General features: G+C 41.7%; 6 protein-coding genes across 6 annotated transcripts; 2 read left to right on the top strand and 4 right to left on the bottom strand.

The window, feature by feature from the left end:
* Positions 1-3,438: 3,438 nt before the first annotated feature.
* Positions 3,439-16,973, top strand: LOC307227619 (vitellogenin-2-like; the record flags this gene model as incomplete). Its single annotated transcript, XM_079996999.1, has 33 exons — positions 3,439-3,478; positions 4,330-4,481; positions 4,582-4,833; positions 4,940-5,101; positions 5,184-5,332; positions 5,418-5,568; positions 5,665-5,822; positions 5,925-6,090; positions 6,182-6,307; positions 6,432-6,650; positions 6,746-6,963; positions 7,048-7,145; positions 7,238-7,362; positions 11,227-11,328; positions 11,424-11,543; positions 11,651-11,837; positions 11,931-12,024; positions 12,557-12,742; positions 12,830-12,971; positions 13,089-13,308; positions 13,401-13,768; positions 13,875-13,919; positions 14,066-14,134; positions 14,213-14,419; positions 14,521-14,663; positions 14,768-14,906; positions 15,006-15,135; positions 15,234-15,417; positions 15,547-15,641; positions 15,782-15,876; positions 15,988-16,153; positions 16,609-16,770; positions 16,861-16,973. 33 exons carry the CDS (start codon positions 3,439-3,441, stop codon positions 16,971-16,973), a joined length of 4,983 nt encoding a protein of 1,660 aa, XP_079853125.1.
* A 39,540-nt stretch (positions 16,974-56,513) lies between these two features.
* Positions 56,514-65,489, top strand: LOC307227611 (vitellogenin-like; the record flags this gene model as incomplete). Its single annotated transcript, XM_079996989.1, has 33 exons — positions 56,514-56,553; positions 56,893-57,044; positions 57,138-57,389; positions 57,482-57,643; positions 57,752-57,891; positions 58,042-58,192; positions 58,310-58,467; positions 58,554-58,719; positions 58,808-58,933; positions 59,029-59,247; positions 59,335-59,552; positions 59,639-59,736; positions 59,826-59,950; positions 60,054-60,155; positions 60,266-60,385; positions 60,481-60,667; positions 60,894-60,987; positions 61,082-61,267; positions 61,372-61,513; positions 61,638-61,839; positions 61,965-62,374; positions 62,465-62,509; positions 62,607-62,690; positions 62,805-63,014; positions 63,125-63,267; positions 63,357-63,492; positions 63,590-63,716; positions 63,802-63,985; positions 64,083-64,177; positions 64,283-64,377; positions 64,621-64,786; positions 65,119-65,280; positions 65,377-65,489. The coding sequence occupies 33 exons, from the start codon at positions 56,514-56,516 to the stop codon at positions 65,487-65,489; spliced, it is 5,010 nt and encodes a 1,669-aa protein (XP_079853115.1).
* A 1,566-nt stretch (positions 65,490-67,055) lies between these two features.
* Positions 67,056-81,566, bottom strand: LOC307227601 (afadin- and alpha-actinin-binding protein-like; the record flags this gene model as incomplete). The annotated part of the gene is made up of 14 exons (XM_079996977.1): positions 67,056-67,168; positions 67,817-67,954; positions 68,920-69,037; positions 69,247-69,420; positions 70,469-70,605; positions 71,222-71,378; positions 72,383-72,563; positions 74,009-74,084; positions 74,234-74,369; positions 74,476-74,586; positions 75,265-75,468; positions 78,902-79,065; positions 81,210-81,271; positions 81,511-81,566. 14 exons carry the CDS (start codon positions 81,564-81,566, stop codon positions 67,056-67,058), a joined length of 1,827 nt encoding a protein of 608 aa, XP_079853103.1.
* A 3,568-nt stretch (positions 81,567-85,134) lies between these two features.
* LOC307227593 (atrial natriuretic peptide receptor 2-like) lies at positions 85,135-99,190 on the bottom strand (the record flags this gene model as incomplete). The annotated part of the gene is made up of 20 exons (XM_079996964.1): positions 85,135-85,245; positions 85,926-86,017; positions 86,730-86,828; positions 87,185-87,337; positions 87,464-87,603; positions 88,390-88,477; positions 89,067-89,160; positions 89,665-89,784; positions 90,014-90,121; positions 90,207-90,255; positions 90,511-90,655; positions 93,454-93,575; positions 94,992-95,135; positions 95,467-95,553; positions 96,278-96,422; positions 96,532-96,604; positions 96,982-97,127; positions 97,520-97,622; positions 98,293-98,416; positions 99,066-99,190. 20 exons carry the CDS (start codon positions 99,188-99,190, stop codon positions 85,135-85,137), a joined length of 2,268 nt encoding a protein of 755 aa, XP_079853090.1.
* Positions 99,191-105,148: 5,958 nt separating this feature from the next.
* Positions 105,149-110,524, bottom strand: lpar3 (lysophosphatidic acid receptor 3; the record flags this gene model as incomplete). Its single annotated transcript, XM_080001364.1, has 3 exons — positions 110,426-110,524; positions 108,874-109,628; positions 105,149-105,477 (listed from the first exon to the last, which is right to left on the bottom strand). Exons 2-3 carry the CDS (start codon positions 109,613-109,615, stop codon positions 105,149-105,151), a joined length of 1,071 nt encoding a protein of 356 aa, XP_079857490.1. The 5' UTR covers positions 109,616-109,628; positions 110,426-110,524.
* Positions 110,525-116,528: 6,004 nt separating this feature from the next.
* Positions 116,529-141,837, bottom strand: mcoln2 (mucolipin TRP cation channel 2; the record flags this gene model as incomplete). Its single annotated transcript, XM_079996954.1, has 14 exons — positions 116,529-116,632; positions 119,856-119,989; positions 120,088-120,294; positions 126,964-127,086; positions 130,910-131,011; positions 132,791-132,940; positions 133,956-134,068; positions 136,585-136,684; positions 137,413-137,509; positions 137,602-137,680; positions 138,158-138,314; positions 138,845-139,018; positions 139,246-139,399; positions 141,722-141,837. 14 exons carry the CDS (start codon positions 141,835-141,837, stop codon positions 116,596-116,598), a joined length of 1,743 nt encoding a protein of 580 aa, XP_079853080.1. The 3' UTR covers positions 116,529-116,595.
* Positions 141,838-144,179: the final 2,342 nt, after the last annotated feature.

The raw sequence follows: 144,179 nt of genomic DNA, 5'->3' as shown, positions 1-144,179 counted from the left end.
GCAATACTCACCTGTGAGGCACATGGTACATAGCCTTTCATTAACCAGATGGGCATTTGGATTGGCGAACAGGATGTATACTGAGCGTTCCACAATTGTTTGTATTTGTCTAGTTCTTTCTGCAGGATACCCAAGAAGCAGTATTGCATCAAACTTGTGTGTTCATAGCTGCCATTGAAGAGATGTCTCTCCCTCAAGTGACCGAACAGATCCATCCAAAATTGACTCCTAGTTAGAGTACACACATTTTACTATAATGTTGTACTTTGGCCCTGAAAAAGACTCAATAATGGTTGAAATGTGGCATTTAAAGGTGTACTGCAATTTTAATAAGCTTTGAGAATTAGTGTTTATGTAGAAGCAATTTTGTAGTGGGCACAAGTAGTCTCAAGCTGACACAAAGTAAATACAACAGATAAAGGCACCAAGAAAAAGTGAGTATTGCCTAGATCAGTTTAATCACATACAGTAAATACAAAACTGTGGGGTCAAGTCGACTGCATGAATCAATGAAGAATCAACAATTTGAGAAAAAAAACCTCCGTTTGCGAAAGTAGGACCACCAGCTTTCAATACATTTGTCGGATGTTGAAGTGCATTACAAGTGGCTTTTGGCTCCTGCAAATTCATAAAAACTGAACTCCTTAAAAACCGAACATTGCTGCCACAATATGACAGGGAAGGTTCGCTCCACAAAATAGACAAAAGATAACCTGGTAAAAGATAAAGGGAAGCAAAGTTTGAGGCTACAACCTATTGCACTGGTTCTGAAACTGTCGGGTGGGGCCCCCCCGGGGGGACACCAATAATTTAGGTTAGGTTAGGCCGAAATGCGTCTGCGTTTTTAACCTTTTCTGCAATATGCCATTTTAAATAAAGGCATTTAAAATTCATTTTGAAATGAGTGCCTTGGCTCCTATCCGTTTTCCTTAGTTTTGATATTGTATAACATTTATTACATTCAATGGCTCACAAGGAGGGTGTGGTGTTGGGGCTGTAGCTACTCTTCTCGCAATATTTTGAATGCGATCCCCTTTGCGGCAAAAAAAGGGGATCTTTATATTTTTGTACTTATGTAATCTAACATCTAGGGTATTGGGCCATCAAGGAAATTACTCAGCTATTTCATTTGAAAACTTGTGTTCCATACATGGTAGACTAAATGTTATGTTACGAATGCGAGCTCCCTGTTGGCTAATCCGTTGCACTTGTTTCAATTATGGATTTACAGGTCTGCTATCCAATGCTTGAACTTGTTAAAAATTACACAACATTTGCGTAGAACGATCTCTACAGTTAATCTGCTTTCACTGTAACGTCAGACAAGTATTGTTATGTCTCCATACACGAGTACAGCTTAGGTTACACTCATGTGATTGACTAATGAATGAAAATCATTGTCTAATGTAAAAATAATATTCAAAAGAGGTAGTGTGTCCAAATGGCAATAATCAGTAAACACACGGGGATGCAAACACATGTATGGTGAAAAAAGAGCGAGCTACCCCAAGTCACCACACATCCCCAGTGCGGTTTTTCCGAGTTACAATGAACGTTAATTATGTTTTCGGAATTCATGAACGCACCATCATCCTGCTTTGGCTGATCAATGGCGCCCCACCAACAGCAGAAGAAATGGTCACGTCTGTACCATCACCTTCCTCATCACCATCACCCTGCACATCGCCCAAACTTTGAGCATCATCCCACGGCGTCACTTAAATAACACATCCCACCCAGAAGACGTTTGTGTCGAATTGTTTATCGTTCTTTTGTCTTGTCATACTTTAATACTTGGCATTTTCTTTACGGTGTTTGTTCCATTATAACCAATGCTCATATGCTGTCATACTGATGATCATCCCTTTCCTATCATGTAGCATTATCCCTATTATTAAAGCTTTGGGGAGCTAGATGCTTTCCACAACGTTGGGACAATATTATGCGAACAGATACAGACGACCGCAAGAAGGATGGCTTCCCGCTTCCGTGTTTAGTGGGCTTCAACTTCCAATCAATTAGTCATTCATTTACTTGTATTTGTTTTGCTTGTAAAACATTTTTTTTATTATCTTCGTGAGGAAGGGGAGATTGGGGATTTCCAATCCATTTACGCTCAGCCATCCTGCACTCCTTTTAGCCCTCCTGACGAATTTAGACGTTCCTCCATGTTTATATTTTTTTTTGGGGGGGGGGGGGGTTCCAGATTGTATTTTAATGTTTACGCTTTAGTTACCTTTTGAGTCACACTTTTGTGAGACTCTGAGTGAGTCTCAAGGCGGGGGAATGAAGATATCTTCATGTGACTTTTATGTACTCACATAACCTAACATACACACACACACACACACACACACACACACACACACACACATATATATATATATATATATATATATATATACATATACACTGTATATATGTTCCACTCAATGCTGCGAATAAACATGGGGTGATAATGCTGCTGTCCAGTGCATTTATAATATTACAGGCTACTGTTGATCGTAACCACACCAAAGAACAGACCCGCTCGCTCATCAACCTGGCACACATTTCTCACTTCCGGTCTTTCCCTCCACACTTCTTGGACCCGCTCCCTTGAGCATCTCAGCCTGCAACACGGTGACAATAAACACATCAATAACACAGTTTGAACATTTCGAACAGGGTTGCTACCCTCTCTCTCTCTCTTTCTGTGTGTGTGTGTGCATGTATATATATATATATATATATAATATATATATTGTTGAAGAAACAAATAGTAGTCTGGCCTATTCCACCAGAAATGGAGAGAGGCCCGACGGTGAATAAAACAGATTCTGATTTGGATTCTATTAATTTTTTATTTTATTTGTCCTCTCTTTGGTTACTTTGCTCCGATTGTTCAATATTTGTGCTATGTTGGAGAAAATAAACATTTTAGTGGGCAAGTTGACATTAGTTTGGTCAAGTCAACGGACTCAAGCACCATGACATTTTACGGGCTGTAATATTGAATTGATTGTTGTCACGTTTATCCTTCTGTAGAAAAAAAGGATCAAAATAATATTTTCATTTGATATTAATATTTGCATTTATTTTCTTACAAACCTCGTGAAATGACAGGCTTGAAGCCCAAAAGGGACAAATAATCATAACATGTTGATAAATGTTGATATTGCAAATTGCTGTTTTCTACTGTTGCAATACATCAAAAAGTAAACACACCATATTTGATTTGAGTTTGGAAACGTGCCCCTGCTTACAAGGAGATGCTAGGTTAAACTGACCTTCATACCATGACCCATTCTGCACCAGTTTATCAGTGTTCCTTTGGCTGGGACATAGTAACAGTGACAAGAGAGACAAATTAGTTAATGATATATCTTGGTAAATACAATGTTAGGAAATAAGTAGCTTTAAAAGACATTTTCTGGACTCTCTTCACAACCCATCACCATGAGGGTGCTTGTACTGGCTCTAACTTTGGCCCTTGTGGGTAAGTCTTTCACAGATGGTTTAGGAGCAAAGAAATGATTATATCACTATTGTACATCAATGCAGTGGAGAAATTCTCAACAAAGACAATACTTTGAGAAATCAAGTAAAGTGTAGCAACAGTTTCTCACTCTACGGGTAAGGCAGGTTATCTCCCGATTATGGGCCTTTCTGTGTGGAGTTAGCATCTTCTCCCCGTGCTCACATGGGGCTTTCTCAAGGTAACATCAGTAAGCTGCCTAGTGCTCCTGGCTGCCCCCCGGAGGAAGGACAAGCCAGGATGGGTTAAAAGTAGAGAACTCATTTCACCGGCCACCATTTGTAGCATATGTGTGTGTGTGTGTGTGTGTGTGTGTGTGTGTGTGTGTGTGTGTGTGTGTGTGTGTGTGCTGGTCGCTGTCGCCGCAGACTGCATGTGTGTGCAATGTGATAAATAAAGAATCTTCTCGAATTCAAAGACAACGTAATGTTGGGTTTCAGCTCTTTAACCCTAACCCTTTCCAGTAATCCTGATACAAGCTATCCATGAATCGTTTTGAATGTTGTTCTCACGAACCTTTTTTTTTTATTTTACAGCTGGGTACGAAGTAAATTTCGGTAAGTACATAAGAAAGAAAACACATTGTATAATATACCTTAGATACACCTTATGTAAGATGCTCACAGCTCTGATTTAGAAATGCATCATGCAATCAACATGTGCAGTGGTCCAAGCAATTGGATATTTTGTGATATTATTTATCGAGACATTTATAAAAAAATACATGAACAATGAATGTCTTTTAACTATAATGGACAGTGATGATGATTGTTCAAAAAAAAGTAATCGTACCTTTTAAATTACTCCTGCAGCCCCTGAGTTTGCTGTAGGTAAGACCTACTTGTACAAGTATGAGGCATTTCTCATGGGTGGGTTGCCTGAGAATGGTCTGGCGAGGGCTGGTGTCAAAGTCAGCAGCAAGGTTCTCCTGAGTGCCATGACAACAGATACCTTCCTACTGAAGGTAACAGCCATAAATTCTTATTAATGTACAGCTTAATGTTTAAAACCCTCATGGGATTCAGTAATCTGCTACAGATATTGTTTTTGACTGGTCCTTGCAGCTCGTGGAGCCTGAGCTCTTCGAGTACAGTGGCATCTGGCCCAAGGATCCCTTCGTTCCAGCCACCAAGTTAACCTCAGCCCTGGCTGCTCAGCTTCTGACACCAATCAAGTTTGAGTACGCTAACGGAGTTGTGGGAAGGGTGTTCGCACCGACCGGCATCTCCACCACCGTGCTGAACATCTACAGAGGAATTTTGAACATTCTTCAACTGAACATCAAGAAGACCCAGAATATCTACGAGCTGCAAGAGGTTGGAATTTATGTTTTCATCTTTGACGATTAAACACACAAAATGTCATCCTGATGTGATTTATGTTTGGTGCAACAGCTTTGTGCTTGTATTTTTTTATATTTAGGCTGGAGCTCAGGGTGTGTGCAAGACCCACTATGTAATTACTGAGGACATCAAGGCTGAGCGTATTCATCTGACCAAGACCAAGGACCTGAACCAATGCCAGGAGAGGATCATGAAGGACATTGGATTGGCTTACACCGAGAGATGTGCTCAATGCGAAGCTGTATGAGTGATTCATTTGTTTACACTCTGTTGCTCTGGATATTACGCTGCTGGTTGGGTAACACTGTGTCTCCTTAAAACAGAAAGGAAAGACCCTGAAGGGAACTGCCGCTTTCAACTATGTCATGAAGCCAGCAGCTACTGGTTCTTTGATCCTGGAAGCAACTTCTACAGAACTTATCCAGTTTTCACCATTTAACATCATGAATGGTGCTGCCCAGATGGAGGCCAAGTATGGATTCAAACACACTTAAAGTCCAATATGGAGATGTTCTTTTAACATCAGGAGTTAATGTTCATCTTGTGTGTTTTCATAGACAAATCCTGACCTTCCTTGAAATCCAGAAGACCCCAGTGGCTCCTATTGGAGCAGAATATCTTCACCGTGGATCCCTGCAGTATGAGTTTGCATCTGAGCTCCTACAGACACCCATTCAGCTCCTCAAAATCCGCAATGCAGAGGCACAGGTACTTTGTAGGGGAATAAATAATTCCAACTTGTGCATTATGATTTCACTCTCTGTTGCAGAGTAGCTGAACATTGGCACATTGTTTTCCTGGCAGATTGTTGAAGTCCTGAACCATCTTGTGACCTACAACACGGCAACGGTCCATGAAGATGCTCCTCTGAAGTTCATCGAACTCATCCAGCTTCTGCGTGTGGCTAGATTTGACAGTATTGAGGCCCTGTGGACTCAGTTCAAGAGTAAACCAGCTTACAGGTAAACTGGTCTTCCTTCCCACCCCATCCTCTAAAAAATAAACAAACAAACAATGTACAAATATGCCAAAGAAAAATTATCAAAGATAGAAATGTTTTGCAGGCACTGGATCCTGAATGCTGCACCTGCCATTGGAACCCATGTGGCTCTGAGGTTCCTCAAGGAGAAGTTTATTGCTGGTGAAATCACTGTTCCCGAGGCTGCCCAAGCTCTCCTTGCATCCGTGCACATGGTGTCTGCTGACATTGAGGCTATCAAGCTGGTTGAGGTAGGTCTTTCTTCTTCCAGTGGTACTCTATATTTTCACTGATGTAAAGATTAAGAGCCATAACCAGTCCTTTGTGTTCATCACTGCCCAGGGCTTGGCTTTCAACCACAAGATCCAGGAAAACCCTGTTCTGCGTGAGATTGCTCTTCTGGGCTATGGTACTATAGTTTACAAATACTGTGTTGAGAACCCATCCTGTCCAGCTGAACTTGTACGGGTAAGTGGTTTCATTCTCTTTTTTTTTCGTGAGTGCTAATTTCCAGGTGGGAGTATTAAGAATGAATAACTCTGAATAAATGTATCAAAAACGAATAGTTGTGCGTTTCCTATGTCTTTTACAGCCCATTCACGAGCTTGCAATTCAGGCTGCTGCCAAGGGTGAATATGAGGATCTTATCGCTGTTCTCAAAGTTTTGGGTAATGCTGGCCATCCCGCCAGTCTTAAACCAATCCTGAAACTTCTGCCTGGATTCGGCACCGCTGCTTCTGCTCTGCCACTGAGAGTCCATGTCGATGCCATCCTCACTCTGAGGAACATTGCCAAGAAGGAGCCCAAGATGGTAGGAACTTCAGGTCATTCTCTTCATTTTCAATTACCAATACACTTGTGCATTTTTGGGTGTTTTGTTTTGTAACGTTCATCTTTATGGATTAGATCCAAGAGGTGGCTGTCCAGCTGTTCATGGACAAGGCTCTCCATGCAGAGCTGCGCATGGCTGCTGCTCTGGTGCTGTTTGAGACCAGACTGCCAATGGGCCTGGTCACCACACTGGCCGATGCCGTTCTGAAAGAAGGAAATCTGCAGGTGGCGAGCTTTGTCTATTCCTACATGAAGGCCATGACCAAGAACACAGCCCCTGACTACGCTGCAGTGTAAGAACCGTGATAATCATTACTAAAGTGTGTGGTTTTTTTAAATAACTAAAACCCTCATAGAAATTAATCTTCTATTTTTAGTGCCACTGCCTGTAATGTTGCAGTAAGGATCCTCAGCCCTAAGTTTGACAGGCTGAGCTTCCGCTTCAGCCGAGCTCTCTATCTTGACGCCTACCACAGTAAGTGAAGAATAACAGTATACAATATTTGCGTACTTTTATATGTGTTAAGCCCAGACCTGCCCAACCTGTGTTTATTTTGCTTCTTTCAGACCCCTGGATGATGGGTGCTGCTGCCAGTGCTTTCTACATCAATGACGCAGCGACTTTGTTGCCCAGAGCTGTGGTGGCCAAAGCCCGCACCTACCTGGCCGGAGCTTATGCTGATGTTCTTGAGGTAAGCGAGCTTTTGTCTGCATTTAATGAATTATATGAGATGACATTATTTCTGACTTCAGTCCAAGCATTCTTAATAACTTCATTTTGTAATGAGTCATGTTCAGCAAAACTGCTTATTAGCCAAAATATCAGGTTGTCTTAGTCTAGGGATGCAAATATAAAGGAATTTCCTTAACCGATAGTTGTTAACCTTAACAAACAATCATCGATCAAATTGATAACATAAAAGCTAATAAGGTCACCAGGGGGTGGCACCATGGTGCGTGGGTAGGAGTGATGGAGTGAGCCAGATGTTACGTAGCACATCAAGTGTGGTGCAGACAGGGGAATCGAGACGCTAATAAAGGTATTAAACATTACTCAAATTCTTATATATAATGACAGACACAAAATACTTTAGTTTAATATATTTTATTGTATTCATCACCATGGCAACATATCGCTTCGTGACAACTTATCCCTCAGAGATGGAGTCTTGCCAAAAACCTACGTTCCCTCTGGTCCCTCACCTCATATCCTCCCCCTTCAATAGTGGAAATGCAGTCCACTATTACTCCCAGGATGCTACAATAGTATTTTTTAAGTGTTTTATGTTGTTGTTTGTTGGAGTTGCTGTCTCCTCTACCATTTTTTTCCCAATCACACTGGAACCATGACACGCCCCTTTTCCGACGTGTTTGTGACATCGAATGTGACGCACCAGAGAGAAAAGGCATTACTCCTGGCAATTGGAAAGGTGTCAATCGTCTCTTCTTAGTGGGTTTACCCAGCTTTAAAAAGTCTTACCTTCTTATCTTACTGCACAATGACATCTGCAGAATTAAAATAACCGGATTTAAATTTATTTTCTAGCAAGCTAAATATGCCAAGCTATTAGATGGTATGCTAATCCAAATATTTCAGATATTGGCTAGATAATATAATATAAGTGAGATAATATTTCCACAAAATAGGGGTCCAGCCCCAAAAAATGTGTATTCAGGGCAGTTCCGACATGCCATCGTCCAAGTTTGATCTAGATGGGTCCATTATTGTGGAATAATTTTGTAAAGAACTTTTTTATCACAGCCACAAACACGGCCCAATCATAGAGTTACACTTCTACAGTCACAAAACACACCGGAACAGAGAGCCAAAGCACACTCATCCATTGAACTTTAACAAAGGGCTGACTACCCTGGACCTGCGTATTGCTGCCTGCAGCTATATATATATATATATATATATATATATATATATGTATAAGCAAGGACCGGTGTTATTTCACTGTAAGGGGGCATGATGATTGAGAACCCTAATGCAGGGAATACTGACAGACTGTGGGAACAAAACTGAGACTGAGAATGGTGATGCGCGATGTGATGCTTGACTCTGAGACGGTATTGCACAGCGCACAATACAGACTGGTCACAGAGCTGGTCGTAAGTCCGAACGGTTGTTAAACAGGTAGGTCGTTAAGGGAGAAGTACCTGTATACTGTAGCACATTTCAATAAGGCAATTTAACATGCTTTACATAAAACATCAATAGCATTAAGACATAGTGCAAAAGAAACTCATTATAAAAGTACATAAAATGCATAAAGTAAAAAAAAATAGAATGCATAAAAGTTACAGTGCAGTACAAGAAATGAATCAAAGAAACCTTGTTCTACTCTTTGTTAACAATTATTTAATCGATTCTCAGAATAGCGTTTTACCTTGTCAAGGTGATATCCTAGCCCCAGAGAACCGGTCTGGAGATCTTTTCAGTTATCTGAAGTTGCCGTTTCAGATAGGCCGGACAATTATAATACAGTGCGCACTAAGCCACTAGTATTCACATTTCAACAACAAGATATTCAAAGTGCTTTACAGAACACGTCAGAAGCATTAAGACAAATTGCAAAACACACAACACAAAAGGATTATAAAAGGATATAGAATATATGAATTTAAAAATATAATTTATAGAATGCATAAAGCAAGTCATTAATGTCACAGTGCAGTGAAATAAATGAATCAAAAGCAAATTAGGTTTAGTAAAAGACAGACAGAGACTGAAAATTCTTCAGCCTTGATTTAAAAGAGTTGGGAGTTGCAGCAGACCTGCTGTTTTCTGGGAGTTTTTCCACATATGTGGTGCATATAAACTGAATGCTGCTTGTCCATGTTTTGTTTTGACTCTGGGGACAGAAAGCAGACCTCTCCCAGATGACCTGAGAGATCTGGATGGTTCATAACGTAGCAGAAGATCAGAAATGTATTTTGGCACTTAACCATTCAGTGCTTTATAAACAAACAGGACTACAGTCGAACCTTGCATTACAAGTGTACCAGTTAACGAGTAATTTGTACTATGATCCGAGGCTCGTGCAAATTTTTTTCTTGTTTTACGAGTCGAAATCCACATTACGAGCGAGGTTCATACAGCGACCGCTAGGCTGGCACACGCTCTCCTGACAAGCGTGGCCACCGCTCACTCAGTTCACGTGGATATCTCGCTGTGGAAGCATCCCTATTGTGTTTTCCCAGTGTTTTTCTTTTAGTTTTGTGCGTTTTTTGCTTGATAAACATGAAAAAGGAACACGTGTAGTGTAACTACACCTTTTCCGTTTAGAAACCCATAAAAATGATTTTTGTGTTATTTTTGGTTGGTGGTTTTTGGGACTTGGGAACGGATTAATTATATTTCAATTAATTTCAATGAGGAAAATTGATTTGTAAAACGAGCATATTGTAAAACGAGCTCGGTCATGGAACAAATTAAACTCGTAATGCGAGGTTCCACTGTATTTTCAAATCAATTCTTTGATGGACAGGAAGCCAGTGTTAAGATCTGAGAACTGGAATGCTGTGATCTACTTTCTTGGTCTTAGTGAACACTTGAGCAGCAGCATTCTGAATCAACTGCAGTTGTCTGATAGATCTTTTAGGGAGACCCTGCATTTATCTTCAGTAGTCGAGTCTACTGAAGATAAATGCATTGACAAGTCTTCCAAATTCTGCTGAGACATAAGTCCTTTAATCCTTGATATATTCTAGAGATATTAGAAGGCTGACTTTTGTAGTGTGATATGGACCTATAATAAGTATTTTGAGTTTAGTTTAGTTTGGGCGCTACCAAGTTTTTGATAAAAGCTACAGAAATCGAATTTGGTTGATGGCTGCACGGGCGGTGACAAAGGTCCTCAGCTCTTAGGGACGCGAGTGCTTTTACATTCAGAAATTCTCACACGATATATCAGATAAATTCTCGACTACTTGTTAATCAAGCAATAAATGTTTATTTTTAGTAACAGAGTTTAATAATATACAAAATAGGTTGCGGTGGAAAGGTAAGTTAACTCACGGTAAGACATAAACACACACCTGAGAAATGAAATGGTGGCTGTTATGGGAAGAGGAAGATATTGGCGGAGAGGGATTGTATTTAATGGCGCTTTAATCCGCAACTTACCTATTCCAAGCTTAATAATAGAAAGAAAATAATCGCCTTACACCACCAACATCACTTAGTCATGAAAGTTCCAAGCTTACTGATTTGAATTTCCGGGATCACCGTAGTTTGGGTCCGATACGTAGTCTTGTCTGGGGCCCGGAAGAGTATTTTGGCTCCCATGTACGGTTGGTCCAGAACAGCGAGGCGTAGCGAAGATCGTTCCTTCAGGTGAATTAAACTGAAGAGCCGCATATTCAAAAGAAGCAAAAATTTCCATTAGATATCTGCTTGCCTCTGAGGGATTTGAATGGCAACTCCACTTCCTTTCTTATGCACTCTAGTTTCACCCATGAAACTGAATTTGGGAGGGGTTGACACTCAAATTATTATTATTAAAACATTTTATTTTTATTATGCTTATCCTCCATTTTTGCTTTTTTAGGTTGGAGTTAGGACTGAAGGAATCCAGGAGGCTCTTCTGAAGATGCCTCAGGCTCCGGAGCACGCAGACAGGATCACCAAGATCAAGCATCTCATCAAGGCTGTGAGTTTGGTTTAAATGACAATTTCTTATTTAAAACAAACAAAATACTGAATGACAGGTGTCAATGTGTATTTAATATTTCCTTGCGTCCACAGCTTTCCAATTGGAGGGCTTCTCCTTCAAGCCAGCCTCTGGGTTCCCTCTATGTGAAGTTCTTTGGACAGGAAATAGCTTTCGCCAACATTGACAAAGCCATCATCGAGCAGGTTATCGAGGTACAGCTACATAAAGCTGTTTTTTTTTTTTCAACCAATCAAGAAATAAATAAACGTTAAATCGTAGCCTGGACGCCAACATGTGGGAACATTTTATCTTTCCTCAGATTGCAACTGGGCCCAAGGCTCATTCGTTTGCAAGACAAGTCCTGGAGACCCTGCTCTCTGGTTTCTCCTTCCATTATGCTAAACCTCTACTGGTGGCTGAGGTGCGTCGCATCCTCCCCACCGCCGTGGGTCTGCCCATGGAGCTCAGCTTCTACACCACTGCTGTGGCAGCCGCATCTATTGAGTGTAAGTTCTGGAGGAAAAATCTGATTAACTAATTCTGCCGGTGTTGAAATCTTTATTATGTCTTCATATTTACATATATTCTCTGTAATTCAGTCCAAGCCACAGTAACTCCTGCTCTCCCTGAGAACTTTGCTGCTGCTCAGCTTCTTAAGTCCGATATTGAGATGAGGACTGCATTTACACCAAGGTAAATAAATCACACCTAACACCTAAAAATGGAAAGTTGATGGCATTTTAACATTTGAAATTTTCCCTGAAGTTCATAGTGTTCTCGTGATATATTGATGTTTTATGTCCATGTGTTAAAATTCATTAAATTTTGAATGCAGAACATAGACTCACAAACAGATGTGGATTCAACAGATTTGTTGTGAAATATCGGGTTTAGCTCATAAAAGTCCAACTAGGTGAAGAGTGTGAATGGGCAGGTGTGGCGAAGATTATTCTGGAGACTGAGGTCCAAAACCTCAAGTAGGTGGTGGCTGGCTGACCAGAGTTGAAACCGCATCGTAGACAGTACGATTTGGTGAAGATTGAAGTGAAGCTCAGGGGTTAAATACTGCAGCCTTGGAGTGTAGATAGATGAATGAGACGCATTTCTCTTTTAATTGAACATTTTCTTTGATATACTGTATATGCCACTCTGAGAATACATTATTCGATCATCCTTACTTTTCCATTTATGCCATCTAATTTAATCTAATTTTTTTTCCTTTTAGTCTTTCCATGCACACCTACGCTGTCATGGGTGTGAACACTGCTTTGATTCAAGCCGCCATCCTGTCAAGGGCCAAAGTCCACACAATCCTCCCTGCAAAGATGGAGGCCAAAATTGACATGATTAAAGGCAACTTCAAGATTCAAGCTCTGCCTGTTCGGGGCATCGACAAGATCGCATCCGGAATGTAAATGAGGTTTCTTTTCATTACAGTACTTGTATAAATCGATGTTTAATATCTCTGAAAAGTCATGTTTCTCCTTCTCTGTTAAAGTGCGGAGACCCTCGCTATTGCAAGAAACGTAGAAGACCTTGCAGCTGCAAGAATTACACCAATGATTCCAGCAGAGTTGGCTGCTTCACTGTCAAGCGAGGTGTTCACTTCTAAGATTGCATCTTCACTGGCCAGGGACATGGTGAGTTTAACCCCTGATTTCCCTTTTGAAACACAAAGAGATTTCTAAATGTCACATCCCAGTCATTTGCAGAAGGCTTTCAGCGCCCCTAAGTTAATTATTTTGTTTTATTTTCAGTCAAGGTCATCAGAAATCATTCCTATTGATCTGCCCAACAAAATCGTCAAGAAGATGAAACAGATCAAGCCAGCCTTTGAGAAGAAAATGTGCGCTGAAATTGAAACCTTTGGAATCAAGGCATGCACAGAAATTGAATCTAGAAATGCAGCTTTCATCAAGGACTGTCCACTCTACACCATTATTGGAAATCATGAAGTCTTTGTCGAGGTTGCTCCAGGCAAGTTAAATGGATGAATTGTATTTAGATGCGAGAGAATGGACAATGGACAACAACTTCAGTAAACTCACATGTGAACTGTCTTCTTACAGCTGCTGGACCAGTGATTGAAAAGATCGAGATTGAGATTCAAGTTGGCCATAAGGCAGCAGAGAAGATCATTAAAGTGATAAACATGAGCCAGGAGGAAGAAACCCTTGAGGATAAGAATGTCCTGTTGAAGCTCAGGAAAATTCTGGTTCCTGGCCTGAAGAACGACACCCGGTCCTCCTCCAGCTCCAGAAGCTCCAGCTCCAATCTCCATTCCTCTTCTTCTACATCATCCAAGTCAAGCTCCAGTAGAGTGAGCAGGAGTTCCAGCAGCTCTTCCAGCAAGATCTCCAGTGCCCAGTCCAAGATTGTCTCCTCCAGCTCCTCCAGTTCTTCCATTTCCTCCAGCTCCAGCTCCCGCATGTCAAGGGTGAGGCCCAAATATAGTTCAAGGACTTGACTTATGAAGAGCAGTGGCACCATCTGAAATGTGAGATTTCTGGAGTTGCATTAAAATGCCATCTTTCCACTTACAGCAGGAGCTCATTGACATGAAGTTCCAAAAGAACCACATCCACCAGGTGATTAATTTGATCGCCCCATCAAAGATACTGAACAGTCAAACCATAGCATAGCATACCATAGCATACCATACCATAGCATACCATACCATACCATCATGATCAGGCAGATGATAATGATATGATAATGCCTTCCATGTTTGCAGCACACCGTCTCCACAGGAAGAGCCCCTGGCAAAAGCAGTGCCTCCAGCTTTGAAGCCATATACAACAAGGTAACAATGCGGTATCAGTTCAACTCAACGCATTCAACTAGATAACTGCTAACATCAGGCCTTGGTTTGTGTCTACAGGCCAAATACTTGGCAAATGCCGTGACTCCAGTCGTGACCTTCCTCATCCGTGCCGTCCGAGCTGATCAGAAGGTGCAGGGATACCAGATCGCAGCATACTTCGACAAAGCCACCTCCAGAGTCCAAATCATCTTTGCGAACCTTGCTGAGAACGACCACTGGAGAATCTGCGCTGATGGTGTGATGCTCAGCTACCAGAAACTTATGGTAAGATGTGTAACAGCCCTCAAGCTGATAGTAACAGTTGTTATGTTATTGTTGTTGTTTTCTTCTGGAGTTTCGAGTACAAAAAACACTTTTCTTAATAGGCCAAGGTTGCCTGGGGCATTGAGTGCAAGCAATATGACACTGAGGCCATTGCTGAAACTGGTCGCATTGGTAATGAACCCGCACTCCGCCTGAAGGTGAACTGGAACAATCTTCCCAGCTCCATGAAGCGCTACGCAAAGATGTAAAGTCCCAAATCATATCAATTCAATCAACAGTAATCATCAACATTTTATTGTACTTGTTGTTTTTGCCATAATTGAAAGTATGCTTATCCACATAATGTAGGATCTCTCAGTACATCTCTAGAACCGCTGAGGCCGCGGGTATAAGCCTAACAAAGACCAAGAACATCCAGAAAGAAATTAAACTCACTGTGGCCGTTGCCTCAGAGAAATCCCTGAACGTCGTGCTAAACACACCTAAGGTGGGTGTTTCACAAACAAATTTAATTCAAAATAGGCAGATATATAAGTATAATCTTTCAAATTCATCATATTCTTATGATTTGTGGTCATTATTACAGTGGACCTTGTACAAGCTAGGTGTGGAGCTCCCTATTTATCTTCCTGTTGGAAACACTGCAGTTGAGATGGAGGTGTTGAAGAACAATCTGGGGGATAAGATTTCATATGTGCTTACTAAAGCTCATGCAGGTAAGAGGATAAGGAAAGAGGTTCCAATCGATGTTTTAGTCTTTGTAGTTTAAATTATTCACTTATTGATTTGTCTTTCTTTTTCCTTTTTGCCACAGCTCAATGTATCATGGTCAAAGACGTGTTGACGACTTTCAACAACAGAAGATACAAGAATGAGATGCCCCACTCTTGCTACCAGGTTTTGGCTCAGGATTGCACGGATGAACTTAAATTCATCGTTCTACTCAAGAAGGATCTCGCACAAGAACAGAAGCAAATCAGTGTGAGAATTGCAGACATGTAAGTACAAACTTAACAACTTCTAATTATTCAGCTCAAGTTAACTCTACTTTTTGACATTTATACTTGGAAGATCTATTGAATCTATTAAATTATTATTAATTTCTGAAACAATTTTCTTTTCAATAGTGATGTCGACTTGTACCTCAAAGACAATAACGTTATGGTAAAGGTCAACGGAATTGAAGTCCCCATCACCAACCTGCCATACCAACATCACACAGGTATCGACTGTTATTTTAAAACTTTTGGTTTATTTCTTTTTGATACATGAAGCTACATAAACTACAATTTCTACAGAACATAGCATAAAAACTATTTTCATTCGCCTTTTGGAAATATTGTATATTTGTGCGTATTTTAGGCCAAATCCAGATCAGAAAGAGAGGCGAAGGCATCGCTCTCCATGCTCCAAGCCATGGTCTTCAGGAAGTTTACTTTGATGTCAACACATGGAAGGTTACAAAAATTGATGTTATGCTGCCCGATGCTTATTATTTATTTTAAAGACAGAGAACAGGTAGTTCATTAATTGTGCTACTGTTTTTTTTGTTTGTTTGTTTATTTCAGGTGAAAGTTGTGGACTGGATGAGGGGACAGACCTGTGGACTCTGTGGAAAGGCAGATGGAGAAGTTGAACAGGAGTACCTCACTCCCAATGGATACCTGAGCAAAAGCTCCGTCAGCTTTGCTCATTCCTGGGTGCTCCCTGCCCAGAGCTGCCGTGACAACTCAGGTAAAACTAACTGGGCTCCAAACAAATATCGTCTTAATGACAAAAAAACTTCTAGCTCTTAGAGTGTCTCCTAACTTGCCTCGTCACTCCTAGACTGTATACTTTCAGCTATAGTGTCTCTGTGGTGTGGGGATGGAGTTGTTTGAGCAGCCACTCCTGTCCTGGTTCTAGCTAATTGGGGCCTAGGAGTGGCTGCATACCTGTTGCTGGTTGGTTGATCTAACGAGCAACAGGTTAAAACCCCTATCCCCCTACACACTCAGGAGAGGAGCCCTTCTCATGACATATGTCCATCTGCTCCAACGCTAATTCCATCTAGCCCACTCTCTACAATAAACTGTGTGTCTTAAGCCAAGTCATCTGTGACTCTGTGCCGGAGGTCCCTGAAAATGCCCTTGGGAAGGGACACACTTGTTTAAAACTTGTTTAATAATATAATTAACATTCTTTTGCAGAATGCTATATGAAGCTTGAATCCGTGAAGCTGGAGAAGCAGGCGATTGTCCACGGGCTGGAGTCCAAATGCTACTCTGTGGAGCCTGTGATGCGTTGCCTGCCTGGCTGTTACCCATTGAGGACCACCCCCGTCACCGTGGGTTTCCACTGCCTGCCTGTCGGTAAGTCGAAAAACAAAATCACACCATGGACCCTGAATGATGAGTACCTGTCCTTTATGTCCTAAACTGACCTTTATTTCTGGAATCTAGAATCCAGCCTGAGCAGCACTGAAGGTCTGAGCAACATCTACGAGAAGAGCGTGGACCTGCAGGAGAGTACCGTAGCCCACCTGGCCTGCCAGTGCACCGCCCAGTGCGCTTAGCGGCTCATCTGTTGTTAAAGGCATCTGTCTGATAAATTATCTTATGGTGATTGATATTTTGAATAAACTTCCTGGAAAATTCAAAAGTATGGTGCCTGACATTCAATGTGTTAAAAATATATTTTTTAGAGTGTTTAGCTGACTGTGACATACAGTCGATTTGATGCTGACACATGTACTTATTGTAAGCTGCTTTGCTCTAAAACATATGTGTCAAACTCAAGGCCCACGGGCCAAATGTGGCCCGCCACGTCATTTTATGTGGCCCGCGAGAGCTTAGAAGGTCTGATTATCTTATAATGCCGATCATGCCGATCATGTTACCCGTGAAGTGACGGCATCCCACCACTAGATTGCAGTGTTTTCACATCAGTGCCATTTTCCGAATTAAGAAATACAAACAATGATCCCAAAATGTCCAGGAAGAGAAAAATTGATGCAGATGGAAGGCTGTTTCAAGAAAGATGGGAAGGCGAATATATGCTTGTGCTTCAAGGAGAAAAAACGGTATGTCTTTTGTGTTATGAGGCAGTGGCGGTTGTCAAAGAGTACAATCTACGTCGGCATTTTGACACCAAACACGGAGCTAAGTCTGCCAAAGTGAGCCTTCAAAAAAAACAACAAATGGTGCAAGAGCAAATTGCGATCGCAGCAGGATGTGTTCAAGAGAGCCACAACCAAAAACAATGCGGCAGTGAAAGCTAGCTCTATTGTGGCTGAAGAAATTGCCCGCGCTGCAAAGTCTTTTTCAGAGGGTGCATTTTTGAAGCAGTGCGCGCTGAAGGTCTGTGAGCAGGTGTGTCCCGACCAGACACAGACTTTTAAAGATGTCAGTTTATCAAGAAACACCATCATGGACCGAGTTAAGGAACTAGCAGGAAACCTGGCAACACAGCTGGCCGAAGAGACATGCAGCTACATAGCTTTTTCATTAGCTCTTGATGAAAGCACAGACAACACGGATACAGCACAGCTATCCATTTTTATTAGAGGCGTCAAGTCGGACCTTTCTGTCACTGAGGAGCTGTTGGATGTAGCTGCCATGCATTGGACCACAACAGGACGGGACATTTTTGATGAGGTGTAGAAGTCCGTAAGTAAAAATGCATTGCCCTGGGAGAAGTTGGTGAGATTAACTACGGACGGTGCACCTGCAATGTGTGGAGGAAATGCGGGCTTTGTTGGATGAATGAAGGAAAAAATGCAAAAAAGTAACTGTCACACGCCTCTGATAACGTATCATTGCATTATCCATCAAGAAGCTTTGTGTGGGAAGGTGCTGGGGATGAATGATATAGTGACCACAGTCATGAAAACAGTGAACTTCATCGGGCGCGTGGCCTAAGTCATCGTCAGTTCCAGCTGTTCTTGCAGGAGATGGGCTCGGAGCACGGCGACATGCCGTACCATTCACAAGTACGGTGGCTGAGTAGGAGCAAAGTCCACAAACGATTTTTTGAGCTTAGGGAAAATATTGCTATTTTCATGCAGAGTAAAGGAAAACCCTTGTCTGAACTGTCAGATCCAAACTGGCTGTGTGACTTTGCTATGTTGTGTGACATAACTGAGCATCTCGCCCAACTGAATCAGAAGCTGCAGGGACACAAACAAGTCATCACGCAGATGTCCGACATGATCACGGCTTTCCAGCGTAAACTTGATCTATGGATGTACCAAGTGAAACAGGACAATCTTGCCCACTTTCCTGTTTGTCAGAGCATCTCAGCCGCATTTCCTGGTACTTTTTCATGTACTCAGCTAGCTACCAAACTGAGCCGGTTAATGAATGAGTTTGATCGACGCTTCTCTGACTTTAGAGCACAGCACTCAGGCTTTGCCATCTTTGCCAATCCTTTCACCACCGACGTCTGCACTGCACCCCAACATCTTCAGGTGGAGTTAATAGAGCTTCAAAGAGATAGTGGCCTGAGAGCAAAGTTCCAGGATGCTGCATTCCAGGACTTCTAAGTCAACTGCCCCCTGGTTTGATGCCACAGCTTGGACTTCATGCTGCCCATGTTCTGTCTATGTTTGGGAGCACCTATCTGTGCGAGCAGATGTTTTCAATCATGAATCTAAACAAGACCAAGCACAGATCACGCATCACTGATGACAACCTCCATGCTGTTCTACGGATTGCCTCAGCACAAGACCTAAAACCAGACATTGACACACTGGCCATGGAAAAAAGGTGTCAGACATCTGGTCAGAAAGAAGAAGAAGAAGAAACAGTCTTTATTCATCACGCAACACACCACACTATAACACATGCTTGCACACACACACACATGCACATGCTTTTGATGGTGGCCGGTGAAATGGATTCTCTGCATTTAACCATCCTGGCTTGTCCTTCCTCCGGGGCCACAGCCAGGAGCAGTGGGCAGCATACGTAGACGCGCCCGGGGACCAGGTGATAAATGTCCATTGCTGGTCAGACAATGATGGGTGCATGTTTTTGAGGGGGGTCCTTACTGACGTGAGGTGGAGGAAACCCCATGTGAGCACGGGGAGAACATGCAAACTCCACACAGAAAGGTTTATGTGTTTATGCAGACAAATTTTGAACTGTAATCAAACCATCTTTCATTAGTTGGATGTATCCCCTTGCAAGGCTGTGTGCGGCCATTTGTTTATGTAAAATGCTACACCTGTCACACATGTTCTTAGCAGCTTACAATTGTTGGTTGGACCGTTATTCTGCCCCTCTCAACTATGACAAAAAAGTTGTGAAAAAAGTTGATGTCATAACTTGTTATTTATCCTTATTCACTTGGATAGTTTGATCGTTGATTGATGGAGTAATGTGGGTTTCATAAGTTGACGAATTAAAAGGATTTATGTTATAACAGAGCAACAAGCAAACATTTATTTATACATTTATGCAAATATATATGTAATATTTGTAAGTTGAATAATAAAAATCCAGAGTTATTTAACATTAAGGAGTAGTTGCATTTATTTTACATTACATTTAGCTACATTTATACTGCCTCAAAGTTACATCCGGCCCTTTGAGGGCAACCATTATGCTGATGTGGCCCTCGGTGAAAATTAGTTTGACACCCCTGCTCTAAAACATCTGATCAATGACATAATTTAATGTTGTGTAATTAACCACGCCCACCTAAAAATCCAACATGGCCCGCAAACTTAAATGTGACATCACATGAGGGAGACAGCCATAACAGAGTGCACTACAAGTGAATGGCAACTCGTAGAAGAAGAGAAGAGATTGGGAGACACGCTCAGAGTGGGTTCTTATGCTAGATTTTGATTTATTTTTCAGTTACCTACTTTTATGAGACGAAAATGTGAACATAACTTCCCCCGTCCCTGCAGAGCCTGTCCGCTCTGCAGCGGAGTGGGATGGGACTTTCTTTCGTAAAAACTAAATAACTAAATAATAAGTTATAAATATAGTGCTTCACCATCCTAAGTAGCTGTAAAACTAACTGACTGACTACCACGCTGTTACTGCGTGGTCGAAGGGAGAGGATGACGCCCTTTTGTGATGTCACCGTGAAGTCTAAAAAAAAACTTTTTTCTTTTAAAAACCTGGTTGTACAGTACAAAGTGGACTCTATTCCTTTTTCAAAGCTGAATCAGCAATACTTTTTAACACCTTGTCACAGAATTTGATATTTTTAGAAACCCTATATGTTATAAGAATTTTATATGTCTGTGTTAGTTGTACTTTTCACATGAACTTTTGTACAAGGTATGTGTACTCTGCTTTTCTTTTAAAGGCTAAATAGAGTTCAAGTCTTAAAAAAGACATGAACTAGTCACTTTCTGTATGGAAAGTATGGAGTATGGAGATCATGTAGTCCATTTGGTCACAATACATAGGTCACAGTTCAGCACTTGTCAGACATAAATCTACACATTTCCTCTTCTGACCAAGCTGGAGGCATCTACACATTTCCTCTGCTGACCAAGCTTGAGGCCTCTACACATTTTCTCTCCCATAGGGCCTCTAAATAGACATGTTGTTATTGTCGTTCTCTGTATGCCATGGAAGCAATAAATTAAAAGTATCATACGTTAGTAATTATACTATACAATCACTATACAATGGGCTCTGATTCTTGAGAACCCAGGGCCCTCATTCAGACACCTCATATTCCCCCCTTCAAGACTATACAAAGTCTCGACAGATGAGAAGAGTAATTGAACTTATGATGTTAATTGGCTTAATAGAAATCACTCAATAACAAATAAAATCGATTATAATATACCCTTCTGACCATGCTTATTCGTAGCAATACAGTATATTTGTGAAGTGTGAGAGCGAAAAACCCATCTGGCAGCTTCCTCAACATCCGAAAAGTCAGGCCGTACCTGACCCAATATGCCACTCAACTGCTGGTACAAACCTTGGTGATGTCCCGTCTCGACTACTGCAATGCCCTCTTAACAGGCTTGCCGGCCTGTGCGGTGAAGCCACTTCAGATGATACAGAATGCGGCGGCGCGACTGGTGTTCAACCAGCCAAAGAGGGCACATGTCACTCCGCTGCTCATCGAGCTCCACTGGTTACCTGTAGCCGCCCGCATCAAGTTCAAGTCTCTTATGCTGGCCTACAGAGTGATTGTTGGGAATGCTCCCGCCTACTTAAATGCTCTTGTAAGAGCACATGTTGCCCCCCGGATGCTGCGCTCGTCAAATGAGCGTCGCCTGGCTCTGCCGGCCATACAGCCACGGCAATCCAGGCTATTCTCATTTGTAGTTCCACGTTGGTGGAACGAGCTGCCAAAAATGACCAGAGCGGGGACCTCCCTCTCTGTCTTTAAGAAGCACCTGAAGACCCAGCTCTTCAGTGAGTACCTCCTGTCCTAATCTACAATTACTTTGCACCACCTTGCAGTATTTATTGTTACACCAATGTTGTTGTTACACTAATCTCTGTCACAATGTAGCTGAATGTTATTCTCCCTTGTAAGTCGCTTTGGATAAAAGCGTCTGCCAAATGACTAAATGTAAATGTAAATGTAAATGTTCCTTTCTTAGTACATCCATCAATCAATCAAAACAGGAAAATTCTCTCACGGTCCCTCTGCTCCAGGCAACCACCTATGGTACTCCAAATCAATTAACAGAAAAAGATGAAGGGTTTAAGAAACTGTATATGATGTTACATATAAATGCATACAATAAGAACCTCAGAAATAAATCAAAAAATTTGTCCAAAGTCAGGCTGGTCGACCCATCGGACCTTCCAGTGGACCTTTCCCTGCCTAGCACCAATGTCCCTCAAAAACCACAAAAAAAGAAAATATCTGAGGTTCCTCCTCATCTTCACTGACATCCTTATCACCCAATAGTGGCATCTGAATGCTTTCTCCCGGCATTACAACTCCTATCCCTCTCAATATCATGGCCTTAGCAAAGGTCAACAACACCGTCACACAAAAACAAAACATCACACACAGTGATAGAAGGGCAGCCACCAGAACCTGAACTATTATAGCTCCTAATGGCCCTAATTTATCTTGCAACCAAGAATTAGCTGACCACCCAGCTCCTTTTGATGGCCCAAACGCATCTCTTCTAAGTTTCAACGCATCTATGACATTCGTCATATTGTCGGCAACATCAGGGATCAACGTATAACAGGTACTGTATCTCCGGTTAGATTTAAAGCCACGAAGAGGCCACCTTGTCTGGCCAAAATATAATCAAGAGCCATGTCGTGTTTCAGCAACATCAATCAATGACTCCACTAGGTGTTCGACAAATATTCAAAACCTCTTATGGTCTTGAGGTATCTTGGTATATGTGGCGTCCCAAGACAGTACCCATTGTAAGAGATAATTATTAACAGACGGTGCCAGGCGCGAGCAAGAGAGAGAGAGAGAGAGAGAGAGAGAGAGAGAGAGAGAGAGAGAGAGAGAGCCCGGGGGTCCCGGTGATAAGGGAGGTGAAAATGTGAACAGTGACCTATGTAGGGGAATCAGATGGTCAGCGTTGTCTCTGGTTAAACATATAAGCACCTGCCCGAGTTTCATTCGACAGAGAATTCATCTGGCTCAGTTCTCTCCTGGACTTCCTAGGCAAGTCTGGTCAAGTCTCATTCGCAAACCCTTGTAGGGTATATGTGATATTATCAATATGATCAGCTAAGAATGTAACCCCATACCATGGAAACAATCCTATAGCCAATTTTCTCCTGAAGATATCCTCCAATGATAAGACTCCAAATTGTGGAATTGTGCCAATTCTCTTTTCTTCCTACTTTCAGAAGTCTTTGCAGAGTTACCCTCATCTGTCTTTTGTCCCTTCTGGATAACAAAAACATCATAAGGAAGTTTCAACAGTGCCATATAGCAACATCCAATCCATCCATACAGCAGAAATAAGTATGCTTTATCACCACATACCCACTAAATATCTTTGAATGTTCCTATAGTCACATTACCCAGTAAAGTTTGATTCTTTACGCTCAAAGTTTTACTCTGTCGACGACGTGGTGCATGAAAGGTCACTGTATATGTTTCACCAACCATCCTTTGTATACTTTGTTCAAATTCCATCATGTAGCTTTCACATTCTGATATTCCCATAAACATACCATCTCCTTTATGAGTATCATTAGAACAAAAACAATCTCTACCTTTTGCAGGTGTCACTTCCATAGCATCAGGTATTGCTATATATGATATCTGATATGATATGATATCTTCATACTTATCAAGAAGATTTAAATATGATAATTATCTCAACCAGGAACACCTACGTCCAGGTCTAAATAGATGGACCGACAGAGCCATCCATACTTCATTCACTGCTTGTTGTTTGAATAGCAGCCAAGATAATGCATTACTTTGACATTCAGGCGTCAAAGGTTCCCGTACTGTCTTTAGAATTGAAGGCAATGTGCCCAGAGCTGGAACTCTCACCACACACGGACAATTTTAATTAGTAGTCATTCTAACAAATGAGTTATCTGTTGGAACCACATATTTCTCTTTGCCCATGGGTCTGTTATTTGCAGCGCCGAGGAATCAAACCTATATGCTTTCCACTTGGTTTCTCGCTTCAGTAAAGCATGAAGATGTTCCGTAATGTCTTCTGATGTCCACTCTCGTTCAAGAAAATCGTTGACCACATTTGACATAGTCGTCTGAACTATGTCACCTGAATTACTATCAATCTCCTCAGCAATCGGCTCTCTAATCACAGAGCTCTCCTTGCTATTGTTTAACTTAATTTCCAACTTCACCATAGACTTCTGAGTTATATTTATCCACTTCTCAGATGATGGGGATGTAGCGATAGGTGTCAGCGTCTTATCTACAGACTTTGTAGACACCAAAGAAGTCGTCATTGTTTTATTGGTAGTGGAGCTCATCCTCACAACCTTACTTGTATGATTACAGGGAGTTACAGAAGTAGAAGTTGTCATCATCGTTGTTGTAACATCCTTTTCTGCCAATGTTGTAGCTAGAGTAGTAACTGACAATGATACGTTAATACTACTAGTTATTACCCGAGCTAAGGTTATAGATGTCATCGGTCCAACAGTCACCCTTGGTGTGACTAGTTGGTTTTGAATTTCTTGAGCAATCGTACTTATTTCATTAGTAACCAGACCTTTTACTACCAGCATTATCTTATGAGTTCTGTATCCCGCTTCCCAAAAATTTTGCCTTAGGACATATTTAAACTCTTGATCCGGATATGTGCATGTATATTCTCCTTGATCCTCCCATAAGACATTATGTGTCATGACCAGAGCTGGGAGAGACCCAAACGCACGACACAGGGAGACGGAAGGCAGGCAAAGGATGTTTATTAGCCTGGACGGTGGAGCTGGACAGGGGCACCCGGTCAGGTTGGGATGGAGCAGGGCTGGGCAGGGACGATGACGACCAGGAGAAGGGGTCCAGGATCTGGGTGGAAAGACGGGGAACCAGGCTGGATGGAGAAGGACGGGCAGCATTGGTCGACGAGCGGGGACAGGCAGGTAAACCGGGCTGGCTGGATTTGGAGAGACAGACTGGGTCGACGAGAGGAGACAAGCAGGTAAGGGGAAGACGAGACAACAAGACATAAACTACGAACAAGCACTTGGAACTTGGAAGGGAGCCAGTAGCTGTACAACTCGGGTAAGCTAGTTGACGGTCTGGCAAGGAATGACTGGGAAGCTGAGACTAAATACTGTGCAGGTAATTGATCCCAGGTGTGTGCAATTGGGCTCGAGTAGGGAGCTGCAGATGGGGCAAGAGCTTCCTCTAGTAGCGCTGGGAGGCCGTGGGCCTAACATTATGTACGACAAGCGAACAGTCATCTTGAACTTTAACCCCTCTCCTGTCATTCAACAACACATACTTTCGTTGATTTCAAGACACACTGCTAACATCAGGTCCTGTTAGCACTATGTCTTCACTACGCACATTTTTCCATTTGGGGGAAATATTTCCATCAGTATTCCATTTACTACATTTAAATGGAAGGTTAGCTGCATTTCCTAATTCAGTTCTAATCACAGCCTAATCACCTTGGACTCCTGGGTCCATCTGGGTCGGTGTCGTTTCCTAGAGAGGTGTCACAGCCCTCTGGAGTTTTTGATGACTCATACTTATTGGAATTACACTCTGTTGTGCAGCTTCTGTTGGCTCTCTTCAGCTTTCAACATATCTTCTCAGTGATTGTGGCACCTCTTCTTTTGGCGTTCTAACACAATGGGATAAATGATACCATGTAGGAGAACCTTCAACCTAAACTGCAGTTCCAGTACTGCGAACAACTTCGAATGGTCCTTTGCGGCGTTCATTAAACAAATTCCTACTAAACACCTTCACGAATACCTTGTCTCCAGGTTGCACCACGTTCCTCTCATCAAGTCTCTCTAGCACCTCCTCTTGATTTTGCCTGTCAGACACATATGTGTGTATTTTCTTATGCAGTGCAGCCATATAGTTAACATACACTCGCATTTCATCTTCTAAAAGGGCTAAACTTGGACCCTTTCCACATGTGCGCAAACAAGGTGTTGGCATCTGTCTACCCGTAGCCAACTCATGGGGTGTCATACGCAAATCACATAGCCCACTTGAACGACACACCATTAATGCCAAAGGAAGCGCCTCTACCAAATTCAAACCTGTGTGCTGACAGATTTTAACATTGCGATTTTTCAGAACACCATTCATTTTTTCACAAACACCATGGCTCTGCAGATGATAAACAGCTCCTAAACATTGTTTGATTCCCAATTTTTGCAGAATTAATTTTACTGTTCTATCCACAAACTCTTTCCCATTATCTGAGGATATGCGATCTGGAAGTCCTAACCGAAGATCACATCTCGGAGCGTGATTTTATCTTCCAAGTCCACTTCATGGGTGACCAGAAGAACCTTGCCTGCTTTGTTTGCTCCTGTAACTGATTTTGCAGCCTCATTGTCGTGAAGTCTTAACGCTGGATACCAGGCCGCTTTTTTCAAGGTGGTGAGGGACTCCTCAATTCGTGGCAGGGGGTAGGCGTCCTTATGCGTCAGGGTGTTCAATTTCCGATAATCGACGCAAAAGCGCCAGGAGCCATCCTTCTTACGCACCAGCACGATCGGGGCGGCCCAGGGGCTTGAACTCTCCTTCACCACCCCTTTCTCCAGCATGCCTTGCAAGAGTGCACGCAGCTCGGGGTACATCCGTGGTGGAACAGGGTGGTATCGCTCACGCACTGGTGCTGCAGTGCCCGTGGGGATCTGGTGCAGGACCGCACTGGTCCGCCCGAAGTCATCTTCATGGGCTGCAAAGACAGGGGCCCATTTCCGTAACAAGGCAGTCAGCTGCTTCTGCTGGGAGGAAGACAAGTCTTCCCCTTGCAACGCCAAGGCTGGATGACTGCCCGTCTCCTCGGCCTTAACCGGCTGTACAGCCACTTCCACCACCGCTGGCTCCGGGCTGGTTAGCACCATCTCATACTGGCCCTGCACCTCTTCAGCTGCTACCTAGACCACAGCGGCCAAGGGTCGCCCTGTGGGAGCGGGACTGGATAGGGGTTTGGGTTGCACAGTCGGACGGCGACTCATCCTTGTCGCATCCAGCCAAGGGTTCTGGCCACTCGCCCCTCGTGATCTGCTTCGTCCAGATCCTCCACCATCACTAAGCAGTCGGGGTGACCACTGCCTTGGGTGACCTTGGTCGACAGCAGCACCTCCATCTCAGGGGGGAGGGTGACTGGTGGCTGAAGTTCCAGCTTGGTGACTCCTTGGAAATGGAATCCTGGTCCCGGCACCAAGGTCCGTCTGCAGGCGGTGAATGCCTGAGCCCAAGCTGCCCCTGCGGTTGGGCTGTTGGTTGACCGGAATGCCGTCTCCCCGGGGTGGTTTCCCTGGAACACCTGCTGCCAACAGTCAGAAATGATGTTCATTCCCAGTATCGCAGTCAGCCCCCATGCAGGAGTCCTTCACAATCACCACCCCCTTATCCACTAGCTGAACCCCACCTACTTCAAAATTGAGGATTGTATAGCCGACATAAGGTATGGTCAGGCCGTTGGCTGCCCTCAGGGTGAGCCAAGGGATTTCCTCCGCATTGTGGATTTTGCCTGCTGTACTTTTGGAAAAAGGAGTAGCTAAACAGTGTGACTTGAGACCCAGTATCTAAAATACAGGGGATCTTCTTACCTTGTACCCTAACCTCTACTTGGGGGCATTCTCCTACCATCGAGGGCCTCTGAGCAGCAGTCTGGGTCCCGTTTTCCCCGGTGGCTTGCCCCACAGCAACCGAGGGTGCTAAAAACCCGGGTTAGACGGGCACTGCCTCCGGGGGCAGCGTCGCTGAATGTGGCCAGACTCATCACAATCACGACAGATGGGGCTGCCTTCTGCATCCCATCGGTACAACTGTGACTCCCCTTGGGCTCTCCAGACTGGTCGAGGTCTGGAGGTGGTGGGGGCAGTGTCCTGGACCCGACGCTCTCTTATGGGCGGGTCTACCTGGTGATCTCGAAGCTGCAGATTCCGGAGGTCTTGTACCAGGGTCTTACCAAGAGCGGACAGCTGCTCTTTTAGATCTTGCTGTAATTCCAACTTAAAGGTCTCCTTCCACTGCTGCCAGGAGGAGTCAACTGCAGGGGCGGCGGCAACCGGTCTTGGTACATCCACCCGGCATGCTTGTAGCTCCATTTGGTCCCTCTCCTGCTCGAGTACCTTGGCTTCAGTGTACGTGGCTGTAAACGACATATCTGGTCTGCGTTGCAGCTGACGCTGGAGCTCCTGTTGAATGGGGCTGGGCCGTAGGCCCATTGCAAACTGTGCACGAAGCATCTCGTCATCTACATCCGCTGGGCCTGGGTCAGCCGCTCGCCACCGATGGTGTAATCCTCGGAGCCGGAGTGTGAAAGCTCCCACCCCCTCATCAGTCCCTTGTCGGCACTGGAAAAATTGCGCCCGGAGCTGTGCCACCGAAGTGGCTCCCCCATATAGGCCCTTCAGCAGGGTGAGGATTCTCTCGTCGGTGACTTTGTGGGCGGGTGCAGCCAGTTGTACTTCCTGCTTTGCTTCACCCTCTAAAGCACTCAGGACAAAATCCACCCTCTGTTGGCCATGTAGCCCCTGTGCCCGGAGAAAGGCCTCCATCTGTGTCTTCCATTCCTCAAAAGCAATGGCTCCTCCTTTTCCGCTAAACTTGGGATCCAGGGCCCCCCCATGAGCCATGGCATCATCAGTGCGTGGCCTCCTGGTCTAGGCTCTGGCTCGGGTCCATCACCTGGCCTAGCGCCCTCCATGTTGTGGGTGTTACTGGGATCCTGCCGACAACGCCAAAAAAAAGCGGGTGTCGCGAAGTAAGGACAACCCAGTTAATGCAGGAAATCCCAGGACACACCACAACACAGAGGCAGCGAGCGTCAATTAAGAAGTTATTTTATTACCATTCATCCATTAAAATAACTCCTCCAATTGCGCTGGATAAGGGCGCCTAGAGGCGATGACAACCACACAGCAGTCTGGGTCTAAATTACAGCGAATATATGCACGGGGCTTACGAAACAGCACACTGTATAAAAATGCATTCACGGCAAACTGTATAAAAATGCATTCACGGCAAACTGTATGAAAATGCATTCACAGCAAACCTTCGTTAGATATGTGACTGAACTACCACAAATCTCTCAAACCAGCACACTAGCCGCATGCGTAAGCACTAACCTTACTGGTGGCCTGCCTAAGGCCTACCCCTAAATCTAACACTTTGGCAGGTTACCACAAGGTACAAAATACTAAGGGCACAAACAGACAGGAAGATAAATCGTCCGTTCGGTCGGAGTCCCTCCCGACCGAAATTAAGGACACAAGCAAGGCAAAGTGGGATCCGCCAATGGTCACCGCAGACCTGGCAGAACGTTCACCAGTTGCGGGGCTCCTAAGTTGGGTCAATCCCAAGCAGCCAGGACTTTTCACTTTGACAGCAGGCGGGGCATTGGCATGGGAATGGCCCGGAGTCCCACGCAGGGCTGACGTCACTCTTGGGATTCCAGGAGGGGATCGATCGCTGTAGCTGACAGAACAAACAGACACAGTATGAGCCTTCCCGTTTCATTGATGGGGCGGCCCACTCACACAAAAGTGCTACTGAATTCCAGAATTCCCCGTTCCTTTAGGAAGTGTTTGAGATCGAAGAACATATGTCTTTTGTCGACCCGTCTTCTCCGTCAACGCGCTGCAGAGAACCGGGCCGGAACAGTCCGACGTCGCGGCCGTGTCAACACCGAGTAGGCCGATCCCAGCGGCTCGCGGGGAACTCGTCCTCCCCTGGCGGCTCGCGGGGAACTCGCGCTTGAGTTCCAATCGGCCTCTCTTATTTACCGTCCGTTTATGAAGTAACCAATCGGTTGTCGTCTGCTGTCCTTGCCCATTGGCAACAGCTGTGTCTCGTTGTCATCAGCTGGGTCGTGCTGAATAGCGCCTAACCATATGGAAAACTACCCACCAGCAAAAACATTGATCCCACTGTCCCAAATAGTCCATGAAGCACACCCCCATATTACAGGTCAACATGCATAAATTAGCATACTAGTATTAACAGTCAAATAAAATTACACAGGGCCCACGCGACATCATCAGCGGCTTTGTTACCTTGTGTGACACTTGACGTGTCCATTTTGTGTGCTGCACACTTAGCTACAGCTATTTCCTTTGGTTTCATCATTGCATGCAACAATTTCATTATCTGGGCATGATGCTGTATCGGAGACCCATCGGTTTTCTTAAATCCTTGATTTTTCCCCACTGATCCAAATAAATGACACACATTATGTGCATATGCAGAATCTGTATATATTGTCACTCGCTTGCCTTCGGCCAATAGACAAGCTTCAGTCAGGCCCACAAGCTCAGCAAGCTGTGCAGAAGCAGGTTGTGGTATTACTTCTGCTTTCTCAAAAACAAATTCAGTTCCCTGGGTTTTGACTACTGCGTAACCAGCACTCAATGTGTATACTCCGCATCTGACACATGCAATGGGAAAGCTTGCAAGTCTGATCTGAGCTTTGCATATCTCTCTACTTCCTGAATGCAATCATGTGGCTCTCCATCCTCTGGTGTTGGCAAATTCTCAGCTGGATTTACCGTGACGCACCTTACTAAGGTGACATCTTCCTACTCTAAGAGCCTATGATAGTCTCTTAGCCTAGACATAGTCAATGTACATTTACCAAAATTCAAAAGATTTCTGAGACTATGATGGGTAAGAATTGTCACTGGGTAACCCATACCCATACATTAGATAAACTCCCACAATTGCTCTGTAGCACTGTGGTAGCCCCAATTCTACTTCTGAATAGGCAGTAGAATAATATGAAACAGGTTGAGGGCTTGTCCCTGTACCTGCGGGCTGACAAAGAACTGCACATGCACATGCATACATAGCCACATACAGCAAAAAGTTCTTAGAGTAGTCTGGCAGCGCGAGCGCTGGAACTTCTTGTAGCCTCTGTTTGATCGTCTCAAATGCCATCACCTGTGTCCAGGTGAGGTTACAATGGAGTTGAGCATTCCCAGTCTCTTTTATCATGGCTCTCAAAGGCCCTGTTAGGCAGGCATAATCTTCTACCCAGGCTGAAGAATATCCCGCAATACCAAGAAATGTCATCATCTCTCTGACTGTGCTAGGCTTTGGTGCTGTTCGAATGGCTTCCAAATGACTCTCAGAGATGCGTCTGTGTCCATGGGTTATTGTTTGACCCAAATAAACTACTTTTTCTTGACAATACTGTAGTTTCTTCCGAGAGGCCTTGTGTCCTTTGTATGCCAATAGCTGTAACAGTTTGATTGAGTCCTCATGGCACGTTTCCTTATCTGGTGAACAGATGACGATGTTGTCCACATACTGAATGACAGTACTTTTCAAGATCTGATCAATCCCAGACAAGTCATCCTGCAACACTTTATTGAAAATGTGAGGGCTATGTTTGACTCCTTTAGGGAGCCTCTTGTACTTGAAGGTTTGTCCTTTGTATGTGAATCCAAATAACCCTTCGCTCAATGGAACACTGAAAAATGCTCCACACAAATCCAACACTGTGAAGTATGTAGCCTCTGGAGGAATTTGGGCTAACAAGGTATGTGGATCTGGTACATCTGCTGGAAAATCCTGCATCACTTCATTTATCGCTCTTAAATCATGTACCAAGCGATGGGACTCATCTGGTTTCTCTAAAGGCAATATAGGCGTATTGCTCTAAGTATCCGAACATATTTTCACTACACCTGCTTTTAACAGTCCTTCAATTTGTGGTTCAATCCCTTTGATTGCCTCCTCCTTTCGTGGGTATTGATTCCTCCAAGGAGGTTTGGTTCCTGGTCTCAGTTCAACTCTCACCGGTTGGGCTGACTTCACAAGTCCGATGTCAGTACTATGTCGTGAACACAAACATTCTGGAATTTGTTGCAGCATCTCCTCTCTCATGCTGTCTGAGTTCAATTTAGTGCTGAGCATTGACTCATGTGTCATCTGTATCACTTGTGGTTGTCCTTGTCCTTGAGCTGAGATCATGATTTCCATGAACTTCTGTTCTTCACTCATCCAGATAGCAAGATTCTCCTTTATTGGTGCGAAAATGACACCATAAAAGTCACATGTGGCACACTTTTCTCAATGTTTCTTGAAATATTTCAGCGTGCAGTGATGTGGATACTCAGGGGGCTTAGCATCAGGAATATTTGCCACAATGAACTTATCCCACATCTTGGCTGGCTCTAATAGCTCTGGACTAAGATTTCCAATACAATATACTGAAGAAGTCTCAGTCTCTGGTGCCATAAATAATTGTGTTAGACATCAGGTGGCACATCCAGCAGACAGCCGTCCGGTGTGCACCGTATTGTACAGTTTAGTTTGCACAAAGCATCTCTTCCCAAGAGTGCAATGGGCGTATGTTCTGACACCAAAATAGGTAGTGTGATTTTCCGATTTTTACAGCATAGCTCAATTGGTTTTGTAAGAGGAATCAGCTGTCTCACACCCTCAAACCCGATTGTCCGTACCAATTGGTCAGACATAGGGAGATGTATAGCATCTTCAGGCCGAACACAGGTGAAAGCTGCTCCACAATCTGCCATTACTTCCAATGGCTTATCATTTATTTTCACCTCTATTTTTGGATCTTGCTCCGGCCCTGATACTACTAGCTGACACCTCTCTTTCGAGTCTTCCGGGCACCCCTAGAAACCAGGTTCCGGACCCCTGTAAGCTTTCGCTGGTCCCCTGGGTGGCTGTGGTTGTCCTCTGAAGCCTACTCTGATGCCTCCTCTGAAGCCTCCTCTGAAGCCTCCTCTGAAACTATAGCAGTCATGTGCAAAATGTTGTTTGCCTAGTTGTCCACAATTATGGCACGTTCCTTGAGACTGTTGGAAATTTCCCCCTCTACCTCTTCCTAAATTTCCTTGACCTCTTCCTCTCCATGTTTGTGGTTGGTCAAAAACTGGCTGTGGAAGGAGACAGTGGGGACCACAGGTGATAGAACCTGAATCTGTCCTTGCTGTGGTTGTGGTGGTAATTGATTTGGTTGTGACTGGCTCTGCATAACCACAGCTTGTTTCTTTTCCTTCTTCTTGTTATCCACCAACTGTATTTGGTTGAGTTTTTGAGAGTCTTCTGAGAGTTTTCTGACACTTGATGAGTTCTTGACACATAAGCTCTTGGATTTTCCTGTGGGCCCAATGACTCAATAAAGATGAAGAAAGAAAGAAGAAAGAAGAAGAAACAGTCTTTATTCGTCACGCAACACACCACACTACAACACATGCTTGCACACACACACACATGCACATGCTTTGATGGCGGCCGGTGAAATGGATTCTCTGCATTTGACCCATCCTGGCTTGTCCTTCCTCCGGGGGCACAGCCAGGAGCAGTGGGCAGCATACGTGGACGCGCCAGGGGACCTGGTGATAAGTGTCCATCGCTGGTCAGACGATGATGGGTACATGTTTTTGGTAGGGGCCCTTACTGACGTGAGGTGGAGGAAACCCCATGTGAGCACGGGGAGAACATGCAAACTCCACACAGAAAGGCTCCTATTTGGGAGATAACCCGCCGGAGCCGGACGGACGGAGGAGATGTTGTCCGGACGAAGTAACCCGGACGGAGATGTTGTCCGGGTGTACGTTTGTTGGAAATGCATCTTTCAATGCTCTCCACATCCGACCTCTACTTGCAGCAAACAATTCTGGATCATACACCGCAGTTGCCACGTATCTGTTAAGGCCTGCCACCTGCAGGATCTCTTCCATAGCTATGACTCCGATGAGGCTAGCCAAAAGTCTTTTAATATCTCCCATGGCAGGCTGTGTTCCCACCAAAACCTCTTCCAGCTTTGAGATCCACGGATGAGCTCAATCTTGAAGAGTGGGTAACTTTTCGAGTATGTTATCACTGGACACATTTTGTCGGGTCTTTTTCCTTTTCTTGGACATAGTCCATACCTCAAAGTGTCTGGCTTTTGATGCTTTTTCTGTAGTTTCTTCTCCGTTATTTGCAGTTCTTGTAATCCTTTTTCCAATGCTTGTCGAACTTCGGGACAGGTGGAGTCACTTATGTCCTCGTCCGTCTATGCTCCTCTCAATCTCTCTTAAAACCATGCGTCTGTCATCTCCAACCCCAGTACTGGCTGCTACTGGTTGAAAACAGGAAGGACCTTCTTTCTCCGATTCTTCATCGCTTTCACACCGTTCTCTCTCATCCATGTCATCCATTCCTGGAATAATTTTCCTCACTGGTCGATCTCCTTTTTTCTCCGCTTAAGCCAACATCCGTCTGACTGCTGGGTCGTATCCTCCAATAGCTTTGTCAGTCACTCACAATCTCTTCTCCTATTTCCAGACTTCTGACTCGTTGTCTGCTTCCCAACCGGTTCCTTCTCTTGGTACTGTTGGAGCTCGGATACATCTTGATGGTTGTTTTAGCCTTGCCCATCTCTATTATTTGCTCATCCTCATCTTTGAAGAGATAGTTGCTTTCCTGTGTAATCACTGGGAGCTGGGGATAAACATCAGTGAACTTCACCTCCTTCTCATAAGGCGGGGGCCTCTTTACAGATGCTGTATGTGAGAAGGGTGCGGTAATCTTCTCCATCAATTTTCTGTTTCCTCTTAATTTTTCTTTATCTCTTGTCTACGTTGTTCTCTTTTTTCCTTTGCAGCTTTGAACCATGTCGGTCCCTCCTTTACAAACAGCTGCAGAATGCCAAGTTCTGTTTGTCTTTTCTCCGTGCGTCTCTTTCCTTTCTTGCCTTTCTTTTGATTTACTTTATATATGGACACGAGCCACTGCATTGTTTCAATCACATCTGGGTTAAGAGTTCCTTCAACGGGCCACGGTTGTTCAATGACAGGCCAACGCTTGCTCCATTTTTCTGATATTTTATCTGGTCTTAATCAATCCCCTTATCTTTAATAAGGGGATTATTCTTTTGCACTACATCAATAGGAGTGATAACTTTTGTAATTTTAGCATCCATTTTTGACATTCTAATGACACTCTTATTTTCTTTTATTGTAAATCGAATCAAATTATTTAAAATTTATTAAATTTTAGCACCGTCTTATCACACTCAACTAAAAAGAGCTGAATTTGCCAACCCCAAAGGAGACCAATCGCTTCCCACTTGTGAAAGCCAATTCACTTGTTCACCATCTGATGCATCTGATCACACTTTTGAGAATGAACATTGATATAATTTTGATAATTTAACATATGTTAAATTATCAAAATTATATCAATGTTCATTCTCAAAACAGCCTAGATAAACCATACTCAGATAATGAAACCAAGATTCACAGCACTCAACAGTATTTAAATCAAATCAGCTTTTCCACAAGTGATCAATCAAATCAATAATACTTATAAGGCAAATGCCTTAATTAGTCAGTCCGTTGCCAAGTCTCCAACTAAATAATTGCAAATGCAATGTATGAAAAATAACTACTGTAAGCCTATATGTGAAAACAAGCTAAACATGTATATTATAACTAAATGTATACACATATAGGTAAATGCAGGTGAGGTCTATTAAAGGAGTTTGTGGATAAAACTGTGCTGGCCTTTAACTGGTTCAACTGGATTCAGGATTCCAAATCGCTGTCTTCCGCAAGCATCAGTGTCTGTGAAGACCTGCCAGATGTCTTGTCATCTGCCCTTTGGATGATCCAACTCAGACTCATTCCATCTTCTCTGTCTTTCCCCCAGATTTCACTCAGCATAGTAAAAGAGAAGAAGAAAGAAAAAACAAAAAGAACAACACAAGAGTTCTGTGTCTTAAGACCACTCTAAAATCTTATACACACTATAATACAATTCAGTGAGACATACATTATCAGCTTATTTTTTATTTCTCATGCATTTGAAATAAAGCAGTGGTTACTTTTATTCATGCAATGCATCTAAAGTCTAAGAGTATATTAGTCAATCTGATATCACCTTTAATTAATTATTTTTATTCTATTTATCTATTTTTTTATTTTTTATTTTTTTATTTTTTATTTATTTTACTCTATTTTTTTTTTTTTTTTAATTTATTTATTTATTTATTTATTTATTTATTTATTTTTCTTCAATCATACAGAGAGAAAAAAGAGAGGACAGGAGGGTTTTGTTTTTTTTCCCAACCTCTCTTGTCAGGGGGAGTCAACTAATCTCCACTCTGTATGAAGCACCACCCCTTGCTCCACCTCTTTAATTTAGCAAAGACTTCCAGTATGGACTGGTCGTCAGCGAGTGAACATCCTGTTTTAGCTCCCATAGGAACAGCCCACCCTAATGCAGTTACGCACAGTCGTAAATCAGAGCTGTTTTTTCTCACACAGCAGCCGAAACATAAAACCTCTTTTCTTGCATCAAAAACCAGCGTTTCCTTCTATTTCAACAAGACTATCTGCTCTTTTAACCAGACAGGACTCCCAGAAATCACCGCAACATACACCAAGCATTAAAAGAAAAAGAAAAAACCCACACCCTAATCAACTAATCCACAAATCCTACTTACAATTCAGAGCAGGCAAGAAATGTTTCTCTTTATGTATTATTCAACTGCTCACCACATATGTATATCTATTTAATAACACATATATTCTATATATCATTTACACATACACAAAACATTACACAGATCTTATATTTCTAGCCGCAGCAATCACACACTCACACGCAAAATTAAAAAATAAAAAGATATGTCTGTCCAGCAGCACATCTGATCCTCCAAAGACTTCAACAGCGCTTAGCTTTATGTTTTAACGTTGACTCATTTATACTTTTCTAATTTCATCGAAATTTTCACTCTGGCAAAACTTTTAACAAATTATCTTTTTAATCAGATTCTCTCGTCATGCATGTTCACTAGTTCTCCTGGGCAGGTTCAGCCCTGTTTTTCCCCACTTCTTTCAAACTCTATTTTTCATCTTATTTCCTCTTTTAAGCCTTTAACTTTTCACTCTTTTTTACTCTACTTTCATCTATTTCCTCTTTTAAGCTTATTTCCTCTTTTAAACTTTTAACTTTTAACTCTTTTTTACTTTACTTTCATATTTTTCCTCTTCTAAGCTTATTTCCTCTTTTTAGCTTTTAACTTTTAACTTTTAACTCTTTTTCACTTTACTTATTCCCCTGGCAAGGGTAATTTTCTCTTTGTTTTTCCTACACAGATTTGACTATTACTATCATTTTATTATCATACGGCCAACTTTCACTGTGCAGCTAATGTACACATGTCTTACCGTTAAAGAGATACGGGCCCTGTCTTCATTTAATCTTGCATGGTTATTTAACTGCATTTGAGTTACTAATTCTGCCATTCTAATATTACTTTTTACTTCAACTTAATTCTCTTTTACCTTATTTCTTATTTATCTCGTCTCTATTCTCTATTTCTCTTTTTCTTTGTTTATTATTCTCTTATTCCCCTTATTTACCTCTTTTACAACTTAATAAACCCCAATTTAGACGGAAACTCACTTCACACATCAACACATTGTTAAGGAAATTCTTCCGCAATGATCGGTGAGGTTAATCTGCCCGCTACAAGAAGACAAAACTGAGAATATCCAAGATTATTTATTCTGCAGAATAAAGAGAAAGATTCAGTACTGCTCCAAAGCAGCGCTCGGATCAATCTGATATCACATAGAAAGACAGGAGGCTTTATACAGTAGAAACAGGGTGTGGTTTGGGTCAGAGGTCTCAGACGAGTCTGCCTTCCCCCTAACTGTCTTCCTGGCTTCCTGGCTTCCTAGAATGTAAATAACAGGTACTTGCAACCTTGACCAGGCTGAATGGGGGTTGCATGACAATGCACTTCTAGGTGTCCCCCATCTCTATAGAAGGTAAACAGGCCACGTGTGATCTGATTCTTTCATATTAGAATTGACATTGTAGGAGCAAGACATTTCTCTTTACATGAACTCTGGGGTGTTCCTGGGAAGACAGACAAATGTTTTCAAACCCCCTTTTGGAGGTAGAGGCCTTTGTCCTCATTCAAAATAGTTGATCGTGATCATTTTTCCCTCACACTTCCGCCTCTTGTTCCTACTGGAACAACACCATAAGGAAAAATGTAATAATGCTAAAATTCCATATAATGTAATTTGGATACAATACAATTAAACTTCAGAGATATCGTTCAATTCTATCTTATTGGAATCTACTAGTAAAAATAACCGCATCTGATACTAAATTTAACTATATGAACTCGTAACCAATTCCAGATATAATTCAAGGATATCTCCACCTCAAATTGGCCAAACCTCTCTTCTCACATTTGGCTGGAGGAAAAGTAAAAGACCAGTAAGGGTTATCTACTATACTATGACAACGCACAGGACAAAAACCCCTGGTCATACAGAGGAAAAATCCTGTGTGGCCATTTTACAATTCTAACTAGAAAAACACACAGAGAAGGAAATTTATCATGAATCACATAATGAAATAAACAAAGCAAACAGAGATTTCACTAATACATAATGCTATGAAGATTAATCAATGGTTATCACTCGATAATGACAACAGCAAAAATGCGTTGTGCACGTAATGACTAACACATGCTATAAGTAACAATAAACATGATTAGACAAAATATCTCCATATTTCAGCATCTCAGCGTCTCAACCTGTTTGTTATTAAAAGGTGGTTTCCACTCATCTAGTCACCATATTAGTAATCATCTTATGAAAGATAGGTACTATACACGCAAGACAGCAACACAGCATTAAACGCATTATCACTACAGGTATCAATATCTTTATGAGCGTAGAAATTTCCCCCTGGGATTATTAAAATATTTCTGATTCTAATTTATGGCCCCAGTGCATTTCTTAGCCAAGCAAATGGATCCCAAGTGTTAGCTTGATCTTTCATTAAAATCATCACGTAACTCCTTCATAGCTTGTATGGCTAAAGACAAATTTTCTTAATTCTATATCATTGGCAGGAATGTATGTACAGCATGACTCACCTGTCATAGCACATACACCTCCTTGAGCCTCACTCACTATGTCTGCTACCATGCGATTCTGGAGAACTATCAAACGGATCGACGTTAATTCTTGTTTAACCGCTTCTTCTGCTAGTGAACAGTAACAACCTATAATGTATGATATTTAACCACTTAAAAACTGTAGATGTACCTAGGGGCGCTAATATAGACGTAAAAAATTGTTCTGCTCCACCTACAATCCTATACTCAGCTGGAACCGATGTCACGGACATATATGCTCCTGATCGTCTTACACGTACATCTTGATGGGCCTTGGTCAGATTATACATACAGATTCAACATTGGCATAGAAAAACAGATGATCACACAGGCGTGTCCAATATTTTCCTGTTGATGGGGCATCATCCTTTTCAAGTAGAAATACTGTATTGGCATATCCTCTTCACGGGACAGAGGTTACTAGCACATATCCCGCAAGGATCGTGATCTCAGTTCACGTCCGATGATCCTCCGTTGTTGTCGTTGATCTAGTCCTCTGGAAGGTTGCAGCCTTTCTTGCAATGGGATGCGTGTACCCACGTTGGTCGTTCTGCCATCTTAACTGCCACTGCGATGGTGAGGAGGATCTGGAACGGTCCCAGGAATCTGGCGGAGTTCCAGCTTTTCCTCCGGCAGTCGCTACCCAGTTACCAGGTCAGAGGTGGTGTAGTGGTCCTTCGAGTGGGATGGGTAGGGCTGCTTTGACCTGGGCACATAGACTTAAAAAAACACTTGGGTGAGAGACACACATTTTGACAACATTGTTTCGTCTAGTGCCATGAATGTAAAATAGGGCACGTGGAATAATTCTGTAATTTCTCAAACAGTTATGTTGAATAACCGACTACAGACTCCGCACAGAGGTTTATGTATGCACCCTAGTGTGACAACAATAATATTATCACAATGTCTAATATGTAGGAGATAATGTCCATCGAATCTCGATTAGGCTACAAAACAACTGACAGTGTGTAAATTATGCTTATCAAACTAACACTTTTCAAATTTTCCTAGAACGATTTTTCGAATGTTGTCTGAACATAATCCCATCGACACAATCCATTAATAAAGTTAATCTAACAATGATAAATACTAAACTGGACAATGTGATCACTACTGGTTTACGTGATTCTTTTGTCGACAGAAGACATACTCAACCGCATTGGTCTCCTGGTCAGAAATTCATGCAGGGACAGTCGTGTCGCACCATGTGATTGTCCTCGCATTCCCATCATCACTAATGGCAGGAATGAAAACTCAGTAGAGCTTACCTTTACTGGGATTCCATTCTGAAAACGTCAATTATCACCAAACAATATTTTAATCATGACAAAGCGTCAGCTTGATAAGTCCATCATGAGGTTCCTGCATTGTTCTAAGCACAATCATTATGTTTACTTAATTCTCTACTTATATCCCTCCTTTTTGACAAATGGTACCTACCATATGTCAAACAAGTAAAACAATGGGGAAAAAAAAAAAAAACTTGTGGGAAAAAAATACAGCTCAGTACATACTGTACCAAGCGGCTCTGCCACTCCAATCATTTAGTGCAGGATGCCTTTGAGTAAAGGAAAAAGAAAACAAGTTAGTGAGCCTGTGTCCTCATCTGTGGAGGAGACAACCATCATTAGACAGAGCATAAATTAGGAACGGCGGGTTTGTTGGCTGCATTGGCTCCAACATTTCCTATAGAGATGGGGTCAAGTACATGTATGTAATGTAAACAACACAAATAGGAAGATCAAAATGGGGGGGGTTATGACATCACAACATTAAACAGATGTTCTGTATGTCTCATCAAACAGGTACGCCTCACTTGCCTGTACATATTCATGCAATCAAAAATAAAAACAAAAAAATAGTTTACCACAGATAGAAACACAAACACAACCGGTTGTACAAAGATAGACAGACTGTTTTATACAAAAAAACAGATGACGGACAAACAAACCAAAACAAAAAACCCTCCTTTTGTTGTACTCATGAGTTCAAAATCATTGTCGTTGAACTTTTCAAGAACTTCAGTAGCAAGATCTGGGCAAAACCACAAGAGCTATCACTGTCAAGTAATCATGTGAATCTCCATAAGAGTGAAGAAGAGAAGTTGGAGTAAGCAAAGTGAAAGTTGCACATGTCGATGATGGAGAGGAGATGTCTGAGAGAAACAAACCGGTTTGCTTCGTAGCAAGATAAAGGCTGCGGCATGTAATCAATCCAATGACCCCAGCACCGAGTTTCCGAGCATAGTATGCAACAAGACGTAGTTCATTTCCATAAGATTGCAACAACACAGCTTACATTAAACCATCGTATTCATCCACAGTTAAAGTAATCCAGCAAACCCAACATGGAGCTGGTGCAAAAAACTTCGAAAAACAACAAAAGGTTCTACCGTGTAATGGCTTGGCAAGCATTGCCTCGTTCCATGATCCAAAAACAACAATAACCACAACAGCCAAGAAAGGCCATGCCAGGGTGCGACCCTGAGGAGACAAAATAAAATAAAATAAAATAAATGTCATTACTCAAATAATGAACGTTCTTTTGTGCCGGCTGGAGTTGGAGGGAAAAAAAAAAAGAAACTGTAAACATCTTGTTCTAAGTATTTTAGGAATTCCTGTGTATCAATGACACAAGTAGATTAATAACTACAATATTCTAATAAGTGTGCTGCCATTGATAAATTCAAAATCAGTCAAAATAAAATTTCCGTAATGTGGCAAAAAAACCCAAACCAAAACATTTCTGGAGGCTCCACATAACTTCAACAACGAGTTAAGCAACTAGAGAGGGTAAAGAAAAAATGTGATTCACATACTAAAACATTTTAATATTTAGCACTCAATACTATATTCCCATTTTAATTTATTAGGTACAATTAATAACCTCAAACAATAAGCCTGGGATGTCAGCAGTCACCAATCTAATAGAACCCTAACATCATCAATATAAGAGGAGCCTGACTGGCGTTGATAAAACATTTGATCAACTATCGATTTGTCATGGTTAATTTATGTTATTCAACTCCTAAAAATTACACATATTATGTGCTAAGCTTTGAACTGCTAGTCTTACCTTTTGGACAGAGAGTAATCAACTATAAGTCCCATCATTCTGCAGTCTGATTAGAAAAAATGGAGAGGTTATTTGGCATTTCAATCAAGTTAACACCTTTTTAAAACAAAAATATATATGTATAATGACAATAACATAGCCAGCATTCAAATTGAGACCATCTAAAACCTTGAAGGGCTATTAATAACATATTTGTCAATCAATGAAAAAAAAAATCACTTTCATCTATAATCTGTGCCTAATTGTGTCTCTACTTAATTATTGAATTTACAAACTATTCAAAACCTTTTCCTAAAATTTTTGAAAATTATTTAATTTAAATTTGGCAATATTCTTAGTAGAATGTAGTATTTCTTAGAAATAATCTGTGTATTATCACGATAGACAGATTGAGAAAACAATGGCTGAGAAAACACAGAAGCAGTCCTTATGGTAATCACACAGATATCATTTCCAGCAGGACTTCAGGTGCTCAGTCATTCCACAGCACTCAGCTGGAGAAGAAATTCCAATTGCAGTCATTCAGTTTCATCGTGTCTGATGCAGTGACATCATTGAATCCAGTTCCAAAGAAGCACAGTTGATTAGGCTCCTCAACTGTGCACAACATATTTTCCAATTGTGCGTCTGCTGAACTTGGAGGCAAAACACTTCATGTTCGTTGGTGGAGGGGAGGATCAGCAGGAGTCAATGCTTGCATTTGATTTTCCGTGACAGAAGCTTTTTCGTTGTTCAGAAAATGTCCCAAGTTTTTCTTCTCGGAAATGCAGGAGTAGGCAAGTCTCCCAGCAGGATATCAGGCTTTTGGTCTCGTGTGAAAAACCCTTAAGGTGCTTAATGTATTGTTCTCATACATTATCATAAGATGAAAAGAAAAGTCTACCACTGTAAGAAGCAGTGTCATAGAGATAATCACTCCAGGGTGCTCTGACAAGAGTGTTCCTGAGTGTTAACACTGGAATCCGTAACTTAGTTTCTGAAGTTGTTTCAACAACTAGACTAGACAACTAGAATGTCATATTAAAATAATAACTAATCAAGAATTATTCTGGTTGTATAATGCACTCTATAATATTTGATGCTTTTATACATTTTAACGATTGAGCTCGATATGGGATATAGAGCTCAATTCAATCAAGGTCTCTCCTTGTAAATACTTGCATGCATATCATCTCAAATTTTCCTATTGAGCCTATTAAGTAATCAAATTTGCAAATCAGTTAAATACAAATAGTAATAACATCAATAATGTACAAGGACCTTTGAATGCTGGACATGTTATGGCCTTACTCATTCGTGGAGCAATTCTCTTTGATCTGATCTCTTTGTCAGTCCCTCAAGTCTTCTCAATCAGACGCAGTCACATCTGCACTGGTCAAAACTCAAAAATGCAGTCAGTGGATTTCTGCTTAAAACTGCGGAAATAAAACACTGAATAGATGGGTTGGTTAATTCATCAATATATAATTACAACAATACTCGAATCACAAGATATTTTCATGTTTAAACTTAAAAAATTTGAATGTCCAAATTAAATTTTTTTTTTTTTTAATTATAATAAATAAATAACATCTAAATGGCCAACGTACTTGACATTTATTCAAGCGTTTAAATTTTTAGTAAGCAAAGTACAAAATCTATTACCTCTTCGGTATACAAAACAAAACAATTATTCCTCTTTGTCAAACTACTTGTTAAATGTTATACTGTATATCAACATCTACCTTATTCAATGTCAAATCAAGTTAACTTCTAGAGGAAGACAAAAATAAAAATTAATAGTATTAATAATGTCGTTCGATCAACTTAAAATCACCAGCCCTACTTGAGAAAAACAAAAAGTAACCTGTAAGGATTTGAAACATACAAACACAGTTGTATATCACAGCAAAACTAACAATTCACTGATGCAAAATCATGATTTAATGTATAGTGTTCAATCTAAACCATTTAGTTATTTATCATATCCTTTGATATAGAATTACCAATTTACTAATGCTTTGTGCCATTCAATTTGTTACCGCTGTAACACTGCAGACTATCCCACTGTGGGATAGATAAAGGATTATCTCAACTTATCTCAACCAGCAGATCACTTTGACACAAAAACACAAAAGGGAAAAATAAAGTAAATTAAAAAAAAAAAAAAAAAATCAATAAATAACTCTTTATAAACCAACCAATTTTGGAATGCTTTTCCATAAATTCTATTAACAAAGCACCAACTATAGTTCTCAATAAACAAAAATCACCATACTCCTAATCTTAGAAATACTACATAAGTGAACACCCATGACTTCCCTAACCTTCACCATGACTTCCATAACCTCCATAGCCTACATTACTTCCATAACCTTCACCATAACCTCCATAACTTTCATAAGCTCCATGGCCTCCATAACCTCCATGACCTTCATTGTAACCTTCATAACTCCCATAACTTCTGTACCTTCCATAACCTCTATAACATCCATAACTTCCATCTCTCTAAACACAATCCAACAGTTCAAACTGTGCAATATCTAATCATACTACCACAGCATAGACCTCTGTTGTACAACATTTGACTTTTAGTTAAATTATTCAGTTCTGCAGCTTCCTCCGCTGAACCCATATCTTACTAAAATGAATTTTACGCGCACTCTTCTCCAAGTTTCATCCTAAACAAAGAATCCCAAATGCATCATGGGCAAACTTTCTTACTTTCATTGTCAAGATTTAAAAAAAAATAAAAATGTCCTAATTGATTTAAAACCTTACAGTATCCTTTCTAACAATCCTACCAGATATTTCAGATTATAATGCTACTTTTACACCAAGGATGTGTGAAACTAGTTTCACATGTTATGTACAGCACCCATACCACGCTTATCTTGCATTTATACATTTGCTTGTTTCATTGAGATTCTATCAGCCAAGAGGCTAAACAAAACCCAAGAAACTGTCTCTCCAAACTGACTTCTCATCCATACGTGTTCCAGAGTGATCGATCGGCCAGACACCAATTTGATCACACAGGATTTATGTGAAAGTGTTTTATAACTATCCAAAACCCACTGAAACTAGCCAGAAAGCAAGTCGCATAGCTGGATTATATATATTAAAAAAAAAATAATAAAGATAAACAAACAAAAAAAGACCACGATCATCTCGATTGATACAATATTGGCCACGTCCACAGTTTTTTTTTTTAGACTGATATTTCCACTACCCTTCCTGATTACGATGCACGTAACAGGCCATACGTCTATGTGAGGGGTATGGTTCCTGAGTAAGAACCCATCATTTACTCAGGGCTATTTTCACAATAGCTTCTACTTCGATCGTCTCGATCGACAATATCTCAGTTAGTCCTCACCTTAATTTGTTCCAAGATCTCGTGTTGCTCTCTGCTGGATCTGCCAGTCATGCCAGACGACTCCATTCTCGGATGTCTCTACGGTCAGTTCCTGCCTGCCGTTGTGCACACAACCTGGGCATGAAGAGGTCCAACAGAGGCAAGCAGAGATCCTGCCGACAACGCCAAACTGTTAAGGAAATTCTTCCGCAATGATCGGTGAGGTTAATCTGCCCGCTACAAGAAGACAAAACTGAGAATATCCAAGATTATTTATTCTGCAGAATAAAGAGAAAGATTCAGTACTGCTCCAAAGCAGCGCTCGGATCAATCTGATATCACATAGAAAGACAGGAGGCTTTATACAGTAGAAACAAGGTGTGGTTTGGGTCAGAGGTCTCAGACGAGTCTGCCTTCCCCCTAACTGTCTTCCTGGCTTCCTGGCTTCCTAGAATGTAAATAACAGGTACTTGCAACCTTGACCAGGCTGAATGGGGGTTGCATGACAATGCACTTCTAGGTGTCCCCCATCTCTATAGAAGGTAAACAGGCCACGTGTGATCTGATTCTTTCATATTAGATTTGACATTGTAGGAGCAAGACATTTCTCTTTACATGAACTCTGGGGTGTTCCTGGGAAGACAGACAAATGTTTTCAAACCCCCTTTTGGAGGTAGAGGCCTTTGTCCTCATTCAAAATAGTTGATCGTAATCATTTTTCCCTCACAACATCATTTCTCATCTCTGCACAATCTGCTCTTGTTAGTGCAGCCTATCTTCACAAAACACAACCGCTTCAGACCACATAACAGCTCGTATTGTAAGTGAACACTCACCCTTGAGGTATTAAAGTGGTAACTTCTGAAGCGAGGCGACAGTGGCACATGAGGCCCAACACATCCTGTTTGTGACGCCACTTTGTAGTTTCTGGATGATTTTGATGTGTAGATGAAGAAGGAGTCTCCGCTGACGCTGACTTGATTAAAATAATAGTTTTATTACAAAGATTCAGCATCAAACCAGACTTGCCATGGACGGTCTGGGAGAGAACAGGAGCCAGATATTTTCTCTCTCGAATGGAGTAAAAAATGTGTCCTTTATACTAGTATGGAGATCATGTAGCCCATCTGGTCACAATACATAGGTCACAGTTCAGCACTTGTCAGACATAAATCAACACATTTCCTCTGCTGACCAAGCTTGAGGCCTCTACACATTTCCTCTCCCATAGGGCCTCTAAATAGACACATTTGTTATTGTCGTTCTCCGTATGACATGGAAGCGATAAATTAAAAGTAACATACGTTAGTAATTATACCATTCAATCACTAAACAATGGGCTCTGATTCTTGAGAACCCAGGGCCCTCATTCAGACACCTCAGTCTGTCTCAACAAAACTGCCCCATCAGCGAAACTGTCTCAACAGCATGACCCATGCAGAGGCATGGCGACATCTGCCGACCGATATCCCAACGACTCGTCAGCTTCGCCACTCCAAGAAGACTGTATAAAAAGCTCATCTCTCCAGTGAGAACTGAGCACTTCCTTTGTGACATTCTGTTGTGTTGTTACACTGAAACTGCTCCGCTTGTACAAGATTAAATACTTTTTTAACCTAAAGAAGTTGTCTCCGTTTTCCTATGTAATTATTAGTCCATCCACGAACAAAGTTTATAACAATTTAACTTTAACAGTATGCTTCAAATAATTTAAACTGTAAAGGGAACAATGAGGTTTTTATCCATAGAGTTAATAGCTGATACATGATTGTTCAGCACCCTCCACTCCAGACGCCCATTTAATGAGCGATTTGGCTGAAATTATACCAAGAATTATGAGGAGGTACAACCAAAATGTGCTGTATTGTATTGTACTGTATTGTGCTTTACTGTACTATATTGTTCTGTATTGTATTGTACTGTATTGTACTTTACTGTACTGTACTGTATTGTATTGTACTATATTGTACTGTATTGTACTGTACTGTATTGTATTGTATTGTACTGTACTGTTCTGTAGTCAAGTTAAGTCAAACTTAATTTATAAAGCGCATCTCATACCCAGGCAACACAATGTGCTTTACAGAGAAATACAATCAAAGAAAATATATAAAATATCTATGCAACCATGAGAACAGTTAGTGCAGAATAAATCAATCTCACAGCATACAGAACACACACAAATCTCACAACATACAGAACACACCCAAAAATCTCACAACATACAGAACACACACAAAAATCTCACAACATACAAAACACACACACACACACACACACACACACACACACACACACACACACACACACACACACACACACACACACACACACACACACACACACACACTCACACACACACACACACACACATACACACACACACACACATACATACACATACACACGCACACACAGAACTCAGTCGTAGTGAACAGCAGGGTTTGTTATCCTGCTGTTAAAAGTCTTCGGTGTCGGCGCCTCTCTCAGGTCCTCAGGTAGGGTGTTCCATCTACTTGGAGCATAGATACAAAAGGCAGCCCTCGTACTAACTCTAAATCAGGGGAGCTGCTTTAGAGTTGGTACGAGGGATGGTTAAAAGACCACTGCCTGTGGACCTGAGAGTTCTTTCTGGTTCGTATGTAATGAGTATAACAATAAATCTAAATCCATGTAACCACATCAACATAAATGCACACACATAATGAAGAACACAAACTCATATAGCCTTAGTCACATATATTTATTTAAGAACACAGGGTTCTCTCACATACTTCTTCGGTCGTGTTCGACCTTGGATTCCGGCCACAAAATTTGCCTTATGTTGAGCAGGTACGCATCTGTGAGGTTGAACTGACCATATATTATTTCTGACTCCCAAAAATAAACTGTTCGTCTCAGAGAGCTGCTCTTGAGCACACCTCTGATCCGATCCTTGTACAAGTAAAAATCAAAGTCTGTCTGCCTCTTTATTTAAAACCACCAACTGACAAACTGCAGATTAAAGCGACCCTTTAATTTCTGTAATAATGAGCATTTATTTTATATATGTAGTGAGGTGCAAGGCCATTTACAGCTTTATATACAAGTAGCAGAATCTTAAGATCAATCCTAGTATCAACAGGGAGCCAATATAAAGATCTTAGAACGGGTGGGATATGTTCAAACTTTTTAGTCCCAGTGAGAACGTGTGCAGTCAAATTTTGGATTAATTGTAGCCGCTGCACAGCTGATTTTGGGAGGCCGGTGAATAAGCCATTACAGTAGTCCAAGTTACTCGTTATGAATGCTTGGATTCATTTTTTAGAGTCTGCTTTTGACGGGAAGCCTCTTAATTTAGAAATATCTTTTAGATGGTAGAAGGCTGATTTTGTGATGTGACTGATATGGTTCTGAACATTCAGATCAACGATCTACAATTACACCCAGGCTTTCTGGTTTCATTTTTGCTCTTCAGAGATAGAGAACTGAGATGAGCTGCAATTTTCTGTCTTTGAGCCTTTGCAACAAAGATGAGTATTTCTGTTTTGTCTTTGTTCAGTTGTAAAATGTTCTGGGACATCCATACATTAATATCATGAATACACTGATTGAGGGAGTATATGGTATAGGTTATCAGGAGATATGCATAGGTACAGTTGTGAATTATCTGCATAATTATTGTAATTTCTTTTGTGTTTGTTTATAATATAAGCAAGTGGGAGCATATAGAGTTTAAACAATAATGGTCCAAGAATCAAACCTTGGGCACTCCACATATAATATCCACTTTTTTCGAGACAAAAACTCCAGTAGACACAAAGAACTGCCTGTCCTGTAAATAGGTTCTGAACCAGTTTAGAACTGGGCCAGATAGGCCGACCCAATTTTGTAATCTCTGTAATAAAATCTGATGGTCAACAGTGTCAAAGCAGCACTGAGATCCAGGTGCGGAAGAACAGATTGTTTTTTTAGAATCAGTGTTTATATGCAGATCATTCACAAATTTAATAAGTGCTGTTTCTAGGCTGGTGAGGTGAGGTCAAAAACTAGGTTGATAAATATCTAAAAGGCTGTTTGATGTTAGATAGTTGTTAAGCTGAAGTTAAACTGTTTTGTTCAAGTATTTTGCTGAGGAATGGCAGGTTGGAAATGGGCCTATAGTTGGCAATAATTGTTGTATCAAGATTGCTCTTCTTCAGGAGTGGTTTAAAGACAGCTGTTATAAACGCTGCAGAAAAGATCCCGGATTGAAGAGAGCCGTCTATAATTTCTAATACCTCATGTGCTAGGCAGTTAAAAACAGTTTTTTAAAATGTGGTAGGTAGAGGGTCCAAGCAGCAGGTGGAGGACCTGAGCTGACCAACAATATCGTCCAGTTTTTGTCTAAAGGGACAAAGTGAGACATGGCAGCAGTCATATTACTGGAGAACTGAAGGGTAGGTTTATTTTTGGATGTTGAGGCACTAATATTCTGTCTGATAATAGACAGCTATAATTTTGTTATTGAAAAATGTAGGGAATTCTTCACATTTTTCAGTGGAGAGCATCTCTGATGGTGTTGTAGATGGAGGATTAATAAATTCAACAGTAGAGATGAGCACTTTACTATTGTTGATATTTTCGTTAATGATTTTTGAGAATAAAGACTGTCTGGCCGGTTTAATTTCTTAATTGTACTGATTGAGTCTATCATGAGTCTATCTTGTAAATTTCATGGTGAACCTGAAGTGTTGTCTCTCCACTTTCGTTCTGCCTGGTGACACTCTCTTAAGCTGCCTAACAACCACATTTTAGTACTTTTAGAGCTTATAGTGCGTAATCACCGGGTGTCATGACATTTCACTGCATATTTGTATGACCGTATGTATATGTATGTGACAAATAATCTATTGAACTGCTCCTTTTCTCCAAGGGGCGTTTTGTTTTTCTATGTTTTTAGTTTTACCAGGTGCAATGTATCAATTATCTTTTGTATTTTATTCACAGGATCCTCAGTTGAGCCATGAACAGGGGTAACTCATTTACAGTTCTCTTAAAACTTTCAATGGTATTATTGTTAATTATACTGTGGCAGTTCTGACTACAACATGCCACCCAAGTGACCTCAGGGCCCTCCGGTATCGAGACACGGAGGACGATGGGTTGCAGACACCAGTTTTGGTAGAGAGGATGCTAGGTGGAATTTGCCAGGAGCAGATCGAACATGTTATGACAAGGCTCCTATCCTGAGTGTGTGTGATAATATTTTAACCTTAGCCCAACAAACAAGCAACAGATATGCAGCCAACCTGACCCAATCACCTAGATCCAGGTCAGGTGTGGCTGCTCAAACCATCCTATCCCCACACTGCATACCCCCGACACCAAAAAAATTCCTGGCCGAAGCCTACTCCCCCTCACCACCACCAAGCAGAGAACAGATATGAAAATAAATATTTAAAGTAGACTCTGACACAGGTTTCCAATACCTTAAATAATAAAACACTGGACTCTGAAACAGGGTTCCCACACCTTATACAAACAAATGTCCAAAACAAATTAACAGGTCCCCTGGAGAACAAGGGTCGACCAGCCTCCTTCTCCCATGGCGACGACAGACTGCCCTCTCCTTCCTTCCGGAGCGTGGGGCCTTGGGCTGCTGCACTGGCTGGTGAAAGCATGGTCGGACTAGGCTGTTAAGGGCAATATCTTCTTGATCTTAATAGATCAGAATTTTAATAGAGTGGACAGTACTCCCTCACGTCCGAACATTTTTGGATGGTTTAAGAAGGTGCCAGTGCCAAAGTTGTCCACAAACTGTACATCGAGGAAGCAGCACTATCCCTTGAGCAATGTGTGTAGCTGAAGGACACGGGTGAATTTTAGGTCTCCAAAGCTGGGACACAGCAGCGGGCCGGAGACAATGAACCGGTGGTCTGACTATAGAAGACTGTCAATAAGCTTCGTAAAGTCCTCTTTAAGTGTCTCAGATTATTTGTTCCAGAGCTCGTTGGTGCTGACGTAAATGAAGACAGTGGAGGCAGATGGCTTTTCATCCAACAGCAGTGGGATTTTGGAAGATATATCCTGGATGGGTAGCAGAGGGTTTTAGCCACAGCCAGGGTGATGTTTCAAACCATGGAGGAGCCGACGACGAGCAGGGATCGTGGTCCGGCAGCAGAGGAGTCCTGAGGGACAGCAGCAGTGCCCGAGCCTGAAAAGCACCGTACTCCTGGAGGAGGCGCAGGCAAGCGGTCCAAATCACAAGCAGAGATCCCGGTGTGGGAGCTGAGGCGGCGCTCAGCGGTGGTAGAAATAGAGAGCGGCAGGATCAAAGCGCGGCCCGCGGTGGTGACGGAGCCACCAACCGGCTGGGGAGCGGAGGCCCGGGCAAACAATGGATGGTCGCAGTGGAGGGAGAAGCTGGAAGCTGGCGGCAGAGGAGATGAGGCTCGCATCAGTAGAGAGCGTCTCACTGCCCCTGATGCCATGGTGGACTGTGACTCCCCCCAAAGGGGGGAACTCCCGCACTGTGGGCTCCAGGGCTAGGAATCCGTTCTTAAGCCAGAGCGTCTCCAGCATAGAGCGGCGCAAGGAGCGCTCGCAATGACTGACGCTGCTCACCGCCAGGGTCCAGGGCTCTGGGGTGGAGTAGGTCTGGGACTTGGCCCATGGCAGCTCTATCACAGCCGACGGGGCATTGGATGGACCCACTGACCCACAGTGAGAATTGATCCGGGCCAAGGGAGATTGGAGTCAAAGTCCGGTCCGATCACAGCCGAGGACATGGAGCACTGTACTGAGTGTGTTTAGCCTGAGGGAACTGAACTGTATTTTACTGTACTGTCCTGTACAGTAAAATACAGTTCAGTTCCCTCAGGTTCCCAACTCATGTGGGCACACATGAGTTTCAAACCCGCAAAGTCCCGTTCCTTGGTTCTGAAGAAGGGGAAGGTCACAGACAACTTCCGCTTCAGGCTCTTCAACTGCAGCCTGAAGGACACCGATTCCATCAAGGCCACCAGTGTGGATCTGGAGAGCTGGATGAGAGCGGTGAACAAGTCTGGGCTCCCGGGAGATTCAAGGCATGGGTCTACCAGCACGGGATCCTTCCAAGAATCCTCCGGCCCCTGCTCATTTATGAAGTTCCCATGACTGTGGTGGAGCTATCTGCTTAGATGGCTGGGCTTGCCACGCAGCCTGAGTAGCATCCGGAAGCAGCAATTAGCTCAGGCTCCCATTCAGCTCAGTCAGGGGGGAGTTAATTGTGGCACGAGCACAGGGCGCAGGGCGCAGGGATCGACGGGAGGACGAGGAGAAAGTCAAGGGTTATGAGTGTAGTAATGATATTGTGAATATTTTCAATGACAAGTTTAGAAAAGGTTTTGATTCTGTTGCACTATTGACAGTTAAAATGTCTATGGCTAAAAGAAGGTAAAGTAAACTACACCAGCGTAACTTACCTCAACGTACCTTACCTTACCTTGAGTTACACCATGGAAAACTGTCTTCATATGTTATACAGTATATGTGTATACCTTTTACGATAAAGATTACAAAGGAAGGCAAAGCACAGGTGGAAAGAGATAAAGTTTGCAGGACAACATCCTCAGAGATGGAAAAAAAACTATCTGTGAAACCCCAAATAATTATTTTAAAGAACTGATACCTGACTCTCTCAGGGACTCTACGTATAATCTGGCACACTTTGTCTCCTCCAAAGCCCTTTCAAAATGGAAATCATTTAACCCTTTCCTATGAAATTGAACATTATTGATATTCTCGATATTGATATTAGTGCTTTTTTTACACCCAAATCCAATCTGGTGTTAGACAATTGCTTTATCCTTGATTCATCTTAAATTGTCCAATGGGACAACGTTTCAAGACATTTCTAAAACTCATATTATCACACATCTTCGCATATTGAATTAGCGTTTGAATAACATTAATATCAGATTTTATTTTGCACTACTTCTTTTTTTATGCCTGTTTTGCAACTCTTTTTTTTGCCATTATAACACATAAAGTCTGCCTGCACAAATTGCATTGGCTTCCCATATTGTCCAGAGAGAACAGTATTAAAATATCAATAAAGAAATGTGTAATAAAGAAATATAGAAAGAAATGCATAAATATTAAATATTGAAAACATTTCAAAAAGCATTTTTGCTGTAAAAATAAAAATAAAAACAAGTTGCACAATCTGATTGGAATACACATACATTTACATTCAGATGACTTTTGTGAAAAGCTTCAAATACAGTGCACATTTTGAACACACATACACACACACACACACACATTCGCAGACAATAAATGCTGAAATGTTTGTATAGCACTCAGTGGTGTAAAGTAACAAAGTAAAAATACGTTACAGAAGTATATTTTTGAATTTTTCTTGGGTCATTATATTTCCGTCGACTTTAACTTCTACTTTGCTACATTTAGCTCCCAAAAAGTATACTTTTACTCGGATACATTCTTCCAGAACACCTTCATAACTAGCTACAAAATATAATCTGAGGAAAACAACGAAGTCAGTGGAAGCCAGTTATCACAAGGTTAACGTATGAATCAAGGCTCATATCCAGCCAGCAAGTCAAGCGTAAACAAGCACTCTGGAGCCGTGTTAGGAGTTGCCAGGTCTGGGCCACAACGATATTGTGATGGAAGCATCGACAGTATCATCCAGCGATGATGCTGCCACTCCTGCACCTGCACCTGCACGTGCACCTGCATGTGCAACCTGCGCCTGCACCTGCACCTGCAACCTGCGCATCCACCTACACCTGCAACATGCACCTGCACCTGCACCTGCACCTGCACCTGCAACCTCCACCTGCACCTGCACCTGCACCTGCAACCTGCGCCTGCACCTGCAACCTGTGCCTCCACCTGCACCTGCAACATGCACCTGCACCTGCACCCACTACGACTGATACCAAACAACTGAGATCAACACCGTGGCCATGTACAACAAATGTGTTCTTGTCGGAGTGAAAGGTGCATCTTACCTAATGAAGATAAGATAAGATAAACATTTATTAGCCCCACAACGGGGAAATTTACATGGTTCCAGCAGCAAAGAGGGGACAGCAGAATCGAAAAGCATATCAAGGTACACACAATAAACAATATAAAATATATATATAAAACATAAAAATAAAAAATCACCATAAATAGGAAGCAGAGTATTTAGTGCACTGCACATATCTTGACACATTGCACATCAGGGATTGCACTTTCTTTTTTTTTCTTCTTTTTTTAATATAAAAAATTGCACTTGGATTTTTTTCACAGTGTGTGTGTGTGTGTGTGTGTGTGTGTGTGTGGTCTACTGGCTGCACGGTTGGTTATACAGTCTGACAGCCGCAGGAAGGAAGGACTTGCGATAGCGCTCCTTCCCACACTTTGGGTGAAGCAGCCTATCGCTGAAGGAGCTCTCCAGTGCCATCAGAGTCTCATGCATGGGGTGGGATTCTTTCTCCATCATGGATGACAGCTGAGCCATCATCCTCCTTTCTCCCACCACCTGCCCTGGGTCGGGGGCCCCCCAGGACAGAGCTGGCCTCCTTGATCAGTTTGTCAAGTCCCTTCCAGCTGTGGTGACACTGTTGCCCCAGCAGACTACTCCATAAAAGAGGGCTGATGCCACCACAGTGTTGAAGAAGGTCTTCAGGAGAGCCCCCTGCACTCCAAAGGACCTAAGTCTTCTAAGAAGATAGAGTCTGCTCTGACCCTTCTTATAAAGTGCATATATGTGATTAGTCCAGTCTAGTTTATTGTTCAGGTGAACACCCAGGTACCTATAAGATCCCACTATGTCAATATCCATTCCCTAGATGTTCACCGTTGTCGGGGGGGGGGGGGGGGGGTGTCTGCGCCTGCCGAAATCCATCACCAGCTCTTTGGTTTTCTCCGCCTTGATCTGGAGGCAATTCCGCTGGCAACAGTCCACAAAGTCCATGGTGAGTTCTTTGTACTCCCTGTTGTCCTCATCTGTGATGAGGCCGACGATTGCAGAGTGCCTCTTAAGTTATCCAAAAAAAACAGAAAATAATCTGAGCACAAAACAAAGGTCTGGCTTATTTTTCTCCGCAGCATTTACTTTTGATACTTAAGTCCCTTTAATATCAGCTACTTTAAGCCTTTTACTCAAGTAGTATTTTAATGAGTGACATTCACTTTTACCACAGTAGGTTTTTAGTAAGATAGCTCTACTTTTACTGTAGTGCAGCTTTCCACTACTTATTCCATCACTGATAGCACTACCCCATTAGAAACTATACTTGGCATTAGAAGTTATCATATTATTTTAGCTGTGACCTGAAACAACCTTCCCGAAAAATGTCCAATCTGCTGATTCTGTTTGAATCTTTTAAAAGCCTCTTAAAAACACGATTTCATTATCTTGTGTACGTGAATGACTTCAGTTTTACATATTTCCATCTGTATTCACCTCGTTTTGTTTTATTTCTGTTTTTGTTTTGCTTTCTACATTGTAAACTTTGTCTTTTTCTTGTATCCCTGCCACTCTGTAAAGCATTTTCACACGCTAGTTAAATTTGCACAATTCACCTGTAATGCTGTCAGGAACGGACACACTCAGATGACACAACAACAGTAATCTGGACAATATAAATAAACTGAGATAAAGTAGGCAAACAATCCAAGTCACCGTGCTCTGGGATTTGAACTTTGATTCTGTCTCTTATTTAAAGAATATGATGGAGAGATGACACATTACCTACTTTGATATCACAAATATGACGCAATATTCGGCCTATATGGGTTTTTCTGTGGTATTCGTTTTTTTCATATTCACAAACTACAGCAAACAAATATTTAAAAAAAATCTGAAATTAACTTCGAGGCTTTAGGCGTGCTTTTAAAATGGAATCTGTAATTCTTTTTGGAATATGTGATTAACAGATGAACTGAACTGCACAAATGGTGTTAGTTGACACAATTGGGTGAAACAAGTCAGGTGGCCCTAACCTCGCCTTGCATTGATTCACAGGGCTTGTTTAATTCCAAAAAGTAAGGCAACACTCCAATCAATTGATCTTTTCCAAACGTATCATTTGTCGGGGTTGACCTGACATTTTGCCTGCGGCGGCTTTGGCAACAGAAAATTCCCTTTAAAAGGCTACGGGCGACTGAAGGAACTCACAACTGCATCAATGATGAGAGTGGTTGTGCTTGCTCTGGCTTTGGCTGTTGTGGGTGAGTGTGTCTTGGAGTTTTAAGAACTTGGTTATGGCTTTATTTATTTTATATAAATGTATTAATTATATTAATATAATATATTATAAAAACTCTTCCTTTATCGTATTTGCAGATCAGTTTGTGAATCCAGTGGCCTTTGCTTTGCTTTTTTTGCACAAGATAACCACAACCAACCAAATCATAGTTTGACTATTTCTAATTTTCTTTTCAACTTGTTTTAGCCGGACAACACCTTAACTTTGGTAAGGGCAGTGGCTTTTTGAGATTTTTTCTTTAGATAACTCATAGCATTATACTGCTGATGAATCAGACACTCTGTGCATTAAATTGTTGCAGCACCAGACCTTGCCACCAGTAAGACCTACGTGTACAAGTATGAGGCTGTTCTGCTGGGTGGTCTGCCTGACGATGGCCTAGCAAAAGCTGGCTTGAAAGTCAGGAGCAAAGTTCTGATCAGCGCCTATGCTCAAAATACCTATGTGCTTAAGGTAATAGTTCATGATCATATTCCCACATTACTGAAAATGTCAGAATAAAAATGTAGAAATACTGAAAGAAAAACATACTTTCTACCCCCATAGCTTGCAGAGCCTGAGCTCTTTGAGTACAGTGGTGTTTGGCGCAAGGATGCCTTCGTCCTAGCCACCAAGCTTACCACAGCCCTGGCATCTCAACTGATGACTCCCATCAAGTTTGAGTATGCCAATGGTGTTGTGGGTAAAGTATTTGCACCTGAAGGAATCTCTGCCACAGTCCTGAACATCTACAGAGGTGTCCTGAACGTCTTGCAGCTCAACATCAAGAAGACACAGAATGTCTACGAGTTGCAGGAGGTTTGTCCAAAATCCTTCAAAGATTAATTTCAAACCCATGTGGAAACGTTGGAGCCCTCCTCTAACTTTAATTTCATGTTATATATTACCAGGCTGGAGCTCAGGGTGTCTGCAAAACCCTTTATGCCATCACAGAGGACGAAAAAGCCGAGCGCATCATTTTGACCAAGACCAGGGATCTGAACCACTGCCAGGAGAGAATCGTCAAGGACTTGGGTCTAGTCTACACTGAGAAATGTATCCAGTGCCAGAAGGTACTAATACATTATTTTGTGTTGTCAGTAATAGTGTCTTTTCAAAGCTATAAAAAAATGTAGTAAATTAAATTTAAAGTATAAAGTATATTTTCACAGGATTCAAAGAACCTGAGGGGCACCGCAGCATACAACTACATCTTGAAACCTGTTGCTGCTGGTGTTCTGATCTTGGAAGCAAACGTCAATGAGCTCATTCAGTTTTCACCCTTCAATGAATTGAACGGTGCAGCTCAGATGGAGACCAAGTACGTCAACACACATAAATCGTGAAGCTGTCATTCATTAATAATTCATGATGTATAATCATAATAATAGTCATAATAATAATCATAATAATAACACAAAAATTACTTTATTAACTATAGACTAAAATGTTGACTTTATTATTTCAATAGGCAGTCCTTGATCTTCCTTGAGATCCAAAAGACCCCAGTGGCTCCCATCAGTGCAGAGTATCTTCATCGTGGATCACTTAAGTATGAATTTGCCGATGAGCTCCTTCAGACACCTATTCAGCTTATCAAAATCAAGAACGCACAAGCTCAGGTATTGGTTGCATTAAAACAAATACATATATGCAGCAAAAAATGTGGTTATATTAATATGTGTGTCACAAAAATGTTTGGACTCAATACTAATCTGGACACAATACTCTGTTGCCAGATTATGGAGATTCTGAACCATCTTGTCCACAACAACATGGAGAGGGCCCATGAGGACGCTCCTCTGAAGTTCCTGGAGCTCATTCAAATCCTTCGCAAAGCCCACTATCAGGATATTGAGATGATCTGGAATCAATACAGGTCCAAGCCTGCCTTCAGGTGATTCATTTTTTTAAAGGTTGATCATATGAGGAAACTAAGACCCATTTTTTGCAAATTTACTGACTCTCCTTAAAATGTTCTAGACAATGGATGTTGGATGCCATCCCTGCAATTGGAACTCCAGCTGCTCTGAGGCTGGTCAAGGAGAGGTTCCTGGCTAATGACATGACTTTTGCTGAAGCCGCCCAAGCATTGGTAGCATCTGTGCACATGGTGACAGCCGACCTGGAGTCCATCAAGCTTATGGAGGTTTGTACAATTTGTAAGAGATATTTTAATTGTAACCCAAGTGGCAAAAAGTTTAGCAACATGCATTCCACTTCTTGGATTTGTCCAGGCCCTGGCACTTAACCCCAAGATTGTGCAGAACCCCTTTCTTCGTGAAATTGTCCTGCTTGGCTACGGTACCATGCTGGCAAAATACTGTGCTGAGAAGGTGACCTGCCCCGCTGAGCTGATCAAGGTAAAAGGTTCTATTTGTTTAAATATTGGATCCAAGTTTCTTGTCCATTTTCAGCGATGCAGACATCTTAATTCTTCCTGGTTTGTATTTCACAGCCCATGCACGATCTCATTGCTGAGGCTGTTGCCAAGGGTGACAATGACGAGATCATCCTGGCTCTGAAGGTTCTGGGAAATGCTGGACATCCCATCAGCATTAAGCCAATCACAAAGCTGCTGCCCATTTTTGGCACCGCGGCTGCAGCTCTGCCCGTCAGAGTTCATGCTGATGCCATCCTGGCCATGAGGAACATTGCGAAGAAGGAGCCCAAACTGGTCAGTGCACTGTAAAATCGATATTGCAGTATTTGCTAGCACTGGCAGAAAATTCTGTATTTATTGTATTTTATTTTCCAAAATTAGATCCAAGAAATGGCTATTCAACTGTTCATGGACAAAGCCCTCCACCCAGAGCTACGGATGCTTTCCTGCATTGTGTTGTTTGAGACAAGGCCTCCAATGGGTCTGGTGACCACTCTGGCTAACATCCTGAAGACAGAGGAGAACCTGCAGGTGGCCAGCTTTACCTATTCCCACATTAAGTCCCTGTCCAAGAGCACCGTGGCTAACCAGGCTTCAGTGTAAGGGCACACCTTCATACCGCGGTAAGTCCATCAGTTCAATAGCTTGTCCACAGATTATTATTAAACATACACTTTCCTTACAGCGCTGCTGCCTGCAACGTTGCTGTCAAAATCCTGAGCCCCAAACTGGACAGACTGAGCTACCGCTTCAGCAAAGCCATCCACATGGACGCCTACAGCGGTAAGGATAATGAGTGATATTAAGCTGGCTTTAGTTACATTTTTTGGAGGTTCTGATTTAGAATTTTATCTCACTTACCACTTTAAAAGATTCTCTGACACTCGGGGCTGCTGCCAGCGCTTTCTACATCAATGACGCTGCAACTGTGTTGCCCAGATCTCTAGTGGCTAAGGCCCGTGGCTACCTTGCTGGAGCCGCTGCTGATGTTCTTGAGGTAAAATTAAAAGTGTCTTTCTGCCAACACCCACCTGATATTTGTGACTTGGTGACCAAAACTTACTACTTGTGATCAAAATGTATTGCTTTTCTTCTCTCAGATTGGAGTGAGAACTGAGGGACTCCAAGAAGCTCTTCTGAAAAATCCTGCCATCACTGAGAATGTTGACAGAATCACCAAAATGAGACGAGTCCTCAAAGCTGTAATCAAGACGAGTTACCTTATTCATAAAAAGACATTGAATAACTATAAATACAAATAACTTTAAGAGCAGTGCAGAGTTTGATTATGTTGCATTTCCTCTTTCCACAGCTGTCTCAGTGGAGAGCTTTGCCCACCAGCCAGCCTCTGGCCTCTGTGTACATCAAATTCTTTGGCCAAGAAATTGCCTTCGCCAACGTTGATAAAGCGCTGATTGACAAGGCCATTGCAGTAAAATCATATTCACACTCACTTAGCTCTAAAACAATTGAGAAATCTGTTCTGTTCTGTGAAGTACACTGTCAAATGTCTCTTCTATTCTGCAGCTTGCTGCTGGATCCCAGGTTCAAGAGTATGGAAAGGGTGCTCTGAAGAGCCTTCTGGCTGGTACTTCCTTCCAGTACACCAAGCCTCTGCTGGCGGCTGAGGTGCGCAGGATCCTCCCCACCGCCGCAGGTTTCCCCATGGAGCTCAGTCTTTATACCGCCACGGTTGCTGCTGCCACCATCCAAGGTCAGTGACAAATTGGAATAATCTACCCAGTGATATTACTTGTTTCCTTGAAGAGATAGTGATTATGCCTAGTGAAGTGGCCATGCTAGAAAATGTCTCCTGAGGTGCAATTGCATCCTGTAAAATAAAGCGTTAATGTTTTATGTTATATTAAATAACTGGATTGTTGCAATAGTTGTGTTGAAAGTATTAACGTGCTTTTGTTTTTATTTTTTTATTTATTTAGTCAAGGCAACTACCATCCCTGCTTTGCCAGAAACCTTCCACTTTGCTCACCTGCTGAAGACAGACATGCAGCTTGAGACTGAGATTAGGCCAAGGTGGGCATGACATCTGGCCAAAAACCTTTCAAAACAAAACACAAATACATCTAATTATGTCAAAATATAACAAATACATTGTCTCTTCGTGTAGCATGGCTGTCCATTCTTATGCTGTGATGGGAGTGAATACTCCACTGCTCCAGTCTTCAGTATTGGCAAGAGCTAAGGCCAGCTCAATCCTTCCTGCCAAAATAGCAGCAAAACTTGACATCACTGAAGGCAACTTCAAGTTGGAGGTATTGCCCGTTTCTGCGCCTGAAAATCTTGCAGAGTTGAGGTAGGCCCAACATTTTTGATAATCACACATGGACTATAATACGAACTGCAAAATTAGTAATTATCAGCAATTTGCAAAACGTGCAATCTCTATACATCAAACAGCTATGAAACCTTCGCCATTGCAAGAAATATTGAGGATCTTGCTGCGGAAAAACGTGTGCCCATCATTCCTGCACAAATCATGGAACACCTGGTTTCAAGGAAGTTCAGCTCTAGCATGGACTCTGCTAATTCTGGCAGTTTGGTGAGTTTTGAATGCCAAAATTTAACTGCATTTGAACATCATTGTTTTTTTGTTGTTTTTTTTTTTGCCATAAACGTAATCTTTATGGCAAAAATTGTAATCTTTTGTTTTTTCCTTTTTTTAGTCCTCTGAGATGCTTGACACTGACATCGGCCCCATCATCAGAATCAAGTTGGATCCCTCCCAGAAGAAATATTGTGCTAATATGGCTGCCATTGGATTGAAGAGTTGCACCAAAATTGAGTCTGAGGATGCTACCTTCATCAGGAACACAGCTCTCTACAAACTGATTGGAAAGCATATGCTGGGTCTGACTGTGAAAAATGGCAAGTATCACAAATATATTGAAAAATGAACTGCACCCTGTTGAAAAAATGTACTATGAAACAAAACTCAGCAATCATAACTATATTTTTATCCTGTATTTTTTTTACCTTGAACTGTAAAACAGTTCAGGGTGAGGCCATTGAGAGATTGGAGCTGGAGATCCAGATTGGACCAAAGGCTGCAGAGAAGCTGACCAAGCAGATCAACCTGAGCGTAGAGGAGCTCATCGAGGGAAAACCAGTCCTGCCAAGGCTCAGGAATATCTTGGAGCCCGGCCTGAAGAACCGCACCCGGTCCTCCTCAAGCTCCAGCCGCTCCAGTTCTAGCCTTCACTCCAGGTCCTCCTCCGTCTCCTCCAGTTCCTCATCCCGTCTCAACAGCAAGGCTGTGGATGCTGCCAACCCCATGAGCAGGAAACGCAGCAAGAGCGTGAGCAGCAGCAGCAGCAGCAGGAGCAGCAGCAGACTGGGCTCCAGCAGTTCCAGCTCAAGCTCTTCCAGCTCCTCAAGGTCCGCCAAGACTCGCCTGTCAAAGGTAAGATTGTCTCTGGACTTTAAGCATGAATATATATACAAAACAATACAATAGATACAAAACTCACATTTGTATATTTGTTTCATGTAGACCATCAAGTACCCCTACAAATTCCAGAAGGACCACAAGAAGCAGGTATTATTCCAGATATACATCTTTTCAATTATTTGCACATGACATTGTGCAGTTTTCATGTTCACCATTTATTTAATGTTGCACTTTTTATTCACAGGCACTTGTCTCTCAGGCCATCTCAGCCAGAAGAAGTTCCAAGAGCAGAAGCAGTGCTTCAAGCTTTGAAGCCATCTACAACAAGGTGTAATTTGGAACTTCAACTCAAAATTCAGTCCCATCCACTTCCATTGAAATATCCTCTCATTACTGAACTTGTGTTGACAGTTAGGTTATTTGACATTTTCCCTTTCCGCAGAACAAATATCTTGGCGGCGCTGCTACCCCTAACTTTGCGATCATCTTCCGGATCATTAAAGCCGACAGCAAGGTGCTGCTGGGATACGAAATCAGTGCCTATTTAGACAAGCCTAGTGCTAGAGTGCAGCTCATCATTGCATCTTTGGCTGAGAATGACAACTGGAAGATCTGCGCAGATGGCATCATGCTTAGCAAGCACAAAGTCACAGTAAGAGTTACAATATTATGATAGTTATCACGCATGATGTGGTCTCATCCTTGCCTGGATAGTATTGTTAAGGTTATAACATGCGCATTCCTGCTTGTTTATCTGAAAAGGCCAAGCTTGCCTGGGGAGCGGAATGCAAGCAGTACAGCATCATGGCCACAGCTGAGACCGGTCTGGTCGGTCCCAGCCCTGCAGCCCGTATCAGAGTTGCTTGGGAGAACCTGCCTGCTGCCTTTAGCCGTTATGCAAAGATGTAAGATGTTAATTTTTTCACTTTTTCTAGCCTACTCATTTGTAATGTTTATTTCAAAGGTTTTAATATTTATATTGTTTCTCTTGCAGTGCGTATGAGTACATCCCCTCGTCTATCCGGGCTGGGCTGATTAAAGGAAAGGAAATTAACAGTGAGAAACAGATTTCACTTACCATCATTGCAACATCTGACAGGAACCTGGATGTGATTTTGAAATCACCAAAGGTATGAAGAATCTGCATTTTCTTCAAAGCTATTGATAGTTGGTTTTTGATCCTTCTGAGATTTGACTTGCAATATGAATGACCTGTCCTTGTTGCAGCGCACCCTGTATAAGCTCGCTCTGCATCTGCCTATCGCTCTGCCACTTGATGAAGTAAAAGGCCTGACTCCCTTTGAAGACAACCTTGCTGACCAGGCTCACTACTTGTTTTCTAAGGCCAATGCAGGTAATATGAATGCAAAGTGGATTAAGCTTTGATTTTTACTATGTGCTGAAGTTGCATTTAATTTTATCTATCTTATCCCTTCCAGCTGAATGTAGTTACAACAGGGCAACCCTGACCACATTCAATAACAGAAGGTACCAGAACGAGATGCCCAAGTCCTGCTACCAGGTCCTGGCTCAGGATTGCACCGAAGAACTCAAATTCATGGTCCTGCTAAGGGAGGATCAGGTCGAAGATCAGAACCTTATCAATGTGAAAATTGCTGACATGTAGGTTTACAGGTTTATTGGTGGGGAAAAAATTTAATTTTTATCTAAAAACAGCCATAACAAAAAAAAAATGCATCTTTTATTTCTGCCTTTTAAGTGATATTGACCTGCTCCGCCAAAATGAAGATGTGATTGTAAAGGTTAATGGAAAGGAAATTCCCATCAACAAACTGCCATACCAGCATCCCACAGGTTTCTACAAATACTTCATCAGCAAATTGCACACGTTGCATTTACTATTTGGAATTTTTTGACCTGACCAAAATTAACGATGATGTAAACGCTGGTCACTTCCAGGTAAAATCCAGATCAGACCTCGTCAGCAGGGCATCTCTGTTTACGCTCCAAGCCATGGTCTTCAGGAGGTCTACCTTGACAAGAACTCATGGAAGGTAAAACAAATAGAAATAAAAAAGAATAACCTAATGTTATGTTACTTTATGTTATATTATGTTATGTAACCTAATGTTAAGAATAAGCTAAGAATAATTGTTAGATTGTTAGATTGTGAGAACCCAATTGTAACATCGATAAGTGGAAATGATTAAATGTGTTTCCAACAGTTAACAATTGAACTGGACATAGATAAATGCACACTAGTTACATTCTGACACACTCTGGTGTGTTTCTTGCAGGTTAAAGTCGTGGACTGGATGAAGGGACAGACCTGTGGACTCTGTGGAAAGGCCGACGGCGAAGTCAGACAGGAGTACTACACCCCCAACGGACGCCTGGCCAAGAACTCCGTCAGCTACGCTCACTCCTGGGTGCTCCCTGCCGAGAGCTGCCAGGATACCTCAGGTGAAAAACAAACAATGATGGCACCTTATCTTGAAGAGTATAGAGCAACACCGATGAATAACAACCAATAACTAATAACACTAATAACATTTAGAAGGTCCACTGAATCCAAATTAATTGCATCCATTGCTTCAGAAATGGTACCCAGGGATACATGGGCAAAGTGGGCATCTTAAGTATATTCTTCATCTTATGAGTACTTTCTCAATGTCTCTTCCCTTTCAACCTTTTTGGGACTTTTCTTTGGACGTCTGGGGACCTCTGAATGTGGAGTTGCATAGGCCTTGGAGACTTTAACTGTGATTTCAGAGCAATACAAATATATTTGGCAGAATGCCGTCTGAGACTGGAGTCCGTAAAGCTGGAGAAGCAGATCATGGTCCACGGCCAGGAGTCCCAGTGCTACTCCATTGAGCCCGTGCTGCGCTGCCTGACTGGCTGCTACCCACTAAGGACCGCCCCCGTCACCGTCGGCTTCCACTGCCTGCCCGCTGGTGAGCACATCAAACCTCGTGGCAATTTCAATTTCCTACCCAGCCCTACCATGCCCTACTCTGCGGTTCCTAACTCTAACGTCTTCACTCCGGCAGATTCCAACGCCAGCCACTCTGTGAGTCTCTCTGACATCCAAGACAGAAGTGTGGACTTGAGGGAAACAACAGAGGCCCACATGGCCTGCAGCTGCACCGCACAATGTGCTTAATCTATTATGATAAATTATTTGTCACTTCAAATCAAAATTCTGAACTACTATTGTAACTAATTTGAAATAAAGTGCCTCAGTCATATCGCTTTATTGTTGCGTCAACATACATAGTATGCTGCAGTCGCAGACTCTGTCAAACCCTTGGTTGAAACTAAAACCCCAGAGAAATTCAAATAGCAAGGTCACAGCTATTTACACTTTTATAACAAAACAATGGAAAAGACTATTCCTTTGAATTTTGCAGACACTTTTGGTCAGCACGATTTTAAATGAGCAGGCAGATATCATCCTGTTCGCTTTAACAAAACGACTATCAACAACGCTATCACATTTGATGACAAAAAGTGTGGCGTGGCAGATAAAACGTTGGTAAACACTGGTCAAAGCAACTCATACTGTACCAACTGAAGCAATAAAGAATAAAAACAAGAAAAATAAACGTAAAAATTGTTTGTACTGAGTTTTTCAGGGTCAAGTCTCGACCTGGATGCTTGTTTCTGACTGTTTGTTTTGTGACTCCACATTTCTAATTATACTAACAGCATGAATGAAAATTCCCATAAAATCCCTTGCAGCTTATTGAATAATTATCCACATTTAACAAAAAACATTTGACATTGCCATGTCCAGGAGAACTCCCTTAATGAAGACGGGAATTGTCCGTGATTTACAAATAGATTCATAAATAATTGGGTTTTTTACATGTAGCGATTGTACATGTTCATTATGTACATGATTGTACATAACACGAACAGCAGCAGTTATTTACATATTTGTGAAATTGTCATTACACACACATGTTCTATGGACAATAGAATAATAATAAGTCAACGCTTCATCCTATGGTATTTTCTAGAAAGACTATAGAATTTTACTCATGTATTCCAGTTATACTACTAGTGTACTACTAGTGTACTAGTGTACAATACTAGTGTATTCCTTGTAAGTGCAGCGTTTCAATATACATTCTAAAGCACTGTGCCAGTCAAATAAACTATTTAGCGGCACATTTCTCCATAAAGTGATAAAAACAAAAATGTTGTACGATTGAGCAACTAATGTTGGATATTAAAACGATTCTAGAACAATTCTAAAAAAAGATAAACAAAACAATTCTAAAAAAGATAAACAAAAAAAAGCACACGCAACATATAAATGACGTATGCTTCTACTATTAATAATAATGCTTATGTTATGCTGTGTTTGCACAATACAACATTTATAGCAACATAGAAATGCATGTCATACACATAAACATGTCATTAAATCTAAAAATAATGTGAATAAAAGTGAATAAAAAACGCCAAACCAATAAATTACACAGGTTATTACTTATGTGATGCAGCACCCACACAAAGAAGGCAACAGGCTGCGCTCCATTCATTTTTCTTTGGCTTCCATCTGTGACAAAACTTTTAATTATTTTTTCCCATTCACATGTACTTCTTCAAAACTATACATAGAACTTAAAATATCAAGCGTTAGGATTGTTATGATTGCGGTGATTGTACTTTTTGGCTCCATATGTACTCATTCTTTACACCACAGAATGTGCGTTTCTGTTCAGCTGCTCCACGGTTGATGCTTCACTGGAATATCACTTTCACTCAAAGCTGAGAGACACCTTTGATCGGAGCCCGGACGAATTCCTTCTGTTTGGTTTGGTTGTGTCTGCGCTGAAAGAGACATTATACATGCAAAGATTACACATTCAAATTCTATCAAAATGCATTTACATAGTGTATTTTTAGCATTGATGTGTCACAAATTTTGCATAAAGCCGGCTTTACACTGTATCTGACAAACAACGAATAAACAACTCCCTCAAAATCTCATTCATTTCTATGGAGTCGGAAACCGCACGTGAAAGGCTCCGCCCGAGGGTGCATTTAAAATGTCAGATCCGACACTACAACTACAAGTCACTTTTTTTTTTTGAACTGGGCTTAGAACTAAATAATAAGTTACATATATAAAATAATGACTTTACTAACATTAACGTTAGACGTCACTATATTCACAAAATAATAAATCTTGTTTTATGTTAATGAATTGGGCCCATTATTGTTTTAAGCACTTTGCAAACACTATATGAAGGAAGATTTAAACTGTCATTGATCGAAAATTGTTAATATCGAGCTGAGCAAACAACTCTACTGTTGTACTGGAGAAGAACGCGTTTTTCCCCCATTTTCTACAACATTTTGAGATGCGTAGATCCAAGACACATGCACTATCGACGACCGCCACTGGGGCGAGGGCGCGACGGTCACATTCGGTGTAGCGATGACATCATCAATGATCAATATCTGCAGCAGTTATACCTTTGAAACCTATTTTCTGGGGAGGGGTGATGCGCGATGCAGCTCTGCAGTTTTGTTCGTTTTGAGCGAAGGAAGGACAGTGAGACTGCGACTTGACCAGCGCTTCCAGAGAGGAGACGGAACTGGCCTCTGGCTCAGCTGTAAAGAGAATACAAAATTAGGCTTTGATTCAGGACTTTTTATAGTTTTACAGGCTTGGTGCTCTGGCTGGGCGATATCAACAAAATATATATTTATTTTTTTTGACGATTATCTGAATATGGATCATTTGCCAATATTTTGGGGATGACTTTTGCCGCTTTCATAAGACATTTATACACAAGAAATATTTGACAAACAATCATTAATAATGTGGATTTTATGAGTTAGCAGGAAGAGATGTTGATCAGAACGGCTAAAACATTCCATCAAGTTCAGAAAATAGCATTACTTTACTGTAATACCTCTTTCCCACTGCACCAAAAACCCAGTAAGACCCGCTAACATACGGCATTTGTCATCAGTTGGAAAGGAAAAACCCGGGTCTCAGTCCCGGGTCAAATGACCAGACAATAGCTTTTAATTGGCTACACCTCTGATCAGCTCTGATGTGAGCAGGACACCCAGGTTGGCCCACTCATTTTTGCCCCTTTACCGGTGTGATGCGACGTGCGTTGAAATTCCGGCCGCTGGTGCGTTAATAGACAGAAATATAATAACATAAAATAAAATATTGTTTTACAGTTTTATGTCGTTGTTTGTTTAAGTTATTCTCGCTCCTCCACTGTTTTGTTCCCAATCACACTGCAACCATGACACGCCTCTTTTCCGAGGTGACGTGACACACCAGAAAAAAAACGGCAATTCTCCTGGCAATGGGAAAGGCGCCAATTACCTGTTTTTAACAGGTTGATCCCGCTAATTTTGCTGTGAAAACGAAATAATGCAGCCTTTCAGACAACATTTTAATACATTGTGATATGACGATAACCCAAAATCCCAGACAATAACTAGTCTCATATCCTGATATGGATATTATATTTATTTATCGCCCAGCACGACTTGGTCCTTGGAAAATGCTGATATCGTTGTCCTGGTGAGGTGGAATTGAATTTGTCACTTACATACAGAAAAGGCACTTTTTGACTTTGACATCTGGGCTTTCTTTTGGTCTGCGAAAGGAGTCAAGTTTAAAAACTGGTATTTGAGCCACGTGGCACGGTCCTCCTCAAAGGTCTTCCTCTGGGAGTAAAAAAACAGACAGAAGTTATCACAAAACCAATAGTGTGGCCGATGGAATTTAGAAGTGCAGGAACATTCATCTCATCATAAAACAGCAGAAATGTCCTTCCATTTCTTACCAAACCAAGTTTTCAGCGAGACCTCTCCAGTAAAACAAGTGAATCGTAGTGTGACAATTGGGTTGTTTTGGGTTGGTTTTTTTTCCCCACCTCGTGGCTTAGTCTTATGGCTGCCTCTGTGAAGTTGGTCCTCTCCTTCTCGAAGTTCTTCCTCTGTTCCTCCAGGCTGTCCCACTCCTCCTTCAGTCTGTCTTTTTCGTCGAGCATGTAGCAGTTGTTGAGCAGCGACGCCGTCTCCTCCTCGCAGGGGGAGCTGAGCCGCTGCTGCAAGGCCACAGAGAAGCTTAAATCCAAGGCAGCAATATGTACTGGATGTTGTAATAATGAGCTACAGATTTGGTGTTTAAAGATAACAAAAATGCACCGGGTAGTTGCATCAGACCGAGTGTTTTGGTAAAGGTATCCATGTAGAAATCCATAATCCATCTGGACACAAATTCATCTGTTCTATTCAATATACAGTGTAACCTGTACATATTCATATATTCCTGTACATAACTGCTTTGTTGTTTGTATGTATATACTGTATGTACGGTATGTATTATGTATATTATATATACTGTATGTATATAGACATATCATATGATTATATTATATGTATATATTATTTTACTATTTAGATTTTTATTAATTTTTTTTCTGGTTCAGATTATATTATTAATTGCATTATTCTACCTACTTTGTTTTGCACAGCCTTTGGAGTTTGCCCTTTTACCATTGCACTGCACCATGCATACATACTGTATGTGACAAATAGTCACGTACAGTGAACATTGAATTTTGTTTCTGTCATGATTTACTTTTGCCATGAATACACCACGCACAGTACCAGACACTGATCACGGTTTGTCTACATATAGGCCTTCTTTGATGTAGCAGATTGTTTCTTTTTATATTTTGTTTAATATTTCACTAAGGCTACTGTATATTCTTATGATATATTGTTATTTTACTCTTCTAAATTCTACACCTATATTTTCTGGACTGGGCTTGCATTAATGCTGCTATAACCACCATTCTATCTTTATCTTCTTCTACATGGAGATATACTTATCTACGGTATATTCCAAAATACATAACAAAACCTAAAAAAAAAGAGTCTTTTGTCTCGAATATCAATATTAAAGTAGTACATAATTAAATCTCCTCCCTGGCTGTGGACCTGGACATCATGTTCTTTCCCTGCGGCTTTGACCGTGGACTAAATGTCTGAATCTGAGCTTGTTTCTCAAGTGGTACTTTCTGGGACTTGCTGAGGACCGAACTGTGATCTTATATGAAATGAGTTTCGCCAGGGTGGTTGTGGCCGGACCTGCAGGAGCTGCTGCTGGGTTTGAATGAAGTCTTTGCATTGCTGGATCTCCACTTTGAGCCGCTCCATCTCCTGCTCGTGCGTCTCCCGGGGAACGGCGTCCTTATCGGCGCTCTCCCCCATCTGGCCAAAAGACGCTGATCCAGCAGAGCACGGAGTTAGATCAATGTTGGCTCAATCTTTTGGATTTGCATAGGTTTCATACGGCATTTTGTCTGGTTAAATATTATTGTTATTGTAGGGAATATTACATGGAAATCTGTATAATCTGTATATCCGTAAAGAAGTACAAACTACGTACATTTGGCACAGACTGTTATTACGTTCATACCTTGCTCAATACTTCATATTAATTACATAATATATAACACATGAATTAAGCATATAAAAATAAAATATTAGTAGCCGTTGCATAATATACTAGTATTATTTTCAGCAGCTATTAGGAATGTCTTCTTCACGCTCTTTATTTTTCTGGGTTTTTTTGTGTACATGTGTTATTTCTTATCTCATTTTAATGTTTATCTCTTTGTCGCCTGCACTGATTTTTGCTGCTGCAACGCGGGATTAATAAAGTGTTATCTTAACTTATCTAAAATTAGGTATAAACGTTAAAGAAATCAGGAAACGGGTTTGTTTAACCAGGAGGAGATGGGATTTGCGTGTCCAATATAATATATTTGTATTCTGTGTTTAGTGTGTTTATAACAAATGTTCCCGCTATCTTATCTTATCAGAGGAGAGTGGAAACACCTTGACTGTCCAGTCTCTCCACGTGGCACTTGAGCTTCCTCCACTTCAGGCGGATGCTGTTGGTCAGCTTCTCGCGGGCTTCCACGCAGGACGTGCCGTCTTTACTGGACGTCGACACCTCCTCCTCCTCCTCCTCCTCCTCCTCCTCAGATTCACCCTGGAGAAACAATGGTGACTTTTAATTCATATAATGTTGTGATATTAAACGTGTGAAGCGAGTGAGTAACAGACTTTGTTTTATGGTACAAGGAAATGAATGGGGAGTGGTGAATTCCTCTAGCTAATTGGGAATTACTTTTATCTGTGGCTTGTAACTTAATCTGCTCAAGCCGCCAATCTGTCAGATAATCCGGCAGAATTTTGGAGACCTTTTACATTTGCTTTAGCTGGTGAAATAATGAGGCAGGGAGAAGACATGAATTGAAATTTATGCCTGTTTTAAATAATTCTCACGGTAAAAGATATTAATGATTCATGAACGGGTAGCTGGATAAACGATGCTCCAAGAAGGTGATATCCAATCTCAACTTACAATCCATCCCATCATATAATGTTGTCGATCAGACGCTTTTGTCCAAAGCAACTTACAAGAAGTACATCCCAGTATCAAAACCACTGCATATAACAGTCCCAGGAACTGGGCTTAAAACTGAATGAATAAGTCAGGTATATAAAATAATGACGCTATTAACGTTAACCTTGGATGTCACCATATTCACTATTGATAAATCTCTCGTTAAATAACTGAATCGTGTGTATTTATTTTTGAACACCATATAAAGGAAATTTTAAACTCATTCAAAAAATGGTAAATGTGCGAAAACAAGTTCTCCCATTTTCTCCCAGTTCAGCTGATGGCCACAAGGTGGGATGATTCGACGTGAAACAAGTTTTAGAGATTTTTTTTTTTTTTTTAAAGGAAAGTAAGTTACAAAGTAAAGAGTAAATTATGAAAGAATTATGAATTATGAATGCCCATATCATTGCTGAATCTGAATCTTGTCCTTCAGCCTGATGCATCTGGATGTAATTCCAGAAGGCAATCCTCAGAGCCAGAGGCTTTGAAGAAAGGAAAGTATCCAAATATCCTTCCCCCCAGCCACAGCAAAATGCAAGGCCAAAAAAAAAAAAAAAAAAAGAGGGAACAGAAACCTGTCCCACCTGTAACTGCACGTCTTCAGATTTCTCGCCTTTCGCCGCAGGTTTCCCGGAGCTCAGGAGGGAAACCATGTCTCCCTTCATCTGCTGCAGCACCTTCCTCAGCTCGGCGTTCTCCAGAACCAGCTCCTTCTGACGGCTGTCATAGTCGCTCAGCAGTGTCCGGTACATCTCCCCCTCGTGCCTTGAAGGGTGAGAGATGCACTCGTGTACGATCCCCTTTTACACACCACAATCACAATCACAATTTCTTAACTAGCCAAGCGCATTCTCACATAGCAGCTCAATTAGTTGTGTTGAAGATTGGTTGATTGATAAAAAGCTGAATTTCACAAGAATATAGACAAATTAAAAAAACATAAATTGCCAAATATACAGAATATACAAAAGAAAAGCGATTGATATGCAAATGATAAATTGAGTGAGTAGTGAGTAGTAGTTCTACGTGACAATAATTTAATAAGTATATAGTAATCATTTATACATTTTTTTATACCAATGATTTATCCTGTGCATAGAATCACACTTTCTATAGTCATTCAATATGCTTTATTTTGATATATTTGCTTATTATTTTATGTATTTTTGGCTATATAGGCTATATTTTTATCTTTTAAATTATTTAATCATTTATTGAATTTTGTTTTATCTTCTATTTTTATTTCATTTCCCACCAAGACGAATTCCAAATTCCAAATTATATGAAAATGCACCTGGCGAAATACACAGATTCAATGTTAACACCTGTTAACATCCGGCATTTATCATCAGTGGGAAACCCGGGTTACAGTCCCGGGTCAAATGACCAGGCAATCGACACAGGTTAAAATCGGCTCCACATCCAATCGGCTCTGATGTGAACAGGACACCCAGGTCTACCCGCTCATTTTGGCCCCTTTACCTCCGCAATGCGACACGTGTTGAAATTCTGGGCGCTGGGGCGTTAAACGGCAGAAATATCAATGTATCATTCCTTCATTTCATATCCAATTTAGAATCAAAAATCGAAATCAGAAGTTATTGGCTTTTTTCCGCCTTGGGGACCATGAAATGTTTTGAGTGTGAGGATTGCACCGTGGGGAGCACAGCAGAGAACCCCCACACTCCCCGCCGGTCCCCGCTCCCCGCCACCGAAAGCACCGGTGCGCACACCACCAGCAGCATGGTGTATCAGTGCGGCTGGTGCTCCATGCTGCCTCTACTGTAGTGTTGGGTCGTTCTTTTGTTTTCAAGTTTTACAGTTTTATGTCGTTGTTTGTTTCAGTTGCTGTCCCCTCTACTGTTTTCCAGTGTGTTTGTGAAGTCAAACATGATGCACCAGAAAAGAACAGCATTTCAATGGCAATGGGAAAGGTGCCAATCGCCTATTTTGAGTGGGTTTAAAAAGCTCGGGTCAACCCGCTAATTTTGGTGTGAAAATGGTATCACAATCACACAGAATATTATTAACAATATTATGAATCCAGATTCTACAATCCTATTAGTTAGTAGCTCGCTGCTACAAAAAAAAAATGACGCTGTGCCAAAAGCTAACCAGGGAGACGATGAATCTTTTAAGAGTAATAAAAATGGATTGTCATTGTAAATTGTAAATGATTTCAATGTTTAGGGCAAAAAAAAGTGACCTACTTGGCTTCTGTTTTTCCAGTTTTCCACAGGCTCCTCTTACCGTCTGCTCTTCCGATATAATTTAATACTTCAATTGCTGAAAGCAGAAAGTTAAAAAAAAAAACAAGAAAAAAATCATTACAAAATGTGGATCTCAAAAATAGAACGACCAGGCATCTGAAGTCATTTAAAAGGGTTAAAAACGTCAGAGGAATGACACTGGAGATGAACGACACTCTATTTGACCTTGTTTCTTCTCCTTTTTGTCGACCAGGAGCTGGTTCAGGCGCTCCTTCAGTTTGCTGAACTCTCTCTCCCTCCTCTTCATGTCATGGTTGTACTGACTCGCCCGACTCGCGATGATGTTCTGAAGTTTTTGCACCTGGATGAGAAACAACCGTGCAGTGCTGCTTTAACCCGGACAGAAGATTCCGTTTCAACTCGGGGGCTTGAGTTTTGAGTTTTGTTTTATTTGTTTTTGTTTGTACCTCTTCTTTTTCATTTTTCAGGCAACTCTGCAAGCCCTTCACCTTCAGCTGTAGCTGCCGTTCCCTCTCGAGAAGAGCGACGTTTTCTCTCTTACACAGTTCCAGCTGATCCTGGGACAACACAATCACATGGACAGAGTGAGAACATTAAATCTTGATCAACTTACGAATATATCAAAATTAAATGGTTGAGCTCTAGCATGAGATATATACATATAAATATATATATAAATAAATATATACTGTATATACTGTACATACATGTGTGTGTGTGTGTGTGTGTGTGTGTGTGTGTGTGTGTGTGTGTGTGTGTGTGTGTGTGTGTGTGTGTGTGTGTGTGTGTGGTTTTTTTTGTAATATATGTTGTCATATATGTTGTTTTTATTGTATTTTTTGGGGCGGGGGTATTTTTGTCATTAAATAAAGAGCAAAAATGATTAATGGAATTAAGCACTGGAGGTCTAAATTTGTGTTTTTGTTTTGTTGGGATTTATTGTATTTTCCATTGCTACATTTTCCATTGACATTTTCTTATTTTATTTTGATTCCATTGCTTTATTATTATTGCCTATTTTTGATGTAAACTGTTGCTGACACTCTATCACTCTATCACACTATCTATCTATCTATCTATCTATCTTTCTGTCTGTCTGTAGAGCTGTCTGTCTATCTATCTTATCTATCTTATCTATCTATCTATCTACACCCACTCCTCTTTTATTATTATGTTATGATGACCATCGGCATCAGTACCAGTGGGAATGTTGACACTTAGACTGAGCTTCCTACCTTCAGGCGCGTGTTGCTGAGTTGCAGGAAGTCCACGTTGCCGCTGGTCTTCATCTGCTCCACTTGCATGTGTTCCAGGGAGCGCTGGCCCCGGCGGTGCAGCTCAATCAGGTCATTCAGGCTGTTGAGCGCCGCCACCACGTCCAGCTGTGAGCTCCGATCAGCCTCCAAGCAGAGTGGAGGGAGGCCGAAGGAACACACCTCCTGAAGGAAGCACACAGGTGAGCGGGATCAGGGTGGTTACAATCTGCTGCCAAACGTACATGCTGAAAGTAGTTTTACAGTATACTACACTATAACATACTATTATACAATATTTTATACTGTGCAGTATAAAATATTGTATACTGTATAGCAGGGGTGCCCACGCTTCTACTTCTTCTATGAGATCTACTTTTACTAACTTTACTTTAACTGGTGCCAAGATCTACTTTTTCAATCTCAATCAATTTGTCTCTTACTATAAGAGAATGACATGTCATTTTTTTCCTCCAGACAGCGCAGGCGTATGCCTGTCAAGTTTGATTGACAGGCAGCGTATTAGCGCCACAGAGATTACCATGGTGACCCAAGAGGCCATGCTGTATTTGCTATTGGCACAAAGTATGGCTTATAAGTTAATGTAGTAAACTTTGCGTTTAAATGTGGATTTGATTGTGTGTGTATTAACTTGTATTCTGTTGTCCTTGGGTCGCGTGGACAATGGCGCGCATAATTCGTCTTCAGTGTCTGTACTGTATATTATTATTATTATTGTTATTATTATTATTATTATTATTATTATTATTATTATTAGGGGTCTAGCCCGAAGTGCAGGAACCATATTGGTTTTGTTTAGATTATTACAATTATAGCCATTCTCCACTGAAGGTGCCTGGCGCTCAGAAACCGTAAAACCCGGACACAAAACTTGATGATACATGTCGATGATAAGTTGGACATGTTACAAAACTAGGAAACACAAAAAACGGGATTCATCGGCCAGATGGTGGCAATATAACGACCACTTTGCAGTTTTGCCTAATAACTTCTGAACCGCTGGGCAGAGAAAATAATTTCTTGTGTCCATGGATTCTTTGGGTCACGCCAAGTCCATTACATAGCGCCGCCATTCCGGCATTTAGAATTTTGTCTGAAACGTTTTTTTTCCCCTGACTTCTCCTACAGATATGGTCCAATGTTCATCAAACGTGGACCACAGCATGTCTGGACTGTCCCAATTCAAGGGACATTTGTTACGCAGGATAGTTTGGCCACAATACATTTTTCAAGTTTCAAGTCCATATCGTATCATCATAATATTATTAAAATGATTAGGCTCCCTTGATTAGGGTTCCCTTGATAACGCTGTGCAAAAGGCTGTACAATATAAAGAACCAGTACTGTAGCTCTACTGTGCTAAAATGTATGCCTGCTTATGTATTAGTCTACAGGAAAAAGACAGGCAATAAAGTTGTCCCATGTTTGTTTATTTTCAGCCAGGTATGGTGGTAACTAATAGGATATAATATAAATGACATGGATTACTGTTATTACTATCTGTGGGGTACCATCTCCACCTACAGTAAGTTTAAATTTTTTGGTACTGCTCTCCATTGGGCATGCACCATCACATGGTCACAGCATGAACTGTAGGTCAAAATCCCCAAACAAACAAGAACACCATTGATTTAATTGCCCTATCAAATACAAAGATCTAACTATTACTCCTCTCAGAACATATATATAAAACAAAAAGGTGATCTATTAACTGTGTAAACCTTAGGAAATATTCATCATCAATATTTGGATACTTAAAATCTGTATGAACTGAATTGTAAGTATCAGATGAAATAAGATGGAGCAGCTCCATGCATCTAATCTCACAATGAAGGGAGGAATCTCTGTCTGTCTGTGATGTATGTATGTCCTTTGTTTATCTAGACAGCTGTTCATCCGATCTGCTTCACACTTGGCGGGTGTATTGCTGGGGACCCCAGGACGTGCAGTGTCAAATTTGGTGCCATTTGGACAATCGACACGTGTAATATTAATAAACTTTCAATAAACGGCTAGCCAGCGGGGGCGGGGCTTCAGGGCTCTGCGACTGAGTCACAAAGAGTGTCTATGATTCTAACCGGCAGTTTCATCTTCCATTGTGGAACACAGGACTGAATCATTGACGTCTTATAAACTGTGCTCTTCAAATGTGCTTTGAGCGGGCATGCACTACTCTAACTAATAAAGGGAGGCATCTCTGTCTGTCCATCTGTCCAATCTCTGTATGTCCTTTGATTATCTCTACAACCGTTCATCCAATCTGCTTCACACTTGGCGGGTGTATTGCTGGGGACCCTAGGACGTGCAGTGTCCAATTTGGTGGAATTTTGTGTAATACTGATAAACTTAGAATAAAAACAAGTGAACAGCAAGCCCCTCCGCTCTGTGTCGCAGTGGGAGCTTCAGGGCTATGCTACTGAGTCACTTACGTCTGCAGTGCAGCCCGTTCGGAACAGTGCAGGAGATGTTGTCCTTTGTGATGTTGCCCTTTGTGAGGAATATGCACAAACTGACAACGACTGAATACATGCCACATTCCCAGAAGAACAGCCAGAAACACGAGTCACGTGAAATGGCAACTCTTGCAGGCTTGTTGCACAGCATCACTCCCATCAAGATTTCAAGGAAAACCCAAAGACCTTTTACTTGTTTTTTCCTGCAAACTCTTTTGAAGAATTTCACAATGGCGTCGTCTTTTTCGTCTGAGAAGTATGCAATGTTTTTGCAAGCAGCCAGCAAGCAATCACCGGTGAAGCTGCAAAATGTTCGCAAGTTTGAGTAAGTACATATTTGTGGTTATTGGTTATTGGGAGATTTTCAGTTTATGTTGTTTGTACGTTATCGTTATCGTCTATTTACGTTTTTTGGGCTTGTTTTCACAATGGTGCAATTGCAGCAACTAACCTGGACCCATGCTGCATGCTTGCAGCTATATTTGTTATTATAATTACTAGTACATACCCATTTAAAGTGTAAGACTTACTAAGACATGTGAATGACAGTTTAACAAAATGGCAATGACTCAGTCCTTACCATGGTGGTTCAAGAGTCTCTTTGTGACTCAGTTGCAGAGCCATGAAACCCCTCCCCTCACTGGCTCTCTGTACACTGTTTATTGGAAGTTTATTAATGTTACACGTGTCGTGTGTCCAAATTGCATCAAATTCAACACTGCACGTAATTTGGTCCCCAGCAATACTCCCCCCAAGTATGAAGTGGATCGGACAAACGGTTGTCGAGATAATCGAAGGACAGAGAGAGACTGACAGACAGACAGACAGACGGTCAGACAGACTCCTGCCTTTATAATTACATTTGATTACTATAAAAATAAAATTCTAGGAGCATCACATTAAGACATCCAAGTCTCAATTTCAAGAGAGACCTGGCCAAGAAAGCAGCATCGAAACAAAAAAATTCCAGACATTGTAAGACAGAAGAATTCAATACAAGAAATAAAAATATATATATTACAGGTAAAAAATGACAACGTGCAGGCAAAAAAATTAAGATTAAGTGTTATGGTGAAGTTGGATGTGCTTCCATTACACTCATACTGTATAATGCTTTAGAAATAAATCTGGGCACCATTCCATACCTGATTTACATAGATCAGACACTCTGGCACGTTGTCCTTGGTGCAGAAGGCGTTGAGCGTATAGGGGTTCCTGTGCACGGACATTAGGGATCCCGACGCCTGGCTGAACTGCCTCAACGGAGACATTCTACAGAGGAAATCAGCGCTTGGAGTGTTCTTGACCTCTGTGCAAAGGAGAGAATATAGTCTTTGTCTAAGTTTAAGGGAATGTCTATAAAACAAGAATTATATTAATTGAACACATTGTGTCGGGTTAAGAGAAGTCACATTCAAGGGTTTTTTTTTTAACGTGACATTGCAAGAATTAGATTGTTATAACTCGATAGTAATTGTGAGCAACTTTTCACAATTAATAAAAAGTGACTCACCAAGGGAAGATTCTGGCATTGTTGTGAGGTGCCCTGAAGGCTGGCTGTCTGGTACCTCCACTTGGTGAAAAGGACAGACAAAGCTCACTAGATCTGCCTACGCACACTGCTCCTGAAATAGAGGGTCAGTCAGATTAGCAGTTTCCATGGAGCACTGTCTGGATTACACCAATCGCAGACACACGGAGAGGGATTTGCCCATGGGAGTGGAGACAAATGACAAGCAAAGTCAATTACCACAGGACAATGAGCTCAATCACCAAGACTTGCATGCTGCATTTTCTGATAGTGGACTAGAGTACAGGGATTTTCAGAAAGATTTTTTTTAAGTGTGGTTAATGGCAGATACTGTGTAATTTCTTACTTTCAATGCAACAAAAAATATGGTTATGGCAGATATGGTGGGATTTCTTACTTTTGATTCTAATTTATTTTCAAGGAGATGGAAATATATGGTAAATAACAGGTACGGTGGCACCACAATAGCTGATTAGTATTTTGCAATGACTAATTCAAGTCAACAAATAAAGTAACCATTTGTATTAACTTCAAATTTAAACAAACTTCCGGCAAACATTTATTCTAGGATGTTCAAAAAACAAGTCAATATCTAAGAATTTGATATTTGTTTAGCTGCCGTGTAGGCTTACTTCTTTGTTCTGTAACGCCGGGGGAAAAATAAAATCATAATAGTGTACAGGCAGGAAAGGAAACTACCTTAACATTTAGATTTGTCGTCATATTAATTACATTTAATAACATTTATGACATATTAATGACAGATTATTTTGTGATTAATAATTACATTATAATGTGAATTTATTCAAATATTTTGTTGTCCTGCTCGCTAGTTTCATATGACTTTATTCTTTGTTTATTTTAGTAATAGTACTATTTACTAATGAGGTGTACATGTGGTTTTATCAACAGATGGCAAACCCAGAGGCTTACAGGTCACTATAGGCTACTTACTGCCGAGGCTGGCTGATCAACAAGTATTAACCTTTACTGGGCTAGAGATGCGTCGATCTTGTTTACACCGTGAAGCGCACTGTCAACATAGCGCAATGGGGGCGGGTCTTGTATACAATTACCCAGACGTAATGGTGACGTCATAAACTTCGACCGTCACTGCCTTACCGGAAGTTGTTTGACTGGTGAGAAAGTTTCCGCGCTGTCCCATGACACATTACACCTCCGTACTAACGCTCAGATTGGAGTGATTGGCAGAATTGAAAGAATAGACAAGGGATGGGTGGAGGGCTGGATATATTAACAGATAGACAAACATTGGCCTTAGATAAAGAATAGAGAGCAATATCTGTCCTTTCTTTATTTCTCTATTCATATCTATACTCATATCACCTATCTGTATGCGTGTGTTTTTCTTTCTATGCTTTCTATGTATTTTATGGCTTATGTAAAGCACTTTGAATTCTCTCAATACAACTACTCGCCCTGCCTGCATATATAACGGACAGATATAGGATATATCTATAGATAGATGATGCTATTAATATAGCAGAGGAGTAGAGAGGATATTGAGTCCACAAGTGGAAAGAGGGATCCATTGGACTGCTCGGTCTCCCCACGAGACACTATCCGCACCCTTTCCAAATACCTTTTCTCAATAAAAGAAAACCAACTGTAAACAAATCAAATTGTACAATCCATTTTGCGCTGGCATACAAGCACATTCCCCGAACCATCCAAAACCGATGATGACAGGTTTTTCACGACCACTCAGATTAAAAAGTCAAATGTCAATTGTGAAGGAAAAATGCATAAACCCAGAGTGTTTATAGGGCATATACTAGTCTGCAGTAATTATATATACTTCACTTGATTATGGTTTATACTGGTGGTGGGTTTCATATATAGCGTTTAACACTATTTTGTGAGTAAGCTTATTCCGCTACTTACCCGATCATGTATTTGACCGCTTGCCAGTTGCGTCGAGACCGTGTTGATCGTGCCATTTCTTAACCGGTCCCAATCCTGTCTGCACCGCGAGGAAAGCGCGACACCAAACACTACGATAATTGGCCGGCTCGTTGCCTAGCAACCACAACGTTGTTGTTTTTGGATGAAAATGAGACAACGTCACGGCCTGATCAGCAGTGGAAATGAACATAGGATTGTGTTAACCACTATACTCGCGTTACAATAGCAATTCAATAAAAATACCAGTAAAAACGGAAATAAATTACTTTTCTTAATATTCCTGAACCTGACACTTGCCTGCAGATGCGATTGGTCCTTGGCGACGATCCACTTCCGGTGAAATCGAAGGACATGTCCACTTCCGGCGTGTGGCGCGCGGCCCGAGCGTGACGTCAGGGCGCCTTGTCGGTTGTTTTTTCATCGCGGTTTTTATGTCGCAACTCCACCCGCTGTACCTGATCCGAATCCGCACCCCGGTGCGAATCTGGACAGCGGCGCGATTTCGTCCCCACTACAAACATGACAGCGTCTTATGTGTGTGTGTGTGTGTGTGTGTGTGTGTGTGTGTGTGTGTGTGTGTGTGTGTGTGTGTGTGCGCGGGCTGTTTTAAATTGCACGTGTCTTTTATTTTTTTCCCCACGCCTTTGTCATTTGCTTTTATAAAACGTATCGTGTGGCTTGCTCAGCGAAGGTGTCCTCATGGAATTCAAATATCTACAGTGAAAAGCTGTGGACAAAGATTTTAAATAATCTCTGTTTGGGTCGCGCCGTTCGTTTACGACGTGTAACTGCAAGGGCGCTACATTTAAAGGGCAGCAGGTAGTAGCGATAAAAGCGAAGCAAAATGCATTTACAAAGTGGAACAACTAAAAAAAAAATGAAATTAATCAAAAACAGGGTATAAGCAAATAAATGTAGAGATACAAAATTGCGTCTAATAAAAAAAAAAAAAAAAGGGAACAATTCTACTCATTTTCAGAACTGGGGTCATCAAGTGAGACCACGATCACAATCGGTCCCCAGCTAATTATGTTATTATTTCAATGGAGTTTTGCTGCCATGTGCCGACTTGTCTTACACCTGCATTGTTTTCCTCCCTAATTACTTTTTCTTTCTCATCTCCCTTCAATCTATCAAAAATACGTGCACAAAGTATTTTAGACTTAGATCGTGCATTCAATGGAAATGTAAATATTATACTCGCTTTCTCATTTCACAATGGTCTCTTACCATGGACCTTCCCGTGACGTTGGCCCAAATATCTTTTTAGTCTTTACAGCATAGAAAGGACTTTTCTTAAAAAGTATTTTTACTGTTGTGCTGCCCAGTGCTCAGCACATTTGAAGTCCCCTGTTTTAGTTCTCACTCCTTCCTTGGAGGTGCGCAAACCACGAGTCAGTGCCTCGTTAAACTAGGCAAGGGAAACTGAAATAATGTCACGCTCCAGTCAGAATTTGGCGAATTGTGGAAGACTAAACACTTCTGGATCTTATAATAGATTTTTTTATTTTCTATTTCTATCTTCGGATTTGATTGTTATGACCGTCTGATGGCCTTCTGGCATTGCATTGAGCGAACAGTCAAACAAATGGGGAACTTCCCTGTCGTAAACTGAAAATATAAACTCGCTCGGTATGGGTTAGCTCTAGTCAAATTAGAGATTTTAGAATGGGGAGTAACTGTCAATTGAATTTGCACTGTATCACATACATTTATCGGATACTATCAAAATCTATTAAAGCAATGTAACTTGCCAGAGAGATGTAAAGCAAATCATGTCTGATGAGCAATTCATTTGTGTTGCCATCATCCCCTTGGTCAGGGCCTGGAGGTGTGGGATGCAGCGGTGTCCACATCCCGGGCTCCAATAATCATTTGCATCAATCATCGAGCATCAATTCACACCGGCCTTTGGAGCTTTTATGTAACATTCCGACGCCGTTTTTTTTCGTAGAGTTTTCCAAAAGCCCACAAGAGAACATTTTTAAATGCCGAGGCGAAAGCTTTGACCACCCGATGCCGAGGGCTTCGGAACGTTTGCGTCTGATCCCCCTCTCTTTCTCCCTGACACAGCCGTAGCGGTGGACCAGGGCCTCGTGCGGATCGCTGTGTTCCAGGCCTTGCCCGCCATTTTACTTTTTAGTCCGAGGATGACGACAGGTCAGTGTCAGAGAGTAAAGGCGGCGTGATCTGTGCGCTATGTCATCCCACCTTCAGTCAGAGCATAAATAAGAGGGTCATTCAACAAAAAACGTGCCAATTCCCATTCTTGATGTTTGATTTTCAACACACTTGTCTTTTCGCCATCAGCGTCACGAAAGGAAGATGATTTCACTTCCTGGGAATTAATGCAACTTCCGGAGCAGTCCATTATCTCTGAAGGGGTGTGTTCATTAAAAGTAACAGGGTTGATGACAGCCTGGGGACCCGACTAAATTCTGTGTTTTTTCAACATTTTACACATAAGAATACCCATCCATGAGTAATGAAACGACACTTGAGGTTTGATATAAGTTTAAGCTTTTATATGATAGTGTAACTTTTTTAGCCTCAATAGCGAGTAAAAGTACAAAAATCATACTGAGAGACAGCCATTTTCACATTTTTTGCAAGAGGCCTCACACAAAAAAAACTGTTTAAAACACAATAATAAAATAAGACGAATGTGTATTTATGTTATGAGATATATAATGGAAACTTAATTATAAAGTGTTTTATTTGTTTTTATTTTTATTCAGATTTACAGAGCAGTTTTGTTCAAGGGACACAAATTGGTACGTTTTGGTATAACCACCCAAGATATTTGGAATTGCATGCATGATGATGAATTATCAAAGTCTGTGGGCAAAGCAGGGGTATAACCCAGAAATACAAATAAGACTCAGCCTCACCTTGGTCCCTTACTTTACTAGTTGAAAACATGTGATTCATGATGAAAACAGTTTAGTCCAGTTGGCAGTTTTAGAAATGGAACTTATATTGTATAGTGTCATTTTTAGAGAGGAGGTAGGAAAGTAGAGAATTAAATATGGGAAATAAGGGTGACAATGGCGACATGGCAGTTCAATTCTGTACTCATTTGCTACTGAGTTTTTTGACATTTTACACACTACTTTCTAAAGTTAAAATGTACAATCAATGCAAAAAAGCTTCAAGTCATTTAATAAAATATGATAACATGCAGTATTTGGACACAAACATCAATCACAATTCAGGGAACTATAACAAAACGCGATGCTTTTCTTTAGGTTTTAAATTCTACCATGGCTGCTGTGGGCAGAAGTAAACCCACGTCAAAGGTTATAATTCTGTGACATTCATGGCTGCGTTTTGAAAGAAAATAAAAGATGAAAAAAAAAAAAATGCAAGACATCACTATTCAACTCATTTTTTTCCAAGTTGCCAAAGGAGAAAACAAATGTAATAAATAAATAAAAAAGCCTTGAAGGATAGGTTTGCCATTTTTCATGTTTGCTTTTTAGGCTTTGTTTTAAGGCTATAAATGATGGGAGCCAGGTTTTTACTAAGGCCTGGTTTGAAACACAGCATCAAGTCCAAGAAAGGTCAATGATAACAACATCTTTTTTATAAAGGGACAATACCTTTTTTGGTGTTTTGCTATAATTAAGTGAAGGTTGAGTTTACATCTTCAAGGTGGACCAATTACGATGGGAGTCATTAAAGTACGTTTTTGGGGAGGAAAAAAAAGAGTCTACACATCTTCCCGGTTGCAGGCGTCTCTTTTTCGGTTACCCCCAAGTGGCATTTAAAACAATGATAAATTGTACATCCACGATGAACGGTTACTCGAGCACATAACGTGCACATTCTCTTATAACACGGTGACCAAGACAAGGCACTGGACATCTCACTACACGACGACTGAGGTTGCTTCATGCAGGTACAAACACAGGAAGCTGCTCAGTTGCTAACTGGTACTGGGATGCCGCTGAGTTCAGCGGCTCTGAGCAGCGGGTCCGTATGGTCATCTCTCTTTGCTTCCAGCCACCATGTCGTCATCTCCCCTTTACCCTGTTGAATCAATAGAGATTAAAAAAAAAAAAAAAAGAGAGAGGGCAAGAGAAGGGGGTCGTGTTGCCAGGCACCGTTTCTGTCTGAATTTTTAGATAAAAGCTTTGCTGGGAAACAGCTGTGACCTGTGAGCTGTGTGTGTAAGTGAAGCTGGAGTAGAGTCTTTGATTGTGTAGGAGTAATAGGGTCTACTCCCTCAGGACTAATTTGCGTCCCCTTCCCCCTGTTTATTCCGGCCACACCCTCCCAAATGCTACTCCAGTGCCGTCGGAGCGAATGGAGTGAACAAGACACGCCCTAGGCTGGCCATTGTCTTCGAATGGTTCTAAAGGGAGGGTTGAATTTCCTGTGATCTTTTCAAATCTGGCTTTCTACAGTCTTCAGTTTCACAGGATCTCAGCAGCTTCCACGCATCTTTGACTTGAAGGCTAACCTGACATGAGAACTTATAAGTAGCTTCTGGTATTTTGCTTCAAATGTAACATTATGAATTAAACGTGGATTCATAATTTTATATTATAATATTAATATTTATTTTCTGTCACAGCATTATTATTTCATGAAACTGCGTCAAATTCCTTGTATGTGTAAGCATACTTGGACCAAAAAAAGGCTGATTCCGATTCACATTTTCCTGCTACATTATTATTCAACCTTTTTTTCCACGGCTGGAACCTTACCTTGACGTTGAGGGAGCCTCTGCAGGTCAGAACGTACCCTCCCAGTGTGTGGAGCAGGTCAGCCGTGGTCCCACTCACCTGGATTTTCAGAGCTATTGGATACGTTTTTGTTTTTTTAATGAATTTCAAGAATGTTAAAAAAAAATACAATTCAATGATTTAAAAGCCCAATCAAATACTTATATGTCTAATGTCTTTTCCCTCCATCATTTGTAATGTTCATTATTTTCTAGTAATGTGTACTGGTACATGAGAAGGAGTTTGGAGTTAATCTTTCATTGATTGTGAGTGACAATTATAATGGAAGCACCCTGCACCATGCTTTATTCACCTCCAGTAGGAGAATGAATAACTGGAGCATTACTTAAAAGGGAACCTCATATCTCATCCCCGACAAAGATGTGAATGATGTGAAAATCGCATGTATCAATAACAACATGGGTAAATAGAAAGATGAGAATGAACATAAAAAGTCTGGAGCATCCATTTAAAATGTGTTTATAAAGTGAGTAAAGTGATGATGCAGAGAATTTTGCCAGCCAAAGCTTTTCATCATAAGAGTTAAGGCGTTCACTGCATGGACCAAGTAATTGATTTATTTGGTCTTATTTCCTGATAGGATTGGCTGCTACCGCTGATTATTGTGCCTTTCAAAGTCTCACCTCTGATTCGAATCACACACTCTAGAGCCCAAGACCAGTTATTATATGCCTTTTCTATACCAGCTCCAAAAGTAGAAGTAAAAACAGTTGATTTGGGGAGCTGTACTGGATAAAGGTCAGAGTGGTTGCTGCACTCCTGTACCTTCACTCGTTGATTCCATCCGTGACGCCGTGTTGACGGTGTCCCCAAACAGGCAGTATCGAGGCATTTTGGTGCCCACAACACCGGCCACAACAGGTCCTGTCAGGAGGGGTAAAAAAAAAAAAAAACAATTGTAAGTAAAGAATACATATTATGTAAATAACATAATAGAATTAAAGACATGCATTGCATTGATGCATTTCTACCGGGTTTTTTTTAAGGAAGTTTACGACCAAAGCATTGACAGATGTTTCAGCTCACAGAACTGGGAGGCACCAGCCTTTCAGGTCGGAACTAAAGAGTTATCTGTGTGACTTAACAGTGTTTCATCTGTGAAGCGGAATCACGGTCTGAATTGACCACTTGGCAAGCAAACATGTTAAAGACGAAAAATAACGCGACGTGGAAATAAAACGGATGGATACAATGTTCCCAGATGCAGTTAAGAGACCCACCCGAGTGGATGCCGGCACGAATCCTCAGCTGTGTGGTTGGCTTGTGGGGGATCTTAAAAGCATGACAGACACTAACCAGATCCAGCGCCATGCTGGCGATCTCCCCCGCATGATTGATGCCGTTCTCATTCGGGACCCCCGAGACCACCATATCTGGAAGGCAAGCCCGTCATTTAATCAGATACATAGACATTTCATGAGACAGAAAACAAGATGAGACATAGATGGGTTCAGCTACACGTTCATCTTATCCTTCTTGTACTTTGCTTCCATACTAACAAGCATCCCCTATAGTCTCCACTTTGTAGACGTCGTAGTTGTCGATGATGTCGTCGAAGGTGGTGTAAAGCTGGTTGAGGAAGTCGACGACCTGGTGTGGGGTGCTGCTGCCAGAGAGCTGCGTGAAGCCCACGATGTCACTGCCGGGAGACCGAAGCACAGCGCATCTTTAATGCTGTTTACCTGGAACAAATCTTAACCTTTGTTTAAGTAGGTCGTCGTCCCTTAATATTATATATAAACAGTTTATATAACAATGTGGGTTCAATGCGTGTTTGGAGTGTGCTGCGACGTCACTGCTGTCTGAAGGCTTTAGGTCAAATTGCAAAAACTGACAAGGTATTTATCTCTAAATACAGGAATCCTGTCGCGATGCTCCTAGTACTGCAATAAAGTGGGTGATATATGTAGTCTACATGAGTGGTTCCTTTTTGGTTGGACTTTGTATTTCAAAGCAAATGTCTTAGTTTCAATGTCTTTTCTAAAAACGTCTTAAAACGTTCACTTAACCATGGCCGTTGATTCGATGAGCGTGTTAAGGATGAAACGTGTCTTCACATCGAAATATGAGTACTTCATCACACTTAATGTAACTTTTACCAGACTCGTTTTCTTAGTGCATGTGTTTCGTACTTCAGGATAGGATGTGAGCACTTTGTTTTTTGTTGTTTTTTTTTTGCCTACGCCTTGCAAATATTTACAAATAATAATTTGGAAAAGATAATTTAAAATCCACTTTAACTTAAAATCCTTTTTTTTTTTTTTTTTATCCAATTTCCTGACAATTAAGCTAAAAAAAATAATAATAAGCACATTTGAAGAAAATCCTCAGCAGAGAGAAATACATACCTGGTGCAAACGGAACTTCATAATAAAAATTTAAAAAAAGGTGGTGTGACAGAGTGATACTTTGATATTTGCAACACCTGAAGTAGACCGTAGCGTTGGAGTAACTCTGAGCCTCAGCCGTACGACCCTGACGAAGGTCATCAGCCACTGGCTTTGGCAGCATACCTGCAAATATTATTATGCATCTATTATGACTGGATTTATTGGCACCATGATTTCATTTCTGAAACAAACGGGTGAATAGGGTTGTGTTCGCCACTAGAGGGAGCTCGGGGTTCACGTCACCCCCCCCCCCCCCCCCCCCCCCGAGAGAAGCTGCAGGAAAACCATGTTGAACGCGCACACACAGCACGTTTTGGTGCCATTGGGTGTTTTTGTGCGTGTGTACATTGGTTTTCGAGCGGCCCTTCCAGTATCCCCCGCGGTCTGTGTGTCTGTTGTGCTCGCACACATCTCCGTGTTTACCAAACCCAAATGCCTGTCCAGCAATTGTTCATTTTTATTGATCTTTTATTTAAACATAAATGAATTGCTTTTGTTTTTATTTGACAAAGTACAATGTTGATTGTTGTCACTCTCGTGTCCTTTACTCCTGACTGCAGGGCATGCTTGCAAAACACATTTTTTTTTTAACGTGAGTTTTCCCGATGGTTTAATAGAGGTTCATTCAAAACGAAATGAGAGGGGGAAAAAAAGCGTTTCTGATACTGAACGATTATTTTCCTTATCACACAAGATCAATATCCTGACTTACTGTACAACAAACGGTCAGTCCTCTGTTTCTCTTGGAGAAGGTCTTGCGTTCGCTCCGCCACAATGGCCTCCAGGTGCTTGCTGTACTTTTCCATCTAGGCTCGCAAAGAACGTGACTATAATCAGCTGAATCTGAGTCAATTCAGATGGTAAAATAATCTGTATGATATTATTCCCCATCGTGTCCCCATCAGAGTCGTGCGATGCACCGCAATAATACTTATCCCACATGCTCACATTCATTGTTATGATCCGCCAAAGTTGTTCCTGTTTTTGCCACAGATCAGGCTGTTAAGTACATGCTTTGCTCAAGGGCACTTTAACTTCAGTTCTTGAGTGTCATTCACCCTTCACCTCATTTTGCCTCATCGTCTGTTATTCAACAGGAACTCATTTTGTCATTGTGTCTAAATGGTACACGGGCAGCAGGAATTTCTCCATTTTCGATCGTTGATATTAAGTCCGACAAACCTAGGGGAGCCTTGTTTGTATTTTAGATTGTAATCCGAGTTGGGGAAAGCCGAGACAGAATCTCGCCCCTGTGTTTCCTTATTGGAATCGATAAGGTTTTTACGTGTTTGCCGTCGGCGGCTTATTACCAGGTTCATCATCATGTCGACGGGGCTGACTTTGTGAGGGTTCATCTTGTCCAGCATCTTCTTCACCTGCTCGAATGTGGGCCTCATGGTGACGTTGTGGGACCAGCACCTCTTAATGAGCTGTTTGAGTGTGTCACACAATAAGAAAACACCCTGTAATGTCTAGTTATGATAAAAGAATATAGTTATGATAAACATGATATACAATACTGTTATACAGTAAATACAGAGCAATGGATGTTCGGATCAATCTAATTTGACGGGTGTTTTCCTCGTTTTCCGATATAAAAATGAGTTATGTTCCGTCTGATTCGATCAAAACGGGATATTTGCGTCTTTTCTGTCCGACCTCACAGTACTCTCCTCTGTTGGGACAGTCGATGTCCGCCTTCCCGGCTTTAATTTCGGGCAGCGGGGGGCGCCACATCACGTCCATCTTCACTCCCTCAGCCTGGTCCTGGTGGGAGGGAGGAATGCCACTTTTCAACCCGAGATGAAAAGCCAAAAGGTTGTAATCTACTCGGAGGGCCTGTCATACTCACTGAAATGAGGTCAGAGCGAGTCGCAATCTCCACCAGGATCATCGAGTAGCTGCGGAGTTCAAAAGAGCAAAACTGAAAAAGGCCGTGCGCGGCCATCACGTTCCTTTTCTCTGGGGCTCAAGCTGCCGGCTTGAAATTATAAAACAAATGGAATGTAGTATGTAGGAAATGACAATCAGAGAGATTGCTTGATGATCGCGACATCTCTAATTACATTTGCCTCATCAAGCATTTTCTTAACCAAGTAAGTGTTTTTGTAAGGATCCAAACATCTGGCCTAACTCTTGAGACTGCCTCTTTCTACCTGTAGATGTCCGCCGCCGCCGTGCAGTTGGAGCTGCTTCCCAGTAGGACTTCTGGCGCGCAGTAGATACGATTAATGTCCCCGCAGTGGAAGCCGGTGCTCACACCCTCAAAGTCCTCCTTCCTGTATGCAGTGAGGCCGTAGTCTGGAGCAGCACACAGTCGAAAAAAAGAATCGTAACACTGCCTTTTTTTCCTTCATAACTCTTTTGTTTTTCCTTTGTCACTCCAGCGATCGGCCCTGTGCATCACTCACATCCCATAAGTATCCCAATAATTAGTATTAGTAATTAGTAAAAAAAAGGCCCTTAGAGAGTGTAGAGAGTGGACACAGACATGACGGGCGGGGGAGAGGAATCGCCTACTTGCAGTGTTGGGACTTTAGTGATGAAAAGCTCTTTTTAGAGATTGGGCTCTTGAATGGAATTCTCACAGCCTACAACACAACAGACCAAACGTCATCTGAATTCATCACATGAGGTAAATCAACTGGGCAAACAAGCAAAAGGAACTATAAACGTGTTACACGGCACCAGAAGGATTATCATCAGTACAAAACCTAATCGCATAAATTACATTATTATATAATGATATGAGGGATTTTTTTCCTCCATATCTACTAAAACATACATATCTAACACAGTACCCATACCACATAGTAGTGGTGAAAAGTAACCGCCCCGATGATGTGTTTAAATTCCCCGATGACCAGGGCTAAGCACGGAGTAGACCTGTTGGCATGATGGTTCAGCCGCTACCTTCCAGTGTTGCCAAAGCAGGTTCAAGTTCAAAAAAGGCAGATTTTATTTTGGTACTGTACATATACTGACAAGAAAGCTGCCATTGCCTTGTTCACACAGTACCGCAGAGTAGGGAGCACTTTGTTTTTTGCGCAAGTTCCTGGTTTTGCTTTTTCTCAATTGAAGGGTCATGTACGGTCATACCCTCACTGAATTTTGCACGCTCACGCTCTTTCGCGCTCATAGTCACAAAGATTGAGCTATTGAATCGAATGGGGAAGGAGGGAGGCGCAGATATGTACACTAAAACTAAAAGAACCCGACAAAGGTACTCTCCTCTGGGGAGGTGGGGGCGCTGTGGATGTATTAAAATTGTAAATGCGTCGGTTTATATTTTGTTCTGACTCGCACAAAATGAAAGCAGGATACTGGTTATTGTCAACACATGTTTTTCTTAAAACAAGGTGATATCATACAGACTTGTAGCTAACGATAACCCTAATCCTGGAAATTACAAAAAATAAAATTCTGCACCATTTTGTTATGCATCTTAATGCAATTGCCTCATGGGTAAAGTAGTTATATTATTATAAACCTGCAAATGAAAAGAAGGTATGGGTGAAAAAAGACACGCATGTGTTACTTGAGGTTAATTGGGTCGGGGACTATACCCGCATTGTCAGAATTGACATGTAATTTTGCAAAGCCAACTGAAATCTCTCAAACGTACTGTACATACTGTATGTTAACCTACGAAAAGAGACCTTTACAAAAATGTGTGTGTGGTTTTGTTCTAGTACAAAGAAAAAAATAAATCCAACCCCGCCATTGCAGTGGGGTGCCACGTGTGGATTCCAAGACAATTTCTACTGAATTTTTTTCACTTTATCATAGAACAAAACCAAACACAATTTTGGAAAGGTCTCATCGTGTAGGTTAACGTGTAAGTTCGAGAGATCTCAGTTGACCGTAAACTGAGATACTGACCTTTGAACCCCGACCAGAGGTCACACTTGAAGCCCCATATCTCAGTAATTAAAAGAGCTCCCAAAATAAGCTCAACTGTTTTTTTACAGCTCTGGACATGTACATTTAGAAGGGTGGTCGTGGCAATACGGGGCACCACTTAAAAGGGCCTAACAAGGGCCTAACAAGGGCCTAACAAGGGCCTAACAAGGTTTCAAGCCTTGTAATTCAAGGCTTTGCAAATTACATGTAAATTCTTGACAACGCGGGTATATTCCCCGACCAATTGAACCCCTAGTAACACATGCATGTTATTTTTCACCCGTAAATTAGTTTAATTTTTAGGTTTTTAATAATACAATTACTTTACCCATGAGACAATTGCATCAAGATGCATAACAAAATGGCTCCAAATTGTAGTTTTGGCAGTTGGCTAGGGTTAGGGTTTCAAACGTTGACAAATAATTGCGCAGGTACATTCCCCGATCAAATGAACCCCTAGTAATACATGCATGTAATTTTCCACCAATTGTAGTTTGTGTATTAGGGTTACCCTTTGGGTTTGAAACATTTATAAACGTTTATAAACACCATCCCGTACCTTTGTCGGGTTAATTCTAGTTTTAGTGTACGTATCCCCTCCATTTCACTGCATATACAGTATGTATGAACATATGTATATGTATGTGACAAATGAACCTCTTGAATCTTGTATCACTGCTCTAGAGGGCACTTCATAATGTTTTTTCTATCGTAGGGGCACTCTAGACGAGGGCACGTTCCACTGTTTTCTCTTCCGTACGGGCACCTATTGGCCACTTCTTCTTTTTTCTTGACCGAAGGCGCATCCTCACACGCACACCAGTGACTATTATTACCCCTATGCACTATTTATTTCTATCCATATCCTTATGTAACATACCGGTACTTCAGCTTTCCCACCACATGCCCATATTGGGATCAGAAGGTAACAGCTGCACAAGGGGCACTCCCTGTTAACTTCTGTTGGTAGATGTGTACATACGTATGTTTTCTGTCATTTTTATGGCTTGCTCTGCTCTACCAACCTCTGCCACGGTAACACCTGAAAGTAACAAGTTAAAGTCAGTTATTTCATGGACATTATAAATTTGATGGTTTGACACCACTCTGGAAAGTACCAAATAAACAAATCACAAGAATAAGCTGAACCTTTGTGCAAAGGGCAGCAGTGAGTCTGATTCCTCCCATATTGTTACCTGAGATTTTGCAGACCCAGCGGTCGTCGATGATGCAGTTCCTTGAGTGGAGTCTGCCGTGGAATATCTTGTGCTGGTGCAGGTAGGCCATACCACGGGCTATGTCGGTAGCAAAGGACAGCCTACAAGGACAAGGAGTAATCGGCGTCAGTGACACGAAGGGCCTTTGAGCAAGGCACTTAGCCACCAGCTGCCTGAGGCCAGCACTACATCTGAAGCAGCTTGACAACAAGAGTCACTTAACCTTTAGCAGCTCTAGTGAGTGGCAGGTAGAAAATTGACCAATGTCACAATGGCTAAATCTATAATTAGTATTAGGGGTCCAGCCCGCAGCTGGATCCCTATCTTTTATTACGATTTTTATTATTTCTCTCCTTGGCATTTTTCGGGCTAAAAGTAAAAGTTTTCGTGGCCCACTACAACCTAACCCACAGACATGTTTGGGGTCTCGTTAGAACCGGGACGTCTCAGACATTTTGTGGTTCAATTTTGATCCTCCATTTAGAGTAGGAATTAGTGAAAAACCGTTGAAGATTAACCGGAAATTGCAGAAGTTTGCACATCGCCGATACGCCCACGTTCTACAACTTCTAGTCGGGTGCTGGGGGGAGATGAGTTTGTGTAGAGGGTGCTTTTTTTGACATCATCCAATTTGTTATATTTGTGCAGGTTGTGGCTCTGGGGGACGCTTTTGCATCGTGCGAGGTGCGTGGTGTAGACCCCATCGGTCTGTAGTGGTTGCTTCAGGCAGTATCTGTGCTGGGTCGAGACGAACTGACGCCCAGCTTTTTGTTTGATATTTTATCTATTTTGCCCTTTTTGTAAATAAACGCATTCTGTTCGCAGCTATGTGTTAGATACTGTATGGTGTTGTCTCTATCCTAATTTTGTGGAATTCAAACCAGTCATAACATACATGCTGTAGGAGCAAATGCTGAGTTTAACGGAAACTCTGAAAATTGGAACTTGCTTTAGTCGTAATGCTGATATAAAGACGAGCGATCGCATGAACTGATGCTGTGTTCCATGGGAACCTGAACATTTGTTATTGGTGTCTATACAAAGTAATTTATTTGTTTTACGGTAACTCTAAAAACTTAATTTGTATCCAAGACGACTAACACGCATTACAGGTTTCCGAGGTTTCAAGGTCCCGTAATCCGAGGTTCCCGATTCTGCGCTCTGTGATTATATGCGGGGTGGAGCCCGAGGGACTTTCTCCGACCGTGTCGGACTAGACGTCACTGAAAATCACAGAATCTTTTTTTAATCGCCTTCCTTTTTGCGGTGATGGGGGGGGCCCGAAACTAATGAAATGATGACAGTTTTTCACTAATTTCTGCTTCAAATGTAGATCGATATTGATCAAACTCGAACAACAAGACATCTGAAACGTCCTGGTTCTAACAAGACCTCAACCATGTCTGTGCGTACTGCTGTCGTCATGCTTCAGATACTTTAAGCCCGAAAAAGCAGAGATTAAAAAAAGAAAAATGCTAAAATCGAATAATAATAATATCTAATGGTAACAGACTGACCTGAAGCCCCAGTTGATGGGTATTTCCTCGTTCAGCAGCACGTCGGACAGGCTTCCTTTGGGGCAGTACTCTGTGATGATGTTGACGTAGGGAACCTCGATGGAGCCCCCGATGAACTTGGACAGGTTGGGGTGGTCCAATTCCCTGGACATTCAAATTTATTTAAGCTCGATACCCCTTGACTTTATTCATTTTGGATGCAGATTTATTTCATCTTTGTAATTGATTTAAAGATAACTAAAAGGGTAAAGGCAACTTAGTGTAACCTTATTAAAATTTAAAGTTTTAGCACAAATATAAGTGTGCGATAATTGCTGCTTATCACTAGTATAAACCTCTGAGAATTTTCAGGTCAATAAAGCTGGTACACCAAATCCAGATTATTAACAGGCGGCTGTTAATGAACGACAGGACAATTTAATAGAAAACACAGTGTATACATGAACCCATGAATGTAAATTGTGATGTTTCTCACCTTACTTCCTTCACCTCCTTCCTGATAGTTTTAGACAGAGTGAAATGTTTCTTCTGGATGTGTTTCACTGCCACTGTCCTTCCATCACTAGAAGAAAAGTGCTTGTCACACACACACACACATACAAACACATACATATACATATACATATATATACAGTATATATACAGTAAATAGTATGTATATATATATATATACAGTATATATTGGAATTCATCATGAGGTTTTATTTTGGTAGTAGAGTACAAAATAGGTTTTATGTCAAAAATAGCTATCCAGAATTTGAAAGAAAAAAAATTAACTAAAAGACTAGCTCGGGAAAACTCCACTAGCTTCCCCAAAACTATGATACAATACAGTTAATAATTGTATTAATATGGCTGGCTGGCTTGTTATTTGCACCATTCATTATACTCTGACTAGTTTTATGTTGCTAATTAATTAACTCTCCATAAACAATGTATTGATTAATAAATCACTAAATCAGTAACTATAGCTCAGTAAATAAAGTAAAAAAGTCTGAAAAAGTTAATTTGGCAAAATTTACTTATACTGCAGTACTGTGCTTGGTATTGATATATATATATATATATATATATATATATATATATATATATATGTGTGTATCTCTTTTTTGTCTATTTTCATTTTTATTGTTTAATATTTATTTTGTAATATATATTTTTATATATTATTATTTTTATTGCTTTTATTTATTATTTATTATTTATTGATATTTATTGTGTTTGGTATATTTACGTTTTGTATTGCTTGGTATTTCCTTAATCTTAAAAGGAATAATGTTCCGTACTAGATGGCCGGCTGGATGAAGCCCTGCTGGAAGGAGGCGTTGATCACCGTGCACACTGTGGTGTCTGTGGAGCGGCTGACGCTGGAGCTGTTCTTCAACTGCTGGAGGCTGGTGGTGCTGCAGAAGCCCATGTAGCACACTTTACCTGCAACAAGGCCAGGCAGCAATTTGTAGGGTCTGTTTTCCAGCTAATAGAACAACTGCTAGAAAAAGACAGTGTATTTTGGCAATTCTTTTTGCATTTTATGTATTACCAAACATGACATTCTTGTAGTTGATAATCCAGCTTTCATCCCAGAACATCTTTTGTTTTTGGTACTGAAGCCACTGCAGAGGAAAAATGAATGGTCACCAATGCTTAATAATTAAAGCTATGACAAATATATGAAAGCAGACACTAACACAGTGTGAGAGAGTGTGTGTGTGTGTATGTATGTGTGTGTGTGTGTGTGTGTGTGTGTGTGTGCGTGCGTGCGTGTGTGTGCGTGTGCGTGCGCGCACGGGCTTGTGTAGTGTAGCGTAGGAACATAACAAACAGCTCAAAGAAAAATAAGTAAAAAAAAATCTTAAAATCAGCTAAAGAACATACAGTGTACTTCAATGAAATGCAAAATAGTCTAGTGTGTGTGTATGTGTGTGTGCATGTGTGTGTGCATGTGTGTGTGTGTGCAATCGTGGGTGCCTGTGTGTGTGTGCGTGCTCACCACCATGGTCAGGATGAAGCCACTGCAGAAGAGGGCGACAGGCAGCCCAATGGCCACCTTGATGGTGATGGACATGGGACACACACCACAGTCCGCAGGACAGTTTAGACATGTCTCCTCCAGCTCACACACATCGTCCCCACACACTGAAACACACAGATAGATACATATATATATAAGATATAAGATATATATATATATATAGATATAAAAAGGAAATGTCAATAGATGGAAAAATGGAAAAATATACAATAAACAGTTAATAAACAGTTAACTGTACACAGTAAGATATGGCAATATAGAGTACACCTAGAGACAGACAACAGATATAACCTAAAATATAAAAATGACGATCTTAATAATAAAAGGTCATGTCCAAAAATAAGAAAATATATGGTCCTTTACAATAACTTCAAGAATACAACCCCAAAGTAAACATCCACAGTAAACATCCACTTCTGTATAAACAAACTGAGCTTCAAAACTTTCCTTCAGCAAAATGACACTTATAAATAAATGATTAAGGTGACATGGTGACCTTGGGCACTGACAACGAGGACTTTGGACTCCAAGGCTGCATGCATTTGCCCAATTTTGATATGAGCAATGACAGAGGTCACTCCCACGTGGATCAGCACCACCTGAATAAAACCACAGCATACCAGAGCATCATTAAAAATTTAACAGCATTTTAACGCACGCACGCACGCACGCACGCACACACACACACACACACACACACACACACGCATGCACAGATACAAGCAGACAGACACACACACACACACACACACACGCTAAAACAAATTGAAAACACATATTTAAGTCCGATATTACCTTTGAAGTCCAATATTTTTGGTCCATTTTTCCCGCTTTGGACACAGTGTGAGTTACAATCTTGCCGTCGTCAGGAATCCACGGGCCACAGATTCCTCCTTGTCTCTGTGAAGGACATTGTTACGATTTGTTTATTCATTTCAAAAGAAGTAAGACTGCTATTTATGTCTCCTGCTTTTGGAATATAATGAATACCACACGTATATTTTTTATTGTCGCTTCTGAAGGCAGAGCATTGTCATTTAAGTCATATATGTAGAGGAAGTCAGGCCGAGGGACAGTGATAACACTGAACCAGTCTGTAGAGTGACGTACAAGCCATGTTTTCCTGCACACAATAAGAACCTCACGTGCACTACTTAACGTGCACGGCTTATTGTGCACGGCTTAACGTGCACGGCTTAATGTGCACGGCCTAACGTGCACGGCCTAACCTGCACGGCCGCACACACAGATCAGTAGAGCGGTACGGACCATGAGAGCCAGGGGGCAGGAATGGATGTTGGCGTGGTACACACAGCAGTTCATCTCGTTGGCGTTGTTCCAGTTCGCCGGACAATCGTGGTGATTGCAGAACCTTTTGGCCTCTGAAGCTTCACTGGAAGGTCAAGATTTGAATTTAGCAAAATGTGGCAGAGAAACGATAAGAAGAGGTCGCAACGAGGCTGAAAGCAGACCCACCTTCTATTGATGAATGAACAGATATAAATCATGGTTCCTACATAATGGAGAAGCTTTCTCTCTCCAGAATGTATTATTTATCTATTTTCAGATTTGGTCAAGCAAATTAAACCCTTGATTCAGATTTTTGCTGAATTGTTAAAAGAATGTATGTTATTTTTGATAACCGAGGTGAAAGCTCCTCGTATTCTATTGTAAACAGTAAAAACGTTGTTTTACACACAAAAAATGGTAAAACTTGGAAAAGTATGGACACAGAATGATTGACGTTGACTGTTTTCTGTTGCTTCATTTTTAATTGTAATTCTTTCTTTGTCACTGTCCATGCAGTCACTGATACTACAATAATGTGGAGTTGAGAAGAAAAAAAAAAGTGTGTATATTTATATATATATATATATATATATATATATATATATATACTGTATATATACTGTATATAATCATCAAAAATTGAAAACATTTGTAAAAATGTCAATTGGTTGTGTTTTCTGTGTGTGTGTGTGTGTGCGTGCGTGCGTGTGTGTGTGGGCATGACAAAGGTGTAGGATAACAGACGCATTCACCTGAACTGGAAGATCCTGTTCTTGATGGCATAATCGTAAAAGGAATCCGAAGCTGTCACTGTGTAGGTGACATTGAACTCCTCCCCGTTGGAGACTTTCTCTGGCGGACGCTGCACCCAGGTCATCTCCAGACCTGGACACACACACACACATACACACACGCACACACACACACACACACGCAAACACACACGCACACACAGACACGCACACACACACACACACACACACTGATTCATTACAAGTGTCACTGCATGAGAGGAGTCCAATTGGGATCATAACATTTAATGTCTGTAAAATTTTATTGTCTATATAACACAATAATCTTCCAGCATGTTTGCCAAGCTAAAAACTTCCAATTTCAATTCAAAGTTCACTTTTAACATACTATATGAGAAAATGTTATACAAAGTGAATAATATGTGTTTTATAACTTTTTCAAAATACTACTGGTTATTTCCATGCCCATATATAGTCACTGAAGTTGCATCACAAATATTACAGAATAAAATATGTATTGCCATCACAATTTCATTATTTTCAGAAGTAAATGTGTTTCCTAATGCATACTTTATAATAAAATATAAAAACATTATTTTTAATTAAAATATGATCATTTATAAGTGTCACTCAGTTTTGCTCTCCCCTGTCACACTACCCAAAAATAAAGAGTTCATTCATAAAGAGGAAGTGAAATCATTTAAGTCTTCAGAGCAGCTCAATTTGAAACCTGGTAAATTATATTGTTTATTACTGATAATTTGATGTCTTGTCATTTTTGATCGCGCCGGTGTATGCTAAGTTAGGTTAGGTAAGGAAATTATTTGTGATATTTATGAAAAAACATGTTATTTACTGAGATTTTACTGCTAGGAGTTAGCTGATGAATTTAACCCATTTTCTTGTGGGGGGGCCATTTTAGGATGAAATATTCCACCCCATCACATCCCCCTGTGACAAATAATGCATGCGTAATAGATCGTGAAAATAAGGCTTTTGTCCCTGAGGTGGGAAAAATGTTTCTTGGGAAGTTTAACATGAATATTAAACAATGAAATGTAAAATAAATTTGATTCTTCCTTATGAAAAATTGAGAAAATAGGACGGCCAAATGGCCCCCATCTCCTGGAATGACTCACAGGCAACGCTCCCACACACCAACAATAGAAAATACACAAGTGTTGTGTCTGTAAACACAAGCACATGAGCATCAGTGTACAATATAGCTTGGTCACCTTGTTCAATTCCCAAATCCACAGTATGCTTTACCCAGTTAGCCCCATGTCGGAAAACACTAAAACTAATACCAAGGGTCGGTTTCGAGAGCACAGATTAGGCCCAATCTCAGACAAAGTCATACTTTTAATTTGAAACCAACTGAAATGGCCTTTCTCAGTCATGGTTTAAAATCGTCTCAGACATGCCCGAGTCTTGGTTTAAAAAAAAAAGTGATTTCCAGAAGGATGATTAGAGCTAATCGAGGTCAAAGTGAAGGCTTAAATTAAACTCGACCAGAGGCAGTTTTATTATTATTATTATTTATATTGGATTAATGGATGTGGCCAACAGGTCGACCTTGACAAGAGAGAAAATGCATTATCTGGACAAAGACCAGACAGAAGGACATGGCTAGTCCTTAATAACTTTAGTCTAGGACTTCCTTGTCTAGAACTAATTCATCTTAAATTAAGCAATGTAATGTAATGTAATGTAATGTAATGTCTCAGAAAGGCACTTTTAAATTCTGGATTAATTTAAAAGGATTAGTTCAGTCCTGGTTTAGATTAAACCCTGTCTGCGAAACCCGCCCTCAATTCACTAGAATTGAATAAACCACCACGGAACTTCCTTAAACCAGGTCTAGGAATCCACCAGTTACCACAGTCATATCATCACATACATGTACCATAATGTACCAAATTTCAGCTTTTTTTTTTTTTTTTTTTTTTTTTTTTACATTACAGTCTTGTAAAACCGGCGGTTAGGAAACCAAACCCACTGACCTCCACAGCTTATCATGTTGTAGTCGTTTGGGTTATCGATTGGCCAACAGTCGTACTCCCTGTTGTCCAAGTCGTGCCAGCCATTCACTTCCTGGAGGAGAGACGGCAAACTATTCTATATGCATGTGCGGCTGCTCAATAGTGTTTGAACAAGCGTGCACAATTCTTTAAAAATAATGCCAAAAAAAAAAAATCCTTGTGAGTTCCTCTGAAGAAAAAAGATTTAACCCAATAACGACGCCCCCCCGGCATAATCTAAATGATCCATAATTTATCCATCCATAGCAAAACAACAAAGCAATAACACACTTTTAATTCAAAAATTTAGAATCCAGTCTGGAGAAAAAAAAACTAAACAAAAACAAAAACGAGTAAAATCTCACAGTATTTCCCATAGAAAAATAGCCCTGATCCAAAGTGAATGTGGTGCAGGGTGTAAGTGAGAATATACAGTGACATGACGCACACTGTAAATGCAGACACATGTGTTTCTGACACCGCAACAAAAGGCAGCAGGGTCCACAGGGAGAGGGCAAAATGTAAGCGTTATCTCTCTGATTCCAACCGTGGTGGCTATTTAGTCCCCAAATGTGATTGTAAGAATATTATGTTAATCTTTCCCATTCGGACCCCTAGCTCCCCTGCCTGCGCTTGTGTTGCCGAATGCATTGTGCAGCTACTGAACAGGTGGAACTTTAAAAAACGGGTGTGTGGCTCTTGGACTGTGTGGAGTAATGAATAAGTCAATATATCAATCAAACACATTATTTCATCCACTTACCAGAAAGAGAAAGAGGTGGAGGAATGAGAGCGTCAAGAGAAGCTGAACGGTGACCACAGCCATCCCTGTAGCATCCGAGGACTGAGCTGCGCTCCACTCTCCCACGGAGTCAGTAAAAGTGTGCGTGTTTATGTGTGTATGTGTGAACATGTGATGTATTTTTATTTTTTTCCTCTCTCGCTCTCTCTTCCCGTGTGTCCTGCTTTCCATTACTGAAGGCCGTCCAATTTGTTCAATCAGTTGGAAGAGGCTCTCCAATCAGCGCTGCTCGATGGGCTCTTTCCTTCATAAGGTGCCTCAGCTCACCTTGACCGGCCCGGGAGGACAAATCATGTGGAGCATCACACTCTACAAAACCTGGCCGGCCATCCAATCCAAAAGTTTATATTTTAGGAAAATGTAAATGCGTAACGTGTAACAAGATGTTAAGAGTTCATAATAGATGATGGATGGATAGATAGGTAGATGGATAGATATACTGTATATATATATGTATGTATGTATGTATGGATGGATGGATGGATACATGGATGGATGTATGTATGTATGTATGTATGGATAGATGGATGGATGGATGGATGATGGATACCTGGATGGATTGATGTATGTATGGATGGATGGATGGATACATGGATGTATGTATGTATGTATGTATGTATGGATAGATGGATGGATGGATGGATGGATGATGGATACCTGGATGGATTGATGTATGTATGTATGTATGTATGTATGGATAGATGGATGGATTGATGGTTGGATGGGGGCTGGATGGATGGGTGGGTGGATGGGAGGATGGATGGATCTGTGGATGGATAGATGAATGGATGGGTGGATGGAAGGCTGGATGGGTGGGTGGATGGATAGATCAATGGATGGATGTATGGAAGGATGGATGGGGGGATAAGTGGATGGATGGATGGGGGATGGGGGATGGATGGATTGATGGATGGATGGGGGATGGGGGGATGGATGGATGGATGATGGATAGATGGATGGATGGATGGATGGTAAAGCCATAAATTATTATTATTGACTGTGTGAGAGGAAAAGGAAACAGAAAGGACCGTGTGGTTGCAAAGATCAAACAGTGTCACCTGAACAAATCGGGAAGCAAGATCGAAATTTTAGCCTAAAAAGTTCAACTCCATCAAGACATTAGCTTTCAAGGTCTAAATAAAGAAAACAGCCTATTTGACCGAGGCATAGATTTCAAGTGGCCCTGGGAGCCTTCCGCAACACTTGAAGTTATTACCAAACCACCGGCAAACTCTAACATGAGTCTATTTCCAGCGTCCATTAACTGAAGTATTTTGTTCCTCAAGGGTTTACGTCAACCACTTGATTGACTGTGAGGAATCCAAAGGTCATAGATTCATTGTGATTTAAACAGTTATTCATCCTGAATTCGACGACACTTCAACAAATGAAATTTCAGGCGGCGGTTCTTCTTGAAAAATGTTGATAATAAGCGTGCAATTTTTTTCATTTTGGCATATCATTTCAATATTTATTATTATTATTATTGAACAGTTTATTTATAATTATTAATTGATTATGCATTATTTAATATATGTATTTATGCTGTTGTAATGAAGCCTTGCAAGTTATTTAACAAGGTGGACAGCCTAGAATTATAAGACAAATTGTTTGTTGTTTCTATATAAAAATGTGGATGTTTGATAATATGACCTAAATAGTTAGGAGAGAAAAAGAAAACAAACTGAAAGAGTTCAATGTGTTTACCTTTTCTTTGTCAATTTTATATACTGACTTAAAAACAACCTTGTTTTTAAATGTCAAATATTCAAACACAAATTGAATAATCCTGCTGAAGAACACTCCAGCTCAAAGCTTTATTTCCCCAAGACGTGTAGCTGCAACTAAAACTCCACTCAATGTGAGAAAGTATGAGGAGACAAGGACCAAAGGCATGAAATTGGCCGGACACAGAAAAAAAAAAAAAAAAAAGATTTTCCTGGACGACAGCACCGATGACAAAAGATTCTCACACGGCAAGATAAAGTTGTACAAAGTAAAAAAACAACAACAAAAAGGACTTTAATGATGTCATTTCTTTACAGGTGTGGTTAAAATAGCATAAATACTGTACAGCAGGTTGAGGAGTCCCATTTTACTTTAACCCTGTCAATGATTCATGGCGCTGTTGCCCGTAGGCTAAGCAAGGGTGGCGGGGCGTGGTGCTTCAGTCGGTTGCAGTCCTATCCTACAGGATCGCTGGCACAAAGACTGTACCTCCCACAGGAATCCACACTGTTGCAACATCGCCATTTTACAACCCCCTGCGTGCGTGTTCCGGGGGGCGAGAGCAGCTGTTTCGTCAGAGCCACGGCGGACCAATCAAACAGCCGGAGAGTGGAAAAAGAAAATGCCACCGCAGGAAGAACAGGTTTGCTGCCGGTTCAAGTAGGGCTGTTTGGGAATTTGTCTGTTTGTTTGAGTTGTGGTGTGTTTGAGAAAGAGAGAGATGCTGATTGCAGAGATGGGAGGGAAAGAATTACTTCACCTTCCCTACACGCAACAAACTGTTGATGGGGGATGAATTTGAGATTGCCCAAATTGAACTATAATAGGAACGACGACACCGACGTAATGGGATAGCATCACAAAACCCGGTTTTCATACAAAATTAATTGTATCACTGCTCGGTTACAATATCTGAAGGATGCATAAATAGAAATATACAGTACAGTGGTTTTACAGCATAATAATTCAGGTAAAAAAAAAAACAAATATTTCAATAAAAACTGCATAGCTATGATTGCAGTCTTGTTGTACCTCACTAAAAAGTTCCTGAATATTATGGCACGAGTACCACAAGAATTAACAGTAGGGTAGTAATGACAAGCCAATAAACACTTTTTTGGGGGGCTTTGAACTCATCTAAGAAATGTAATTCAGGGTTCTTCATATTATAATCCTTCGACCAACGGTAGACCAATGGCGCTCCTTCAAATTCCAACGACCAACTGGAATGTGTTGAAAAACACAAAAACCAGCGGTACACATACCCCATTAAACATGAACAGGAGCTTAAAAAAAAAAAAAAGAAATGCATCCCTGAATCTACTTTGGGTATAACCAGTGCTTAGAAATTGGTCAATAGTCCAGGACCACTTCAAGTCCCTTGTAGGTCAGTCCAGTCACCCTGAAGAAACGATGACCTCCTGAGGTCCAGCGGGCGCTGACGGGGGACCTGAGCCCGGCCAGAGACGGGACAACTGCTTCTTAGGAAGGAACCTGAGAACCTCCCGAGTTACCGCAGGTTCTCCCGGTCCTCAGGTGTTGAGCATGCCCTGGTCGTCGCTCCTGGTCTCCTCGGAGGGCGGCTGGCTGGTGCCGGTCTCCTGGGCCGAGCTGAGCGGCCTGGCGTTGGCCTTGGACGACCTCTGGCGGCGCGTGCCGTTGCCCACGCAGCGGATGAGGTTCTTAAAGGTTGCCCACATCTCCTCGTCCTTGTAGGAGTAGATGCACGGGTTCATGACAGAGTTCAGGACGGCCAGGAGCAGCAGCCAGCGTTTAAAGACCATCACTTTGCATTTCTCGCAGTGAAGGCCGTCCAGGAGGAGAACCACCAGGCCGGGGGTCCAGCAGATCACAAAGGCGCCTGAAGGAACATTTTTGAACCAAGAACGGATGTCGTTAGACGGTTTCACTCTATTTACTGTAACTTTTTCCAATGCAGAGAAATCAGCATTTTCTTGACCACCACTAAGCAACACCAAAGGGTGTCCTTTACAGCAGTTATTGAATGTTTAGTCATCTACCTTTACCTTCCCAAATACAGGGATTAGAATTGTCTAGATCTTCTGGCCTCGAACGAGATCACCTCTAGTTTACATTGCCCCATCAAATATATTTCCAGAGCTGATTTAATGATGTATATAAATGTGGAACCAGTGAATCTGCACGAAGTTTTAGTTATTAACGAGCATACACCACGTTGAATAACTTCCCAAACAGCGAACCAACTGGTTATTGCCACATGATTTAAGGTTGTCCTCTATTCTAACCAGTGATTTACTGGTTCTAGACTAGAACCCAGACTATTTACGGTGGTAAAAAAAACAAAAACAATTGTAAGAAGGACAATTATATTTGCACAATAATGGCAAATACCCCAAATAAGTTAGTCACTCATTTCAGAGGTGTCTGAGGGGAACTGAGAGGAAGGCACGAGTCGTAACTTGTCTCCGCACGTCTGATAACACGAGCAGAACCAACATGAGCTCTCCTTCGTTCTCACACACACACACACACACACACACACACACACACGCACACACACACACACACACACACACGCACACACACACACACACACAGATGGGAAAATGGCCGAAAACAAGTCTAGCACTTTTTATCATCATGTGGAGTGCAAGCAGGGGGGGGAAGAAAAAAAAAAAAAAAAAAAAAAAAAAAAGCCTCCCTAGATTTTACAGTCCAACCTCATCAAATGGGGTCCCACTGGCAGTTTGTGATGTATTTCCTCCATTTAAATGTGTACTTTCCCTCCCTGTAATCTTAAACTGAGAAAAAGAAACAAAATAAACATCTGGGTTTCAAATTTGCGCATGTTTCTGACATGTGTTCCTTTAGTTCCTGTAAGGAAGTATTGATTTATACATACATATTAAAAAAAAAAAAAAAAAAAGGCTGTAAAACATAGGGGTCATACTTTTAAGACCAAGAGCCGAATTTCTCGGGTCTTTTATAGTACAGAGGTTGTTGATTGTCTTCTTGCGTGGACTCAAAATACCAGCCAAATTATTGAACAATGGGTTGATTTGAATGGAAGATTTGCAAGCCGACGCATGTTTACTCATGGATTACTTGTGCTGTTAGAATCTGCAACAACCGTCTCTCTCTCTCTCTCTCTCTCTCTCTCTCTCTCTCTCTCTCTCTCTCTCTCTCTCTCTCTCTCTCTCTCTCTCTCTCTCTCTCTCTCTCTCTCTCTCTCTCTCTCTCTCTCTCTCTCTCTCTCTCTCTCTCTCTCTCTCTCTCTCTCTCGAAAAATCTCTCTTTTCATACCCCACATTGCGTACTTATTCATTCAATTCACCTGGAGGCATTGTAGTACATTGGATATTAGTGACGACAAAACCTCTGAACTGGTTGAACTGGTTTGCAATTACTTTTTTTTTGGGGCGTAAAAATGCCACCAAATGGCCTCGGCGTCCTGCTTCTGACACTTCCGAGTGAGGGGTTTTCCGATTTGCTTCCATTGCCTCCCTGCAGCATTTCCTCCCTCTGTGGAATCTCAAAACACCTTTTTATACAGAAACCTTTTGGGGGGGCATTCGCTCTTGGGTTTTCCTTTATTTTCCATTTTCCTGGGCCTTACATTATTTGAACATCCCCAGTCAAGTTTATTACTGGCATGCATATGATTTACACCATTAGATCACTGAGCAGACAGACTTACAATAAGTACAAAAAGCATACATGAAGTGTCATGCGCCTTCACCAACAACACATCACAATGTGCGAGTAATTCGATTTTCCGTTTTTCAAAGCAACAAATGTCTTGTTGTGTCTTGTCATTAGTGCTTGCAGCACCAATTGAGTAATATCTTGTCAGTGGAGGGATTTGTTCATGAAACGGCGACACGGATCAAAGGTTTCGCTTGCGCTCGAAAATATAATAATAAAATGAACGATATCCCCGGCAGACACAGTTTGACCACAACAATGGTGCCACAACAATGGTCCCTGGGAAATCTGAGAAACCACCAGGGAAGCGAGAGTTCACTCGGCAAAAAAAAACAAAACGGGGACGGCGAGGCATCTGAGAGCGTTTGCAGACTGGTTTCGCTCCGAGCCCTCAACTATGTCCTTTTATTTTTATTTTTTTTATTTTTTTTAGGGGGGGGGGCGGGGGGGGATCTCTACGACGAAGACCGTGCAGACCGTGCAGTCTTCAGTGTCCTTTGCAGGGAAACATAATTACACAGCGGGGCCAAGAAGAGACAAGACAGCTCCTTACGCTCAGTATCCAGCTGTTTGGCCAGGGAAGCAGATCGACGAAGAGCAAAGACTGAAGACTTTTCGGCAGAGTTACCGCATCGGGTTCAGGTTCTTCAGTTCATTGGGTTAAGGTTCATCTTTCTAGTTCACTGTTAGGTTTGTTTCATTAGCTATATAATATCTATCTATCTATGTATAAATCACTATGGATGTCACATGCTGTAGCTTGATAAAACCTTTGTAAAAGACAAAAGGTATTTCACACCTTTGACTTCTGACAGCGATCTCAGCTGACGTGACAGAGAGGGAGGGGGCGAGGGGCAGCATCTGGGTATTGTGTATGAACGACACTATATCCCGTTTCTAAGGCATGTTCATCCAAGAAAAGGGGCCCTGAACAGGACATCTGTCGTTTTCCTGCCTTATCCGGAATATAAGTTGACGACGGGACCAAAAGGAAACTTTGGCTTTTCCAGAGTCCACACACACTCTCCCAATTCGGGGAAACCTATAATTTGTCGCGCAAAATGAGTTGTTATTCCAATTCTAAGTGTGAGTGCTCAAAACAAAGTGACTGGTTTGTTTGGACAAATTTGACAAAGGGAATCGGCGCGGCAGAAACGGGGGAATTTGTTTCCATCTCACTGTTAGAACTGGTGACAAGTGTTTTTGGCTTTCGGTTCGACTCGAGAGGGCAAAATTTATTCATGTTTATGGGATTACTGGCAGGCGCTAAACACAATTACCGAGCGCATGCTTACCCTGGATTGACAGAATAATATTTAACAAAGGTTTAAGTGTGCTGCTTACCTTCTGGTAACTCCTCCGAGGTAAACTACTGTATGTGGTCCACTGTACTAGGCAGTGACTCAGTGAGTTACTGGAACTTTGTGACTGGTCCGCGAGCACCGATGAACTTTGACGTGTGACGTTATAATTCATAACTCACTATTTCAGGGGAACATTCAGACTCTGGACTCTCTCATCACATTAGTGCTCCGTGGGTGTTGTTTCTGTTGCGGTTCTCGATACTTACCGAGCACAGTCATGACCGTCTTGATGAGCTTGATCGGCGTCCGCTTGCGGTTGATGGAGCCACTGGTGTGCGGAGTCAGCACCGACGTCTTCCTCTTGACGTAGACGTAGATCCTCACGTAGATGGAGACCATGACCAGGAACAGCACCAGGTTGGACACCGACCAGAAGATCAGGTAGCTCCGGCTGAAGATGGGGGCCAGCTGGGAGCAGTCCCGCAGATTGCAGATGCAGTTCCAGCCCAGGCTGGGCACGGCCCCCATGAAGATGGAGACGGCCCACACCAGCACGATGAGCAGCGTCACCCTCCTCTTGGTCAGGTTGCTGTGGACCTTCCATTTCATCACGGAGATGTAGCGCTCCAGAGCGATCACCAGCAGGTTGGCCAGCGACGCCGAGAGGCTGGTGTCCAGGAGACCTTGGCGTATGAAGTAGCCGTTCACCGTCAGCTCCCTGGACACCGCGCCGGTGTTAAACATGAGGTAAATGTACGCAATGCCGGCGAGGAAGTCGGACGCCGCGAGATTGGCGAGGAGATAGTAGAAGGGGTAGTGGAACCTCCTGTTGGTGATGATGGCGGTGATGACCATGGCGTTGGAGATGAGGATGAAGCAGCAGAACAGCGAGCCCACCACCTGAACGAGGATGAGCTGGGTGGAGTCCCACTCGTTCTTCTTCTGGTTGCTGTTGTTGTAAAAAAAACTCATCTCCTGGTCATAGTAGCACTGGGTTTGATTGGCCATCTTGGCGGGAAGTCTGCGGAAGAAGCCACAAAGTCAGCCAGGGCAACAACAACCATTCTGTAGAATTTGGAATCCAATCCACCACACTGTGGTAAGACAAGAGAAATCAAAACGATTTCGCTGGAAGCAGATTATTCAAAACGCATGTAAACTCAAAGTCACACTCGTAAAAAACGCACACTGCCATTCCTGCAGGCTACCACCATACTGAAGGTACACTAGAAGTATGTTGAACCGAGTTAAATCAAACGAAAAACCTTCCAAATGACATTGTACATCACAAACAACAAATTGCCTTGTTACCGTCTCTAAAGTAAAAAAAAGCATACAACACAAAGTATAAAGTATACAAAGCATACAAAGTACAAGATGAAGATTTTATATATCTTCTGACATATAAAATCTATTTTAGAATTCTAATATAAACGTGGAACGACAGAGGCTCTGGTTCACTCAGATTGGCGACTGCTTTATTGCTTTTTAAAATTACTTGGGCTCCTTTCTTGAGTTTTGTCAATAACTCTCCGAATATTTCCTTTCATTTTTTAAGTGATTTCCTCCTTCCATTTATTGTTTCTAATGGATCTGAACTACAAAACATCAGCGAATCAATCAACCAATGAAAGTTCATTGTCAAGTCGAACGCTTCGCAAACAATAACAGATAAATAAAACAACTAGATATACAGTGCAGTACTTGCCACTTTAACCCAGGAGATGATAGCGACATGCCGGTGCTGACGCAATAAAAAGAACAACAGCAAAACAAAATAAAGAGAACAAAGTAAAGTTTGACCAAAGCTCAATTTACCTGTATTTATAAGAAAGAATAAACGTTTGCCCTGCGTCAGTGGAAGCAGCGTCTGGTTCCGCCTGCTGCCCGTGGACCTGCCTCCTCCATTCCGCAGGAGAGACCTTCAGCCAGTGCCGGGCGGCGCGACGCGCAGCGCGAGAAAAAGGGAAGGAGCGCGGCCGGAGTGACGTAAGACAGCGTGACGTCACGGCGCAAACCCCAGAAGGAATGCCGCAGGTGGCCACCTGCGCTTTCGGCGAGCTACGTCCAGAATTCTAGATTCTGGAAACACATTCGCACCTGTGCTGTATTGTTAACAACACTGTGGAAAACGTATTATACTGTATATGGCTGCTTTGAGTGACTTTCTTTTTATAATGGCCACATGTCCGTTGACAGCAAAAATATCAATTTGTTGTGATTTTGAAGGAAATGGAGCCTACGCACAGTAACCACTATTGCAACATCTCTCAGGAAAAGTGTTTTGTGTTGTCTCTTCACACGAAGCCTCAGCCTCTTCAAATCTTACTTTGTTACTGATTATTTTCCTTCCATCGTAATCTCATGTGCGTGAGGATATAAGTAACATCACACATGTAAACTACTACTAAGTCCCTTCCCAAAAGGGTAAAAGAACAAATAAAACACACACACCTTGAGATATGCACAAATTAGAACATGGTTTCTCAACGTGGGGTCGCGGGATTGTCCCAGGGTCCTTCCTTCGTTGGAGAATGCGTAATAATGACTATATACACGCGCACACGCGCACACGCACACACACACACACACACACACACACGATGATGATGACGTCATCTACAATTTCACTGGCTTTTTCAACAGGTGTGGCAAACTTCCCATTTCATGTAATTTATACATACATACATATATATTCTACACACATACAGTATACATATATATATATATATATATATAATTATATATACACACACATACATACATATATAAACACATATATATACACATACATATATATACAGTATATATACACACACACACATATATATGTATATATACATATATACATACATACATACATATACATAAACACATACATACATATATATATATACACACACATATATACATAAATACATATATATATTCATATATACGTATATATTATATATGTATACACGCATATACATATATACTGGTATATCTCATAAAATTAGAATATCATGAAAAAGTTAAATTTTTTTGGCACTCATTTCAGAAAGTGAAACCCATATGTTATATAGATTCATTACACGTGGCGTGAAATATTTCAAGCCTTTATTTCTTGAAACGTTGAGGATTGTGGCTGTAGATAATGAAAACCCAAAATTCAGTGCCTCGGAAAATTTGAATATTGTGAAAAAGTACAACATTGGAAAGTCATGGTGTCACACCCTCATCAGGTAATGAACTCCAAACACCTGCAAAGGTTTCCTGGGCCTTGAAATGGTCTCTCAGTCTGGGTCAGTAGGCTACACCATCATGGGGAAGACTGCTGACTCGACACATGTCCAGAAGATTGACACGCTCCACAAGGAGGGTAAGCCACAAAAGGTCATGGCTAAAGAGGCTGCTTGTTCACCGAGTGCTGTATCCAAGCATATTCATCGAAAGTTGAGTGGAAGGAAAAAGTGTGGTAGGAAAAGGTGCACCAGCAAAAGGGATAACCGCAGCCTCGAGAGGATTGTCAAGCAACATCCATTCAAGAATTTGGGGGAGCTTCACAAGGAGTGGACTGAGGCTGCAGTCAGCGCATGTAATATATATATATATATACACACACACACACACACACACACACTGTAAATACATCTGGTGATGCCAGATGTCTAACTAACTACCATGTCTCCACTGTTCTCCTCTCTTGAGCCACAGCCATCTTGAGGCCCTCTCTGCCGCTTCGGTGGGACTGCGGATGGCTCTCCTCTTTCTCTCTCCCTCGATGCCTAAACGGCTGAAGGCTCTGGCCAAAGATGCTGCTCAGGCTCCTTGGTAGTCCAAGCCATCTCCAGAGGTGGTTGCTGGCCTTCCTCTCTAAGGTCTCGACTGTAGAGATTGGGACGGCATAGACGAGAAGGGGCCACAGGATGCTGGGAAGAATGCCATGTTAATAGACCTAGGCTTTGAACTTTCCAGATACGCCGGGCTTATCCACGGATTTCAGCCAGCCATCCAACTCAGTACAGGTTGACTGATTTAGATTTAGTCATTTAGCAGACACTTTTATCCAAAGCAACTTACAATTATTTAAACGCCGACGGACGCAGCCATCAGGAGCAATTAGGGGTTAAGTGTCTTGCTCAAGGACACTACAGCATGCTAGCAGGAGGAGCCTGGGATCGAACCAGCAACCTTTACATTACTAGACCACCAGCTCTACCTCCACCTTGTGCCAACTAGATGTAGTTGCTCCTGAAGAGACCCTCATCCTGAAGTTGTTTTAGTAATCAGCGATGAGGTCTCTACACCTGCTAGGGACATGATGTTTCAACAGACTAGCTTAGGTGGAATGGAGCTGAAAGCGTTTGCCAGGTCAAGCCATAACACTGACAGGTTGCGAATTAGCTGTGTCACCACGCCAGTATGTTCCATGTGTTGTGTAGGTGTTCCTTTTCAGGTAGGTGCACAGCCGCTTGGAAATGGCACCGAAGAAGATCTTCGCCTCAACACACAGCAGGCAGATGATGCGGAACTGGTCTATCTGGGTTGAGTTTTCCTCCTTCGGGATCCACACCCCTTCAGCCACTCGCCATTGATCTGGGATCTTCCCTTTTCTCCAGAAGACTCGCAGGATTTTCCATAGGCGCAGTAGGAGTTTGGGACAGTTCTTGTACACTTTGTACGAAGGACCACTTGGTCCTGGAGCAGAGCTAGCACTTGTCTGCGGACGACCCCTCTGGCTTCCTTCAGCTGCAGCTCTGACATGTCAAACTGCACTTCCGGTTCAGGGGGATCTATGAAGATGTTGATGAGAAGATGTTGCTCCCAGCTCCTGATCTCTTTCGGGGTCACTGTACAGTAGGTCTGTGTAAGATGTTGGTCTCTGTCCTCCTGCGAGGAGGCGAGTTTCCCGCTGCGCTTTTGCCCCGACAGGTCTTTAGGGAACTTGAAGGAGTTGGCGATAAAGGCAGCTCGTTTACGTGCCCTCTCGCGTCGCCGCCTCCGATGCCACTCTGCCGGGCGGAGAACTTTGATCTTCTTCCGTAGGATGCACATTAACTGGGCGAGGCCATGCGTTCCTTTTCTCCTGCCACCTTGTGCTGGGACTTCAGGGCTTTCATCTCCTCCCTCCTTCCTCTCTGGTTGTTTGAGTAACATGTTCCGGAGCCTTTCCTCTCCATCTTGCCGAACCGTACAGCTGCGATAGTGACAATGATCGTTGTCATGGCATGAAGTTTCTGGCCGGCCCCTCCCTTCGCCGTTGCCTCCAGAATTTGGTCGACATCGTCATCAAACTGCTTCCACGGGACGTCATGGTAGCTGCAGGCCATTTAATCCGCCTCCGGTCCAACTTAATGCTCGGGGGATTAGTCGACAACACTTCGGGTTCCGGGAACTATGGGGTGACTCCGGGCCTGGCCCCTCCTGCGTCTCACGCCTGTGTGTTGTTTTGCTTCTGCTCCCACTGAACACTCCATCTTCGCTCGGTGGATCTTCAAGCCGGGGGTGTTCTTGCAGACTTTACCACATGTACACTGCATGCTCAGTCGTTTGTCCGTTGCCTGGATCTCTTACAGTTGTGTCCATCTGACTGGGGTGCTCATCCTACCCCCCCCGTCGGGCGCCCCTTGGGGTATCTTTCCTTTCGGTTCATGGTAGCTTAGTTGGGGGTCCTCCTCTCAGAGGACACAGATTGGGTTGCCAGCCCCTTCTTCCCCGGTTGCCGTCTCTCCGAGCTGTCACTGACTCTCCAGTAGTCCCCACACTGTTCATGGTTGTCATCCAGTCTTCCTGGCTGTCACTGATGACTCAGGGTTTTCGCTGTGTAAATACATCTGCTGATGCCTCTGGACACATCATCAGTATATACAGGTATATCTCATAAAATTAGAATATCATGAAAAAGTTCAATATTTTTTGTCACTCATTTCAGAAAGTGAAACCCATATGTTATATAGATTCATTACAAATAAGTGAAATATTTCAAGCCTTTATTTCTTGAAATTTTGATGATTGTGGCTATAGATAATGAAAACCCAAAATTCAGTGTCTCAGAAAATTTGAACACTACTTAAGATCAATAAAAATTTAAAAAAAGGATATTTTAAACAAATGTCAGGCTTCTGAAAAGTATGTTTATTTCTATGCACTCAATACTTGGTTACCTTAGCATGAGTTACTGCATCAATGCGGCGTGGCATGGAGACGATCAGCCTGTGGCACTGCTCAGGTGTAATGGAAGCCCAGGTTGCTTTGATAGCAGCCTTCAGGTCATCTGCATTGTTGGGTCTGGTGTCTCTCATCTTCCCCTTGACAATACCCCATAGATTCTCCATGGGGTTCAGATCAGGCGAGTTTGCTGGCCAATCAAGCACAGTAACACCATGGTCATTGAAGAAACTTTTGGTACCTTTGGCAGTGTGGGCAGCTGCCAAGTCCTGCTGGAAAATGAGCATCTCCAGCATCAGCATCTCCATAAAGCTTGTCAGCAGAAGGAAGCATGAAGTGCTCTAAAATTGCCTGGTAGATGGCTGTGTTGACCGTGGACTTCAGAAAACACAGTGGAGCAACACCAGCAGATGACATGGCAGCCCAAATCATCACTGACTGTGGAAACGTCACACTGGTCTTCAAGCAATGTGGATTCTGTGCCTCCTCACTTTTCCTCCAGACTCTGGGACCTTGATTTCAAAATGACATGCAAGATGTACTTTCATCTGAAAAGAGGACTTTGGACCACTGAGCAACAGTCCAGTTATTTTTCTCCACAGGTCAGGTAAGACGCTTCTGACGTTGTCTCTGGTTCAGGAGTGGCTTGACACAGGGAATGCGACATTTGTAGCCCGTGCCTAGGATTCGTCTGTGCGTAGTGGCTCTTGATGCGCTGACTCCAGCCTCAGTCCACTCCTTGTGAAGCTCCCCCAAATTCTTGAATGGATGTTGCTTGACAAACCTCTCAAGGCTGGGGTTATCCCTTTTGCTGGTGCACCTTTTCCTACCACACTTTTTCCTTCCACTCAACTTTCTATGAATATGCTTGGATACAGCACTCGGTGAACAAGCAGCTTCTTTAGCAATGACCTTTTGTGGCTTACCCTCCTTGTGGAGCGTGTCAAGAGAGAACAATGTTTCCCTCTGATTTGAGTCACATTTTGTGAGACGGTGTCAGCGGGCCAATGTGTTACAGCTTGTCCCAACACCCTTACCCGCATAATTTCGTAATATCATTCCTCACTGTCGACATCATCGCTCAGGCCCTTCCTTCTGACACATCTGTCTTGTTAGGCTTCTCTCCCGAGTTTCATCACATCAAGTGTCAGGATCAATTTACTCTATGCATACGCCACCACCATCCTGGAGCGAGGCGGATGTGTGTGACTTTATGAAAGCGGGAATAACAACCTGACGCTGAAGCAATATTGACAATACAATGTCAGTCCAATCGCTACAAACTGATATGATAGTGAAGAGCGACTTCATTTGAATAAACAAGCACAAGACCATCACTGGTCAAAACATTGTTTTGTTTTTTTTTGTTTATTTTATTATTGTCAGCAAAAGCCTCACCAACAACAAAATATAGCAAAAATAAATAAATGATATGGCTACAGTTTTGCAAAACGCGTACACACTGTCGTAGCTGTAGTGTAAGCACTATCAGACAAAACAGGTTTACATTGCGCGCATCAGCATCTCAGCTGATGAAGATGATGAACTGAATTCCAATAAATACAATCCCAAATTCATTTCAACAACGTAAAAACTGGCAACATTGGCAGCCCAACTGTTTGACACTAGCTTTGGTTTCACCCCGTCAAATGGAAACACTACAACCTGACATATTGCACAACGCCTGCCCCTGCATAACAAACTGAGTATTCACAGGGATGATGCGCCTTCGCTCTCCAGGGTTTTTCTGTTGAGAGTTTCTTTCATTTCATTTCTGACGCCGTGAAAGCCTGGATCCAGAATCGAATCCCCCCCCCCTCCCTCCACAGCTTCCCCTGTCAGTTCATGAGAATAATGTGGTCGTTTTCTGGAGTTCTGCAACAAAAGGAAATGAAGAATGTCGTTAATGGTCGTTAATTTATTTGGCGTCTGCGTCATTCTGAATTTAAAAACAAAAGAATAGTAAGTAGTAATAGTTGGCTATGATATCAATTTATTACAACTTATTGGCCCCTATCCAAGCAAAAGCCTTTTGAATTTATCTTGGGCGGTTTAAATGCACATCCAATAGAAATACAGATACCAACAAAAAGCTAATTAAAAGGATAATAAAATATATTACAAGGAATATTAAAAGAAATTGCTTACATTGTTAATTTTCTTTGTAAATTAGCAATAAAGAAAAAAAAAAAAAAAGCACCGAACTGTTTTAGGCAAAAACAAGCATGTGGCATTTGTTGTGCCTTCAAATCCAGCAACCCAAAAAACTAGTTGAACTTTGTTATATTCATTAAAATGTGGCAGTACAACCCCACCTTCACACTGAATTCCTGTAATCACATCACTAACCCTCACAACACTGAGGGCTCAATTAATGAGTCTCGGTATGAAGAGGTGTAGTTCAGTAACATCACAAGATTTGAAACTTCCTGAATCTTTGGGTAAATTATTCAAAACCAACTTTCACCATTCCCACAATTTTTACCTATAATTGATGTGTAAGTCAGTGCAGTCCACTTGTTTTAAACTACTTGAGTGACTTCACTGCAGTGGAAGAGGAAATCACTCCGGTCGCACTAATTGCACGGAGATGAAATTTCATCCAGTAAAGCACGTTCACAGATAGTGATCTAATTTGGGGAGAACAGTGAGTGGAAGATGGCTATGAAAAACACAATTTGGCAGAGCAATAAAAACAACAAAAAAAAAATAAACTATGAAGAACATCTTTGAAACTGGATGAGAGTAATGATAAGGAGAGGAAGTGGCTTCCCCCTGAAAGCCTCTGGATGTTTTCAAGCCACCCCGGGTGATTGTTCCATCCCCATCGTTACTCTTAGTCACTGACATAATAATGGCCGTGTAGGGGAAACCGCATTCACAGTCAAGGAAGTAATGCAGGACGAAGGAAGAATGAAAACCCTTTCAGGAACAATTACGCCCAAACATTACGAACACGCTTCAATCAGTTTGTAATAGACCCCCCTTTAATTCCCAACAATGGCACTTAAGAATCCCTGAAGCCCCGAAGCAAATAATAGTCTTAATCCATTTTGTAATGATTTACAAGTGCGTCTGGCACTCAGTGACAGAGTGATGAAAGCCATAATAAATAAATGGCTCAGCAGATCCAGTCTGCAAGTAGTTTTCGCCACAAGCCGTCTCCGTATCAGAACAGGAAAAGTTCTGACAGCAAAGAATGGAGAAGCAAAAAAAAAAATCGGGTAACCGCAGTGCGGCACTTGTAAACCGAGAAAGGATGGCAAAGACAGTTTACACATACAGTACAATGCGTACCGGAGGTTCAAAATTAGGGAGGCGATATTAACAAGCCTCGACGAAAAATCCAATGCTTAATAAGACGTGTTTCCATAACCATAACCTGTGGATTGGCACTGACCTGTCAAGCCCCTGAGGACCTCTTTCCCTTTTAGTTTATAACTTACGTTCCTGTTTAAAAAATTTATCAAATGAAAAATCTCTAGCTCTGCTCATGCTACTTATTCCTAGACTATGAATAAGGAGCACTAGTAGAGGTAGAGCATGTTATTTAATAAAATAAAAAAATGTCCTAAACCCACTCTCGGACCTAGAGCAGGTTTAGCTGTGGGAATAATCGGAATTTTTACAAAGAGCAAAATATAAAAAGAAAAAAAAAAAAAAAAAAAAAAAAAATCCAGGCATTCAACCAGAATCTCGAAAAGCCGTTGGAATCCTTGGAATTCAAACCAACTCATCTCACCTGAAGAACGTGCAAGCGGCCTCGTTTACATAGGGCTTTTTTTCTAGCTCATTTGCCTGAGTTTGACTGTTGGTTCTGCCTTGTTTATTTGTGAGCCAAAGAAAAGGGAAAGTAAGGGGGAGGGGGGGGGGGGAGCGGGGGGGCTCTTCCCTCAGTTCCTCTGTAATCAGTCCATCGCTGGGTGTGTCCGCATAGCTCCCCAGCTCCCACCACTAATTTCATTGCTCCCAAACCACATGGGACCAGACCAAACCGAAGCGAACCGCAGCGAGGAGGAACCTCCACCGCTGCAGAGGACAGGGATCGGCTCAGAGAGAAGAAAACCAACGGAGGACGACGTGTAAAGAAGGAGAAGCTGGGCCTCGCATTGCACTTCCTGTGACATGAGTCAATGACATCTCCCCCCCCCCCCCCCCCCCTAATCAGTTGTCATTAATTTAACTAGATAAGAAGACGCACGTAGAATAGAAAATAATCTCCTTTCAATTTTTTTTTAAAGTTCATTCATTTTTGAGAGTTTTGTGGCCTAAAAGTCTAAAAATGTCAGGCAGTGCAACCATGGTTTAGACAGTGAAAAGGCCTAAAAGGCTTTATGGTTGTACCACCTGACATTTTTTTCAAGAAATTAACAAATTAAGTCTTAATCAACTTAAGAGACAAACATGAATAAACAATATACAAACTGTATTTTTCTTATTTTGTTTTAGCTTTTTTGTACATTTGGCTTTTCTTGTTTTATCGTTCTCAGATTGCTATTTTTAATGCAAATTGTCTGTTCAGCAATGCACCAATATTTATCTGTATCAAATTTCTTGTATATGAAAATGTACTTTGCAAAATAATGAATGATTCTGATTCGAATATATACTTAGTCTGCAATGTTAGAAAAATAACCCAACTATGAGCAAGATAATTGTAGATCTAGAGAAAATGAAGCACCATTGTGCGGCAACAAAAAATAAATAAACTATAAATATAAACTTCCTTTAAATTCTGCCTTGCAGGGAATATTGCAGGTCAGACCCTTGAAGGAATCTGGGTGTACAGGGTAAATAAACTCTACGCATTCCAAAACTGTGGAAAGTTGCTCATGAGCAAGGCATTTAATACTGCGGACTGCATTTGGATTTGGAAACACCAGGTGGTGAATACAGTCAACTGTTGCACCTTTTCCTGATTAAGGAGATTCCTTATATATATATATATATATATATATATATATATATATATATATATATATATATAAAAATAAAATATGGTCCATTAGAGTACTGTTAAAATAATTTGGTATTTCAATTAACACAACAGCTAATTACTATAGCATTGTCGTCAATGGGTTTTTCTGTGACAACATACCGCCGGCAGCAGCAGAACGCGGAGAAGTGCACGTCACTGATGCTCTGGCTGCTCTGCTCCACCCCAGAAAAATCTCTCTGATCTCTGAGGAACTTCTGCAGGTCTGTCAAGGGGAATCCGTCCCGCTGGTAGTTCTGTCAGTCAAGGTGATGGAGAAAATACATCATACACTCAAGGTTCAAATCTTTGGCAACATTCAACGCTTCCTGAGTTTCATGCTTGTCGGGAGCACCTTGATGGTCTCGTAGGCATCGGTGATGAGGGCGATGAAGAGCGACAGCACCATGTAGATGAAGAGGGAGATGAAGGAGTAGAGGTAGACGCGGCTGAAGAGCCACACCAGCGTGTTCTTGTCCTTCAGCTGCGCGAACGTGGAGAACATGTCGTCGCCGTTCACCAGGGAGAAGAGGCACTCGGACACGCGACTCAAGCCCTCAAACTAAGAGATGTAGAAGAGGAAGAACAAGCTTGATTTGATTTGATTAACTTCTCATGGGGGGTGACCCATCCTAAATGTTTAGGGGCCGTGGGAGGCCACAGTACGGCTCCCGGGAACCGACTACTGCTCTAGGCCTTGGTCAAGGCATTGGCAGGAGTGTGAGGCTGATGTCCAAGTCTTTTAAAGGTGGGAGGAAACCGCAACACCTCGAGTAAACCTGTAGTAAACTGGAGTAAATGAGGAGTTATCTGGCGTAAACCAGGAGTCAACTGGAGTAAACGGAAAATATGGTAGTAAATTGGAGTAAACCAGGAGTAATCTGGCGTAAACCAGGAGTAAAATGGACTAATCCAGAGTAAATTAGGAGTAAACTGGCGTAAACCAGGAGAAAACTGTCGTAAACCAGGAGAAAACTGGTGTAAACCAGGAACTGGACTAACCTGGAGTAAACCAGGAGTAAACTGGATTAAACCAGGAGTAAACTACAGTAAACTGGTCTGAACCAGAGTAAACTGCACTAAACAGGCGTAAACCACAGTAAACCGGCGAACCTGGAGTCAACCAGGAGTAAGCCAGGAGTAAACAGGAGTAAACTGGAGTAATCCAGAGTAAACCAGGTGTAAACTAGAGTTAACCAGGAGTAATCTGGAGTAAACTAGAAGTAATCTGGAGTAAACCAGGAGGAAACTGGAGTAAACCAGGAGTAAACCGCACACAGAAAGTTGAAAGCCAGAACCTTGTTGGTGTGCTCAGCGCTTGGCCAGGCCACTATGGGGGCGGGAGAAGAAGGGTTGAGTAGATTTGAGGGAGATACATAGGGGCTTTTATTTAAAAGTTTATTTAGAACAAATTGTTTACACAGGTGGAACAGAGCACCATGGAAGATGAAATCACAGCACAAAGCAGGAGAAAACTGGAGAAAACCAGGAGTAAACTGGTCTAAACTGGAGTAAACCTCAGCAAACCGATGAACCTCAAGTAATCCGGAGTAAACCAGGAGTAAACTGGAGTAAACTTGGTATAAACTGGGGTAAACTCGAGTAAACTGGGGTAAACTGGAGTAAACTGGTCTAAACTAGAGTAAACCTGAGTAAATCGGTGAAACCTGAGTAAACCAGGAATAAACTGGACTAATCCGGAGTAAACCAGGAGTAATCGGGAGTAAAACAGGAGTATTCTGAAGTAAACCAGGAGTAAACTGGATCAATCCGGCGTAAAGCAGGAGGTATCTGGTCTAAACTGGAGTAAACCTCAGTAAACCGGTGAAACCTGAGTAAACCAGGAGTAAACTGTAGAAAACCAGGAGTAATCTGAAATAAACCAGGAGTAAACTGGAGTAAACTTGGTTACTCCAAGTTTACTCCAGTTTACTCCTAGTTTATAGTTTACTGGGGTAAACTGGAGTAAACCTCAGTAAACCGATGAAACCAGGAGTAAACTGGACTAATCCGGAGTAAATTAGGAGTAATCTGGAGTAAACCAGGAGTGCACTGGACTAATCTGGCGTAAACCAGGATTCAACTGGTCTAAACTGGAGTAAACCTCAGTAAAGCGCACACAGAAACGCCCCGGTCAAGTTGAAAGCCAGAACCTTGTTGGTGTGCTCAGCGCCGGGCCAGGCCACTATGAGGGCGGGAGAAGAAGGTTTGAGTGGATTTGAGGGAGATACATAGGGGCTTATTTTATTTAAAAGGTCATTTAGAACAAATTGTTTACACAGGTGGAGCAGAGCACTACAGAAGATGAAATCACAGCACAAACCCGTTTGTGCTGTGAGACCAAAACAAAACAAGTCAAGAGATTTACTTCTACACGGATGGAAACCTGACGAGGCGGGAAACGACAAGGAAAATAAATGCCTCAAGTCTTTCCCTCTCTACAGTTCACCTCTACACGATGACACATACGTGATATATGGATAATAAACGAAGAGGAAATGACGTGTCCATTCTTCGGACATTAGCAGAAACTCCTGAAAATGTCCAAGGGGGTTTTTTTCCCCCGCCGTCCGAGAGTTCCCAAACAGTCCGCTCGTAGGTTATAGTGAGCATGAGCAGCCAATCACTCCACAACAAGTGGTACGAATGCAGAATAAACACACCAGAAGCAATGTGCTTAGGGTGTGAAGTAAGTCGTTGAAGAAAATATGATCATCTATATGCAAACTATGTACTTATATATCCCTTGGATAGTGATAGTGATGTGTTTTTGTATATTTGGCTATTATTATTTTATTGTGTACAGAAGTTGCACACTAAGGCCAGTGTGCCACACTGTCGGTGTGTGTATGTATATATATAAATATATTATTATTATTATTAATTTTTTTTAAATCAGGCTACTTTTTTGCATATTTGGCTATTTTGTATTTTCAGTGTTAAAGAGGACCTATTATGTTCCTTTTCACCAAATTAATATATGGTCCTTGAGGTCCCAAAAACATGTTTAATTTCACTGCAACGTCTGGAGCAGGGCGGAGCCTGGAGAAGTGCGGGATAAGGTGGGGCCTTTTTATTTCATTCCACTACGGAAACGTCAGAAAACAAAATAAACACATCTACGGTTTCGTTTGGGGAAACGTGGAGCAGATCGCACGCCACAGCCTACAGTAGAGTACGGTCAACCTACCGTGGACACAGAGAGAAAGAAACAAACAGCAAATACTTACATTACCCTCATCTGCAGTTTTGTCATGGACAGTTGGTATTTGTTCCTCTTTCTTTTAAAAGATTTGTGCTGGTCTCTGCAGCCAACAACAGAGCACATCCCTTCCAATGCTTAGCTCTTAGCTTTGATGATAGTGCGCTCCAGCCGTGGGTGGAGGGACGTACTCAGATGGGGTACAGTTGTTACTGAAGTGACATATTAGGGCAGCAAAGCCGAACGGCTCATTTCAGGATGTTTTCTTGAAATAGACAGCTCACAATAAACTGACTGAGTCGTTTTATTTCACAGTTTGTGTGTTAGATCCATCAGAGACTAAAATGCATGTGCACAAGCACTGAAAAGGTGAGGTTTGCATGACAGGTCCCCTTTAAACTTTATGCTAATTGTCTGGACAGCAATGAACCAATCTTTACTACTGTACAACAAAGCCCTGATATATGTAAATGCTTTCAATACCGTAGTCCCCACAAGAATGGCTGTCAAGCTGCAGGAGCTAGGACTGAGCGCTCCGCTGTGTGCCTGGATCCTGGACTTCCTCTCAGCCCGGCCCCAGGTGGTCAGGGTAGGGGGGCACATGTCCAGCTCCCTCACTCGGAACATAGGATCCCCCCCGGGGTGGCGTCCTCAGCCCCCTACTGTACTTCCTATACACACATGACTGTGTGGCCAACACCATCATCAAGTTTGCTGACGACACCGTTGTGGTGGGCCTGATCACCGACGACGATGAGAAGGCCTACTCTGAGGAGGTGGCTGACCTGTCACTCTGGTGCCAGGACAACAGCCTCCACCTGAACGTCAGCAAAACTAAGGAGCTGTTTGTGGACTTTAGGAACGGATTACAACCGAGGACGCACGAGCCGTTGGTGATTAATGGGACTTCTGTTGACAGGGTGAGCAGCTTCAAGTACCTGGGAGTCCACATCACAGAGGATTTAACATGGACTTTACAAACAGACACTCTGGTGAGGAAGGCGAGGCAGCGTCTTTACCACCTCAGGCAGCTGAATAAATTCCGGGTCTCAGTGAGGATCCTTAAGTCCTTCTACTCTGGAGCGGTGGAGAGCATCCTGACAGGCAACATCACTGCCTGGTTTGGGAGCTGTACTGCTCAGGACAGGCGGGCCCTGCAGAGGATGGTGCGTTCAGCCCAACGTACCACTGGAACTACCCTCCCCTCCCTGCAGGACTATACACTAGGAGGTGTAGTAGCAGAGCCATGCAGGATCATGAAGCATCCTCACCAACCCAACAAAGGATTGTTTCAGCTGCTGCGATCTGGCAAGCGCCTCCACAGTCACACAGCGAGGACAGAGAGACTGAGACAGAGTTTCTTCTCGCAAGCCATGAGGACTGTCAACGCTGACCTCACCAGGGGTCCTAACAAAAAGCTCTGAGACACTCACACAGGCCCCACTGCCTTACTGTACTGCATGTTGTATACTGTACACATACTGTATCACTGTTCTGGGTAACTGCATACTGCTCTGTATTGGTGTTCTGTTCGATGTTACTGTATTGCTGTCTTACTGTTGTATACTATACTGTACTATACTGTTTTTAATGCACGTATCTGTATATACAAATAGACTATCCCATATACATAACTCTACTCCCTTGTATTTTGTACCCCCGCTTTGTATTATCGTTTTGAGTCTTATTTTATTTGGATACAATTTTTTTTACATTATTCTATTCACTAACTGCATTACGTTTTAGGAATCAGTTTGTTTCAGTTAGTTAGCTAGGTAGGAATTAAGTTAGCTATTATGTTCGGTTTAGTTACTTTTGTGCATAATCTCCGGGTGCGTTGTAAAGGCATTTCACTGCATATATGTATGAACGTATGTACAGTATATGTATGTGACAAATAAACCTCTTGAATCTTAAATCTCTTGAAAGGAATATTGCCTTATTCATAGTATGGAAAAAAACTTCAGTGTGTATGTAAACGCACTGAGCTTCCACGGAACAGCCCCCAGCGGGCAGAGAGGGTAAAACAAAGTTCTGGAGAGGGACAGAAATGGGTCAAAAGTAAACAACAGCGACGTGATTAGGTGGAAAGCGCCCAAAGCCAAAAGCCCAGACGTGCACGTTGCGAAGCCGTGATAAGCACCTAAACACAGCGACCTGCTCCTCAGACAGCGTGGGTCCGGGGCCCCGGCGAGGCGTGCAACATCCTCTGTTTATCCTCTCAGTAAATACACAGAGAGGACGCTGGATGTGCTGACCTTACAGAGGATTCCCCACCCCCGCCGCCACACTGCAGATATAGTGACCGTCCTCTCCCCAGTTCATGGCACCAAAGATCAAAAGGAGGAAATGGAACCGCGAACAGCCTTACTCGATAGGAATTGAGGTCAATGCGCTTTCAAGTCTGTCAATTCAGAAAGCAAAATGAAACTATTCATATTCTGTTAAAATCAATGTGGCTACTTTTTTAGCTTTTGTTTGATTTTCACAAATTTAAAAAAAGCTCAATTTAATTCAACCTTATAAATCACTGGAGGGGAATTTGATTTTGTGCATAGTAACACACTATATACACTATATATACTAAACAGACACAGACGGCCAGACACACCAGTGCTATGATAGGGCTGGAAGTGCAGTTGCAAAAAAAAAAAAATATATATATATATATATATATATATATATATATATATATATATATATATATATAAAAATATATATATATATATATATATATAAAAATATATATAACAGTTGGTTTTTTTTTTTACTGTGTATCTATCGTATTACTATAGCTATTATTAATACGTAGCTGTGTATGTGCTTAAATGCAATATTAAATACATTCATGTGATGTAAAATTCCATACAACGCCATATAAAATATGTCATTTGATACAAATATGGCTATGTAGCACTGTTTCCCTATTCCTAACAATTGTGCAATGACAAATTTAGGTGCAGTAGTTCTGTGGTTTCAACTGCGGTCGAATGCTCGGAACGGTTCCTTATTCATAGGTTCAATACCAGCTCTGTGAAACATGTGCACAATAATGCTGCACAAGCAGTATGTACAGAGCTGCTACATAATGATCGTTATGTGTAAACCAAGTCAATTAACCACACACCATTTGTAAAACAACATTTTATTAAATTATTATTATTATTCTTTAGAGCCAGGCAACGGTTAAAAAAAAAAAAAAAAAAAAAAAAAGGATGGTGCTGTGACAAGTGAGATTTTAAATGGATTAATAAGTCAACTCTAAGAGACTCTCCAAAGAGTAACATTTGGTTTAACTGTCCTCCAGCTCACAAATATTTACAGAAGTCCAAAAAGGAAGGAACATACAAAGTTTAGTTGTTCATGTTGAGCGGCAATCACAAAAACAAATGTGAACAAATACTGCAACCTGGTGGGTGAAGCTTGACACCACCGCATTAAAAACCAAAAAAAAAACAAGATTCAGGTCTGTTGTATGGCTGCCAGTGGTACGGTGTAAAAAAAAGATTTGATAAAATAGACATCAAGTTCAACATTTGAAAATAGTATAGCTTCCCACTGAATTTCAAATTTGACAATAGAGGCTAGAGAGCAAATCACACTTAAAATATAAAAGGGACAACAGGGACCAATCTTTGTTAGAGAACTATACTAAAGTATGACACTATACTGATGCAATGGTTTTTATACGTTTTGAGGGGGAAAACGTATTTTTTTGCATTATTAAGCTATTTGTGCGCATTTTTCTATTTTTATTTTAATTATCATTATTTATTTTGGATTTCCCAGACTTACTTATTTTTATGCCAATTGCCTATACAGCAATGCTCCAATCCTCACCATGTCAAACTCCTATATGAAAATGCGCTTGGTGGGATAAGCTCGGATTCTGGTTCTCTCACTGCCCCAAACCCTGACTTGGCACATGGCAACCCTAACGTCATAAACTGTTTTGTTTTTTCCCACGACATTACATGTGCACTGGCTGCCCACAGTGTTTTCGGGGGAGCACTGTTCTCTGTGGCTCACCTTCTCATGGTAGGGCCCCAGGACGATCCAGCCACAGAAGGTGTAACCCAGGTAGATCATCCCGGCGCAGCAGCAGAAGCGCAGCACTTTGGGGAACGCTGCTTTCATGGTCAGAATCAAAACCTGGACGAAGTGAAAACATCAGGAAGTTATGAAATCATTAGACTGGAGGTATTCATTTATTTGACATTATAATGAAATCTTCTATTCTATTCATCAATTATTTCTCTTCAGATACATTATTATTATTATTATTATTATTATTATTATTATTAATAATATTATGATGAATAACTGCAATCACATCTTTTGGGGGTGCCAAGCCAGTGTATCATCAGTGCCGGTCCAATGCCCGGATGAATAGAGAGGGTTGCGTCAGGAAGGACATCCGACATAAAAACCATGCCACATCAAACATGCGTCCCACAAATCTGATTTCCATACCAGATCGGTCGTGGCCCAGGTTAACAACGACCAGCACTGGTGCCGTTAGCCAACAGGGTGCCAGTGAAAATTGTGCTACTGTCGGCCAAAGAAGAAGAGGGGGAAAAAGTGTCCGGAGACAGCAGGAGAGGAAGAAGGGGAGGAAAGTAGAGTTGAGAGTAGGAACTTTGAACGTTGGCACTATGAAGGGTAAAGAGAGAGAGCTGGCTGACATGATGGAGAGAAGGAAGGTAGACGTACTATGTGTACAAGAGACCAGGTGGAAGGGGAGTAAGGCCAGGAGTATCGGAGCCAGGTACAAACTGTTCTACCATGGAGTGGATGGCAGGAGAAATGGGGTAGGGATAGTTTTGAAGGAAGAATTATTTAATTATGTCAAGAGTGTTTTGGAGGTGACGAGTGTCGGACAGAGTGATGAGCATGAAGCTGGAAACTGATGGGGTGATAATGAATGGGGTCAGTGCAAATGCTCTCCAAATTGGGTGTGATATGGAAGAGAAAGAAGAATTCTTTAGTGAGTTGGATGAAGCGGTGGAGAGCGTTCCCAAGGGAGAGAGAGTGGTTGTTGGAGCAGATCTCAATGGGCATGTTGGCGAAGGGATCAGAGACATAGGTGACGAGAAGGTGATGGGGAGGTATGGTGTCAAGGAGAGGAATGTGGAAGGACAGATGGTCGTGGATTTTGCCAAAGGGATGGAATTGGTTGTTGTGAATACGTATTTCAAGAAGAGGGAGGAGCACAGGGTGACATACAAGAGTGGAGGAAGGTGCTCACAGGTGGACTACATCTTATGCAGGAGGTGCAATCTGAAAGAGATTAGTGACTGCAAAGTGGTGGTAGGGGAGTGTGTTGCTAGGCAGCATCGGATGGTGGTCTGTAGGATAACTCTGGAGGTCAAGAAGAGGAAGAGAGTGAAAGAAGAGCCAAAGATAAAATGGTGGAAGTTGAAAAAGGAGGAGCGTTGCTTACAATTTAGGGAAGAGGTAAGGCGGCAGTTGATAGGAATGAACCGTTACCAGATGACTGGGAAACAACTGCAGAAGTGGTGAGGGAGACGGCCAAGAAGGTACACGGTGTATCATGTGGGAAGAGGAAGGAAGACAGGGACTCTTGGTGGTGGAATGAGGAAGTACAGGAGAGCATTAAGCAGAAGAGGTTGACAAAGAAAAAAATGGGATGGTCAGAGAGATGAAGAAAGTAGACAGGAGTACAAGCTGATGCAGCGCAAGGCGAAGAGAGAAGTGGCAAAGGCAAAGGAAAAGGCATATGACAAGTTGTATGACAGCATTAAAGAAGATGGAAGAGTGGATTGGCAGTTGGCCCAGATGACATACCTGGGGAAGCATGGAAATGTTTATGTGAGATGACAGTGGCATTCCTAACAAGACTGTTTAACACCATCCTGGAAAGTGAGAGGATGTCAGAGTAGTGGAGAGGAAGTGTACTGGTACTCATCTTCAAGAATAAGGGAGACGTACAGAGCTGTAGCAACTACAGTGGAATAAAGTTGATCAGACACAGCATGAAGCTGTGGGAAAGGGTAGTGGAGGCTAGGTTAAGAGAAGAGGTGGGGATAAGCGAGCGGCAGTATGGTGTACTACAGAGTACTACAGATGCAATGAAGAACACTGATGGAAAAGTACAGGGAAGACCAGAGGGAGTTGCACTGCGTCTTTGTGGATTTAGAGAAAGCATATGATAGGGTGCCGAGAGACTAAGTGTGGTATTGCATGAGGAAGTCGGGGGTGGCAGAGAAGTACATAAGAGTGGTACAGGATATGTATGAGGGCAGTCAGACAGTAGTAAGTTGTGCAGTAGGCGTGACAAAGGCATTTAAAGTGGAGGTGGGATTGCATCAAGGATCAGCTCTGAGCCCTTTCTTGTTTGCAATGGTGATGGACAGGTTAACAGATGAAATCAGGCAGGAGTCTCCGTGGGCTATGATGTTTGCAGATGACATTGTGAACTGTAGCGAGAGTAGGGAGCAGGTTGAAGAGAGCCTGGAGAAGTGGAGGCATGCATTAGAGAGAAGAGGAATGAAAGTCAGCAGTAGCAAGACAGAATACATGTGCCTGAATGGGAGGGAGGGCGGCCCCAAGTACTTGAACTCATCCGCCTTCGCCACCTCCACTCCTTGAGAAACAAGGAGTGGAGGTGGCGACAAGGAGTGGAGGTGGCGAAGGCGGATGAGTTCAAGTACTTGGGGTCGACCATCCAAAGCAGCGGAGAGTACGGGAGAGAGGTGAAGAAGAGAGTACAGGCAGGGTGGAGTGGGTGGAGAAGAGTGTCCGGATTGATCTGCGACCGAAGGGTTCCAGCAAGAGTGAAGGGGAAGGTCTACAGGACGGTAGTGAGACCAGCTATGTTGTACGGTTTAGAGGCGGTGGCACTGACAAAAAGGCAGGTGGCTGAACTGGAGGTGGCAGATTTGAGGATGTTGAGCTTTTCATTGGGAGTGACAAGGATGGACAGGATTAAGAATGAGTACATTAGAGGAACAGCTCAGGTTGGACAGTTTGGTGAAAAAGTGAGAGGTGAGATTGAGATGGTTTGGACACGTGTGTAGGAGAGATGAGAGTTACATTGGGAGAAGGATACTGACGATGGAGCTGCCAGGCAAGAGGAAAAGAGGAAGGCCAAAGAGAAGGTTTATGGATGTGGTGACGGAGGACATGCAGGCGGTTGGTGTAATTGAGGAAGATGCGCAGAAGAGAAGGTATTGGAGGCAGATGATCCGCTGTGGCGACCCCTAACGGGAGCAGCCAAAAGAAGAAGGAAAGAGGAAGAAGTGTATGTGAAATGATCTTATGTGTTTGCAATTTGATGCAGGTATATTTAAAACACTCCATCTCATGTATGAAATTGTGTTTTCAACTCCTTTTACTTGAGCTTAAACTTGTATTTAAGTATGAGAAAATATTATATCTGATGATGAATAAGAAAAAAATGACTGAGCCTGGTTTTGACGTAGGGATTATCGAAATACATAAAAGGGAATTTGGCTCCAGTAAATATCATAATATCTTACACATTAAATAGCTTATACATTTAAAACCATGTGCTAAATTATCCAAATTAAGTTCATCACACTAAACTATGTTAAATGTATTTATTTTGTATTTGGCGGGACAGATTTTAAATGGATTTATTATTAATAATGTTGTTTTACCAATGATGTGTGATATTGATTTTTTTTTAGACAACAAAACAATCATTATGTAGAAACTCTATACTTAATAAAGTAAATTAAAGAGCAGCATTACTCTAAACACCTTCTACAGAGCTGCTATTCATTTACCTGAAATTATGTATATTCCTTAATTGAATGTGTTCAATAACGTGTTGTTTTCTACCTAACCAACATATTCAGATTTTAAAATGTAATCATTTTTCAAATGATTTCTTATTAACATGAAAATATGCGTTCGTTCGTGATACAATACCACTGAAATGCTGAAATAAACGGAGAAATAACCCCCCAGTCCCAATGTGTAGACTCACGTTGTACTTCTGGAAATATCCCAGATACCTGATCACGCCGACCCACACCATCAATGTAGAAGTTCCCAAAAAGATGCTACAAACGTCATAGCTGGTCAGACTCTACGGGAGGAGAGCGAAGAATGAAAGATAAAAAGTCCATTGCACTTCTCCTTGGGGTTTGGCTTTAGGGAAAATAGCATTTGCAGATAACCTTGGAGTTTGTTTTGTGCTACATAGAGCAATAATAATAACGGACACAATCTGATATAGTTTAATAACATGTTCCCATTGGAGGCATCGCATCGTTATTAAAACCAAGTGTAGAGAACATTCCTTACATACTGTGGCCGTATTCCTAGTATCATGGAATTTCCAAAAAAGATACAACAAACGGGCTACAAGCTGGTCAGAACAAAAGTTCACTTGTCCGTGGCACTTCTCCTTGGGGTTTGGCCTTGAGAAAACAGCATTTGCTGATAAACTTGATTTTGTTTTGTGCTGCATTTGGAGTTTGTGACATGGAACAATAACGCACAAAATATGAAGTTTTCCCCACGGTCACGCTCAGATTTACTAGTGTTATTTAGTAACACATGCCGATCAAAGGTATCACATCGTTTTAGGTTAATACCAAGTTAGAAGATATTCCTTATATAAAATAGTTCTGGAATGTGGGTTTGGCCTTAGGAAAATAGCATTTATATCCAACCTCAGAATGAGATTTGGGTTACATTTTGAGGTTTGCTACATAGTAAATATGACGTTTTTCCATTCCATTATATTTTAAGACACGAGTAAGACGTTCTGTCAGAGGTATCAAAAGTAGAGAATATTCCTTATAGAATGTATTCTTATTATCTTATTTTCCTTTTGGGTGGATCAGTGAGGAAGCACTAGTGCCACTACGATGCCTGTTTAGGACATTTCCGTTTTTCTTTCTTTTTTTTTTTTTTTTCTTCTTCTTTCTCCATTCAATCTCAAAGTTAATCCTTAAAAACACTGTAAAAGGCTGTTTAAAAAAAACAAAAAAAAAAAGACTAAACGAGAAGTGAGACCAGGGTTAAAGTGAACAGCGCTGCAGCTTTACAATATCTACGTTGAGTCATCTCGCTCCAAAGTCCAGCGGCCACTGCAGGGATGAGTTTAGTTCTCACCCCCTTCACATGGTTTCCCAATCGCTCGCCAGGACATCAAGAGACAACTTGTGCAATATATGGAAATAACACCATTGTCTCTGTATTAACTTAGTGAGGACGTAGTGGGAAACATTTATACCCTCCATATACTGTACACATTGAAAGACCCCCCCATTTTAATTTGAGATCATTGTCAGAATGTTAAAGTTGAACACTAAAAGAAATATAGGTTTATAATAGTTATTTTTTCAGTGTACAGTACCAATAATTTATCCTGTACATAGAATTGCATTTGTATATTGTGAATATTTTCATATATTTGGCTATTTCTGTTCTGTATTTTAGACTATTTGTGAATATTTTAGGAATTTCATTGTATTTTCTATTTAATTGTATGTGTATTTTTCAGACTTTTCAGCTTGTTTTTATGCTAATTCTCTGTACAGCAATCTGTTCATTGTGTGTACAGCAATGATGAAAATGTACTTGGAATAATAAACTCATTCTGATAAAACGGAAATTTGATGATATCACGTTTCTGTATTTCCAAAAAAAACATTTGAATGTTTTCCCCACAATGCTTTGTTTCATGAAAACAAACTTATAGATATCCTCCCTCCCCCTCCATTTGCCTATTTGTGCTGTAGTAGACAAAATGACAATAGTATACACCCTCACTTCAGTGCAGTGAACTGTGAAAAAGCTTTTTGGGGACTTTCTAAAGTCATATCTTTCAATAAAGAGCAGGGGATGCTTCCCTCACCTTGGCTTGGATTTCCATCTTCAGGATGGATCCAACAATGGCCAAGAGGTCGCTGACGATGACCAGCACGTACCATCCATTCAGGAACTCCTTCTGGTCGTCCTCACACACTCTGCGGTTAAAGTTCTCATAGAAGAATCTGGAGAACCTCTGCCATCACAGTGACGCATTTTAATTGTGATATTAGACAAGATAAAACGCCATAAGATAAGACAGTACTTTGTGGATCACCCGAGGAGGAAATCCAGGCTCTGCAGCAACTCAGTGGGGAACATGAACAACACTAAACTCACGATATATACATAAAAAATATATTAAAAAATAAGTAATAAACAGCTCAACAAAGTAAGATAAAATAAGATATAATAAACGTCATATACAGTGTCGTTTCAGTGACCAGAAACATGACATAAGTATGATTATTAATAATTGTACATTAACATGGCGGATAAAAACAGAACTTACATCATTCATTTTGTGATGAGTCATCAATTACTTTATTATTCATATGTCGTCAGACTAGTTATAATTACTCTCCTTAGAGTACTGGAGCACTGTTTCACCTGTAGTGGTACTGTATTGAGTAGAACTAAAATTCAGTACTTCCACAAACCGGTTTTATGACTAATTTCTAACAAAATATTGCGCATCTCCATTTTTCAAAGTAAATATTTAAACATGAATGTATACAAACTTCAAGAATATTTTAAAAGATTTAATTTCCACTGATAATCAACGCAAACTATTTATGTCTGTACATATATGAATTCATTGAGTTGTCCAAGTTATTTACAAATGGGATGTAGCCAATGTCAAGTGAAGTCAAATAGATGGAGTAAAAAAAAAAAAAAATTTGAAAAAATTCAATAGCTAATTACTTGAGTAAATGAATGATACACTCTTAGGAGTCATTTTCCTCAGTCCTGGAAAGTGCTGCATAGAGCAATTACTATTTCCTGTACACAGTGTGTACTTTTACCGACCATCTGCCAGCATCAGACATTGTAAATGTGAACAAGATTGACTTCTGGTTTATGGGACAAAAAAAAAAAAGACAAGGCATAAAGTTGATGACCTTTGAGCAGTGACAAAAAAAAAAAAAAAAAAAAGAATCGAATGGGAAAGACGGGAGATGAAGCCAAATGAAGTGTATGAGTGCGCCCACCTGCAGAAGTCTGACGGCCAGCACGATGGAGCGCGTGCACAGCACGGCCGAGGAGACACAAACCAGGATGACGAAGGCATCGAACACCAGGAGGTATTGCGTGTTCTTCTCAACTGAAAACCATACAGAGCGTGTGGGTGAGAGTTTGACTGTTACGTAATCACCTGCACCAATGTGATAACAAAGTGCTTCTGAGAAAACGCCTCATTACGGAACTGAGCATCTTCGCCGTCCAACAACCAAGTTCGATAATCGGCATCAAATAACAAATATTATCATAATAATATATAATCACTAATATAAGTATTGATCTCATGTTTTTCCTATGCCATGCCTTGACACAGGTGCATGGATTGACTACTTATTGATTTGTGAATATGTGTCAAGACAGCCTCCATCAGAGGTAGCGCATAGTTTTAGGTTAATACCAAGTCCAGAGAATATTCCTTATATAACGTAATTTTCCGTTTGGGTGGATCAGTGAGGAAACACTAGAGCCACTACGACTCCTGTTTGGAGGAGAGTTTAGTCCCCACATAGGAGTCCACCATGAGAGAGACAGCTGCTTTCCTTCCAAACGCCAGGCCTGGGCTTCTGCTATTCCGAATGTATTATTTCAATCTAAACCCACTTGGCTTGCCTGGAACTGGATCTATCGTTCCACCTTTACTCCATGTTGTTGTTTACTCCACAATGTTTCCTCTCCCTTTCCAAGTTGTATTGCCCACCAAGAGCACCAGAGGTTTTGGGGAACACCGAAAGCGCTCCAGCTTCCACCCTTTTCCCCTCCCAGTCGGAAATATTGTTCTTCAGAGTGGCGATGCATAAAATCGTCATTTTGGGTGGATTACATGGCAAGACCCAGAATTCCATTCCAAACTTCAGTCACTCCCCACCACCACCCCACAGGTTCGCCATCTTCTGATCGATTGGTTTGTTCATCACAATACAACGAGCTACACTGCTTTATAAGATTCACTGAGGCTGCCTTTCACTGATAACCCATGCCATAGTTGCATTTTTGCTGTGAAAGGCGGACCCCGCTCCCAACAATGGAAACAGCGTAAAGAGGAGCACATGCATAACGCAAATTCATGGGATGACTGTCTCTTATAAAGCGTATCTTAAAAATAAAAAAATAAATTTAAAAAGTATCAAATATGGGATATTTTTTCAAACTAAATAATCTTACGGATTACTATTTTACTATGCACACATCATCGTCTGACCAGCGATGGACACTCGTCACCAGGTCCCCGGGCGCGTCGACGAATGCTGCCCACTGCTCCTGGCTGCCCCCCCGGAGGAAGGACAAGCCAGGATGGGTTAAATGCAGAGGCCTCATTTCACCCGCCACCATCCAAAGCATGTGCACAAGCCCCTTCCAATCTGGATTCAGAACCCACCACAGCACAGAGACCGCCCTCATTAAAATCACCAACAACCTCCTCATTGCTGCTGATGCAGGCTACGTCAGTATTCTCATCCTCCTTGACCTCTCAGCTGCCTTACACACAGTCTCTCATACAATCCTGCTCAACCGTCTATCTGGCTACCTTGGCCTCTCCGGTACTGCACTCTGCTGGTTCCAATCCTACCTCACCAACAGGAAGCGGTACCTCAAGGCTCCGTGCTTGGGCCCCTCCTCTTCACCATTTACACGCTCCCCCTTGGTCTGATCATACACCACCACGGTCTATGCTTCCACGCCTATGCCAATGACACCCAGCTATACCTCAGCATAAAACCATCCTCCCACCTCCCCCCTCAGTCTCTTCTAAAGTGCCTCCACGGCGTCAAAGTCTGGATGTCTTCAAACATGCTCAAACTCAACAGCAACAAAACTGAACTCATGGTTGTGGCTCCCAAGACACTGCTCAGGAAGGTTGGAGATCTTGTCTTGGTATTGGATAGCTGCTCCATCTTCCCATCCCCCAAAGTATGCAACCTAGGCGTCATCTTCAATTCATCCCTTTCATTCCACTCACACATCAAATCCATAACCAAATTGATTTGGTTATGGATTGCCACGCAGTACCTAACAGACCTCCTCCACCCCTATGCCGCTTCCCGGAAGTTGCGGTCCTTGCAGATCTGCTCTCCACCCCCCCGCATGAGGCCTCGAACCTTCAGGGACAAGCCTTCAGTGTGGCAGCCCCCACAGCCCCCTTTCTGGAACTCTCTCCCCACTGACATCCGGAATGCTCCATCCCTGGCCACCTTCAAAAGCCTGCTCAAAACCCACCTCTTCAACGAGGCCTACTGCCCTTGACCTATTTTTTGTTTTCTTTTACTTATCTTTTTTTCGACTTTCTACCCTGTCCTGTTTTTTTTGTTTTTTTTGTTTGTTTTTCCATTGTAAAGTGTCCTTGGGTTCCTGAAAGGCGCTATATAAATCCCAGTTATTATTAATATTATTATTACGATGCAGTGAATGTCCAAATCTTGACAAGGTCACAAAAATGTAACACAAAGTAAATTTAATAACATTTCATACGAGAGAACCGACCTGGTGCTGTAAAAACAAATTGGCCTGTTGCGGACAATGTAAAATTGTTGCGTTAAGAGGGTTAAAAAAAACCCCACCAAGGACAGAAAATAACCAACGTTTGGCAACATCAAGTCCTACCCGTCCCAGAAATTTTCCAGTTCCTGCAGGCACTGCTCAGGGCGTCCATGTCCAGGAAGACTTTCACTTTCCCACTGTGACACTGATTGTCAAATGTTATCTGGAGAAATGATTTGAGGGGAATTATAGAGTTTCATAACCATCCATGAACAAAATGGGACAGCAATCATTTTTTTTTACACCAGTGGTATCCAAACTTTTTTTTGCCAAGCCCCCACCCCCAAAAAGTACAAATAAAAGACAAAACACTGTTTATAGTAAACCAGGTGGAGCAGACACGTTCAGTTGTGGCTTTTACTAACTGCAATGGAATGGAAGATAATAATAATAATAATAATAATAATAATAATAATAATAATAATAATAATAATAATAATAATAAATAAATAAATAAATACAAATATTAAGAAATTGTATTATTTGATCATCCTATTAGATTTAGAAACTTAAACATATTTGTGTTATATCATGTGAAATTAGTGCTTCAAATATAAATTAAAGGCCAACTTTTTTTTCCAAGCTTTCATTTTCTCACGCCCCCTTGCAATTCCTCCCACAGTTTGAACACCACCGTCATAGACTTTGTGTAAAAAAAATAATAAATGGCGCTCCGAATAACATTCTACTGCAACCTTATTACACAATCCCTGCCCTCGATAAAGTGGATTTACAAGACATCAACAAAAGCCAAATCTGAACTCAATAGATGTTTGTTTTGACTTTTCAGTGTATTTGAAGCAGTAGGGGTTCCTAATTCTGTATTACTTGAACAATTATTCACTTCTTATTCATGATTATAAATAATAATAGAAAATGGTGTAACTCTACCGTGACAAAGAAAGTGTAGCAGTCGGGCAGCTCTCGCAGGCGAACAGTCTGCAAGTTAATACCTTTGAGTTGGAAGGTAATGGTAATGTCCACAAGCCTACGAAACAAAAAATGAAGCTGTGATGAGAACGAGCGAAGTTCAAGTCAATGAGGAGTGCTGGAATCAGACATGGCTACGGGGCGACATACCTGTAAAACTCCAGATCAAAAAATGAGGAATTCTCATTTTTCCACTGGTTTGCCGTCGCAGGATCGTGTGACATACAAACTGAGAGAGAGGAGGAAATTGGGCAAATTACTGCACAATTCATATATGTAAGACAGTCACGATCATGTCACTTCAGTTGATGACGGTCATAAAAATAAGCCACTACAATATTGGCATCAGATAAAAAAAGAGCCATTTATTGAAGATTGGAACACAAACATTCAGGTCAATCTTCCTCAACCCATCGGATGGAAACTCATTCACATTCACACATGATTAAAATCATCAAGATTCCCCTTTAATTTATGGAATCTTACATATCTCCTAAAACATTAGATAAGATAACTTTGAATAGATAACGTAAAATAGTGCTAGCTCCAGTGGTAAGGATGTAAGAATAGCATCTACTATGTAACACACTCTGATCTCTCTACTATGATGCACTTTAGCTCCCCAGGAAGTACTTCAATTCTACTTTCCCGCACGTTGCTTTGGGCAAAACCCGCCCGCTAAAGGAACTAACTGCCCCGTCCCCACCTTTCTCGAGCTGAGCGTCGATGTCGTAGGCCTCGTTGGAAGACTCCACGCTGCCTCTCTTGTAGTGCTGCTTACAGACCACGAGAGGAAGACGCTCACCCTCCTCATCCTCAGCGTAGCCCAGAGGACCCACGGAGAGTGGGCCCAACTGGCTGTACTGTAAAGAGAGCACCCGTGAGCCACAGGGGGTAAAGCACCTGCTGCTTCTTCCACTTCCACAGACACTTCCTCTAATATCAATATGCACAAACAAACCTAGTCCAAATAAAACACTCCCCGAAAACACACATCCCCAGATTAGGTAGCTGCACATAGTTTTAATGAGTTTGGCTTGTACTGTACTCGTGTGCTGTGTGCAGTCGACTGTCCTAAAGTTACTAACCAAGACAAGATAACATAATTCAGCTCCGTAGGGAAATTCAGGTGTCACAAATTTACGACATACCTGTAAAACTCCAGATCAAAAAATTAGGAATTCTCATGGCACCGCTTTTGTATAATTTGACATATTTATGTAATACACACCAAAAATCACCCTGACAATTTCTACGTACATGCACAAATGCGCCTGGCGGAATAAACTCAATCTGATTCTGATTAAAAAAAAATAATAATACATAAATAAATAAATAAATAAATAAATAAATAAATAAACAAAAAGTGGGAGTGTGAGGACGGAGGACTCGCCTGATCCAGGACATGGAAGAGACTGTTGTACACGCCTTGGCGGGTGTAGATGGCGAGGCTGTAGTCGTCCTCGTCCATGCCGCTGTAGTCCTTCAGGAAGAGGCTCTTGAGGGCCTGGGTGTTCTCCTCCTTGTAGGACACCACCAGCTGATTGTTGAGGCCGAACAGGATCAGCTGTGGGAGGAGGAAAATAAAATAAAATGCACCATACAAGGTTAAAAAAAAAAAAGTTTTATCCCCGGCACACGTCATCATTTTAACAAGGATTGTTTGTTGTTGTTTTTGGCTGTTTCTGTATATGCTGCTATTGTTTTTCTCAACCAAAGTCAGTATCAAGACATTTGATTTAATTGTAGGCTGTTAGTAACACACTAGACAAGGCTATTAGTGTCAAAATATACCTGTGTGGTGATCATGATAATTTTCAGAATCTGCACCCCCAATTTCCACGGGAGCTGACGGCGGGCCCTGTACTTCTCACATGGACTCATGAAGTAGTACAGGAGGTCATCCCTCAGTCTCTGCTCCTTGAGAAGGTCTGGGGTCACCGTGGAGCTTGACAACAAACACAAGGTCATTTGCAGGTAAATACTATACAGTATATGAGGACCAGGACTGAGGTATCGTCAGTCAGTATTATGTCGACATGGTTTAGGTTATGAACTAGCCAGTACACCCCACCCCACACACCCAACTTCAGACGAGTGAGTAAATAAAATAGTTACAAATAAATCAGACAAAGTGGTCATATAAATTCGAGACTATAACGACCTTTAAGGCTTACTAATATTTGTCGACCTCTGGATTTAAGGAGGCTGACGTCCGGATTTTTCTAACCCCCCCCCCCCTGCTGTGAAGTCCCGTAGCTCATAAAAAAAAAAAAAAAGGCGCATTCCGTGTAGAAAAAGTGAAGTGAATGGGGTGAAGGACCGCTGTTGATGGAAATAAAGTTCGACACCGGATGTGTGTTTGAGAGCAGCATTAAATACTTTAAAACTTTTTTTTTTGTTTGTTTCCCCCCCCCCCTCTGACAGGGAGATAGCCTCCATGTCCTCGGCACACTGAGCGCATTCATGCTGCAGGGTTCAAGTCCAAGGTTCCTGTTCCCGCATGGACTCCTACAAGCGCTCATTGTGGAGGACTAGTAGTACATGGACATTACTGAACAGGTTCCCCAAATAATAAACTAAAATAAAATAAGAGAGAGAGAGAGTTCATATAAACTACTATAAATTAACTTTAAAGCATATGTCAGTTCCACGAGTGATTTAGAAACCCCCATCTAGGTGCTTGGAACTGCCTCCTCACACGTTGCATCGCGGTACATACGTTCATTCGCGCATCAACACAGGCTTCCACTCGGGGGAAACGTGACGCTTCTTAAAACGCACCTGGTGGAACCTCTTCTCCTCTCCACACAGCGAACGAGTAGCTCCATGCTGCGTGCGGCGAGACGGGCATCGGACCGAGTGATCCCCGCTGTCACATCGCGGGACGCCCGTCAAACGCGGGTCCTGGATCCTCCCCGGCTGTGACGCGAGGCGCGCGAACGACTCGTTTGTGACGAACGAATCTTGGCACGCGACTCTGACGTCGCGAGTCGCTCCGGCGAACGAGTCGTTCGTTCGTTTGGTTTGGTTTGGTTTCGCCTCCTGTGACAAATGTCGGATCCGAAACTACGACCGGAAGTGACTGTTGTTGTTTTTTTGTTTATTGGCACGGGGCTTAAAACCAAGCGAAGTCGTCGAACGACTCGTGACGTCACATCGCATATTTACTAATGTGAACCTTGGACGTCACCGTTCTCTATCAATACGAATGTATTGTGTGTATGCGTTCGCGCTTTGCAAACACCATGAAGGAAGTTTTAAGCTCTCCTTCATGACAATGGTAAATATCCAGTTGGGCGAACTACTCGCTGTCGTCCTGGAGAAGACCGTGCTCTCTCTCCCATTTTCTCCTATTATTTTGAGATAACTGCGTTTGTCAATGAAAAACTGACGTCGGCGGTCGACGTGTGTCAGGGATCCGCCCGCAACCACCGACGCAATGAATAAAATGTGTATTCGGGGCAGTTCCGACACGCCGTCGTCCAAGTTTGAACCAGATCGGTCCGTTATTGTGGAATAATTTAGTGGGGGGAAAAAACGGTATTTTTAATCACCGACGCACAGGTCACAAGACTAAATGAATGTGGTGAAAATATATAATTGATGTGACCTCGTGCGACTGGTTTACTCTTCGCATTGCGCCGCAAAAAAAATGACCGAGTCACTAACTTCCAAAAAGATTCTTGAGATCCAGACTTTGCATTCTTTCGACAAAATAAACAATTCCGACTCAGAGCCCAAACGACTCTTCTGACCCGCGTTCATATGTCTCCTCCGCTCCCCCGTGGATTACACCACCTGCATCAAATGAACCTAAGAGTTGGGAAAGACCGAACGACTCTTTTTTTTTTTTTTTTACTGAGTCACTCGTCAGGAATCGAATCTGGAAAAAAAAGAGTCGAACCTTCCATCACTAATCAGGAAATGCATTTCAGGCTGCGCTGTCCAAATCCACGCTTTTCACTGGCGCATTAAACGTCTTATTTTTGTGTTCTAAAATAATTGTATGTGTTTATGTTTTGTTTCAGTTGATTTTTTTTTTTTTAAATAATCTTTGATGAAAGTCATAAAACGAGTTTTGAATATCTGTGTGTCTATATAAATATATCTATATATCCTCCCTTGCTGGGAGAGCCTGGACACCTGGAGCTACTGGAGTGAACCCCCGGCCTTGTTTGCCAAGGGGTCCGTTCTAAACTCCTTCCCATGATCAGGGAGGTGACGCTTTCCCGCGCCCTGCTTCTTCAACCCCACGCCAACCATTTACCTTTTGTTGGCGTCACCTCTGGATGTGGCCATAGTATTCTCGTGGGTTCCTCGTAAACCATGAAAGTGGCTTCCTTCCACTCTCCTGGGAGCTGTTGCGCTGCGGTCCACGAACATGACGTAAAGAATACAAAATTCTAAACCGCCAGGAAGTCAATGTTGACTGTCAGTCAAAGTGACCTCATGTGCGAAAGTATGTGTACATACGGACAGGTCACTGAAGGTTAACTCATTTTGGAGCGCACCATGGCGTTAAAGGGGTGCTATTATGAAAAGCTCACCTTTTCAGTGCTTGTGCACATACGTTTGGGTCTCCGATGGGCCTACTAACACACACACACACACACTGTGTAATAAGACAACCCTGTCAGTTTGTTGAGGGCTGTCAGTTCAGAAAACGTGGTGAAACGACTCGTCCAGCTTTGCTGCCCTGTCACTGTCAACAGAACCGCGCCCGGTCTGAGCAACCGCCCACACCTGGAGCACAACCCAACTTGCTAGCATCAAAGCTAAGCGCTTAGCGTGGGAAGGGAGGTGCTCAGTTGTTGGCTGCAGAGACCAGCACAAATCTTTTAAAGGAAAGAGGAACAACTACCAACTGTCCGTGACAAAACTGCAGATGAGGGAAATGTAAGTATTTGTGTGTCCACGGTAGGTTGACTGTACTTTAGTGTAGGCGGTGGCGTGCGATCCGCACCACGTTTCCCCAAACAAAGCTGTAGATGAATTCATTTTAGTTGTCCGATGCTTCCGTGATTGAATGAAACAAAAAATGGCCCCGTGAGTCCCGTGGCGCTCCAAGCTCCACCCTGCTCCGCACACCGCCGTGAAAATCGGAACGAACCTTTAAATGAGGCCTTGTAGATCTAATATGAGTGAAGATTCAGCAGCTGGATTGTTTATTTCTCAGATTGTGGTGTAATGATAAGGTGAAACCAGTGAAAGTTTAAGGAGTAAATAGAACGAAACATAAAATGCCATGCTCAAACGCCATTGGCTCACAGAACTAGGGGCCTCAGGAGGGCGGCTCCTCCCACTTAAACAACCCGTTTTCAGACAGGGTGGATTCGATGCATTTTAGAATGGCTGGAATTAATCATCTGAATGGCATTTTCAGCAAAACAAAATATTTTAAAACCATGCTTTGGGGACCTCAGAGACCATATATTAACTTTGTGAAAGGAGCACATGCTCCTTTCCACTTTAAAGTCTACTTTAATGCCTGATGGATGGATATTTAGTGTACACTATATAGTCATCCCTCATATTTTAAAACATTTATACCAGTCCAAAGTCATAACTATTGATAATATTAGACTGTGTGTGTGGAGCTCTTGAAGTTTCCCCTCTTACCAAAGCTTAAAGTCTCAAAGGAGAAGCTTCAAGGTGTCTGCTAGTTTTAAGTCCACCTGTCTATTGACCCAGAAGCTTCCAGGCTTAGTGAATACCGCAATGTCCTGCAAGTTTTTGGAATGGTGAAATATTCTCCAAAACGATGATCTGTACAGTGGCACCCCTCACCATAACGTCCACCGGCCCGTGCGTGTTTCTTAAATGGATGAGACTTTTTAATGATTAAAGACGTCATCTGACCACACAGGTGCATTAAAAGGCCCCAGAGGACAAAGTGCAACCTGACTCCCGAGGTCAGTCGGATAAAGCCATATCTATCTATTTTGTTGACAATCGCATGCCTTTCTCTTTAGCCACACGCCAGAAATGAAGTTTCTCCCCATGAAGCAGATTGTTCAGCCATTCTCTGAGTTATAATTTCTGATGTCACATTTCTTCTTCAATTTAGGATAATGGGAGAGGCAGGATTATGTTCTAATCATAAATGATTCGATTATTATTATTATTAGATTATTATTTTGATGATTTTGATATGAAATGATATTTTGAATTTTGATGATTTGATCTCTATCTCAGTTACATTTTATGTGTTGCTCAAACATAAGCAAACTTGATCTAAATCAAATCAAAACCTGGTAAATATTAACGTTTGATAAACAAAATTGTTTTGATCACTTTTATCCATCTCAGTCAAGGAAACAAAACATAAGTTGAATTGATTATCACATTTAGGTGTTCTAGATCAGTCATGGGAAAACTACGGCTCCGTGAGACAATTTTTATCTGGCTCGCAGACATAAATCATAATTAATAATATAACATTAGAACAGCAGCGTTTTATTTTTTTTAGTAAGTATTCACACAAAAACACACAGTTTTTACTAAATTAAGTCACACAGCAATGGAAAGCGACAGGGAGTTGAGTGTGACACGGCTTTTTTTTTGGTTGTTTTGTTCAACTAGGAAACAGAGTAAAACAAATACATGTAAAATAAAAACACACTTTTTAAAGATTGTTTTGTTTGGAGACAGAGGATGCGCAGTGGACCGGAGATCGCTCCCTCTCCATTACGCGGTGATCCAATTTCGAACGGGATAGTCTCTTT

The sequence above is a fragment of the Zeus faber genome (assembly GCF_960531495.2).
Source record: "Zeus faber genome assembly, chromosome: 1".
Taxonomy (NCBI): domain Eukaryota; kingdom Metazoa; phylum Chordata; class Actinopteri; order Zeiformes; family Zeidae; genus Zeus; species Zeus faber.
This window is presented reverse-complemented; position numbering and strand designations above follow the sequence as displayed.